This window comes from Pieris napi, chromosome 13 (genome assembly GCF_905475465.1).
Source record: "Pieris napi chromosome 13, ilPieNapi1.2, whole genome shotgun sequence".
Lineage (NCBI taxonomy): Eukaryota > Metazoa > Arthropoda > Insecta > Lepidoptera > Pieridae > Pieris > Pieris napi.
This window is the reverse complement of record NC_062246.1, coordinates 2,407,024-2,551,202: the sequence shown is the minus strand read 5'-3', so window position 1 is coordinate 2,551,202 and position 144,179 is coordinate 2,407,024. Positions and strand designations below refer to the sequence as shown.

Genomic DNA, 144,179 nt, shown 5'->3' with positions numbered 1-144,179 from the left:
CAGTAGCTCCACGTAAATCTACTAGAAAACCAGATAGCCCCTTCCGGTAGTGACCCGAGAAATCAAAGCGGTGGTGCGAAGTAATAGTAACAATTTGCTAAAACTTTGGTCTCAGTTACCTTCTATAAAATTATATATAGACTTTTGTCTTTGACCCGTCCATTTCGTCATGATCGTTTTGTATTTCCGCTACATGTGACACTCTTTTGTTCACAGATGAGATTCGAGTGCACGACCACAGAGTAAACCCGCTTATCCTAACAAGGCTTGTGGATGGCTTACACAGCTATGATGATTTGAATAATTCTTTTATTTAGACGAAACAATAAAACCTAAAACAAAATGAAAACGTATGGCAAAACAAACATGTTGAGTTAGTGTGGCAAAACATTCAAACTTGACAAATGCGACGGCTGAGTGAGCAAAAGGGAGCGGTACCTGCATTTAGTTCAGAGTAAACTTTTCGCTTTTCAACTGAAGTATCTATTTTAAACCGCTCACTTGTTTACCCAATATCCGGTAGAGAATGAACATACTCGCAACGATTGTCCGTGAGGACGCGATAACAAAACTTCCGCGCATTGTCACCATTTTGTAGTAAAAAGAATTATACGTTGAAATATGCTTTGACAATTTTTACTTGTACTAGAAACAGTTGATGAGAAATAAAACCAGTATAACAATACTAGTGCTTTCTTAAAATTAAAAAAATTACGCTTTACATTCTACAATACGTTTAATTTTTTTTAAGAAAACTTATTTCAAATTCGAAATCACTCACAGTTCAACTTGGTAGGAGATATACATTGATATACAAAAAACCCAAGATGCACAGTCTCGAATAAAAGTAACGCTCGAAAGTGTCCCGAAACACTATTTCTGTCCCTTTCTATAACAGTATGTCTATAACAGTATATGTTACAAGCATATATTATTGCAAAATCAACCTTATGCGAATTGCTTAAAGTTGTTATTACAACGCAGTGTATACGTACTTAAAGCAATAAAATTTTACGACCGACCGTGGTCGGTAGGACAAGGTATTGAGTGGAGTCGAACATGACTTTTTTATTTACAACTATTTAACATAATTTTAAATTTATCCGACTTTTCGGGTGCTTTACAGCGTGCGTAGTCACGGTGACTGAAGACAAAAGGTGTTGGATGTTAAATAGTTGTAAATTTATAATAATACATAACTTTAATTCCGGTTAAAAGGTTTTTTCTTTAAATTAAAATAAATATAGCGTAAATATATTTGTCAAAAACTACACACAAAAAAGTTCAAAAGTACATAAATTTATTTATAAAGAAAAACACAAATAAATAACATCGACTCCACTTATTAGACGCGAGACTATTTGAAATGAGCGCACAATTTAGAATGTTGCGCTCATTTTTTGAGGACGTTTTTTTGACGTTGAGTGTGCATCTTGGGTTTTTTTATATATCAATGGAGATATATCTCCATTATAATTGCGATAGATTGGTTTCGTGTTTGTTGTTTGCCTATAAGCCTATGAGTGTACCTAGCGTTGGCAAGCTTTTGTTAATAAATAATTTCTATTATTCTAAGTGTTGATGAATGATTAAGTCATTCATAACACCAAAACTTTTACAATATGTTCTTTCGGAACAAGCGAGATATTCAATAATATTTCCCATGCGCCAATCCTTATGGTTTGAGTGCCAAGGTGACGTGAGACCTATATATTTCCTGTATGAGAAAAACATATTGAAGCAAATTTAGGAGAGAAACATGAAATTCCCAGATGGTTCAGAGTTAGCTCGTTAAGTTGTAGAATGTACGGAGGCAATGTTTGCTCCGCGCCCTCAAAACCAGGAAACACTCTCAACTTAAACCCTCGCAATCTCTGAAATAAACATGCGTCGAGACCACTATCTAACAATCTTAAGTTTCGTCGCAGAACTTTAGACTAATCTTACAAATGACGTACAGCCGAAGATTAAATATTTCTTTTGATTCTTGTCCTCAATTAATTCATATAATTTAGATACATAAGTACATGATATTAGTTTTTCAATCGTGTTTACAATTCAGCGACTCTCCCAAACGACTGGCCCAAGTCTACGCTTAAAACATTCCCAAAAATATGAACGCTCGTAAGTTCGAAGAACTTCTTACGCCTAATGAGCTATGTACTAAACTTTCTTTTGTAACTTCGTAATTTAGCGAGAGTAAATTACTAAGAACCAAAAAAAATATATTTATGTCATCAACTGTCATCGCCCCTTTTTAATGTATAGTCCGAGACCACTATAACGAGGACTGTAAAGGGACTAGAGATAGATGTAAAGGTGAATGAAAAAATGATAAAAAAAAATTCATCAGTAGAAGACATGCAAGCACTTATAGACAGAATACATCATGTCAGCGTGAATGACGTTTAGATTATTAATATTGCGAAGACAAAATATTGGCGGTTGCCCATAATAATATTAATCCTGTCATAGTCGTAGCAAGTTACGCTCTTAATTTCATACGGCAATACAAGTACTTAAGGGCATGGGTAAATAGGGATCCCATATTTCCGAGCAAGAAATTAAATCTTGAATTGAAATGGGCTCTTTTAATAAACTGAAAAAGAAACTATATCTATTTTGTCGCACAATTGTATCAAATTGAAGGTTTGACTCTTACTCTGTTAAATGTGGCTTCGCATAAGCTGGATGTGAAAGGGAAGTAACGAATGAAAGAGTCCTTCGACGAATCGGGACGACACGAATTTAGTGCTGTTAAAATACGGAAAGTTACGTATCTCGGACTCGTTGTGATTCAACATCGATACAACTTGTTGCAGCTTATAATGATGGACAAAATCCAAGACTTGAGAAGGCTGGTAGAAGGAAGAAATCGTGGTTGCGAAATATGGAGTGGAAAGAGAGACTGGAATGGCATCCGCAGATAGACTAGCGCAAGCCACCCAACAATTCTAGTTGATTCCAGCCAACCTTTAGCTGAAGAAGTAGACAGAAATAAATCACGTAAGCCGTATTAATTTACTTTTGTTTGAAAAATAAAATATTAGGTTAAAAACATTATGAAGTAGCGAAATCCAAAGTAAGCATAACATAAGTACTGGTGGACATGTCACTCAAATTGGAAATTCGATTACGTCAAAGTCTAGTCTGAATTGTTAAAATCTTATTAGTGTTGTCTTTCAAACATTTTAATAAATTTGTATAATAAAAAAAAAGTCACGATAAAAGAAAAATCAATAAGAAAATAGCTTAATGGCCTTATGAATCGAATTATAAATCTCAAATAGCTATTGAATGTGGTCGCTATCAATGTACCATTTTAAAAATAAATTAACTTGACAAAGCCTCTACTTTGATTAAAAGTTTAAAGAACCTCTTTCGAAATAACTTTTATACCATTTATTTTTCAGTTTTTTACAAAGCCATTTATATTATGGTTTAAATGCTAGTTTAAGCAAAGCGTAACTTTCAAACCAGTTTTAAAGAGATTTTTTTTTTCTATTATGCTCGATTACAATAGATAGAACAAAAGTGTTATGAACAGTCACTTCCAATGTTACATTTTTATATATTTATTATACAAAAAAAAATATTTTGTATTTATCCGTCCTACATTCAAAGACAAGACCTCAGTCCTGAGAATCGCACGGTTTATTTTATATAATACCTTATCTATAGTAAATCATTTACTTTAGATATAACTTCATCTTGTATATAAAAAGACATTAAAGAAGAAAAAAGCCGCTTTGATAAATTTAAGATATCTGATAGATAGGCTCCGAGATATTTTCGTTGATCGAAATTCGCGCCCAAAGATAAAGAATTTGTTAGAAGTTAAGAACCGACAAAGTCTTAGGAGCTAATTACATTGTTATATAAGAAAACTTTTCGGTCCACTGAAGTTTCTTTACATTTTGATGGAGGCTTATCAGGCGCTCGATCAATAAAATAGGTTTATTAATTAATATTAATTTTCACTTACGCAAACTTTGAAATGATAACGTTTGCATTCGTATATTTTGGAAAGGGAATTTATTCTCAGTATCTTGTTGATTAATCTGCATTTTATGCAGTGTCGGCCTAGTGTTAGCGTGCGATGGTCAACCCTGAGGACGTAGGTTCATCACCCGACTCGTACGGTGAAGGAAAACATCGTGAGACAACCGGAATGCCTTAGACCCAAAAATCGACGGCTTGTCTCTGGCACAGAAGGATGATCATCTACTTGCCTATTAAAAAAAATGAGTGACGTAGAGTTTATTGCCAGTTCTTCTCTTACATTCTACGCCCTTGATTTGAGAACTGACAGTAAATGTAAAATTAGAAGCATTTAATGCATATTCCTTTTTTGACGTCGTTGACGTTTTTGACCTACATGAATAAATGATTTTTAACAAATAACACATACATAAATGTGAGGCACAACTTGTCTTTTTTATAAAACCTAGAAATCGCAGGTTCGATTTCCAGTGAAACATTATCAGTTAGATTAAATCTGTGAAATAGACGTAAATACGAGTAATTCGGGTCTTCAAACAAGAGGTTTAATGTTGTTAAAAAGGGCTCTTTCAAATACAATTACACTAATTCTGACTCACTTTTGTTAGACATTATAAAAGTAATACGTTGCTTTGTACACAAGATGTTTCACGAAACATTAGTACAATGCTTAGCGCTCTAGTAAATTAATACAAATACAGATTACACCTTGACATACTTAAATACAACGTTACAGACTCCAGAAAGTCTTCTTTGATTTTAAGCGTCTTTATAAGCACTATACGAGGGCATTTTCCTTTGTGTGAACACTTGTTTTATCAGCTTATACATGAATACAGTTTTGCGAACTTTGCTATTAACAATATTGCTTCTAAGTACACGACATTGGACGTTGATGTTTCCGGGTTAAGAAGAATCTTAACCTAGCTTATTTCAAGTATTACGTAACGTAATTTTAGGAGAATTAGTAATCCCCCCCCCCCATGCAACGCGCCGTAACGTCTTTCTCACCCCTCCCCCGTAGTTAACCATTACGTGACCACCGAATACATATAATGTGATAAAGAACCGAAAAGTTGCTATCACCTATGTACCTTGGTTTTAATCTCGTTAATATTATCAAAAACAATGTTACGTAAGGCGTAGTTCAAACCTATTCCGCTTCTGTAACGCATTGTAACGTTTTTAATGGGTTACGTTATACTTGAACCGTATGACCGTCAAAAACGTATGTTATGTTTTGAGTATGATGTTGTATCTGAGTTGCTCCCCTCACACTTTTAAATAAATTTTCCTTTAGTTTTTATAATTATTTTCTTTTTTGTATGTTTATAATAAATAAATGATATATAAATAAATATTTCATCCTTCATTCTTAAAATGTAAGTCCTTCAATGTACGAGGTCAATTATTGTCAATAACATGCAGTTGGTATTCAAAATGATAACTACAGGGTTTATGTCTCACGCTTAATCAATAAGCTAACATGACTCATATATGCACATTGTGTAAGTTTGATAATAATTTTAAAAATTATAAATCATTAGTAATCGAGTTTAAACCACATACTTTATTCTAATGTAACGCTTAATAATATTACAAACAACACGTGCATAATAACTAAACATTGAAGCGCTGATGACGTATCTACAAATCGAAATCCAATTTATTCGAATGGCAGACCACGGAAGTCGACAGGCGAAACATTTCGAAATGAACGTTTAGTGACTCGTCATGTTTTATTTTTTTGCCTACAGAAATCAAGCGGAATTCTTTTCTATTGGTTAATAAAAAGCTATCATTTGTCACTTTTTTCTTTATCCCAACGTTTCATTGATTTTCTCTGTGTCTACGATTCTCGTAGCACATTGCTACTAAATTTTTGTACAGCTACTACAACTATACGAGTTTCAACTATGGAAATAACTTAATCAGTCCTTAGGGAGCGTTCAAGTATTACGTAACGAATTTGGTGGGGGGGGGGGGGGGGAATTTTGTGAAACGTTACGATGCGGGGCGGGGATTGATTTACTTTACACCACATAATCGTAACTTAAGGGTATAAAAAGTAACTGGGTAGTCACGAAACGTTTTACAATTGGGTACAGAAAAACGTTACGGCACGTTATGGGGGGGGGGGGGGGTCAAGAATCTCCAAAAATTGCGTGACGTAATACGAGTACTTGAACGCTCCCTTATACAATATTTGAGGTACTAATTTCTTTCAGTAAAGACACAATCTTACAGAACACACGAATGAGTACTTTGCTTAAATTAGTGCAATAAGGCTATGTGCGATAGATAAGAATATGATACAAAGCAGATCGTCGACGCATGTTTTTTAATTACACTTATATAATAAAAAGAATTTTCAAGAAAGTAACGATGATAAAATATTAGGTACAACGGATGGTTTTGTTGGCTCCAAAGAATACTTCAAAAAATGAGTGCAAGAAACACTTAACTTATACTGAACTATGGACTATACTAAGATAAAGGGATATTGTTCAAAACAAATGTAAATAAAATGCGAACATCAGAATTCGCGCTTTAACTTTAACTTAAACAAAATATAATTACATTCCCATGTTAATTGTATTAATTTTTTTATAGAATATTATATATTTATATTAACTTTCGTAATATTGCAAGACGATCAGGACGATATTTAATATCAGTATTATATGACACGTGTAAAGAAACTTGGCAGGTTATCGCACCTAAGGAAAATGTGATTATCACGCCGTTCTGAGTATGAAATTTAATATATCTTATAAGTTATCGTATAGTATCATTTACTTGAAGGTTTAACCTAACTTATAGACAAGTCAGTATGGATTAATAAAGCTTTAACAATAATAATAATAATAATAATAATAATAATAATAATAATAATAATAATAATAATAATAATAATAATAATAATAATAATAATAATAATAATAATAATAATAACAATAATAATGGACAAGTCAAGAAACTTATCCGAATTTACGATTATATTCTTTATTATTTATATCCCACAAACAAGTCTTGGGACGGCCAAACGGGCAGTTATTGCAACCCATTTTAGTGGGTGTGTCTTTGAGGGATAAATATACTCTTTTTTAAACAATTGAAGGTCGTCTCTTCCAGTACAGTCCGCTAGTTTGCAAAAGAAAATGTCTGTCTGAGAGGACCACGGACAACTTCCAGCCATCAAGGTGATGCGGATGATTTTGAGCCAGGAGGGATCAACCCAGACAACGATTTAGAACATTTTCCATAGTACACAAAGATGCAATGTCTCTGCGTAGAGAGAGAGAATCAACCCGATCAGTAATACATTAGAGATTACGATTATTATTATAGTCATTCGACAAGCCCTACGCTGAATTTGGCAACTATTTCTCAGCTATGGTGTAAAGAAATCCTTATACAATAGTCCTACAAGGTCAGAAAGTTGTTACAAGAAATAGGTAGTAGTGTTTAATCATTTACCAATTACGCTAAACAACATTGAGCTTTGGGGGAGTGCTGCGGTATAATAGACTTCCACAAAATATAAAAAGTGCAGATAGCCTGGAAATATTTAAATTGAGACTAAAAGACCATCTCTTGAGTGATCCCAGTTATCTACGTATATGAAAGTCCACCCAAGTTTTACTTCGCTAATTCATCCTTGAAACTCTTCAATGACCCACGACGTGATACAATTTAAATTTATCTTTAGTATTTTTTTTTTTAAGACAATTCACACCAATTGATGATTCCCATGCCAAGCTGGTGAAGCTTGTGTTATGGGTATTAGGCAACGGATATACATACATATTATAGATAGATAGACATATAAATACATATTTAAACACCCAAGACCTAAGCAAAACACCAAATGCTCATCACATCGATGTTCGTCTCAGCCGGGGATCGAACCCGGGACCCATGAATTCGCAGTCAGCTGTACTAACCACTAGACCAATGAGTCGTCAATAAGTATATAAGTTCTCATGTACTATTGTCTGTTATGAGAATAAATGTCTTTAAACCTAATCATCCGGGTTACCAATACCATTTACGTAAGTTATTTTATACCGCCGAGAACATCATAGTCGGGGAATTATCTATAAAACATAATATATATATATGTAGTAGGTAATTGAGTATTCTATGCCGGACACACTGTCAGTTTTTAGGTACAAGACATTCCGGTTTCTTACGATTCTTTCCTTCACGTTTAATCACTGCGCACTTAAAAAAATTGTTGATATACAATGGTCTCCGACTTCCCATTAACTACTAAGCTAAAACTGCTGAACATCATTTGCATACTTAATCAAAATAATTATTTCACGGCAAGAGCATCTTTCAGAATAACATGAATTCGAAATATGCCCCAAACTCCCCTTGCTTGTTAGGTACTTTGAGGTAAATTGTGGTTTGTTCCGCAATGCAATTCCCGAAGGTGATTAACCGCAGATTTTATTTAACGTCGCATAAATTACACTGTTATAGATTCAGTTTTAAAATCTTTTGGAAAACTGTATAAAAATATGTACATTATTCTTGTTGTTTTTGGCACGCGTGCTTGGAACAAAATACTTGTACATAAATATGGTACAATAAACATAATTAAGTAAAAAGAAAAGTACTTTGTGGAACCAGCTGCCCATTGAGGTATTTCCGAACCAATTCGACTTAGGCTCCTTCAAGAAAAGAGCGTACCGATTCCTGAAAGGCCGGCAACGCACTTGCGAGCCCTCTGGCATTGAGAGTGTCCATGGGCGGCGGTATCACTTAACATCAGGTGAGCCTCCTGCCCGTTTGCCCCCTGTTTTATAAAAAAAAAAAAAAAGGAGGGCAACTGGCGGCCTTATCACTCTCGAGCGATCTCTTCCAGGCAACTACTGTGAGATTTTTTTTTAAATGCAAAAATACATAAGACATATAGTTAATTAGACAAATGGAACAAAATAAAGCAATAATTAAAACAAAATTATGTAAACAGTGATAAGGAAAAAGTGCACATGATAATTTCAGATTCAGTTAGTCCGAAACATAGGGATACGATGTAGACAGGTAATGTTTGTACAGAAAAGATTTAAAGGAAGATAGAGAAGGAGCTGAGCAGATAGCGACGGGAAATGAATACCATAGCCTCACTGTCCTTAAAGGAAGGAGACCTTAAAGGTTTCGCCGAGAAAGGAAGAGTTATGAGATGGGATAGGTAATAATTGTGCCTTCACTCGCACGTGTTTTTATACTGTTAATATTGAAGTCTTTTGCGATAAAAGGGTACTGTGTTTTAGGGCATTGGCTCCTTCATAAACAAGAATAAATGCTTTTCATAAATTATTCAACTCTAAAAAGCGGTTTAACTAACGGAAAACAAAGGACCTTAAGTCCAATTGGTTCGGAAATACTTCAGTGGGCAGCTGTTTCCACATAGTGTTGGTGCGCGGCAAAAACTGCCTTAAGAATAGATGGCATTTTGTATTCTGCCTTGACGTCCAATGATGAAACTCAAACTGCAGGATTAGTCCGAACAACTCTGCACACTATCCACGGTAAATGCGGTAGCAGATGCAAAGAGTAATCTCTACGTTACGCCAAGGGATCAAGCCGCATGGAAAGTGACTGGATGTTCACGAATCGTCAATATATGTTATAAATTGCTTTCCAGTCAAATGTTTATTACTTATTTATTTAACTTTATTACCTTGATCAAAAACATACACATAACAAAAATAAAAAAACAGATTACAAAATTATAAGGCAACAGGCGGAATTATCGCTAACAAGCGATTTCTTCCAGGCAACCCTATGTTTTGTAATACGTGATGAAAGTTCGTTTCAATAAATCTTTTTATCTGCTTATGTCTTTTAGCTTTAAGCCTATTTCTAGAGCACTATCAACAGGCGAAAAGTGTTTATCTGTAAGCAATTAACGCCAATATGAAATAATTAGAATGGACGTAACATTAACGCATATTCAGAATGCGTGGCTCCAAATAGCACATCGTAAAATGAAGCATAATAGTGTCAGTGATAGAATTTCCATTTCACATTATACCAAATATATTATGCATTTGAACTGCATGAACATTTAAATCTTCCCGTCCCATCGTTTACAGGGAACCAAGGCCTTTGCATAATATACAAGCTTTGAACATCGAAATATTAATATTCTAGAGAGCAACGTTATACGCTTAAGTGTATTAACGGGATTGCTATGTGTCTAAGATAGATTCCGCCACAGACAACCGATTCAAAATCTCATCTACTTGTGATGAAATTAATTTGTACAGGCAATTAGCATATAGTGTAGCAATATCAATATTTTCAAAATTATTACTTATTGTATAGCGTATCTATACTCTCTTACTTAAATTTGTTTTGTTATAAAAGCCAGCAACACACTTGCGAGTGGCCATGAGTGGCCATGGGCGGTGGTATTACTTAACATCAGGTGTGCCTTCTATTGCACTGCAAAAAAAGTTCGTGCGTACAAAGTACACATGTCAGAAATGAAACTTCTTTGGCAAACTAATTTTTAACTCTTGTTCATATATATACAAATCTAAAACTTTAGATTTTCGAGACTTAGAGGGAAGGAAAAATATATGTTAGGAATTTAATGAATTTAATTGTCATTAAAATATTAAGTGTCGAAAATTAATACAAATTAAAAAAAAAATTATTTATTTCTTCGATAATAAAAACACGTTTTTTTAATTTACAATTCGTCATGTGAGATTTCAATAAATTATTTTGCATAAAATATAAAGTACTAATATTTCATAAATTCTCTTTACTAAATTTTAATTTAAAAAAAAGAATTTCGTATATTTTAGTATGTACGTTCGCTCTTTTAGTCTAGTCGACAAGTTGAAAATGGAACAAAATAGAGATACTGCTCTTAAAATTATGTGCGATAGCTCATTGGATCCGGAATGACGTCTAGAAAAATGTGCTAAAAGCGTGTATTAGCACATAAAAAATTGCAAAAGTTATAGACAATTAAAGATGAAAAAAAAATGGCATTTAGTTTTTTGCCAATATTTAATAAACTAATAATATTTAAGAAATTTCAAATAAAGATTCTGAAAGAGGAGGAAATTTCCAATAAAAAACTCCTAACTCCCGGAATTCTATCTCCATTATTTATAATTTTAATTTAACGCTGAAAATAGGTCTGCGGGTGACATTTTTAGGATTCGCGCGTGGCGTCAAAAGCGACTACGGCACATTAATTAATTTATTTAAGGTATTGAATATTTTTTTTTATATTTGAAAAAATTATGGTGTATTCTGAACACTATAATTAATTTATTCCCGTTGAAAATTTTACTTAAAGTTAATTTTTCAACAAGTTAAATAATTGTTAACTAACGAAATTTTCTCGAACGACCGTCTTAATTGTAAGTGAAAGAAAATGTTTAAATAATGGTCGTAAAAATATTTCGCTTCGTAGAGCCTTTCTTACATACATACTTAACAATATCGTGCCATAAAAGTTAAAAAATATTTTTACTTTGTTTATAATATTTTTTTTAATTAAACAAAAACTTAAAAATCCATGTAATGTTGTTAAAAAAAATTTTTTTTTCTAAATCATCATATAATCGTTTTTTTATTAATACAAGATATTTATTGATTTGCAAAAAAAAATTCCCGCCATTTGTTGATAAATTTTTTTTAAACAAATTGATTAAATCAATATTTTTTAAAAAAATTTAACAACTTTATTACATTAAAAATTTTATGATTTAAAAAAAAAAATTTCCTTAATAACAAATTTTAATTGTTTATAATAGTTTTTTTTAATTTTCTATTGTTTAAATAATTAGTTAAGAAATTTTTTTTTTCTGAAAATCATAATTGACAGTCCTCTATAAAGTAACAGAAAAATTTTTTTTTTTAATCAACAATTCTATTGTTTATTAACTTACCAAGTTGTTATAAACAAATATTCAACATTTTTTTATTTTTTTTCTAAAATTTCTAAAATTAACAAAAACAACCGTGTATAACAAAGTATATAATTTCTTAAATATTAATAGTTTATTAAATATTGGCAAAAAACTAAATGCCATTTTTTTTTCATCTTTAATTGTCTATAACTTTTGCAATTTTTTATGTGCTAATACACGCTTTTAGCACATTTTTCTAGACGTCATTCCGGATCCAATGAGCTATCGCACATAATTTTAAGAGCAGTATCTCTATTTTGTTCCATTTTCAACTTGTCGACTAGACTATTTCTCACTATCTTTCTCAATCGGTCTCTCCCTTTTCTTCGACAAAGAACTTTACCCTCACTTCAAAAAATTAGACTTCTATCCTTCTTCACATGCGAAGTCTGTATCTAATATATAAAATTCTCGTGTCACAGTTTTCGTTGCCATACTCCTCCGAAACGGCTTGACCGATTTTGATGAAATTTTTTGTGCTTATCCGGTATCTATGAGAATCGGCCAACATCTATTTTTCATCCCCCTAAATGTTAGGGGTAGTCCATCCCTAAAAAATTTTATTTATTTTTTAGACAAAGTTTTTAATTTTAATTTTTTTATGATACAGCATTAAAAAATACATACAACTCCTAATTTTCACCCCGCTACGGTCAACCCCTATTTTTATTATAAATGATATACATGGCAAAACGACGTTTGCCCGGTCAGCTAGTTATAAATAAAAATAAAATAGCCTGTAGTCGAGTACTACATAACCAGGATTACATTTAGTCCATGTTATGTTTAACATTAGTACACGAGCTCAGACAGAGTGCAAGCCTCCTGCAAATTCTTCCACTTGTCTCTCATCCTCCCCACCATTAGTAGAGTTTTAAATCTAGACTTTATTTTACTTAACTCCCTAACTTTGCTTAAACGTGAAGATTCGTATTCCAGCTATCTATTAATGGATTTTTAAAAATTAAACCATTTAATCTGGTGAATTCATAATCTTAATATATATAAATTACGTGTCACGTTGTTTGTCCGCTATGGACTCCTAAACTATAAGCTACAATTTAATGGCATAACCACCAAAAAGCATGGTGGTCCCCATGACTGGTGTTCTCCTACCGTTTCCCTTGAATAGTTTACTACTATGTTTATGTTACTAGTTTATTACTATAACAAAAACCTTAGCCACAGCAACGCTTGGCCGGTCTGCTAGTAATTCAATAAAATGTATTTTTTAAACGAACCAATCCTTAAACCGTGTCGTAATGTATAGGCCATAGGCGCTCTTAAAACACTTGGTATCCGTCTTCTAAAATAGATCAGTAATAGAAGAAGCAACTAGTAGACTCTTTTAGGATTCTTCATCATTGCACCATTCTAATTTTGTAAGAACTCGCAAGCTCCTTCTCCCTTATCATAATTGTACCAATCAGGCTTTATTACAAGCGGCCTTTTTCATCTCACAATGACAAAGACGTCACGGTCTAAATTAAACATTACTTACAATGAGGGGACATATTTTTATAATGGAATTACTTTATTTACAATGAAGACTGCGAATAATGGAAAAAGTTTATTAGCTACGTTTTATTATTTTCGATCTTTCATATTAAAATCGCTTATGTTTGTAATCATTTTTTCATTATATCTTTCTATAGATAAAGGTATTTTAAACTAATTCCGTCGCTATATGTTTCAATATAAACTCAAAACATTTAAATAATATTTGTGTAAAAGGAATGTATTGATAATTTCGCTTCACAATTTTACTGAAAAGATAAATGTTAAAAGATCTTTGGCAATCACATTCCTTTATCGGTTTTTCTTATTGTGCGTGCCGTGCTTGTGTATAAGTTTAGGCAGAATTAAAAATAATCTTCAATTCATTCCAAAAAAATTTGTAAATATATTCATACAAGGAAAACATCTAAACGTTTTCCGCCTTTTACTTATTTGTTATGTATATTGTTTGTTTGTACTTTTATTAAGTTATGTATAATCTACTTATATACAGATTATTATATGGTATTACAAGGAAAATACTATTTGTAGAGAATCAAAAACTATTTCTTCTAACAAGGCTGAAGCTAACATTCCATGAAATTGAATCCATTTGAGATCAAAATTTGCTACACGAACGTATGTTTTTAGTAAAACCAGAATTCTCCTTTGAACACAGCCACAATTGTTAAATATCATTGAAAAACATTACAGATTGATATTATCAGGATATTTAGTTCTAATTAATTTAATTTTGCGCATAACAGTCTAATCAAGCTAGCCAATAGTGGATCTCATATTAAAAAAAACAGTACGTACTGTACTGTTTAGGTATTTTCAATTGGAATCGTAAGCCACGAAAATTCTCACTTTGCCCTTAACCTCATCCTTAAATTGGTTGTTAAGTAATCGGGCGACATGCGTTCACAAGGATGGGCGTTCAATAGCCTCTTGTTCTTAAACAAACTAATAATATTCAGTTCTAGTATTTCACCATAAATCTGATCGCAAGTTAAGTCTTTCCTTATCGCAATAAACCTTTACAAATAAATAATCACAATTTATAGACAGATTAATTTGAACCTAAGTAAAACTATTAGTTAGTCATAAGCAGTATTTTTACAGACATTTTAGTCAATTTAATATCGTAGAATATATTTGTATAAAGGATATTTGACCAATATAATTAATCACGTTAAAAAAAGAACACGAAATTAGAGACATTTCTCTAATCCGTATATTTTTATCTTAATTCGACGGTCATTTTCACAGGCCTTAGTGTGAAGGTAGCGCGGGCGATGCGTGAAGTAATTTCCTCTTCTGTATCTCCAGTTTCGAACACGACGCTCTCGAAGTGGCGGTTCTCAGTATCTAATGTGTTATATTCGATATATAACATATAATATTTCATTCAATCTTGTTTCATTCAATACGGGTGTTAGAATCAGGAAAACCTTATCTACAATCGATCAGCCACGACATCTGATTAATTACACTCTCATTTATCTTTTTGTGAATAGGTGTTCTCACAAGGGACCCAACTATCATTACGATAAGCACTTTATTTTGTTTAGGCACTGACAAGAGACAATATCGAAGGCTGACAATGGAATTTAATTAACCCAAATTTGTCCTTTTGTTTCCAAGATCCATCCAAGCCTAAAATGACGGTAAATGTATATAGAATTTTCCGATGTTTGTAGGACGTGTTTAAGAAAACCAAAGGGTCTAAAAGAATAAATATGTTATAATGTTATATACATGTGGCGGAGAGCAGTGATGGCTTAGCGGTTAACGAGTTTAATCGGAGGTAATGCGTTCAAACAGCTCGGCATCAATGGGATTGTCTTCGTTCTTGTTAGCACGACAATATATTCCTACAGAAACACATATTTTTAAGTCAAATGTAGAAGTCGAAGTCAGAAGTAGACATGGGGAGAAATTGGCTGTACCAAACATCAATATGTTAAGGAAAAACACCTTTTGTATGGCTATTAAGGTTTACAATAAATTACCAAAGAATTAAAAGATCTTCCGACTAGAGTCTTTAAAAATCGACTTGGTGTATTACTTTTGGAAAAAATGTATTATACAATAAATGATTATTTGCGTGAGGCATTGTATTTTAATAACGTATGATATGTACGATACAAATAATATAAGAAATTACCAATTCATATGACTAATAAAGTAAAATGTCAAATTCCTCTTAAGACAAATTTGTGCGCCATTGTGTGTGGCAGAATATGCGAACTTACGATTGTACCACCTTACACATTTTTGTACCATATTCTTACAATAAATTATAATTATTATTAGTATGTGCGCAATCGTCTTTTCGCTAACTTGGTTAATGGCTTAATGATCACAGAAATTAATGCAATCTGAGGCCTAAACCCAAGAAAGCGTTGTAGCGTCAAGGGTTATAATAATTTTTAAGGCACGCGAATACAGCATACATATTTTTGCGGATCATTTAAAGACTATTTGGAAAGCAAATTATATTGTTAAATTTGTTTTCAATTCACGTATATACAATATTTACAATACCCATTTTATATAAACTTTTTATTTTATTTCAGTTTGTGAATCCGAAACAAAGTTTTTTGAAGTTATACTTCTTTTGACGCCTAAGGGATAAATGATGAGAGTAAATTTTTAAGATGCGCGCGCACACCGTCACAAAAAACCGACACCCTGAAGTTAGCTATAGTTATCGTTGTAGTGTTTTTTTTTCTACAAACGTAGAATAAAATTTTTGAAAAGATTTTTAGCTTGTAACGCCAAAGTCTATAACTTCTAAGTTCTAATTTTTTTTTCCAGAAAATCATAGTAACTCGAACGGGACAATGAAACAGTTGTAAGGAATAGTGTTTAACGTCGTATATTTGTTTTCGGATCACGCGTGTAATTATACAAATAAAATCATCAAAGCCAACAGCTCAAACGTATATTTTCTCGTCAAATTTAATTAGAGATCAGTCCTGTGACCCAGTAGGACAGAGGGTTCGCTTTTCTCTATCTGTTTCACTGAAATGTTTACAGATCTCACGCGTACAGCTTTTTGTACATTTCAAAGCCATTACAGTTCTCAATGTCGCGTTAAATCCAAATAGTGCTTAGTCATCTGTGAATTCTGAAATTATCATGGGATGTAAATTGAAATACGCGAAACCAACAAGAGCACTGGACATAAACAATGTACATAACGTTACATATGTGCAAATACACGCGTAATAGAATAACGGGGACGTACGACCTGAATTCTATGCCAAAACGTTAAGTTTTTATAGGATATTTCTAATCATTTATTTTTTTCTAATTAAGCTTTCGAGTTAATTACCGTCCTGTTCCGGCTTCGAACGGTTGGAGTTTTTCAATGTTTAGAAAATAAATATAATCTTTGTTACTCAGAAATAATGTGGCTTTCTATTGGTGAAATAATTTCTTAAATCGGTGTAGTCTTTTTTGAGTCTATACGTTACAGAAAAGACATTTCTGTATATGTAACATAAAGATACTACCAACATAAAAAATACAAATCTTTCCTCTTTATTAAATTTGTAATCGTAAATAGATTATTAGATAGGTGCCATGCTTCACATAATGCAGCAAAACATGGACCGTTTAGAAGCGCCATAAGACAAAGCATAATAAAACTTAAATAAGAATTTATGTGGCCGTTACGCTAATTCAATATCACTAACCTAATATTATAAAACCCATAACATTTAAACCGTTTAATATAAAGTAAATAAAAATAAACTCTCGATAAAAGCTATAGTGACGATATTGGAAAGAATCACAAGTAGCAATATCTCGGAGGGTATTCAAGGTACTCTACGCACTTCGAATATAATGCAATTACTTGAGATGGATTGCCCCGGTTCGAGACGCAAGGACGTCGTATAACATCCTTATCGACTCGAGGTACCCATTTTATGACGTCTTCAAAAAGAATGGATAAGAATTTTACAGCTAAACGCGTTTAGTATGAAAAATTAGCTTTTAATATAAACCTTGATTCCTGAAAATTTTTCCACCTTATTTTATACTAGTAGACTCGGCCAAGCGTTGCTGTGGCTAAGATTTTTGTTATATTACATAGTAGTAAAATATTCAAGAGAAACGGCAGGAGAACACAGTAATGCCATTAAATTGTAGCTTATGTGAAACGTTGGTAATTAATTTGATAAGGATCAATACCTAGGTACGAATAAAGAGCCTTTTCTAGCGGTAGTATTTTAATTTAAAAAAAATAATAAAAGGACGCTTATTGTGACGTAACTATAAAAGATATAGAGACATGCTGTCGCGACATTTTTTATAGATAGTGATGTGTCCTGAAGAATTGTAATACATCATTTTGTTCTATCATTAATAGTTTTCGCAGCGCACGCGATTATAGGAAGTTTTTTGTTTATTTTTTTACACCTTGGGTTATATTATTCAAGTTTTAGTAAGCATCCCTAATTTTTTTGAAAATGAAACATAGCCTATGTCACTCGGGAATAGTGTAGCTTGCCAACGGTGAAAGAATTTTTGAAATCGATCCAGTAGTTTCGGAGCCTATTCATTTCAAACAAATAAAAAATCAAATCTTTCCTCTTTATAATATTAGTATAGATGATAAACTTAATCAGTGTTATTATTTTTGTCTTGTTCCGTAAGGGCGGAGAGATTCAATAAGAGATTAAGAGCGTTTTTAGTTGATCGTGAGGTTTGTTTTGGTGATATTGAGAATATATATGAATAATAAAAAAAATATTTGAAATCAGTAAGATCAGACCAGCGTTCAATATCTGTAAGAAAAACAATTTCATCGAAAGAAATACATTTATGTTTGCACTTTTTACAGTTTGGCTGAATGTTGTTTGAAAAAGATACGTTTTTATTTCATACGAGAATCAATCTCACCGATCGAAAAACTTCATAATTTTACACACGAAAAATATTTTAAACCTTTTGAAATGGTATTACATTGCACGATTAACATTTTTTAATTTATATTTCCATATTTTAAACATCAATCGTAATATTCACCTATCGAAGTATTAAAATATTGCAGAGTATGTTTAATTTGAAAGTAAAATCCCTTGTCGAGTTATATCAGACTTTTGGATTTCAGAAACAAATAAAACATTCACGGTGAGGTCAAATTTGTTCCATAAATCTCATGACTGACTAATTCAAAGTAATAACAAATAAACAAATGACTATAGATCAACGCAGTAGCGTTTGTTACCATGGTTACCATAACACCAATTGAAATTGAAACTATGTTTTTTCTATATAGCCAACATTTTATAAATAAACCGCAAAAACTACGTGTTAGGGAAAGCACCGGGGTGAGAACGTTAAATTAAAAATGAAAAGAAAAATTTCACTTCAATTATGATTGGTCAAATCCGTCTCTAGTTCATCATGCAATGTTAATGAGCATTACCTTAGTTTAAGCTATTTATTAGTATTGTAGAAAATTAAGTCAACATAACTTATTAGCCACAATTATTGTATAGGCTAGATTCATGTAAAGTCGCACTCTATTTTGTGAACTTTAAAATTAAAAAAAAAAGTTCATCATGCGATATGATACGTCGTGACGTAATTTCAGATTGTCCCATTTTCCGTTTATTTTTGAAGTTATACTTTAGGCGCGTTATGAAAAATTGATGAGAGTGAAATTTTACGATGCGCGCGCACCGTGACAAAAAATTAACAGAATGAAGTTGCCCATGGAAGATGCTACGGCATTGAACATAATTTATAAACAACATTCGAATAATAATAGAATTTGTGTTACACTTAATGTAAGAGAATAATAATAAATATTTATTTATTTAATTTTTCAAATGTAAACTGAACTTTATTGACTATAATGACTCCTTTTACAGTTTTTGATTATTCAATTGTAATTAATTATTTGCATGCAATCAAAAACTATTTTTAATAATGCCAAAGAAGTATAACTTCTTACACGCGTACATAAATAAGTACACACACCCTTTTTTTTAAAGGAACAGGAGGTGAGCAGACGAGTCACTTTGAATAAAGTAGGTTCCATCTCCCATAGACACCTGCTGTCTCATGGGGGCGTCTTATCGATTCGAAAATACTACTACTAGCAGTTGGTTTCACAGTGTGTAAAGGGTAACACTTTGCCTCGCCATAAAGTGCCTTAAAAAGCGAATGCATAAGTAAAAGGAATTCCTATAAAATGAAGACTGATTTTTTAAACTGGAATTAAGTTGAAGTTAAGCCCGGAAGGATTGAATGACTTCATTTTAACAAAACTGGTGTCTTAAATTATCGCTTATGTAAAACTATCATAGAAAATATATGGCTTCTTAATAAAATAGTTCTATATTTTTAGAAGTTACAGAAACTTATTTACTAACCAAGAAAAAATAAAATCTAACGAATTTAAAATTCCATTCTTTCCAAGTGTTTCCGAAGTCGGTTAACAGCTAGAATTCTTTGTGCCGAGTGCTATTGACTCTTAAAGGCAAGTTTCTAATTACGTTCTACAATTACAATGATTGTTATGCTTTTGTTCGTGCAATTGTTGCCTTGTCTGCAAATACAAGGTGAAATATTCAAGCAAATATGGAAATAATGTGATTACTACATAGATAAACAACTAGGTCTTAAGTAGCTTGAATGACTCAAGAAATGTATGCATACACCTCTAAAATTAGCTTTTTAGATAGTTTTTGGAACACGCTTATACTTTTTTTTTGTTTCTAACCATAGGTCGTGAGGTTTTGTTAAATAAATGTTTGTACAAAGAAATCCGGCTAAAATTATTATTCGTCAGCAATCAAACTTAATTAACAAAAAATAATTGACTGCGTACTGTGTATCAGTTGAACTACTGAGACAAAGGCACAAAATACAAATAAACATAAATAAATAATCTCAATAATTAAATATATTTTATTTGGAGAAATATTTTTGAAAAATACATACTGATTACTATATAATAGTTGTCTTATTGCCACCATTTTGGCGTAGTAGCTAGTGCACATGAGAAACCGGAGGTCCTTGGTTCGATTACCGGGGGGGAAATGTATTCATTTTGCCGGCGAATTGTGTCTGCCATATGTCCCATAGGTACTACTACTACTCCATAAAAATATAGTTTAAAACACATTAAGAAGTTAAATGTGAAGTTTTATATATAGCGATACCAACTCCGGGGAAATAAATACAGATAATGCAACTTTCTCTGCAGCTGTGATACTTTTTGACATTCAACATCTTTTGTCTTCAGTCACCGTGACCACGCACGCTGTAAAGCACGCGAAACGTCGGATAAATTTAAAATTATATTAAATAGTTGTAAATTTATAATCATACATAACTTCAATCCGGTCAAAATAGTTTTTATTTAAGTTTTATATCGATTCTCACTAAAACACAAACTAGTGATTTAATTTTAAAGGCCTTGGCGGACGTTAAAGGCTTACAGCTCATATAATAGCGAAACGTTCCTGTTCCTGAAACCTATTAACTTCTCGTTACGCCAATAGTTTCCATATAAGGAGGATTACAATGACGTAATGTTAATATTACATCCAATTCATATTAATCCAATAAATTGTTATGTTCGTTTGGGATGGATAAAAATATTTACAGTTCCACGAATTTTGGTAAAAATATTAATGAATAAATGAAAGTAAAGATGTTACTAAGGAAATATCTTAATATTGCTATACACAGGTGAACGGGTGCTGCTTGTGGTGACTGGTCGTACTTGAATTCGTGTATGCGGTGATGTTGCTTATTTCGACTATGTGTTTGCGTGTTGTTCCCACGAGAATGTAAGTGCGTGCTCCTATTTCACCATGCTTCCTGCTGATAGAGGGACAAGTCTTAGATTTTTTTTTTAATTTATGTTATTATTATTAATTACTTGATATGTCACGTGGAACATGGTGTAATGGTTGGAGATCCTTACAAAAGTTGTGTAAAAAAAATGGCGATTAAAAAGAGTGGCGGTGAGTTTATTGCCAGTTCTTCTCTTCCGTTCTACACCCTTGAGAACTGGCAGTAAATGTAAAATTAGAAGCATTAATATGTATTTCTTTACTGACGAGTCATAAGTGTACATTATGTTACCTACATGATTAATACTTTACTTTACTTTATAATAATAGACACGAACTATATATAAAAAAATGTGTGCGTGTACTAGGTGTACACACGTAAGAAGTGAAACTTATATAAAACCTTTGTTGTACGCAGAGCCATAATTAGTTTGTTTTAAGTTTAGAGGTCCGAAACTATTTCTTTAAACACAGTAAATTTTGATACACTGCCTAGCATACAATTTACAAATTAATTGCTGCAAATTGCGATTAGCAAATTTCAAGTCGAAAATGTAATCCGTTGTCAAACTTCAAAGTCAAAAACATACTATATGTCATATTTTAACGCCGATAAAGAAGTTTGACTTCAAAAAGCAACATGGCGCGTAACGGAAAAATGTGACGCGTAACGCAAAAATGTTACACTAAATTTTTTTCCAACCCCGATAAAGAAGTTTCACTTCAATAACATTTAACGATAAAAATTGTCTTTAGATTACTTTTATCGTCTTCGTAATTCGCGCCTTCGCCTTCCTTTATCAAATCAAATAATTAGTTATAATCTGACAAACAAACACCATCTTTTTGATTACGATAAAACTTTACCAATGTTTTATTCACAACTTATTTCCATATAAGTATTATAAAGTTTGCTATTTAAAAATAATTTGCAAAGTTTATGTACTATTAATTAAAAATAATACGATTCTACAAAGCACTTTGAAAACTTGCCCGCCCTAGCCCGCTTGTTAATTACCTACTGTAGGTGGTGCTTAAAATATATAGAAGTTTACGACAATCTGCTACCGGTTATAGTTTTATTAGAGAGCTAATTCCTAACAGTATTTAGTTAATGAAGATGGTAATTATAGAACAACGTTAACGTTTAATAAATCTAAATCGGTTTCATTTATTTATTTGAAAAATAAATAAAATAAATCAGTGACGCTACAACCTATTTAGGTCTAGGCCTCAGATTTCTGAATCTGTTTCATGATCATTTTTAAATTTAATAGGCAAGTAGGTGATCAGCCTCCAGTGCCTGACACACGCCGTCGACTTTTTGGGTCTAAGACATGTCGGTTTCCTCACGATGTTTTCCTTCACCGTTCGAGCAAATGTTAAATGCGCACATAGAAAGAAAGTCCATAGGTGTACCGGCCTTTGGTGTAGCCGGGGATTGAACCCACGACCTCAGGTATGAGAGTCGCACGCTGAAGCCACTAGGCCAACGCTGCTAGAAACTTAAAAAACTAGAAAATTAAAAATGGCTGAGTAAAACGGGAGACCTTGTTGCTTTTAAGCGATATCTTCTAGGCAATACGTACTGTAAGAGTGCACACAGAAAAGTGCAAAAAAAAAATGAAAACGCCGTTTCTCTAAAGGCTTGGTTGACGAACTCTCTTTGACATTTCAAATAGGACAAATGCCAAAATTTTAATTTATGTGACATTTTATAAGAGCTATCTGCACCTCTTTTGTTTTTTAAACCTACCCACTATCGTACTTCACCCCGCGAGCAACTGTATAGAAATAAAAATCGAACAACCAGGGTTTGAATGCACGACTGTTGAGCAGCACATACAACTAGGTCACTGGTGTATATATTATTAAAAGTTATATTTTACCAAGGAGAAAGGTATTTTACAATAATATTTGAATTTATTTCAAATTGAAGAGTTATTTTGTTTGATTATTATTAAAAACGTATTGTGTATTTACAATATTATTAGCCTCCATAGTATGATAATCAAAAAAGAATTAATAAGAAAATTTAAAAAAAAAAGTTTGGTCCCTGGGGCAGTGTTCCTTTAATGCTGGCTTACTCGCTGTAGAAGAGAAGAGTTTATGAGAATTATACTATATCTCGGAAGTCACAACTAAAATCATATACACATTCCAGTGATTTCAGTTATAATAAGTACATTTGATGTTCACATAAATTAGGTCAACATTCAGGCAGGTGCCTGAAAAATTATTCGGGATAAATCTTAGATTAATTTACAAGTAATATTTTTTGTCACTTAGGAAGATTTTCAGTAAAAGTTGTCACTTCTTAGAAAATGGCACTAAAATATACCAAAGAGTGATCTCGACGGCCTTCTAGTACTTTTGTCTCTAAAGCCCTATATGGTAATATTGTATATTTGAAATTAAGTTTGTCTATAGATATTTTTTTATTAATTACACAAATTAAATGATATTACGATACCTAACTCAAAACTAATAAGTAATTAAAACTTAACTAGTAATACTGTATATTTGAATGTTGGAAATAAATTTCTTTAATATTATAGCAACAAACATAAAAAATAAATAAGTAATTTAGAACAAACCTAATTTACTAAAAAGGATATTTAACATAAGAAAGTGTCCAATAATCCAACTTACAGCCTCTCTTAAGACACGCTGTTCTTGTGTACAATTTTATTTACGTTAAAGTTTTACACCATTGAATATGCATTTTTAAATGCAATTGCCATTTAAAACCTAGTTGTAGTTATTTGCCAACTTCTATGTTTATCTCTGGCATCCATCGCCTACCTGCAATGAGAAAAATTACTAAATTAGTCTGTCAAAGGCCGCCTTTTGTTCCTGATGCCTCAATCGCCGATGCAAGTGTGGACCCACTGACCTCTGCGTGCCTTTCAGTTCCAATACCAACGCGAGTTCCACATTCTCTTTATACTGTATTTAATAAAAATTCGCGACCAAATGGCATCATTCGCCAGAGCCGATACAAAGTGATCCCGAAGATTCTCTGCTAACGATAAACACTTGGCAAAATTACGAAATATTTAATTAAATATCGTCGGTTAAAGATTCCCTAATATGTTTCCGTCGTAAACGAAAATGTCACGTTAAAGGTCGATTCACACATATCAGTGAGCCCACAGTTCCGGCACAGTACCGCATCAGTGATAATTATTCTTTCAAACATTCTCTATGCATGTATTCACACTTGTCAGTGTCAGTGTCGTCTCAGTACCGTCAGTGTCAGTGCCGGCACCGGCCATCACGGACGTGATCGGCGACAACGATATTTTATCACGGATCACTGACGCCGCTGCATCGAAATAAAAAATATTATGCATTTTAAAATATTCAAAATACTTTCTTTCGTCTTTAATTAATTCTTTGTATAATGTCACGAATTCTCCTTCTGTTTCTCTTAACTTCCATGCTTCATGTACCCATTTTCTTTTTTTTCCTCGATTCTCTTCTTCTTCTTCGTCTAAAGCAATGGCTATCATAGCTAATTCTGTGTTATTGAAGAGTGCCATCAAAACAATCGACGTCAACGCTAGTCTGAAGGGAACGTCGTGCACGAAGACCCGCAGAGATCTGTACTGATAAGTGTGAATTGAAGCACTGACGCACCACTGTAGCACGGATACGGAACTGTAACGGTACTGTGCCGGAACTGTGGATTCACTGATATGTGTGAATCGACCTTAAGAGATTTCGGACCGTTGAGGTTCTAAGTGTTCTGTTACTAATTAGACTAAAGGTCGATTCACACATATCAGTGAACCCACAGTTCCGGCACAGTACCGCATCAGTGATAATTATTCTTTCAAACATTCTCTATGGATGTATTCACACTGTTTGTTGGCGTCAAACGTTGAATCTTCAGGAAATGTCGGTGCACAAAGATCACACATAAGCATATATGTTTCTTCTCCGACCACAGTAACCAGCATATTTTTAATTTTGGTAAATTTAATATATTCTTTTGAGAGCCGAATACTCGCTGGCAATTGCTTAGAACTCAAATTAAATGGTTAAATTTTTCCAATTGACATTATGCACTCGTAAATCCTACTAATATTATAAACGCGAAAGTTTGTAAGTATGGATGGATGTTTGTTATTGTTTCACGTAAAAACTACTGAATGGATTTTAATGAAACTCTACAATAATATAGCTTATACATCAGAATAACACATAGGCTAAAATTTATAAAGATATTTTGTGAATTGTCCAAAATATCAAATAAGTAGGAAAAAATCTACCATCTGCGAAGCGTTACACCTATGTATGATGAAATGTTTATCTTAAATAGTCCTACAAAAAAGCCCGCCACATTATATATCTATATCTTATGTGTATGCCGTTATAGCCAAAAGTGACCCATAACTACAATACGTATAAATTGATTCCTTAATGAAAATAAATACTTTTATCGCTTTTGGTATTTAAAATAGATAAAATATGTCTTTCATGCTATATCATTTGGACAAATATTATCTTAATCCTGCGCAGACAATGTCGCGGGCACCAACTAGTCGTTAAATAAACCTCGTCAAATTGTACGTCATTAAAAGGCGGGCTAAGTAGACAGACTGAAATATTAATTTTCTCATTGCAGGTAGACGATAGATGTCACAATATCTTCCGCTTATCATTAGCGTTTACCACTTTTAAGTTAATATTATAGATTTTAAAATTAGCGCATTAATTATTTCTCGTTCCCATTTTTGTGCGGCCGTTTTTCAGCGTGCGTCTCTCATCCCTGAGGTCGTAGGTTCGATCCCCGGCTGTGCACCAATGGACTTTCTTTCTAATTGCGCATTTAACATTCGCTCGAACGGTGAAGGAAAACATCGTGAGGAAACCGAAACTTAGACCCAAAAAGTCGACGGCGTGTGTCAGAAACTTGAGGCTGATCACCTACTTGCCAATTAGATTAACAAATGATCATGAAACAGATACAGAAATCTGAGGCCCAGACCTAAAAAGGTTGTAGCGCCATTGATTTTTTTAAATTAAATCTAATATGTCCTATATTAGATTTAATTCTAAAGCTTAAGTCTAAAATCAAATGCATGCCTTTGTTAAACACAAATAAGTGAAGTTTGATATAAATTCAGTAATATTTGCTTCATTCAAATTTACGCTCGGATCTCCCGTGATATGTGTGACAAAATTCAGTGATTATTACACCGAAACCATTCATCACGAGAATAATATTCACCTGCATGAGATATTTATGCGTGCCTTTGTTACAATGACTCTGCATAGAATTTCACAAATTAATTGTTTTGTTTGCTCGCCTTTTTAATATCTAAACTAGTGTGCGCGACTGCGCAAGATTAGTATTTCGTGTAGCTTATATTAGCGTGGCGTTGAAAAAAACTACTAAAGATATTGACTATTTCAGATAAACATTTTCATTATACATTACATATGTGTAACTATCTAGCGGTTTTGGCAGCGCACACCAGAAGAACTCGCAGATGGTAGATTTTTCCTTTTTCTTACTTGATATTTTGGACAATTCACACAATTCCTTTATAATTTTTATTCAGCCTATGTGTTATTTTGATGTATTAGCTATATTATTATACATATAGTACGTATAATTAATAAATAAACAAAAATACCATTATTAAGTACGTGAAAAATATAATCAAATTTAATGATATACTTTTCTATTGATTTACAAAACTACAACCTTTTAGGTCTAGGCCTCAGATTTCTGTATCTTTTTTTCTCGTATAGGCAAGTAGGTGATCAGTCTTATGTGTCAGACACATGCCGTCGACTATAACAAGACACAAAAGGGTCTAAGGCAGTTGTCAGTTTTTCACAATTTCGTTTACGTACAAGAGAATAATAATTGCGTACATAGAAAGTTCATCGGTGCACTGCCGGCACGAGCCTACGACCGAGTCTACGACCGGGCCTACGAATTTGCCGATGACTGAGCCTACGAGCGAGCCTACGACCGGGCCTACGACCGGGCCTACGACCGGGCCTACGACCGACCCTACGACCGGGCCTATGACCGAGCCTACGACCTCAGGGATGAAGAACTCCAGAATCCTTCAATTACCTAATAAAAAGTGAAGTTTCTTAAATATGGAACCATTAAGCGTATACCATAACATTATTAAATTACGGATGACGTCGAAACAGTTTTATAATCATAATTTTTAAATATTCTTTTATTAATGAAAGCTTTTAAACATCTTTAAATAATAAATAAAAAACAGATTATATAACAAAGAATTACACTAATAACCATTGACCTTTACCGAGAAGCCTATAACAATTGTAATCCTATAGCTTATGCTTACGGAAAACCATAAAAACCATTGTATGAGGAAACATAATACTGAAAACACAGATTGTAACTCGTATTCCACAGACTATGTAATAGTATAGATAAAATATGTGATTGGGTAGATAATATATGAAACTAGTTCGACTAGCATAGATTAGGCTAGAAATAGCCTATTTAGTTGTTAATGGATGGACTAGCATCTCGGGTCCCATCTATATATCGAACGCCTATAAAACTGGTTTTAATGTGAAACCTATTGACAAGAGGTTACTATATGTAACAAAGTGTGTGGACTTATCTCACGCACTATTTTGACCAAAACTAATATCGTATACCTTTAAGACCGTTTACGATATTAACGTGATATTAATATATGGTTTATAGCGATGTATCAAAAAATTAATCACGCAATACATTCTCTTTGGAAAGAAAAAATAATAATGTCTGGGACATAATGTATAATAGAAAAGCAATCGATTCTATTTTGTTTTTTACAAATAGAAGTCATTTGTTTATGTCGTGTCGGAGCGAGTGCTTAAAAATCAATAAAGTTAAAATTCGCGCGGTAATAAAATATCTCTGCTTGTAAAATTTTACGAAGGAACTGGTAAATCAAGAGTTGGTCAATACAATGTTGCTCACATTAGACGTTCATGTTCCTCCATATTCTACGGTTGCACGTTTCTGTGCTGAGTTCAAACGAGAAAGAACTTCCATTAACAACGAGACGCCCTACATCAGTGTGAACAAATGATTAAAAAAGTTGAAAACATTGTCTTGGAGGATTGTCGTGTAACAGTTTGTTTTATAGAAAATTCAAAATCATTTATTCATATAGGTCACGCAATGTACACTTATGAAAGTCAAATATATATATATATATTTAAATATGAAATGCTTCTAATTTTACATTTACTGCCAGTTCTCAAATCAAGGGCGTAGAACGGAAGAGAACAACTGGCAATACACTCTCCGCCACTCTTTTTAATCCTATAGGGATAATTACGTCATACTCTTCGATTTTGATTGAATACTAGAGAGAATGCCTTAGTATAAGAGAATTCAGGCAGTGACATTCAGAGTCCCCCATTGATTCAACAACTTCTTAAGCCATCTAGTAATGATTTATATGGGATCACTAGAAATCATTTTGGAATAAAAAAATACTTTACGGCTGCATACTTCATTAAAATAGTAAAGTAATCGAACGTCGACGACTCATTGGTCTAGTGGTTAGTACCCCTGACTGCGAATCCATGGGTCCCGGGTTCAATCCCCGGCTGAGACGAACATCGATGTGATGAGCATTTGGTGTTGTGCTTAGGTCTTGGGTGTTTAAATATGTATTTATATCTATCTATCTATAATATGTAAGTATATCCGTTGCCTAGTACCCATAACACAAGCTTCACCAGCTTAGCATGGGACTCGGTCAATTGGTGTGAATTGTCTTAAAAAAAAAAAAACCTACCTGAATTGCACCTTTCTTTTTTTCTTTTTGTGTATTGTTTTTCGCCATTCATTTAAAGTATATAAATGTAGGCAACGCAAACGAAATAAAATAAAAAATAAAAAGAGAATATTTAAAAAAAAATATTGGTTATTTGTAAAGTAGGTTTACGATCGAGATGTTTACGTGATAACGTCTTATTGGTGATATAAGTTTTTGGGAAGTAAGGAATTAATGAAGATAACAATTTTTTCAAATTTTAAATTACATCTATCGTTTTATTCACACTTTTGATGATAAATTTCGGGTGTAAAATGACAAGTTTACTTATTCGACTATGATATACATTTTTCTTCATACATTCACGGAATGACTGGCAGCGCTCGAGATGAGACAGGAGATCGGTCCGTCTCTTTCTCATTATACCTGCGATCGCGCTCGTGAGGTTTTGGTGTGACACAAGTTTCTGAACATGTCACCCGACTAAAACGATTTTAAGGACGTTATCACGTCAAAAATACCTAAATTAAAACATTTTCTCGGGGAAATTAATTACATACCCTGTAAGAACCGTTAAAGAAGTTAATTCTAGACTGCAGATTTGTTTTAGCAACCTTGTGACAGTTTTATAAATCTCTAGAACAGTCTTAATTTTCCTACGAGATACTTTTTATTAAAAGATTACCGAGCGAAAGAAAATGTAAAGCCGTCAAAAGTTATTTTAAATCACCTTTCTTGGAGTAAAAAATGCTCATTTAATTTCAAAATTCCGAGAAGCTTTTCTGCATACTGATATATTGAATAGTAGCGTACTTACCATTCAATTTATATTTTTTCATCCCTTGATATCGTGTTATTAGTTTATCTTTCATTTACGGCGGAAGTATATATATTTAAATATTTTTAACGGATATAAACACCAACTTATTACATTATGAACATAGCTCCGTCTCGCTGACCATTGCTAAATAGCACTCGAAACATCGACTTAACAAAATGATTCCATTTACCCCTTAAATATTTATTTAAATATTATTCATATCTGTTTAACAACCTTTGTATCATAGCATTGCGATATGTTTTTTTTTAATATTTACAAAAAAGTTGCACCTTAATTCAAACCATGCCCCGCAAAACTGTTTTTTGACAGTTTAGCGCACCGTTTGAATTTTAGTACTGTACTCTTGCCTGAAAATAAGCCATCTTTGTGATTTGCCCGTTGCTAGTAAATTTTAATTTTCAATTGGTTTATGTGCATTATATACAGAATTATGGGAAATGACAAGTAATATAAACTAGATTTAATATATTAGCAAGTTTTTACATTTTCACCATTAATACCTCATTGCATACATACTTTTAGTGTTCAGTAAGTTATTTATTGTAATCAGTCATGATACTCGTGTATTCTAAAAATCATTAGTTCAAATTTGAAATCTAAAAATATTCAGAACATCGCCTCTATCTCTTCTTCTTCTATCTCTAATAGAAGATCATGAAATAGCTCTGCTTAATGGTGAACAAAAAATTGTCAGTTCGACCGTGGAATGTGTTAATTTCGGACTGCTCTTCTACAGCGCTTATCTTATCTATTTCTTCTACCTTCTGTCCTTTTGTCGTCTGGTATCTCTTTTCTCTCTTTTCCTTCCCACGCGATTTGCTTCATACTGTAACTTATCCATATTTCTACTGATTTTAGTCTTTCTTGGAATGTATTTTCTCTATCTTTTCTTACTCACGTTGAACACGATTAGATACTTCCATAGATATACGTACAAGAAACGTATTGACGTATCTCAGATTGTTCATCCGATACGATGAATTCATTAGATATTCATATGACCAACAGTGATATGGAACATGTTGGAACTCCAGCGATGATTACTTTACCGAGTTCTCGTGGGATACAGGACATGTCATAATACTGTAACGACATATTATTGATTCGACCAAATCCCGCGGGCACTTGTCAATATTCCTCAACGAACGTGATCGGCAATTTAATAATTTTCATGCCACAATTGATAGTACTTTTTTGAATAAATATTTGAATAGCGGGATAAAATTTTAATAATACAATCGTTTCGATTAATACGTGAGTACACAAAGAATAATGGAATATTATAATACCGCAGAGATGTCTCTTTTGGTAAATAAATTTGACTGAAAACACTTTTTTTAACGGATTGAAGATATGTATTATTATTAACTTAAAAATATCTATACTATAAAAATGAATCGCAAAATGGTAAGCGCATAACTCAACAACGCCTGGACCAATTCGGCCAATTCTTTTTTTATAATATTCCTTGAAGTAAGAGGATGGTTCTTACGGAGAGAAAAATTTAAAAAAATTGAGTGAAAAACTCTAAAAACAACACTTTTCTATATTCCCATACAAAATATTCGTAATAATACTTAAAAGTCAAGACAAGTCAATACTTAATACCTGGGAAGGTAATTTTTTATTTTTTGACATAATGTATTTGTTGTCTTATCAACTTTCTTTTTTTTATCTTACTAGCTAAACCGGTGTCCCGAATAGCAGAATAAGTATTTAAAAAAAAATAAAGAATCGACTGTTAGGCGGTACGATGTTCGCCAGGCCAGCTAGTTTTACATAATTTTTTCGTGTCATTTCTGCAAAAACCTTTCAACTTTTAGTCGATATCAACTCCGGAGAAATAAATACAGATAATACAACTTTTTCTACAGCTGTGATACTTTTTGACATTCAACACCTTTTGTATTCAGTCACCGTGACCACGCACGCTGTAAAGCACGGGAAACGTCGTGGAAAATTGAAACTAAATTTACTTAACGACTTTTTGTCTGTTTTTCTGCTGAAACTCATAGTGAACTCCAATATTAGATCGTAAACGTATCACTAATCAAAATTCGACTTCGGGTCTCAACGTATGTGTTTAATAGCCTTGTTTAACTAACTGTCCTGTAACTGACAGTTTCAATCTAGCGCCCGTCATCTCAGTCAATACATGTAATAAGTCACTCAGAAGTCAACAAAGTTTGGGCAAACGTCTGGTTTGATATGTACGTCGCCACTAGCGGTTTCAGTTACCTTTGAAGTTGCGGCTACTAAAACTGCGGTCGTATTGACAATTCCATACAAGGAGCACCCGAAAATCAAATATTTGTTGTACAATAATAGAAGCGACTATATAAGCGAGTTTTCAGTAAGAGTAGCTGTCTTGCTAGGTACCGTACACTATTCTAAATTTTACCTCAGTTTTTTTTATAATATAGGGGGAGAAAGGCTCGCTATGGGACGCCCAAAAAGGGCAGTCCGCCCGATACCCATTTTAGTGGGTGCGTTGCCGGCATTTGAGGGAGGAGTATATTTTATTAAACAGTTGGAGGTCGTTGTAGTTCTCTAGTTTGCAAAATAACATTTCTTGTGATGCGGATGAAATTTTGAGTTAATACGGAGAGTAGTAGGCGATAATGGCATGCACAAACGAAATGCTTCTAAAACAATTTAAAATACTTATTACTACAACCTTGAATAACTCACGCACTTAACTAAACATAAATAAATTTCTTCGATCGCCTTTCCGAAATGAAATTCTTCCATTGTCTGCCCTGTGCCAAGACAATTTTTGAGTCGCAGTGCCAGCGGAGTGAGTGAGTGAGTGTAAATTGCCCCTGGATAACAAATTACACTTCTTGAACTCGAATATACTCATCTGTAACTTATGTACGTTCTGACGCTTCTATTGATAAGAGTATTTAAACCTAAATATCAGAAAAACAATTACATCCGTTTTTACAGTGCAAATTTACCCCTCCTCAAAGTTTTCATACATTAGCAACACATCAATTATATAAATTTAACAGCTTACCTTTTGACCGATCATGAAATAATAAACGCAATCAAATTTCCATAGCTCCTCAAGCGTTCAATTCCAAGCAAAACAATAATTGCTTAGAAGGCGAGATAGAGAAATCTCACGTCCAATAAAGTTCGTCTTTCAGTAAGCAGTAGTTTTAAATATACAAACTATAAGGTTTTTTTTAAACAATACAAATTAGGAACTTCGAGAGGAACGGGACGTGAATTATACCGATTAAGCTAATTTCGAAAAAAGGTCCGATTTTCCTAGAATTATAATAACATTTCTCTAAACCTCTCAAACCTTTATCAGACTATCCCTTTCCGTCAGTTGGCATCACATTTAACGCCAATTCCGTGACCGTAGCGTACGTAATAACGTATACGTAGAATCTGATCGTTTGTAGACAAAAAAATATCAAATACAGGCAGGTACTTGAGATTGACTATGTGTACATTTGTTTGAAGTATTTATGATCTTATTACAGGGGTATATGTTTGCGTGCTTTATTGATTATGTTTAACTCAATCTGATAATTCGAGTCAAAGAAGGTGTGACTACCGAATATAAGTAGAGGGATAAAGGAAATGTATGTTCAGCTCTAATCTATAGAGGTAAATATTATTAAAGATAGACATATGTAAGCGAATATCACAAATTTGAAAGGTTATTTTGGGTACGGTTTAATGGCACTGTATCTATAGATTTGGCAGTTTTTAAGTACTGACAATCTACGTCTATTTCATATAATAAAGTAAAACACTTCTAACCTAACCTAACCAAACAATTCTCGGAGCATACAGTATGCGACCGCTTTTCAATTGGTGGTGTTAATACGTAAGTACCTTTTTATAATAGTTATTGTATTGAAATTTCAACTATTTTCCATATGCGCTATTCTTTTCTCGTGAACGTATCTTAAACAGATATATAGGTATATATGAGCGTTGGTCTGTGTCTCCCAATTACTCAGTTCTAGTATGAACAATGTTCGACTTGCTTCTTTAACCCCTTCTAACCTTGTATGCCGAACTTCAGTTTCGCTGAGTAACGTTAAAACGATTTATCAACATCAATGTTATGTAAACACGCATATATTATTCCAAACGCCAAATATGCCACTATGTGTTACTAAGTAATAAATGTGACAACATTTACTTGCAGGTCACAACTCATCTGTGAATGAAGAACTACGGTCGCCATGTTGAAATGTCATTCAGTTGTCAGTATGTACTCCGAAAAATTTTATCTACGATATTTATAAGTTTGTTTTTAATAATGAATAATGATACTTTACTTAGGTATATTATGTGCCACCACTAATGTCTAAATGGGGCTTTGGACAAATGAGAAGGTATGTTTGCATATATCATTTATTAATCTAGCTCGCAGTACAGTGTGATACATTATTCAATTACAATAATGTTAGTCTTTGGTTGACCACGGGTGTTAAAAGCACTCGAAACGTCGGGAATATTAATCATTTAATAAATTCATGTAGGTATATGTTCATAAAAGATTAATTATTGAGCAAAGGCGACAGTGAAAATTTCTAACCTTTGTACTAACTACTTAGTGACGGGAGACTGATCTAAAATTATGGTGTTTCATGTGCACTTTTTATTTTTGCTGTATCCTTTTTTTAGGTTAGTTTTTTTTTTTGTTTCTTTTTAGTTTGGTCTTAATAACTGTCTGTATTCCGTATTGTTGCACTTCTTGCTTACCTTATCTAATTTAATACATTTTTTTCACAGTAGTTGCCTGGAAGTGATCCCTCGAAAGCGATAAGGCCGCTAGTAGCCCTCCTTTTCATTTAATTATGTTGAATTTTTATTATGTTAATGCAATGAAGTGTTAATAAATAAATAATTTCATTAAATCCAATATTCACGAAAATGTTTTAGAAATAAAACTAACGCTTTTACTAATTACCACTCGGCAAACCAATTTCCCTAATTTTGTACACTTCAATTTTAATTGGCAACACTGAATCGACAATGACGACGCCATTCATCACAGTAAAGTTGGTGGGACTGTAAATGGAGTAATGCAAAACTATAAGGTAGGCCGTCCATTATTGCACTGATTTGTCACAGGCTGATTCATTAGTCAGGCATTAATCTCGGAGCCCGGGATCTCTAACATGATAATGCTTTACTTTGTTTGTGATTCCTGCTCTAGAACTTTGGTTTTGCTTTACAGGCTGTCAAGTATAGAGTGGATAAAAAAGGAGCTAACTTTGACAATTGTCAATTGTCAAATTTTTGTGGTCTTGGTTAGTTTAACAAATATGCCCATTAAAAAACTGTTACAGAAAAACTCATGTTATTATTATTTTAATGGATATTCCAAAATAATTAAAAGTGGCAAGACAGAATATAGAACGTGCCGCCACTAGAACGCCAAGTAATACTTTTAGTAGCTATATCATGAACTTTACAGTCGCAATATACTTAATACAAAATATATTTATTTTCACAGGTAAAAGAATCTAAAACGATTGTTATACGTATAAATTTATCGTAACGAAAGTTTTTACTATCCGTTTAAATACCGAACAAATTTGGCGTTAACATAACATTTTAAAACAAAAATCAAACGAATTCCTGCGTAAAAGTTTTGAGAGAAGTTTTTCAAGTCTAAAAGTAGACTACGCTAAAGTTAAAACGTCTATTTTTCAAGGTCTTTTTACCAAAATCAATCGATAGTTTACCTTTGGCCTTTGAAATACAACAGAGTTATAATAAAGTAAGAAACCAAAATTCGTCCACAGACTAATAATGATTTGTTTGACGTATCTTCGATAAACAAAAAAGTTATGAATTTCTTATAACTTAATTGCTAAAGAAAAGGGGTCGGCGTTTCCGTGGCTCGGATCGATTATATGTCAAAACTAAAATATGGACCTTTAAATCATACTTAATGGTGAATACGCATATTCTCCTTCAATTTATTGGACGGTGATAGTGAAATAGGTACATCAATAAATTAGACTTAAATATTCGCAAGGTTACTTTATCAACGTTAACGCTCTTTTAATGAGGTCGAGGTTTTTAGGAACCTTTTCGTAAATTATGACGGCTTTACGTTTTACCATGCTTCATTACGTGGGTCGAAAACTACTATGGGTTGATCGTATAGTTAGGGATTACATTCTCAAGAATCTCATCGCTGGGGAAGGTTTAATAGGCGATAAAAAGTGAATTGGAGAGCCCTTTCCAGTTGAGCCTACATGTGTTTCTTTTATTGATTACGTTATTATCTTTTAAAGACATCGCTATATAAGAGTCGTAATCGTGCTTTGTTTCACGTTCCTCACATCAATACCAACTACGCATAACCTCATTTTGTATCGCGCAACCCGTACATACAACGACCAATATTTAAGCCTTGACTTGTTTAAGCTATCACGGAATATGCTTAAAAGGAGTATTAAGAATATTCATAGCGCAAAATCACCTGCAACATGAGCACACCCCACATACACACCCTCACGTACCTACTTATACACCATCAGACAAAAGTCAAATTACGTATTACTTAGTTAAATGTATTGAATAATTCAGATAAAAAAAAAGAATTATTTTATTAATATGATATATTCCATCTTTGGATATATCTTTGGTATAATTGTATTATATATAATTTATGTTAGTTGTAGGATTACGAAATAAATAAATAAAAATAGCCATACTTATGAATTATGTTTGTATGAATGTATACGTAAAAAAGTAATGTCTTCACAGAGGAAATTCCATACAAATGATGTAAATGTTGAAATCGGCTGGTGGTTTCACTTCCGCATCAAGATTCTTCTTTATTGTGATATTAAGATTCGTATGCATAAATTAAATTCAATTAGTATGAGTACAGACTCATGCTAAATATATCGAAATTCTATCCCCTTGATATAGATTTATAATATTAGTATTCCATTATTATCGCTTAAAATATATTAGGATAATAATAATAATGAGCAGTGTTGGCCTAGTGGCTTCAGCGAGCGACTCTCATCCCTGAGGTCGTAGGTTCGATCCCCGGCTGTGCACCAATGGATTTTCTTCCAATGGATGTGCTCATTTTACATTTGCTCGAACGGTGAAGGAAAGCATCGTGAGGAAACCGACATGTCTTAGACCCAAAAAGTCGACGGCGTGTGTCAGGCACTGGAGGCTGATCAGGTGATCAGCCTCCAGTGCCTGACACATGCCGTCGACGAAGTAGGCACTTGCCTATTAGATTCAATAATGATCATGCAACAGATTCAGAAATCTGAGGCCCAGACCTAAAGAGGTTGTAGCGCTACTGATTTATTTTATTTTTCATTTTCACGTCTCAGTGTATCAAGTGTTTAGAAATTGCAAAGTTAATAGCTTCGGTCGAATTTCGTACTAGAACCAGTCATCACTTGATTCCTTTTGAGTCAGATTTTTTATTATATATACTTAATGCTTATGCTCCGGTACCGACATTACCCTTCCAATTCCGTGTTCGTTAGTTTGTACTGAAAGCTACATACATTCACAATATGACACTGAACATATATTCGATTACATTTTTAATGCTTAATTATAAACATATTCAATAAATTTGTATTGCTTTTTTCCGGTCAATGCATAGTTAACATCATTTGCAGTACTAATACTAATTAATTCTGGATTTACTAACTGCGACTATAAGCCATGTAATTTGAATAGAAATTAACTGAAATCTCGGGTCAAAGCTAATTCGAATTAAACGTCATACTCTAGTAAATAGCGGAACCTTTGACAAATAAATTGAATTACATTTGTAACTATTTGGAATCATTACTATTTAAAAACCATTCACTATTAGATTATTATTCACAAACAGGTTATCTATGACTTAGAATGTGAAAGATGAATTTCGATTTTAATTAGTCAACTGCGTAGTCTAACCACGGACACGCCCGTGACTTCGCTGAGTGGTATAGTGACTTTAGAGGGCATTTTTAATCTTTTACGATATCTAATTAACTTTCTTATGATTAACTTCGGTACAAACTTTATTATTATAATTTCTTTTTTTTTTGATTGCTTGTTTAATTTTTTCCCTTGTTAGCTTGCTTATGTTCTAATATAATTGGTGTGTATGTGTGTAAAATTTGTGATGTCATACTTGTATAATTGTATACATACAAGTTGTTTTATAACTTATAAATCTATATATATAAAAATGAAACCCGTTTTCCGTTGTCACGACATAACATGAAAACGGCTTGACCGATTTGTCTGATTTTTTTTTTAATAATATTCCTTAAAGTACGAGGATGGTTCTTACGGAGAAAAAAATAAAAAATAAAATTGAGTGTAAAAGTCTAAAAACAACACTTTTCTATATTCCCATACAAAATATTCCTAATAATACTTTAAAGTCAATTTGAACTTTAATACCATATCATAAAGTTCAAATGTTAGTGGAGGGGTTCCGGGAAGGTAAATTTTTATTTTTTGACATAATGTACCTACATATTTGTTGTCTTATCAACTTTCTTTTTTTTATCTTACTAGCTAGACCGGTGTCCCGAATAGCAGAATAAGTATTAAAAAATAATAAAGAATCGACTGTTAGGTGGTACGATGTTCGCCAGGCCAGCTAGTAAATAAATAAATCTTCTAATTCAAGACTTCCAGCCCTTTCCATAGGTTAAATATTTTCCTATACCAATTTCATTAAAAACGGTTCAGTGGTAAGAGGCCGTTCAAGGATTACGTAAGCACTATAGGGGTGAGGGGGGTGTTTGATTTTCTTATTTGGTGATTACGTCAACAGTAATTATTTACTTTTTTACACATATTATCCACACATTTTCTATGCTTGAACACGAAATGCATTTTCGAGGATTCCCACAAAAAAATAATACGTACTACTTTTTGAGAGCTTTGCTTACTTTTACTGACAAGAGGAGGGGGGGGGGATAATTTCAGTAAATCTGCTTACGTAATACAAGAACGGCCCCTAATGGTGTGTAGACAGACAGAGAGAGTTACTTTTATATTTGTAGGGAATCCTTAACATCAACAAACATAAAAATTATTTCTAGACTAAAAGCTCGTATTGTTATTGATTGTTTGTCACAACTAAAATAAAATGTACTTTTAGAACGTATCTGAAATAAGGGGTACAAACCCGGGTTGAACAAACAAAAATTCATATAAGGAAAACAAAGTGGAATTCCCGTTAGTTTGGCGGAATGTAATCATGCAATGCGGTTATATTTACCAAGATATTTAAAGGAATCACAAGATAGAAAACCAGCGAGGAAATAGCAATTTTTCGTTGAGGAAACAAGCCTTCTGACACGCTATTTTTCCATTATCCAATATCAATATTGTTTTGTCTTCGTAAGAACGGTGAGACTCCGCTAATGATAACATTGCATGTTCTTTAGAACGTTTTCAAGATTTATACGTTAAAGTTCATATGGAATCATGAAACATTGATCATTAAATCTTGATATACCTTAGTAAATACGATACATAATCTGAATTATTTATTTATTTTTTATGGCACAAACAATCATAGAAAAATACAGAAATGATCCAAATAACAACAAATAGCGGACCGTATCTCCTTCTGGTTTCTTCTATCTATTTTTGCCATAATCATTGTGTATGATGATTTGATATTTTAAAAGAGTAGAGAGTTTTTTACGCCGGCTTTTTCTAAATGATAAATGATTTATTTCTGTGAGTGAGTAGGTTTTTACAAACACTTTTACACGTCAGACATTTTTTTTTAAAACTAGATGAGATCGACGTTTCGACGCCGAAACAAACTCAGAGGTCACAGTCTCTTTTAAAGTCCAAGTTTGTTCTCTCGGCCTTCACCCTCTGTCTTTTTTGCCGATGAGTAGGGATGTCTACCGATACAAATTTAATGACGTGGAATAATTGACGTGAAATAATTTCCAATGCCGTATGAGCTAGACACATTTCTGTTACAATTTCATTGTAATCGAACTAGAGAACTCCAGCTCCACTTCACGCCGTTTCTATTGACCACTTTGCCAAGAAAACATTACATATTACGAAAGCCAGTTAACAGTATAAAAACACATATATTGAGCTCCATATTCTCATAAAAAAGGTACCTAATATTTGTAAGAAAATATACGGAATACAAAAAATACGCGCGGAACGTAATTGAGAACCACGAAATACTGAAAAAACAGTTAATTTGCATACTATAACAGCCTCGCGCTTTCGAACTAATTATAATTTTGTTTATTCATGCGTGAGGTTCATATTATATTTAAGCTTGGTATATCTATATATTATTTCAACTATTAAACAAAACTTAAATATAACTTCCTTAAGATACTAATTACATTATTTTAAGTCTCTCCAACTGTTTTATCACTAATCTTTAAAAATCCTAAGCGTATTTATCAAGAATATTAGCTGCTGTCATTGATACCACGATGCTCTCTGACACAAAACTACAAGTTTTATTGTAGTTAATTAACTACAATAAAACTTGATAAGTCATTTAAAATACTGCTAATAGACACCTACAAATCTGGGAGGATGATATTCCGAGCCTATAAAAATAGGTATACTATATATTTAAAGGTAAGTCATAGAAATCCGATAATATACTATAGACTTCAATTCTTCACATCATATAAAACCTCGTTGTTTCCTCCTGTCTCTACACTAATCCTCAGATTCTAGGAATGCAACCCCTGTTTTGATCATGAATATCAACCCTAAATCTTTCGAAATATAAAAACAATGTTTCATCTGTTTAACCCAAAAGCAAAGAATATTATGATATAACATAATTCTACATATTATAAAATATAGTTGCCTATAACCGTATTTTTTAGTTTTTTACTACGCGTTAATGTACAAGATATATATTAGTAATTTTTATCATATTATACGCAGACGATGTCGCAGGGTTATCCCCAATATAACACTCATAAACATTACATCGTGTAGCCACTTGACATTTAACAAAAGACACCCTATATAAACCAAGGGTACCTGAATATGTCAACGTGAAGAGGGTTTTAATTTAAAACCCAATACAATATCGTTTCCATAACAATATAAACAAATGCCTGATTGAGTTTCTAAATATACATTCCTTTCGACAGCAGAGGCGTATAAAATTTAACGATATTTGATGTATTCAGTTCTACTATCAAACTTGTATCTAAAGATGTTTATATATTCACTGCCTATTTGATGAAGGGATCAATAATTGTTTTAGTTACGAAGGACGATTTACTTAGCAAAACTTATAAACTCTGACAATTTACAATTAGAATATAAACGATTATAAACACAATCAAGAACAAGAAAACGAATACGATGCAAGAGTATGAGAGCTACGGTGCCGCAAACTTTTAACTTATTGCATTTTTATGCTTGAATAAAGTTTCTAAAGATATATAAAATGGCTTAAACTTGTATTTTTTCCTCTTTTCCAGACAGGAAGACAGAGCAAGAGATGGGCAGACGATATAAAGATAATAGGAGGCACAACTTGGACAAGAAGAGCTAATATCAGAAAATAATGGAAACAGCTGGAAGAGGCCTATGTGTCACAGGACACGCTGATTACCTAAAACGGGTCAAGTGACGTATTAGATTAAGTTTTATTTATGTATTAGAATTATGTGTCTTCGTTTTATGTAACTTAAATAATTGTTATTATATTGTACTGGGTGTCAGCAATAAAGGCTTAATAATAAAAAAAGAGTGCGTGTACCTACTTATATACGCGCGTAAGAAGTTATACTTCTTTAGCTTTCTTTATGTTTTTTTAAATATAATTAATTAATAATTAATATTTAACGTAAACAATTTAATAATATTTAATATTTAGTATATTATTCAATTATGAATTAATATTAATAACAATTATTACTATTATTTATTATTTTATTATATTATTCATTCAATTTAATAACATACCTAATGTTTCATAACCTTTTAACTAAGTAACAATAGGTCTTTCTGAAAAAGCATTGCTAAATTTCTTGGAAAAAATAATTAAAACTCCTTTATTTGTTTAAAAGGTAAATGTCATTATGGTCATTCAAAATACTTTACATAGCTGCTAACTTCACGCATATTCTATTTCTTTTTACTTGTAGATGTCTTATTCCCTTCTCGCTCGCGCACGCTATAATCACACTTTTGTGTCTCAGGTGCGCGCGCATCGTAAAATTTCACTCTCATAAATTTTTCATAACGCGCCTAAAGAAGTATAACTTCAAAAACTAGTCTTATGTCGCAAATGTAAAGAAATACTCTTATTGTTTCGTAATTACATATCGTACGAGTCAGTAATAAAAATGAAACAAGATTGCGGACAAAGGCAATTGAAGGGATTGGTACGTAGCACTACAGTTATTGCAGCCAAGGTTACATTAACAATTCAGCCTGTTGAGTAAAGCCACTGCCCGGTACGACCGATGCCCAAATTGGCTTCACTGTGGAGGCTGTATGCATTTTAAATCAGACACCACCCAACACATCACACGTGGATAAAACGAGCAAATATATTTTTAGTCATAGACAAAATGTTTACTATACAAATACTCTTATTAGAAAGCTTAAATATCTAATGACAAACAACCTAACCAATTTGTTAAAGACACTGGAAGGAACTAGCGTTTAAGATACAGGCTAGGCCTAGTTTAATCGCTAGTGCACATGGAATTATTTTATGTACGAGGTTGACCAAAATTAATAGTGAGAACACAACGATTCGTTGCATATTGTATGTTTATAACCTTTAGAATGGAAGTACAAAATGTAATTGTTTTTTGACGTGATAACGTCTTTAAAATCGTTTTAGTCGGGTGACATGTTCAGAAACTTATGTCACACCAAAACCTCACGAGCGCGATCGCAGGTATAATGAGAGAGAGACGGACCGATCTCCCGTCTCATCTCGAGCGCTGCCAGTCATTCCGTGAATGTATGAAGAAAAATGTATATCATAGTCGAATAAGTAAACTTGTCATTTTACACCCGAATTTATCATCAAAAGTGTGAATAAAACGATAGATGTAATTTGAAATTTGAAAAAATTGTTATCTTCATTAATTCCTTACTTCCCAAAAACTTATATCACCAATAAGACGTTATCACGTAAACCTACTTTACAAACAACCAATATTTTTTTTTCGTTAAATAAAGTGATTTTTATTTATTATTTTATTATAGAAAATAATAATAAACTCTTAATACAAAATGGTAAATATATGAAATACTAGCTGTACCCTACCACGCTTTGCTGTAGCACATTGTGATTGAATGGTGGAGAAATGAGAAACAAAACAAAGAATACATTTCATATAAGTTTAATTTTGAAATACTTGGAAAAAAAATAATTGATAAAAACAATCCTTGATCCTTGATGATTATATCAGGCTAAAATTTCAGCTCGATCGGTGCTGAACTTTTTGAGTTTTTAAAGCGTACACAAACCAACATAACATTTGTACATATATATTTATTAAAGGTCAAGGTAAAGGCCGTTTCACCCATTTCATTCTACGTCGTGCTTGTCTTAAAAACACATATAACACATAACTACGAGTATGAAAAACCTGTTAACTTAAGCAAAGTTATCAATCACAGGCCACTTAATATTTAAGTATTAACTTTAATTCAAAAGCTAATCTGCAAAGTTTCAAAATTACATAGTATATTATAATAACAAACCAAAACCGCGTTTTGACAAAGGCTAAAGGTCGTTGATTTTCGGTGCGAACAGCGATAACATTAATCTCCACATTAAATCTGACATTATAAAATTCAATGAGGATGTTTCTATTACCCGGAGCTAATCAATTGAATTGAGCAAATTGAATCTTCCACTGGGTTCGCTGAGCAGATAATTCATTTGCGAAGATGGTGCCAACCTAATGAAAATTTTATAGAATTTGCTCTTCGCAATTATTATCGAAATGCGAATAAAGCACTCATTATTTCAGTATACCTCTGGTTGGGTTTGAATTGTATTTTTGAAGTTATACTTCTTTAGGCGCGTTATGAAAAATTGATGAGAGTGAAATTGTACAATGCGCGCGCACCTGTGACACAAAATTGTTAGTGTGATTATAGCGTGCGTGAGCGAGATAGGAATAAGACAATCTACAAGTAAAAAGAAATAGAATATGCGTGAAGTTCGCAAATCGCAGCTATGCCAAGAATTTTGAATGACCATAATGACATTTGTCATTTACCTTTTAAACAAATAAAGGAGAAATCAATACTAATAAATATTAGAAAATATTTGTGAAAAAACTATGCTCATCAACCTTCCTACAATTGAGGTTAACTATCCGTATGTATTATTATTATCCAGCAATGTTTTGATTAAAAAATTAACCACATTGTTTAATCAAAACATGTATTTTTTCAGATTTAATCTAGCAAATATAAGGACAAGAGACAAATAACAATTGATGAATCAGTGGATTTGCATGCAATCAAAAACTATTTTTAATAATGCCAAAGAAGTATAACTTCTTACGCGCGTACATAAGTACACGCACCCTTTTTTTTTATTATACGATTTTAATATGTTACTCGGTCGACTGACTGTCCAATGTATGGCTACGACAGTACAACAACTTATGGGATTAAAAGTAACAGATACGAACGAAGAAATAATGTTGAACAATAGCTTAAAAGACATCTTTCTAAAACTTGCTGTAAATATCCTAGTTACCAATTTTGTTTACTTAAGTTATTAGCCCGGTCATTTTAGACAATTGAAATAAAGAAAATTCCGACAAAGCCAAATTTTCGTAGAGACCTTAGGTTTACCACAAGGAATAAAGTGTCAAAAGTCCCCATCAGTCCCATGTGAGCTTAGCGACTTATTCGGGGTCCAAGGTCAAAATTTTAGGTTTTTTGGATTTTTCTCGAAAACGGTAAGTTTTATCGAAAAGTACCTCAGAGCACAGTTGTAGATCTTAAAACTCTCTATAAAAATGGTCCCTATGATTTTTTCTCTAAGACCCACTATTTCCCAGATATTGCGCTTGTAAGAATCACGTTCTACATAATATGCACACATTTCCTCACCACCTGTGAGGTAGTGTACTCGGCGCGTTTTTTTTAACGTGGTATCTCCGGTAGGCCTATTTCACGAACCTTTCTGACGATATTTTCAGGAACAATAATTATTTAATAGTAAGAAGATTATTGATATGGGTTATTGAGTTTAACTGTCGTTCAAACTTTTTTTTATTACTTTAATCTGACTCATACTCTTCATATTCAACTTCAACAATCATGTTTTCTTCAATTTCTTCTTGTTCTTCTTCTTCTCTTTCCTGTTGATAAGCGCTTAGAAATTGTTCAAATGAAGATGAATCAGTTGTCTCTTCATCAAAATCACATGAATATTCCTCTCTTGTATTTAATTGAACATTTGAGCAAGAGACACCTTGGCAATTGGTACACGCTGGAGAAAACTGCAAGCCTACTTTTTTACAGCCACATTTGGCACTACAACCTTTCTTGCAATTGCAAAAAATAGTGTTAAGAAGTTTTTCTGGAGCAGGGGGCAGTAAAGTTCGAATCGGTTCCAAAGTATTATTTATCAATTTCCAACCCCAGTCTTCAGGGTTCAGTTCATTGCCTTGCCATGTCTGAACTTGATAGTATACTCGAAACAAATGTTGACAAGCAGATGCCGATGTTGGAGGAAGACAAGATAGCTGTACTTGCTTTTTGTTTCGTGTATTTTTTACAAATGTTAAATATCTGTACGTATCTATGCAAACAAATTTTTTTTGGAGCTCCATAAACCGCAAGAAGAAACCGAATTCCTTTAGTAATTAGTATTTGAGGTGAAGAATTAATTTCTGTAAATACTTTTGCGCAGTCAATCAAATCATTTTTTTCAAATAATTTTAATACTGAATTTTTGCCCCTTCTAAACATTGCAGACGTAGTATCGCATCCGGTCATCGCATGTAAAAATAAAATAAAGTTTTGGCATTTTGGATAAGCTGATAAACTTTTAGAAGAATATATTTCTGTCCGTTGCTGCGCCTTCCCAGGTAATACTAATAATGTATACATAAAAGAGACACGAGTAGGCATTTTTGCTTGCTTGAGTACCTAAATATGTATATACGTGGCATATGTGGAATATGATTCTTACAAGCGCAATATCTGGGAAATAGTGAGTCTTAGAGAAAAAAATCATAGGGACCATTTTTTTAGAGAATTTTAAGATCTACAACTGTGCTCTGAGGTACTTTTCGATAAAACTTACCGTTTTCGAGAAAAATCCAAAAAACCTAAAATTTTGACCTTTGACCCCGAATAAGTCGCTAAGCTCACATGGGACTGATGGGGACTTTTGACACTTTATTCCTTGTGGTAAACCTAAGGTCTCTACGAAAATTTGGCTTTGTCGGATTTTTCTTTATTTGATCACTATTTTTATGTCTAAAATGACCGGGCTATATACATACATATTAGTCACTAGATACCTCCGACGATATAGTCGGGGAATTAGCTAGAAGACGTCATCGAAGTCAATTGTTATTGAAAGAAACGGTGTTCAGAATAGTTGTTCAAATACCTGCATCTGAGTTTCATCATCGGACGTCGAGGCAGAATACGAAATTCCACCCGTATCTTGATGTCCGTCGTTCCACAACTGATCGCTTTTTAAGGCAGTTTTTGCTGCGCACCACCACTATGTGGAACTAGCTGCCCACTGAAGTATTTCCAAACCAATTCGAATCAAGAAAAGTGCTACCAATTCATAAAAGGCCGGCAACGCACTCGCGAGCCCTCTGGCATTGAGAGTGTCCATGGGCGGCGGTAGCTTTGATCGGATACCTCACATGGGAGCGGTCAAATTCTCAATTAGTAATAAGTCTACAATATAGATTATTAGTTGTGCACCTCATATCGGGCCGATTAAATAGTCATATTTAGTAATTTTCTACAATAATTGAAGTAATTTAAATATATTTTGTTTTTTTTGGGATTCACCGCTGGCCCTCGCTTAATTAATATGTCGAAGGAAACATGGAACACATGAAATCTTTCCATACATAGCAGCGACAAACGATATAAATCGTAAAAATATTCTTTGTACTTTTTGTCATTTGCTCCTTCCGAAACAGCTACCATTACAAGGTATTTCGCTGACCTTAAATCAGTCCCTGTCGTAAATAGGCATTAAACGTATAAGCAGCAGTTATTAAAAGTTGTTAAGGTTTGGAAAACAATTTAAATACTCTTATTATACCAACGTTTTATATTGTCTGACAATGTTGTTGTTTTTTCTTGGTTTTCATAAAGAAAGCCCATTGTAATAACACGTGTAAACGCGACGTGACGTTCTAAGCCATCATTACTCATACTTTCCTTGACACAATACACTAAAGTTCACACGACGTCAGCGTAGTGGATTAAGCCCCGCTCGATTACAGCTGTGTCCAGTGGAAATTATACTTCAACTGTTTCTTTGAGTTTCTGTTAAGTAGGAAAACTTAGAAATAATTTTTTTTTATAGAACAGGGGGCAAACGGGCAGGAAGCTCACCTGATGTTAAGTGATACCGCCGCCCATGGACACTCTCAATGCCAGGAGGCTCGCGAGTGCGTTGCCGGTCTTTTAAGAATTGGTACGCTATTTTCTTGAAGGACCCTAAGTCGAATTGGTTCGGAAATACTTTCGTGTCAAAGTCAAATCATTTATTTCAATTAGACCACCTAAAATGGCACTTTTGAACGTCAAAAATAATACAAAGAAGATTCTAGTTGCCCCTTCCAAAAGGTACTTTCGTGTGGAGAAGAATGGCCAAGCCGTGGGCAGCTGGTTCCACATAGTGGTGGTGCGCGGCAAAAACTGCCTTGAAAAACGCTCAGTTGTGGAACGGCGGACGTCGAGGTGATACGGGTGGAATTTCGTATTCTGCCTCGACGTCCGATGATGAAACTCAGATAAACTGATATTAAACATTATTTACCTAGGTAGTAGGTACCTTATACATGTACCTAAAACGCATGGCTATCTGAAAAACATCTTACTGATACTAATGTAACTGTAATATGTAAAATGAAATTGGTTAGATTTGAAAAATAATAAACTGTAGTGAAATTGTTAAAAGAATTTTCCTATTTATTTGTTTTGTGTGTAATTGGGCAAAGCCTAACATGGCGGTTGATTTTCATAAATAAACTATAAATGTAGGATAGCTAGTCAATTGGTTGCAGAGGTTTTTTATTACACAACAAAAGTAAAAATAGTACAAATTATTCATCGATTGACGGCAAAAGATCGTATTAAATTACATATTAATAAAATGGGGGCAAATACATGTTTCTTCCTCTTTCTTTGATACATTTTCTTAAAACATGTGATCGTATATTTGTTTGTATGCATACATTCGGTAATAGAAAGATTAATCCATTGGTGCATAGCGGGGCTTAAAACCTCAGAGTTATAACGCACTCTGAACTACGCTAACACTACTCACAAAATATTATAAATTGATATGGAAATGTCTATATTGTTAGGCGTATCAAATAAATTAGAATGAACGCTTTTTGGGTGTTCAGATTTAAATTAAAAGGAAATGCGAACTCCTCTTGAAGTCTTTTTGCCTCGTCGAATCTTCTAAACGACCGCCTATTTTTAAAGTCAACAACATCGTTTACAGAATAAATAATAAATATGATATGGCTCAGATGACCATCAACTTATTTTTAAATTATCTATAAAGCGTCTTGATTTGTTTTACAGAGTTTATTTACGTATTTCTTTGCTTAGAAAATTTCCGTAAATTCTTTTTTAACATTGGCTTACTCCGTGGCTTCAGGAAACCCGATTCTGATATAATATATATATATATACTGTTTAAAAAAAATTACTTTATTACACAGTTTAAACTAAATTACTCGTATTTCATGATAATAAAAGTGACGGAAGATAACTTACGCTATGGATAGTAAAAGAAATATATCGCAATTGTGGTTTCGATAAATATTATTAAAATATTTACTATGTATGCATTTCTGTATGTTCCTGACATTAAATACTTCTTGGAGCCGACACAAAAACGTACTTTACGTAGTAGCGTTGATGTTGTACGAGTATAATTCTTAATAAGGAAACTCCTTTGAAAGGTTTGCATAATCAGAATAACTTATATAAATATAACATGTGTTATGTGTATATGCTATTATTCATTAAAACTAAGACAGTTATGACATTGTTTTAACAAAATAACTGATCTCTTTTCAGCGTAGTTAAACACAATAAGAAAAAAGTAGAAGGCTGATGAAGTATTAATTAATCTTCTTTTTTTTATGTGTCTTTACTAAGACAACGTTCAAAATTACGATCTAGCCTAACTTCTAATAAGTAGTTTAAGTCTAACCTAAATAACTAATATGTTTAACATAAGAAAGTGTCCAATAACACTACTTACAGTCTCTCTAGGAGACTTTTGCTTACCACTGTTTAGCACTTAAGACTAACGTGCAATCACACTAATTCACTAGATATTTTAATGGTTTTTCAGTCTCCTCACTAGACCCGTAGTGTCAACGAATAGCCTCGACAATTATTAATATTAGAAAAAAATATTATTATTTTAACCTACTATGTATGCAAAAACTCAACGATATTTTATGTAGTCATAAGACAGCTAATGAAAAACTTATTTATTTAATTTTTCATTAACAAATTTGTTTTAAAACAGAATAATTTTTTTCATAACATTTTTTTTTCTAAGGGTAAAGTAATAAGAACCAAGATATGTTTTCCTCTAGTTTCTTGTTGTTGTTGTAACACTGTTGTTAAAAATTAATAATCAAATCGCCGCCAAACTGAAAGGGATATCAGAAAAGCCTAAGTATATAGCTAGTACTTTATAATTTCATCCTTATGCTAGATTTGATACATCCAAGGGAAACTTCGTAGAATTTCCCGACGCAAAAGAACAAAGTAAGCTAGTTCCACCATTTTAGATTTATGTCCGGACAATGAACTAATCCGCTGACGATGGGTTTGCGAAGGACACCTGCTGCACAACAAATGGAAACTTTCATCCAATAAAATTTCTTCGTAGTATAAATAAAATAGTCTGAATATTTAATATACTTCGTAGAAAACTACGTTTGAATCTTATATTTATGTATTTTGTGGCTCTCGATACGAGTCTATATAAAATAAAAAATTGCTTTTGTATTTCATCTTCATCTAATATTTGTTTTACTATATCATAATATATTCAAAACGCGTTCAAATGTAGTGAAAGACTGTACATTGGTGATTTATTATATGTTTTAGTTTTATTAGAATAGTAAGGAATGTTTAATCTTAATATATATAAATTACGTGTCACGTTGTTTGTCCGCTATGGACTCTTAAACTACCGAACCGATTTCAATCAAATATGCGCACCGTCTGCGGTTTGTTCTAACTTAAAAGATAGTATAGCTTACATCTCAATTTATACCCGCAATATTATTTTATTGCAAATTATTTGACAGAATTCTAACAGATGGCGCTGTGTTAAAAGTACCAACGTTTCAAATAAGCTACAATTTTATGGCATTACCACCAAAAAAGCATGGTGGTCCCCATGACTGGTGTTGTCCTACCGTTTCCCTTGAATAGGTTACTACTATGTAATATAACTAAAACCTTGTCTGCTAGTTACATAGAATAGTTAGTATATTATATAGAAAATTTAAACTTATGAAAAATGTCTTGAAGTCCTTCGTACGAAGAGTACATACACATTTTAAATATTATAAAGATCTTGCGCAGCGCTCCTGTGTAAAAGAAACGATGAATGTGTGGTGAACTATATTATTATTTGTATACTAACAATACATATATACGGCCTTTTAAAAAGTAAGCTATACAATAAGCGTTTATGGCGCGCGTCACCGTGACCACGCACGCTGTAAAGCACGCGAAACGTCGGATAAATTGAAAATTATGTTAAATAGTTGTAAATTTATAATAATACATAACTTCAATCCGGTTAAACAGTTTTTTCTTTAAAAGCGTTTATTACTTTATTGTTATGACATATTGAAAAATATATCAAGTTACCCATGGTGATTAAAGAGTAGCGGGGAATTTCTTGCCAGTTTTCCCAGTCATTTGGGAACTAGTAGAAAATATAAATTTAGATCTTCCTTTTTTAAAATAAAAGCTCACAAGTGTATAAAGTTACCAATATGATTTAATCAATTTTAATATAAGACAAAACTAATCGATAGGCCATGAAACATATTTGCGACATGCGTATTTCCGGAGGTAAGATTCCGTCTCCTGGGTTTATGATATTGAGATCCACGGAGAGTCCTCCTGTGTCTAAACATACACTTGTATACAATCTTCAGTAACCTTTACAAATCTTAATGGGTGACCTAAACTGACTGACTACTATAGTCATAACAGAAAATACATTCACTAAAATCTGGAAAGATCTTTCTGCTTAATACTTCCTTATAACAGTACTTTATTAGGAGTTGTTCTTTAGATAATATAAAAAAATATATTAAATATTAAACGGTAGCTACCGCTGGATATTTAATCACCTCAGTTATTTAAAAAATATATTCTAAACAGTAGCGTTGTTTGATTTTATTATAAGCTTAATATTTAAAAAACTATTTTTGTTAATTAATAATAATAATAATAATAATAAAAACTTTATTAATGACAGAAAGGTTTGTTACAGAAATCAGAAATCGCTAGTCCCCACACTAGGGAGGCCCTGTGTTGTGGGTAACTAGAAGACAATTATTTCGTGGTACATGTTAAAAATAGTTTAAAAATGTGATATGAAAAAATGATAATAAAAAATAAAAAATACCAATAATAGTTATAAATTTAGTGTTACGTGTGAAGTGAATGAGTGAGTGTGAGAATAGGTGAGTTTGCGCATGTAGCTGAGAATGTAATTGAAAGCAAAATTTATATGTATATTAATACAATAATTATTTTGTGAAAGATAAAAATAAGGCTTTAAGGCAGAAGCAATATTTGACTACAAAGCCAAGTTCTAACAACGTGGGTGTATCTAATGCTTTGTAAATCTAAAGAAAACTTGTTAGCACTAATTGAAATTGTAGTGACATTACAATATCAGGTTACGACATCTAAATTATAGCAAGTTGACGAACAAAGCCGGTCCCCTGTGTCTAAGTAATTAATACTAACATAATACTTGTGAAACTTTCTACACAGTTCCTGAATTAATAATGAACACGAATTATATTCAATTTAATATAGCGGTGACTACGTGTTCTCAATTTAAATTCGGAAACTTGCGTGGCTTCTGTGAACTTCAATTACACGTATGGGACGGTTAAAGAATACTTTGATTGTTGTAAATTTACCTGTATTGCAATTGAATTATTTTCGTGTTACAGTCAAAACCGTTTATAACGACATTGAAGGGACCGTATAGTTGCCGACGTTATATCCGATAGTCGTTATAAGCAATGTCATATACACAAGTACAGTACATATGTATGTACAATGTACATAGTTATATTATCATAGTTATCTATCTAGAATTGGTAGGTATGGGTTATAATATGGTATGTTAATATTATAATATGTAAAGGAGTCAAAAAACAAACAAAAATATTTATTACGAAGTAATTAGGTACAAAAGTAATCAGTCATTTTGGTCTGTTTTTTTTAGCCCAGTCTCAAATATTTTTTGCATTTTATCCATATGACATGAGATTTTTATTCAATAGAAAACACTTTTCTCTTTTTTTGCGACATGGTAACACATAAATGCACAATTGCACAGTCTAAACAACGCCAACACTTTTAGATCAAACGGTTGGATATATTTCAACGCAATAAAATAAAATTTCGTCGTTGTAAGCGATATGTCGCTATATCCGATGTTGTTATAAGCGGTTTGTTTACTGAATAGTTTACTAGGGATTCGGACGGGACCATACAATCTGGTTGTAATAACCGATAGGTCGTTGTAAACGATGTCGTTATAAACGGTTTTGACTAATCTAAACTTAGAACATAAGTTTAGAACATAAATTTAATAACGTATGATATGATATGAACAATAATATAATGATACAAATAATATAAAAACTGACCAATTCATATGACTAATAATGTAAAATGTAAAATTCCTTTAAATACAAATTTGCGCGCCATTGTGTGTGGCAGAATATGCGAACTTATGATTGTACCACCTGACACATTTTTGTACCATATTCTTGCAATAAATTATTATTATTATTAAAGATAAACTACTACTATATCCTAGAAAAAAGCGTGTGTTGCTTGAATACACGACATCAAGTTGCATAAACACTCAACACAGGATTAATAACAGTATTAGTTTAGTGTTCTTTTTCGTCGGTTTTGTCATAAACAGAGCATAACTTTGCCTTTGACTAATTGGAATTTTGAAGCAAGCAAAGGATTACACGATTGAGCAGCTTAAAATGATTAGGAACGATTAAACCAACTTACATAGCTAAACTTAGTACTCGACCTATTTAATACTTAATTCGGTTATACGTACAAACATGGTTAGTCATGTATATATCGATTAATATTATTCGAGTATACGATATAATGAACAAATTTTATGAATATGATTTTGTCCCATTCGGTGTCGAGACCCTTGGTCCGTGGGGTCCTAGCGCTTTAAGGCTTTTTAAAAAGGTTAGTCGACATTACAGGAGACCGAAGATCTGGCAGCTACCTTGGACAAAGAATTAGTCTAGCGATTCAAAGGGGGAACGCTGCCAGTATCTTCGGAACCTTGCCTAAAAGGAGTCCCCTTTTAATAATATATTTTAGTTTATGTTAAGGTTAGTTATTTATTACATTATATGTATAGAATTTATTAAATATACTGTTATTTAGAGGTAATATTATGCTGAAGTTTGTTACATTTTGATTGAAGTCTGTGCTAGATATGTCATAATTACACAATGACAATATACAACGTGAACATAATGACGGAAAGCGACATCTATAATTTGCCTCTACGACTAGTTTGAAGATGTCATACATTGAACCATATAATGTAAGAACCTATTTTCTTCGTCTAACTTCTGTTTTTATTTATTCATTGAATCATTTTTTTATAGAAGAATAGAAGAAGCAAACGGGGAGGAGGTTCACCTTATGTTAAGTGATACCGCCGCCAATGTACATTCTCAATGCCAGTGTCAAAACTCGCGAGTGCGTTGCCTTTTAAAAATTGGTACGCTCTTTTCTTGTAGGACTCATAAGTCAAATTGGTTCGGAAATACTTCAGTGGACAGCTGTTTCCACATATGGTAGTACGCGCCAAAAACTGCATTAAAAAACGCTCAGTTCTGGAACGAAGGACATCGAGGTAAAACGGGTGGTATTTCGTATTCTACTTCGGCGACCGATAATGTAACTCAGCTGCAGCTATTAATTTGAACAAATAAATGTAATAATTCTTTATGTCGGGCAAAGTTTAATGGTTGCAGTTTCCTGCAGTTTCCAGAATAAAGTATAATTTTGGCACACATAGGATAAAAATCCCCTGGCGCTACAACCTCTAGGTCTTGGCCTCAGACTTCTCGATCATTTATTTTTCTTAATAGACAAGAAGTTGATCAGCCTTCTGTGTTTGACACACGATGTCGATTTTTGAAGTTATACTTCTTTAGGCGCGTTATGAAAAATTGATGACAGTGAAATTTTACGATGCGCGCGCACCGTGACACAAAATTAACAGAATGAAGTTGCCCACGGAAGATGCTACGGCATTGGACATAATTTAAAAACAACATTCGAATAATAATAGAATTTATGTTACACTTAATGTAAGAGAATAATAATAAATATTTATTTATTTAATTTTTCAAATGTAAACTGAACTTTATTGACTATAATGACTCCTTTTCCAGTATTTGACTATTTAATTGTAATTAATTATTTGCATGCAATCAAAAACTATTTTTAATAATGCCAAAGAAGTATAACTTCTTACGCGCGTACATAAGTACACGCACCCTTTTTTTTGTCTAAAGTGTCCCAACCGTTTTTGTGCCATTTTAGCCTTTCTAAAATTCTTATGTAACATACATAATTTTTAATATTAAAAAATGGTCTCTTAAGTAACTTAAATGATAGGTTTTAGGAAGAAATTAAGTAAATATTCAAAACATATTGAAAAACTGAAAATCACATAATTTTAATACATTTTCGAATAGGCTCCCTTAAAAATCAAATTGCCATACGGAAGTTTTTTTCCCCCGATGTGTTAGATTTTTTGAATGCAAAGAAATTTAAGTTCAGTCGCTCGAATGAGTGATTTTATGATTGCAGTTGGTTTTATTAAATTTAATTCTTGTGTAAGGGTATTAAGGTTCAATTTCCTTAGCGTGGACAACTTTTAGAATTTCACAGTTAATGTAAAAGAATACCATTATGTATGAAAATAATTGAGCATCGCTCCAAGATCATATTTAGAACCAAAAAACGAAAGCGGGGATATAATGCTATCGCTTTCAACAAAATGTGTAGATGCATTGTTAGCGAACAACTAACGTTATTATATTGAGTACAAATACTCGTAGGATACTTGATAGGTACTTGACAAACGAAAAGTTTGTGCTACTCAGTACCATGTAGTAGCTTTGAAGATCGAGTTTTATCGTAAGTCTGACTTGGTGTGTAAGTGAAAGAAAACGTAAATTACAAATATAACTTATCATTAATGGGCAAATTTTCAGTGTTTCGGATGTTTGTAATAAAAATAGTCAATTTAAGTTACATAATAATATAATCATTTCATTTAGCATTTAAGATATTTTTTATTAACACTTCATTGCGTTTAAAATAAACTTAAATTATTAGGAAAGCCATAGGTGGCAACGGCAATCCTAATAAGGAAAAAATACTCTGGCGAAAAAGCAAAAAGTGCGACATTAAGTTTAAAAATTACAAATAATATTATAGAATTGTAAGATTACTTATTGGGTTTTATTAGTAATCATTTTTATAATTTGTAGAAGCCCTTTCGTCGAAGATCTCATCGAAAAGCATCCATAAAAATCTAATATATCCATATAATATATATATCCATCCATAATATCTAAAAAACTTTAAAAAAGTAAAATTTAAGTATGGAGACTTGCCGTTTTTTCACAAGAACACTTGCCGTTCTATAAATCCGTCGGGTGTATTTATTAAAAAAGGGGTTTTCTTTAGTTATCTGCATTTAAAAACCATTTATTTATAGTAAAACTTTAACTTATAAAATGTTCCTAAACGATTCGAGTATGTTTAAGTTTCACATGTTGTTGAATAGTCATATGGTATTCAAAACCACAACGCAAGTTATGGATAGTTTCTCAATTCGATAAAGTTATTGAATCTAGAGCTATTGAAAGTTTGTCTGTCAGACTTACTTGTATATTCATAAACATTCTATAAGCCTCAAAAGAAAAATGCTTGCTTTTGTAATTAATTATTAATAATAATAGCCTTTATTCTTGTAATGAATTACAAAACATTTAATAGTCATTTAAGCCATTAGTTTTTGTTTTTTTAAGATATGGTTTAGGATTAAACCGTGACCTGCGTATATCATAATAATCGTTTTTTTACATACGGTAGCCTCACTTAGCACTTAGTCTGGACTGTAAATAGCATTTGCTTTATTCTATATTCACTAATAGTTCCAAAAAGAAGGAAGAGGAAAGTTCTTATATACGAACTTTCCTCGTTGGTATAGCCCGGAGATACTTCATTCGTTTCTCTATTTTACGTGAAATGTTGGCCTAGTGACTTCAGCGTGCGATTCTCGTCTGTCAGATCGTAGGTTCGAGCCCCGGCTGTGTACCAATGGACTTTCTATTTATATGCGCAAATATCATTCGCTCTAACGGTGAAGGAAAACATTATGAGGAAACCGGCTTGCCTAAGACTCAAATAGTGGACGGCGTGGATCAGGCACAGGAGGCTGATCACCTACATACCTATTAGATTAACATGATCATGAAACAGATACAGAAATCTGAGGGCCAGACCTAAAGAGGTTGTAGCGCCACTGATTTTTTTTTTATTTTACTTGAAGCATCTATAAGATTTAATTAAAATTATACGTCGTACTAACATCAATTCCTATGTAACAAAATGTAACATTCCCGTCAAACTTCCCATCAATCTCGTTAACGATTTCGACTACATTACTTATGTAGTCGACGCGACGTAAGAATATTTAAAATTAAGCTCTTAATGATAGTTTTTATTACAATTCAGGATTACTGTAACATACGCAAATACCATAAAAAAAAACATAATTTTTACAATAAAAAGTTAATCTCGATGTAGATAATCACTGAGCAACGATTCCGAATCGCAATATTCAGGAAGTATAAATTAACCCAAACGTTCAACAACTTTTAAATGTGGTTAAAATTATGTTATACTAAAAAGTTTTAATATCCATATCACCAACTTTTCCGGAACCTTTAGAATCTATTGAATGTGTTTTGTCTATTTGTGCTCTGTAGATTTCTATGTTACAATACGTTCATATAAGTCTTTTGAGCAGTCCATTACTTCCAGGTGAGTTATCGAACTATTGAGGACGCGACGAAAGAGCCATCAGTGAAATTAATAAATTCGGGGATTTCCGTTAGCAGTTAAAGCGAACTTTGCGAGTGCTCTGAATATTAATACGTGGGTCAGGACGAAATTAATTTATCCGAACCAGCCTCTGTTTTACAGGAATTTTCTATCTCAAAATTCCTTTTGCGTCCAATTTCAAATCACGGTCATAGGATTGGATTTATTAAGTACGTATGGTCTGGCAACGAAATATGGAATGGGAAAATGATTTTAAAATTTATGTATAGCTATATTCTGAGTCGTGCAGCCAATTAGAGTAAAAAGTCTTTAATTCAGCCAAATATTTAAGTAACTAACTATAGACCAAGTAACAAAAAAACGCACGCTTACTGCAGTTATTCGAACTCGGTCAAAAATATATTTCACTCCCTTATCTTACCTTAAATCAGTCGCTAACTAATCATGCATGAAATCACGAGCCAGATTTGCTCTGTAGCTGTATAATTATGAATCCACCAATAGATATAAGTTATTGTCGACTAGTAGTAGTACGTATAACACACAACGCCGGTGGAGCTGTGATTGAAGGAATGATTCACTAATTTTAGCCGTTCACTTATTTAAAGCTACATATAATATTAGCTTCATACATAACAAATGGCGGTAGAAATAAACTTCTTTGTTTTGTTGCTTTTATTTCATAAAATATTACTTACATAACAAAACACGCTTTTATTTCATCAAATTCAAATTCAAATTATAAGCTTTCATGCTTATAATTTTTTGTAAACATAATATGTCAAACTTTAAAATTCGTAAAACGGATCAACTGAGTAATTGACGGTGGTTGTATCATCAAACTTTTTATGACATCATAAACAGAAGATGAAATTATATCCTAACGACCCAATAAACGAGAAAAGCTCCTTTCGCCGTTATTACGGGAGGTTCAACGTATTTTCAGGAAACCTACATTCGAATTTATGATATCAATCAACTTTTTAAATCAGACATAAAGTGATTGATTACTTTGTTTATTGTGTACTTTATGTACTTGAAGGTTTACGATTGTACTATGTATATATTTTACGTGTTTCAGTCAAGTATCCATACCATCACATAATCAAATAATTCTTCTTGACTGTACTAATAAACTCAAAATAATAATAATAAAAGAATACATTTATCATTCTATTATCTATGTAAAACATTATTTTTCTTAGTATTCGTGTGCCCTTTTTGGCATTCTTCAAACTCAAAATAACACAATGTTAATTTGATTGTTTTAAAAATGTACGGCCTTACAATTAATTTGTAAGCGAACTAACATCTAGGTGAAAATTAATAGCTCTTTTATAGTAATCATAATAAAGGCCTGGCACGGGTCTTAATTACATAGTAGCTGTTAATTAGGGACACAAAGTAACCAAAAGGATATCAATTACAAATATTGTGGTTAACACGGTTATGTTAGTGACACCTGTGACCAACGCTTTCCATGAAAACAATTTTCTTTACGTGAAACTAATTTTCGTGTAAGCTTTTATTTCGAATAGGTATACGAATAGAGATTTGTAAATTTAGTTTTTTGCAAACAAAAGAAGTTTGACAGCTGACACACACGAAGTTTGACATTGTGCCCAAACGAGTTTAAAAAGCCCTAAATGTCAATTGTCATGCTAGTAGCAAATTTACCTTATATTGTTTTATGCATTTGCATAAACACATTACTTATACGTATAATCTTAGTAAACGGCGAACAGTAATAAGGAAGTATTTCAAAGAATCAGAACAAAGTACATTTCAGTACTTTGTTCTCAAATGAAACTTTATAAATGTTTTGTCATGCATATTTTACGACGGTTTTAGTCCTGTTGAAATTTTTATTCACCTCATGGGTATATGTTACTAGTATAAAGTAGGTTTATGTTAATTTTGAACATAAACTACATGAAGCAGCGTTACAAGCAGTGCTTAAGAGACCCTGGTCGATATTATTATCTACTTACTGCACTTGTTTCTACAAACTTACGAGTTATATAGTCTGAGTTGTGGTTTTTTAGGAGTCAAAGAATAAACTTCGTTTCTAGGAGTCTCGTTGGTATTAAAAACCACATCGTGGAAAAGAATTCGAACATTCCGGAATATAATTAAACTAGTTATTTTCTACTGCAAATTTGATTTTTTCATATTGTTAAGGAATTATAGTTGATAATTGATCGCGAATTAATTGAGGGTCTTGAATTGAAGAATTGCAATAATAAGACGTGTGAATCCTATGACACTTTTTATTTAACTGACAAAGAGTAGTGGACTGTATACATATTTGGACACATATCATGTATTTTATCGAAACATTAGCATTGTATAGTTAACTATCCTAGTTAGGAAAACCCATTACAAGTAATAGTTGTGATTATATCATCTTATTCAAGAACTTGCCTAAATTTTGTTTATTTAAATGAGGTCTCTCGTCTCTGAAGTCGTGGGTTCGATCCCCAATGGTCTATCTGTGCGCATTTAATATTCGCTCTTACGAAAAAAACATCGTGAGGAAACCGGCTTGTCTTAAGACCCAAAAAGTCGACGGAGTGTGTCAGGCACAGAACGACGACAGGTGTCAACTTGCCGATAAAATTGACAAGGTAACATGAAACAGATACAGAAATCTGAAGCCCAGACCTAAAAAGGTTGTAGCGCCACTGGTTTAGTAGGGATATTTATCAACGATATCTTCATATTATCACTGAAATCCGTAGTTATAGTCTCGTGTGAAGAAAAGTGATTCTTAATAGATTTATTTTACCATATGTCCACTGGACATTGTTATTATTTTCCCTTACAAACTATTCTCCACATAACCGTGAAAGGTATAGATCGTTTCGCACGAAAGGCTTTGAAATAAGAAAGCAGAATGTGCATGAAGAATTTTATATTACATTCTTTGTACATTATGAACGCACGTACAATCTGGCATTGTTACTCGAGTCAGCAAGGTAAATAAAAATACTAGACTGTCGCTGACTAGTCCTGGTTTTAAATTCTTTGCAGTAATATTGTTAAATTGACTCGAAATCCTGTGTACAACATATTTATATGTGAACACTGTTTACGAAGGAGTAATCATTTCTATAACGAACATTTTGATGTTCCGATCTGTTGCATAATTTTTGTGATGTGTAGGTAATTAATATTTCTGGTGCTTGGGGGCTGTTCAAGTATTACGTAAGCAGATCTACTGCAAGTGATCCCTCTCCCCCCTAATTTTTGTCAGCAAAATTAAGCAAAGCATACATAAACGTATTATTTTTTTGTAGGAATCCTTGGTAATGCATTTCGTTTTCAAGCATAGACAATGTGTGGGTAAATAGGTGTAAAAATTAAATAATTACTGTTGACGTAATCACAAAATAAGAAAATCGAAATCAGGGCCCATGTTAAGGGCGTGTGAAGGGCTGAGGTGTTTTTGGTGGGTCGAGTCTCGCTGCCCCTCTGAATAGCAGAGGGATTTGAGTGTACCCAGCCCCACAGCCCCGCGTCAAGCTCGACCATCCATGGCGCGGGCCTGCGTGAGCGCGTTTTCACCTCATTAAAAAAAAAAGGGTCTTCAGTATGCGACTCTCATCCATGCAGATAAGTGTTAGTTAAGATCCCCGGCACCAATGGACTTTATTTTCATGTATGAATTTAGTACTGGCTCGTATGGTGAAAGAAAATATAAGGAAAATAGCATGCCTCAAAAAGTCAACGAACTATTAGGCACAAAAGGCCGATCACCTAATTTCCTGTTTAAAAATAAATGATCACGAAAAAACGACAGAAATCTGAGGCTTAAACCTTAAAGGTTGTAGGGCCCCTTGTATTTGTTATTTTTTGTTTTGTTCCATTAATTACCCGATTTTTCTTTATAAACCCACTTCTTTTTATAAATGATATGTTTGAGCAGATTTTAAAATTATTAAACATCCTGACAAAACAGCAATAAAATCTTTAATATATAAACCAACATTTTCTCACAATATAAATATAAATATATATATATAACTATTAAATGTATTATTATATTACCGGTGACTACGGTGAATAAGTATCATAATACAGCGAGAAAATGCTACCATTAAAGGATCATGCCATGCCAATTTATTTTAATTTGCTGTATATAAATTTTTAATTATTATTATTACTATGTAGGTTAATAATATCGTAACTACTGTATATTTGTGTGTTGGAAATAAATCAATTTCACATTACTATAAAAATATAATCTATCAACAATGTTCATTAAATTCATCGTCATCTTGACGTTTGATCATTGATAATGGCTATAGGCATTTCGATGAGGTTAAGGGTAATCGATCTTCAATACCACGACTAATCCGAGAAACATTTCGTCGTCACAGTCTTCAATCAAGCGCTCAAATTTCGAAGACAATTCGTATTGAAAACCACAATTAATTGGTTAAAGGCCACCAATCAGATTAAAATATTTATCGTCACGAAAAGCAATTTACTGTGTTCGCCACAGCACAATGCACGTCACAAACAGCTTGGATATGCAATATCTCGTTGAGGTAGAAAACGTTGCGCATTTTATCTGAATTATGTTAATGTTGTTAAACGTTCTGTTCTTTTACGATTTCACAGCAAGGCTTGGTTACAAATATCGGCTTGGTCTGTCAGCTTTGGTATTATAACACTTTATTTATGAACACAGCAACATTTAATAATAATAAATATAGTTTAAAAAAACTATAAACGAAAGACGAAAAATATGGCACAGAGCGCCCCAATAATAATTTTCACAATAATACCAGTATTTTTTGTTCATTACCATTTTCAGCCTAAATTAGGAATTATTTTTCACTTTTTAGTTTGATGTGCTTAAAGCGTGTTTTATAGTTTTTTTTAAACTATATTTATTTTCCACTTTTTAGTCCTAGCAGCAATACGTGTTGTCTCAATTTAATCGTATTGCTATGTGGACTTAAAAAAAAATTCATTGTTTTTTCGAGATAAACCTATGAAATTATTATATTGTCGCTGATTCTTTATAAGTGTACAAAGTTTGAATTAAATCTGTCCGTTTAAAGTGGGTCAAAATCGAGTCCGAAAGAGTCGGTTACATACATACATACAGGTGAAGCTAATATAAAGCGTGTAAAAAAGTGCGTGCGTAAAAAGTACACATGTCAGAAGTGAAACTTCTTTGGCAAACGAATTTTTATGTCTTGTTCATATTTATACAAATCTAGTTGGGTTTAAATGGGCAGTTCTCCATTGCACCATACGGACTGACTCCCACACTATCTGCGTCACTTTTAAATTGTTGCCCCGGCGCGGGGGCCAGTAAATTGATTTCCCAACAATAAAATATAAAAAAAGTTTAGTATATCAATATTTTATTTAAATAACTGTTTCCGGTGAGATATATCTAATAACTTCCTTCGTTTAAATGAATTATATCCTATTTATAAAAAATGACACTACAAACGTATTCACATTATTGAAATATGTGCAATTAGTCTAGTCGACAAGTTGAAAATGGAACAAAATAGAGATACTGCTCTTAAAATTATGTGCGATAGCTCATTGGAACCGGAATGACGTCTAGAAAAATGTGCTAAAAGCGTGTATTAGCACATAAAAAATTGCAAAAGTTATAGATAATTAAAGATGAAAAAAAATGGCATTTAGTTTTTTGCCAATATTTAATAAACTATTAAATATTATATTAATTTGTTATAAACAAATATTCAACTTTTTTTTATTTTTTTCTAAAACTTCTAAAATTAACAAAAACAACCATATATAACAAAGTATAGAAAAATTTTTTTTTCTAAATTTTTTGATTATCATGAATATTACTTTTATTGAAAATTAATTTTTTTTTCTATACTTTGTTATATATGGTTGTTTTTGTTAATTTTAGAAGTTTTAGAAAAAAAAATAAAAAAAAGTTGAATATTTGTTTATAACAAATTGGTAAGTTAATAAACAATAGAATTGTTAATTAAAAAAAAACTTTTCAACTTGTCGACTAGACTAAATAGTCAACGTACAATTTAAAAAAACATCTGAAAAGGCCAAAATCTTTAGTAGCTTATTAGTATTCTCACTTCTTGTGTCTAAATACGAAAAGGTATTATTGGAAACAATAACCATTGAGTTCGTATTTGTTGCGGGTTTTTATAAAATTAGTTTCTTTTGTAGTAGTGATGTCAACTTGTATCGATCATAAAATGCTTACTATATCCAATAATTAATTATAATATTGTTTAGTATATTAATTTCAAAAACGCCGATATTTTGTAAATTTACCGTGACAGTTGACATTTGTCATTTGATGCATAGGTTCGTTTGCGAATAGGTCCCTTATAAGAATTTTGTAATAGAATTGATAGATTTTAGTTCAATTTTGCATTTCCACTTCAAAATTCCTTTTAAATTGTATATAGTTTAAGATGACACACAGCTTATAAATTAGGTAAGATGTAGAATAGGCCTCAAGACAGTTATTTGTCGTGGATTAGATAAAACCTGACAGTCTGACACGGGACTGGGTGGGATCTTGACGTGATTAATAGTACACTTAATTATTGTATAGTTCTCTTGAACGTCAATATAGGTCAACGACCTTTGTATTACTGCTATACTCATATTTCAAGTACTCTTATAAGTCATTTTATTCTTCGTTAATAGGATGCAAAATTGATATTGATGATATATATTTTATTATACTCAAACTGTCGGTTAAGATAACGCGAGCATCGAAACACGATGTTATTTGAATTTAAAAAAGCAAAATAAATACGACATAATATGTATAAAAAGTACCTATGTGTTCTGATATTATTTCGATTACATAATTATTAGTAAAATATCTACTCTATAAGTACCTATTTCTCAAAACTTGATTAATTCGAAGTTATCGGCCGTTATATATTTATATACCTACTTGTCTCTATCTAAATATTATTTAGATTATATTGTTAATATTTATTTCATGTGTACCTACTTACAAAACTTTATGGCATTTTTATTAATTGTATATTTCATCAGAATTATTCCGAACGAATCTAATTATATCTTGCGCTTTAATGCGAAAACGATTTAATATGAAAACATCTTTACACCACAGTAAGGCCAGGCCACAAAATTACTTAAAATTTCGTTAAAATACATCAAAAACAAAACAACAATTAAAATTAGTTTAATTAAAATGTTCGAAATAATCAACACTTCCTGTAATTTCGTTTGAAGTCTTATGATTTTCTTCACATAAAAGACACTTTGATTTATCGTATATGAAGAACAAGTTTAAAAGGAAAGTTGAGTTTCTTCCAAAGTTATAGCATCCATAGAGTTCAAACAAATGATTGTGACTTCCTTTCGATATTAAACTTTCCTTATTATTTCCTAACAAAGATTCATAGTGCACCTGCTACCTGTTATGTTGACTGGAACCACAGAAAAGCTAGTTTAGCTAGCATTTTAGAAAACTGCTGGACTAATATTATTATTTTAATATTTTCATAAATATGTTGTTTTTCATTCGCTACATCGTATTCTACCTAAATGTGAAATAAATTATTCCCAATTATTTTGGTTTCTACATTTTCATTATGCGTTCTAATCTTCTTCTTCATAATATTTATTCAGTTTTACCATTCAACAACACATAAACTTTTTTATACTGACGAAGAGACCATAAAGAATAGTCGCCATTTTGTACGAATTCCATACAAGATGGCGGGCATCTACTAGCTATTAGGATAACTAAAATGATATATTTCCAGTGCTGTTTTTTTTTCAAGCATTGTTATATATCCAACGATGTATATCTAAATAATCCAATTTACGTTAATTACAAAATGAATTTGCCAAATAAGCATATAATCATTATAATGAAAGGGTGAAGGAACAAAAAATGTGATTGGACTTTTTCGGAATAAAAAAGGTACAGATAATGAATGTTTCTGCTTGTTTAACGAACGGGTGGAAGAGATAAGGCACAGAGTTACATTTAATTTAACAAGAGAATAATTGTCTTTGTAGCGACTGTGGAGAGTGCATTGCGGAAGTTCTAAAATATTTACGGCGTTTATTTCTTTTATGATAAATTTATGTAATAAACTAAACCGTACGATTTGTTGACTGTATTTTATAAGTGTACTTTCTTTAGACAATGTAATTCCTTCTCTTCAGAAAATGTAAATAAAAATTGAATCAAGTTTTAATTTAGATATATTGACTTCTATTATCAGTGGCGTAACTATACCATCTGGGGCCCGTGGCATTTTTTTTGATGGGGCCCTATCTTTAAAAATCGTCACGTAGTACTCACTACTTTAATTTTAATAAACTTCGTTATTTTCAGCGTACTCAAATACACGTTGTATATGTCCCACTAATGGCCATAGGCCTCCTCTGTTAGGCGAGAGGGAATTGTCAGTAGTGCCCACGCTAGCCCGATGCGTATTGGAGACTTTACATTCATCCATAGAACATAATATCTCTTGGACAGAGGGCCTCTGGGGTCGGGGGCCCGTGGCATTTTGCCAGCCCTGCCACCCTATTGTTACGCCACTGTCTATTATGACTATAGTTGAATTAACAATTACATAATATATAACGCAAAGCGTGTTTTATGGCTCATAATAATTACCTATATGTTTGACATCGATATCAATATACCTAATATTATTGATATGTTATTATTGACTTAACAAAAAACAATAACTAACCTTAAAATATATTATTAAAAAGTGTCCCTTTAGGCAAGGGTCCGAAGATACTGGCAGCGTTCCCCTTTGAGTAGCTCTTCGGTCTCCAGCTAATATAATTAGGTTAAAGGTGCGTTTGACATAAAAATGCGGGCATTATTTAAGGAAATTTATGTAAACTAAAAATAACAGTAATTATTATTTTAATCGATCAGCTACGAACAGTCAACAGTGCGAGTGTGCGTCGAAAGTAAATCGATCTCTTTTCTTATCGTCTATTATTATTGAGATCATTATTTCCGAATTTTGTTTAGCTTTCCTTTCCTATCTAGATTCAGACTTCTTCTTAGTTGTATTCTTCATTGCTGAAAATCGCGAATAAGGTGCCTGCTGCCCTGCTAGTGATATCTCTCCACTTTATTCGGTCTATAGCTTAGAGCAGCTGTTATGGGGAGTCCCGTGAGACTCGTGACTTGGTCACACCAGCGGGTTGACAATCTGCCCCGCGGCCTTTTGCCTTCCACCTTGCCGACGACAACCAGCTTGTCCAGGTTATAGGTTCAGACAATCAGAGCTGATTTCTGCGTGCGAAATTGAAATTTTACATCGCGAGAAAATCTACGACGTATATGTATCATGCAGATACACATACTTTATAAGCAAACTGATGAATCAAACAGAGATCTTAAGCGAGAGAGAGAGAAGCACTTCGTACTTACATTGGGTTGGAATTGTAAGTCACTTAATTACTCCTACACCGTGCAGCACATTACCATAGCAAATGTTGGTGAACAAAGTTTTCATTTATTAACATGAAAACAAAATGCTATTATGTTTACCAAATTCCGTCCACCATAATAATCAGATCAAGATCCCAATCGTGATCTAGCAGGATTTGCTTTGTTTTATCCTTATTTGTACATCTAAAAACTGGACCCTCGTCAAGATGGATTTGCTGACTGTAAAAAAATACATGATTTATCTTGCACGTATTGTCGTGTCACCTGATGGTACCGAGGCGTGTTTAATGTTTTTAATCTTAATTTCATACTTCTAAGTCGGGTTTTGAATGAAAAATACTCAAGACAAACGAAACTATGCAAACCTTTACACTTTTATATATACTACATTTTTATTCGCTAAAGTCTAGATCTATTTTATTATCTGAATAACTAAAAAAACAAACCGCTAAGTTATAACATGTATGATTTAAGAAAAATACTTTTAACTCAAATAAAATATAACTTTTCGTTTGCCTTTAGAACTAGTCTCAATACACAAGGGCATAGAGAGGACAATCATAAGACAACTGTGGTTAAAAATTTGTAGGTCGGTGACTTGCAATACGTCTGGCTTATAATATGCTTATATATGCTGCGATGACTGCCCTTTTTGGAAGACCCGTAGGCTCTTTATATAAAATAATAATAATGTTTTATAGAATATAAGTCGATTTAATGCTATTTGTAAAAATATGCCAATAAAGTTTATTTCTATTTCTTAACTTCTTTAGCTAGCACGAACGAAATCCTGTTAGTTCGTTTGCGACCCACTCTGTTCTTATAGAGGTAGGCTATATAAAAGTAGTTCGGGTATTTCCAACCCGACTGCTCTTACACTTGCTTTCGGGTTTTATTTTCGGTTTTACCAAGGGTCGCTCGACAGCCGATGCCGGTGTTGAGTTATATAGATATATAGTTAAGGCTTGGGAGGAGTCGCATGACGCTTTAGGTGTTTTCTGCGACTTATCCAAAGCATTTGATTGTGTCCAACACGAGACCTTAATCGGGAAACTCCGCCACTATGGCATCAAGAATACCGCACTGAATCTTCTGACTTCCTATTTACACGGAAGAACTCAGAAGGTTGAAGTGAATGGTAAGAGGTCCTCTGGGTCGGCAGTAGATATGGGGGTACCACAGGGCTCAATTCTTGGCCCTTTCCTCTTTCTTGTTTATATAAATGATCTACCTTTTATGGTAGAGAGAAAACATCAGATAGTTTTGTTTGCTGATGACACGTCCTTGATTTTTAAAATCAAACGACAAATAACAAATTTTGACGATGTGAACAATGCTCTGTCTTCGATTGTCCATTGGTTTAGTATGAATAACCTTCTACTTAATGCAAAAAAGACAAAATGCATTAAATTTTGTGCAAAAAATGCAAGGGTTATGGATACTAGACCAATTATAAACGGTGAGGAATTGAATGTGGATGATACAACTGTATTTCTCGGAATCACCATGGATTCAAAACTTCAGTGGTCCCCTCATATTAACGGATTGGCGAAGAGACTTAGTTCTGCAGCCTACGCGGTTAAAAAAATTCGCTCACTAACTGATGTCGATACAGCTAGACTTGTTTATTTTAGTTACTTTCATAGCTTAATGACTTATGGCTTATTATTATGGGGTCATGCTGCTGATGTCGAAACTATTTTCATCCTGCAGAAGAGGGCTATTCGTGCAATCTATAATTTAAAATGTATGGAATCTCTTAGAGATAAATTCAAGGAAATTAATATACTTATCTTTCCCTCGCAATATATTTATGAAAATATTATGTATGTATACAAAAATAGCGATAAGTTTACTAGAATAGAACATACGCACAATGTTAATATACGGAACAAACGCAGGCTGCAATTTCCCCGCACTAGACTATCTAAAGTTAGTAATTCTTTTTTGGGGAAAGCGATACTCTTCTTTAATAAAATCCCAGAGGCTCTTTTATCACTGCCTTTCAATAAATTTAAGAAATGGATTAAAGAAAAGCTGTGTAAAAAGGCTTACTATAAAGTCAATGATTATCTAGTTGATAAAAGGGCCTGGGACTAGTGCTAGACAGGCTACTTCTAATTAATTTGCGATATTTGTTTTAAATAAGTGTTGTTTGATGATTTGCTGTTTTAAAAGAGTACCGAGAGTTTTTTACGCCGGCTTTTTCTCTCGGCCTACACCCTCTGTCTTCTTTGCCGATGAGTAGGGATGCCTTCAAATTTAATGACGTGGAATAAGTGATACATGTATCTTATGTTCCATAATAAACATATTTTATTTTTTATTTTATAGGAGAAGATGTTTTGTAGAAGTAATTTGGTGTAGTTTTAAAGATTACAAGGCGGAAAATCATGAAAATATAATATTCAATGAAAAGTTTTGACTTGACTGAATGGATATGAATGCATATAACTCTGCCTCCACATCCTTAAAATAGGAGATTGCTATGGCAAAGTTTGAGCACATTGCCAGATTTAGCGAGAGATTGGCACGCCTCTCTTCGGGGACTTGAGCCTTCCGATCTCTCGCCAAAGCTGTCCAAGGAAATTTCTGTCAGCTTTCCGTTCCACCCCTGTACAGGAAGTATACTCTCTTTTTACGCCAACTCGACTCGACCAAACGAGGTCACTAGGAAATCATATTCTGGCAACGTGCTGTCCGCAAACTGTATCTTTCTTGGACATTCGGACTGTCAAGCGGGCCTGGAGTGTCCATGGGCCGCCCATGGACAGTGGATACTCTAACTACCAGTAACACTTAACTTGGGGTGTTCTATAAAAAAAATTACTTCATCCAAGAATGTATGCAAATTGTAAGAAACTGCACGTATTCGTTCAATTCAAGTAATTCTATTGCTATAAAAAATTAGAAAAACTTAGGCTATTTTCGCCAGAATAACGGCAAAAGCCACAGACAAATTTCCGTGAAACGGAAAAGAAATTTGGTAGAAAATACTGAACAGAGTTTCAAAAAGGCATTTTGTTATTAGCTCGACTTTTCTAGAATGTGCGATCGTAAAGTCTTCATAATATCATCGTTTCGAAAGAAGCCTTTTAAATTATCGTAGGCGTATAACCTGAAGTCTACACACAGGTCTAACTTTGGAGAAAATTCTTTTTCTTCTTTTGAAAACACATCAAACCGTAACAGACTTTATTTATATACGATTATTGCGAAAATGTAGTTGATGCAAATTTGTGTTTAATACGCAATTGATACACAGATTGACTTTAAAAACTTTACCATTGAGCTTTATTAAAAGTAAACTAAGCCATGAACATAAACCCGTTAGTTATCTATGATAATATTATCTTTGAAAATAGAGTATCATCTACCTGCCTGTCCGAAACTCTACAACTCAGTTTGATAAGTAACGATATTGTTGGGAAGTCCTTGGTAACTAAAAACTATTTAGTTACATACTGCTTGATTTAAATAATTGAAAATTAATAATAATAATTGAATTATTGTACTTTTTTTATATTATAAGCAGTGTTAGCCGGGGTTAGTTAGCTGTGGTCGTGCATGTGTGCGCATTTAACACGCGCTCATAAGGTAAACCAAAACACCGCGAACCGAAAAAGTAAGAAAAGAAATAGTTCTTTTAAAAGTGGAAGACCTGTCAAATTATTATATTATATTGCGTATATAGGGTTGTGTAGAATATTCAAAGTCGGTTTGCAAATGTTTAACTAAATTTCGTGCGTGGGTCATAGCTAACAGAGTTAGCGTAGTGGTAAAGCGTGATTCGTTATTGACCTTCGTGACGGGTCGAGCGTTCAATGCCCAGCTGGGTGCCAATGGATTCGACTTTCGGTGTTTGTACGTAACACATATTTTGTGTGTAGTGCAAATGTTTGTTATTTTATATTATTTTTGTTAGCTGTAGGATAACGAAATAAATAAATAAGAAATTATATACCATATTTTCATCTCGATTTTAGCAGAAACATCGAGAAACTAAATTAGAAGCTTTCGGCTCCGCCACTAACAAATCGCTCTTGACAAGGGTCATGCTCAGACAAGCCGTGATATCCTTGTACTATGTTATGTAAATACATAACATATTTTCCTCGTGTAAGATGTTCAGTTTATTCGCTAAACAAGACACATACTGAATTTAAGACGTGGACTCTTCAAAATTACCAGATTTTTATTTATTTGTAACGAATACACTCAAACAACTGGACCGATTTAAAATTCTTTCACTACGAGAATGTTAAATGAATTCTTTCTTACGAAATTATCTCTGAGTACCATAAGCTATATTTAGTTCCGAATAAAAAAGGTTAAACAGGTAAAATGCCACAAAAAGGGGTAAAATTCAAAATTCATAAATCATTTATCATCATATAGGTAACAAAATACAAATATATATGAAATTATTCTAATTTTACATTTACGGCCAGTTCTCAAATCAAGGGCGTAGAACGGAAGAGAAGAAGTAACAATAAACTCTTCGCCACTCTTTTTAATCGCCCAGTTTTTTGTTTTACACAATCTTTGTAGGGAGCTGCAACCATTACACCATGTTCCACATGACATCTTAAGTAGTTACTAATAATAAAATAAATTAAAAACAAAGATTTGTCCTCTATCAGCAGGAGGCATGGTGAAATAGGAGCACGCACTTACATTCTCGTGGGAACAACACGCAAATACACGAATTCAAGTCCGACCAGTCACCACAAGTAGCACCCGTTCACGAGTATGCCATAAAGGCATAGGCCAGACATTTTCCTGTTTAAAGTAAAGCCTTCTTCACCCATCAACCCGAATTAATTATTGTGCGTTGACATAAGAAGAACAACGGCTGTCAACATGAGAATGGTACTTATACAAGACACAGTTTTAGGGATGTTTCTTTAGGGTTGATTGCTTCAGAATTGTTTGGTTGTGTTAAAATAAAACTCCCTAATTGTTTGCAGAGAAGAGGTGAAGATGAATTGAATTTTATTTACAAAACTATGTACATTTATACCTAAAAATTATTAGTATTAACATGTGGTGCTAGCCTTAGGTGTTAGCCTTACGATAACGCTAATAAACTGTTCTTTTCAGAACATATTATTGTATCTGTATGATAACGTTTAACAACTGTCCTTTTCAGGACATATTACCGTGTCTTACGACAACGATGACAACTGTTCTTTTCAGAACACACGACCGTATCTTTAACTCTTGATCTGTTCTTGTCAGAACACATCACCGTTTAATTACGACACGTAAACTAACCACCTACAAAGTGTTTAAAAACAATTTTCACGAAATTATTACTAAAATAAATACATAATTAGAAGCAAGAATTTTTACGTTTTAAACAGCGTACTCGTAAGCACTCAAAACTAAGTCAATCATATTTATCAAGAACATTTAAATTGCAGAATCAACGGAAGCCGACAACTGCCCGTTAATCCGAGTCTCAGGGGGAATTTCTTCCAAACTGTTAAAAGCGTTAGGTAATTAAGTATGATGGATTTTCCGAGTTTATCGCGAGCAAAGACGTGAAGTTAGTCCTTATCACAGCTTGGAGGCAGTGCGTGACACTTGTACGACCGTTCTATATTCAAAATAGTAATTGCATTATCAAATCTACATTTAAAGAGATCTAGCATTCGGACATGAGAAATGTGGAGTGTAAAATCCTCTCATATTACCTACTCTATTTTTACGTCTACCGTAGAACCGTACTCGGTCCAATACACTTTCTATTTATAGTTTTTTTTTTATAGAACAGAGGGAAAACTGACTGAACGCTCAAGTGATGTTAAGTGATACCGCCCATATATACTCATATTGCCAGATGCCTCGCAAGTGCGTTGCCAGCTTTTAAAAATTGATGCACTCTTTTCTTGAACCTAAGTCGACCTGGTTCGGAAATATTTCGGTTCCCCATAACGGTGGTGTGAGGCAAAAACTGCCTTAAATAACGCTCAGTTGTGATACGACGTCGGGGTAATACGGGTAGAAATTCGAATTCTGCCTCGACGTCCGATGATGAAACTCAGCTGTAGGTATTAATATGAACAACTCTGAACATTCTTCATAGTATTTATCGTCACCCTTTATTTACTATTTCACGATTGTTGCATTTCATGCCAATTTCAACCATGATATTTTATAGGACAAATAAGTAACGTAAAGCCCAATAGCGACCCTACGCACGCTGCGGGTAGTGAAAGAACTAAAGAGGCTGATTATTATTATTGAATTATTGGAATCTAGGATATACCTTAATAATATATATTATATATAATAATTTAATATATATTATTAAGGTATATCGTGGATAACCAGAATAGCTGGACGCGTATGTGGTTGCGTTCTTTTTTTTTTTATTATGTAATAGGAGGCAAACTAGAAGGAGGTTCATCTGATTTAATGTGATACCGCCGTCTATAGACATTAACATTGTCAGAAGGCTCGCAAGTACGTTGCCGTTTTATATTCTAGTACTTCTCGTTAATTACCGTCATTCAGTGCGTATTTTCTTTTATTGATTTTTAGTCTTGACTAATTTTATTTGTTTTCAGAGGACATCCATCTCCTTTATAAGTTCAAAAGATGCTTTATAAAATGAATATCATACATAATCAACATTTACAGGGCCACTTCTCAAAGCAATTAAGACCGTCCCAAAGAGATGTGATATTTCTTACTTTTATAAATACGTCTCTCATTGTGACAAATGACAAAAATCCTTTAGAATGAAACAAGACTTTATTAAACAGCGGGTCACTCGAGTCTCAGAGAAGTTCAACAATCCATCACTGGTAATTGCTTCGGTCCTGGCAATCCCAATGCTTGATTATATTCATTTTTATATCTTAGATTATAGCGATTAATTAAAATAACTATATCATCTAAAGCATACATATGTATATTGAGCAGTGTTGGCTAGTGGCTTCATGAGAGTCAACTATATCATCTAAAGCATATATTGAGCAGTGTTAGCTTCAGGTGACTCTAATCCTTGAGACTGTAGGTTCGATCCCCAGCTGCACCAATGGACTTTATACTATGTGCGCATAGTGCTAGACAGGCTACTTCTAATTAATTTGCGATATTTGTTTTAAAATAAGTGTAATTTGCCATAGGTAGTCATTTTGTATGATGATTTGCTATTTTAAAAGAGAGAGTTTTTTTTTTTGCCGGGCTTTTTCTCTTGGCCTACACCCTCTGTCTTATTTGCCGATGAATAGGGATGTCTACCAATTCAAATTTAAAGACGTGGAATAAAGTACCTGTATCTTATATTCCATAATAAACATATATTATTTTTAACACTTTTGTACGGCAAAGAAAAGCGTAGTGATGAAACAGGCTTGGCTTGCCTTAGACACAAAGCGCAAAAATAACTTAAGTACGATAAAAATATTTTTTTTTTGTGATACATAAAAACTTAAACTGATAGACGTTTTATCTAAAATTTTCGCTGACAGAGTAGCGTTTCCTTGTATATATTTAACCTTTTTTGTTTCAACTTATAATCGTCCAATTTATTATAACAAGAGCTTTTAAAGATAAACGCAAAAGAATATTCTTTTAAAAAATTGCTGACGTTTCGTCTACCTTATTTCGTCAGTCCTACGTAGGGATAATTCTAAGGATACATTTATATTATCCATATTACGGTCTACAATAGTAATAGTACCAACATTAAGAATGGTTTACAATTTTGGAACGGACTTCTCAACCGCTTAGTTATAATATTGATAAAAGGAAACCTTTTATTCCCAAAGCCAACTAATTTTAGAATGTGTGGTTCTCTTAATTTACTGACGCATGCGCTAAGGTACAATAGTACTGCGAGCTTTAATTGCCTTTGTTGGGGTTCTCATAGTAATTTCTTAATTGATGATGCAGGTGCTAGAATCGACGTTTAAGCTTAACAGGACAAGTACTAACTAATATCATTACTATATTGTAGCCTACTGGATACGAATTAAGATTAACCTTGTACAAGGCCCAACTGCTAAAAAACATAAGTAATAAATCATTTTTGAAATAGCTGAAATATATAAATGATTTGTTATTAATGAAAAGAAGAGTAATGTTGCGTACATAAGCTTTTTAGGAGTCACAGAAACACAGGTATATTTCAAATTTCGAACGGCAATTCAAAGGTGTTACATAAATTACAGACGAATGCCTTTTCGAGTTTTTCGTAGGAATCAAGAAGTTAAGTTTGACAAGCCAATGCACACCAACTTTGAACGGCGTAACCGAATTTACTAACGAGACGACACGCTGGCGGCGCAATGAATGCGACCCTTTTATGTTGGTCCACATACTTTTCAATAGGAAAAATTGGATACATTGCTACGGCGTAGCCCGGTATATAGTAATCTTATAAATTGTTAAGTGTGTCAGGTAAAGAAGGTTTTCTTGCCTTTTAGGAGAAAAAAACAAATGATTCCGAAACGTAGTGCTACTAGTTTTTTTTTTTAGACGCATGCGGAAAGTACTTTACTACGATATATAACAATTACGTTTTCTTATTATGTTTGTATCTCAATGGTATCAGTTATAATAGTGCTTTAAAGCACTTAAAACCTCGAGTTAATTAACCTTATTTGCGATTATATCCATTTAAAAAAAGGGTGCGTGTACTTATGTACGCGCACCCTTTCTTCTTTGGCATTGTAGCGAATCGTAGATACGCACTAAAAATGTACATACTCTTTTGTGTAGTATTATCTATAAGATTTTGATGTATGTGTTAACATAAAGAGAGGACACTAAGAAAAGAAGAAAGCGGACGTGACGCAGAACAGAATTTTAAGACGAGCTATATTCATGTATATCTATGTGAGTATAAATTAATTACTGTTGTTTGTGAAGAATAAACCATTTAACAAAGATAAAAATGGGTTGTGATTTATAACAAGTTAGAGCATCCCATAGCGTTACTAAAAATAGTTTTTGATTGCATGCAAATATTTAATTACAATTAAATAATCAAAGACTGGAAAAGGAGTCATTATAGTCAATAAAGTTCAGTTTACATTTGAAAATTGAAATAAATAAATATTTATTATTATTCTCTTACATTAAGTGTAACATAAATTATATTATTATTCGAATGTTGTTTTTAAATTATGTCCAATGCCGTAGCATCTTCCGTGGGCAACATTCTGTTAATATTGTGTCACGGTGCGCGCGCATCGTAAAATTTCACTCTCATCAATTTTTCATAACGCGCCTAAAGAAGTATAACTTCAATATAACAATGTATATTTACAATCGAAACGTGTTAATTTTTCAATATTTTTTCCTATACAGAATAAAAATTGTTATGACAATGGGTAGTGTCAAAAAGATAATTTGTATTCTCTTGGGAATTTTTCATCCAGGTGCCTAAGTAACCCTGGGTCTATGTCACATAAAATAGGCTTCGCTTACAAACTTTCTACTTATGTACCTATCGTAAAAAATTTATAAGGAATTCTTAAAATGGAAAGTGGTATAAGGTTTTCTTATTTATCTATAAATTGTCTGAATAATATTGATTGATTGCAGAATACTTAACCGAGTAAATAGCTTAAAATTTATTAGTATGTATTCGTGGCGATAATCGAAATAACGTTATAAAACGTATTAAAACAGGGTTTTAAATCTTCCCAACAGTAGAACGAATACTATCGAGTGAGTTTTAGATTCAATAATAACTTAATCCGACGCTCACTTGTCTGGAATCCTGTTGTTTACCGCGATGTTGTCGGGTTACATGCATTCGACATCTTGCCTTGCCATCTTCAATATCAAAATCAGAGCCGAGACGATTTTTCAATATTCTTACTATTATTCTTCGACTACCTTAATATAAATTCTTTTTTTTTTAGCATTACACTTGAATACACTATTACGCCGATCAAAGATGGTATAGCGATCTTATTATCGATACAATAATTTGAAAAGAAAACGGTCAAAGACTGATGTCGGCCTGAGATCAAAGTCGGGTACGGAAACGCGCGTTTGCCCGGATATTGCCTGCCTACGTCTGACGTATGCCACCTACTCAAAGACCCTCACCAAATTCACCTAAACCATTCTAAACACAATCGGACACTCATGCGTAAGGAATTTTCTTTAAACGTATGTTATACTGTATTCTTCTTCAGACAAACACATTACCATATTTCTTCGCTTTCATTTAATATTTACTAAAATAATCTAGCAATCCACTGACGTGACGTAGTGAACCTATGCAAATAGTTATTTTTCAATCTGTTAAGTATTTTCATAATTTTAAGAACCCGCTAATAGGCTCTTCAAGCAAGATGGCGTCGCCCCAGTCTCTATGACGTACCATGATTATTTTCGTGATAATGATTATTCTGCGATTTGTGTTAAATTAAAAAAACTCCTAGACAGTATTAGGATTAGACAGTCGAAGACATTGTTTACAATCATGACACATCAATGTCGATTTGACTATTCCTATGTCAACGACTATATTAAATCAATATTTTATTTTATATAAATCAATATCGCTGACATTAAATTAATATTTTTAACTATAGATTTTTGATAAAGTAATGATAATTATCTACAAGCTATTTTACTCTATTATGATTTTATAAACTATTTTTCTACAATAACACTTTATTATTCATATATATTATAAAATAGCCAATTGACAAAGTGTCATAAATACAATTATAGATTAAGCCCACAAGCCGTGGAATTCTTGAAATTTAAAGCCAACATAATTATATTATTATAATTTAATTTATGAATTGTACGTTATTGAAAAGAACAAATGTATATTGTCTATTAAGAAATATCATTAATATTTCATCATGAGAAATCCAATATAGAGACCATCCATAGTAGAAACAAACTTATGTAATGGTACATCAGAACAATCAAACAATACGATATTGCAAAGTAATTAATCTTGTCTTCAATATCGATATTCAGCAGTCAAACAACAAACAAATGAGAGAACCACAGAACAAATTAGTTACTCGACTCGGGTATTACATTCAAGACTGCTAATCATCTGGCTACTTAAATAGTTTGTAATTGTACACATTAAGTAATCGGAAACATTGAACGTGATTCGTATTTCGATTCATAATACATTATATTATACAATTTAAAACTTTCTGCCTACTGCGCCACTCTATGCGTAGACAATACATATAGAAGTTCGAAGCAGCCACAGATAAGAATATGTACTTTGCCAAAGTATCAGAATCAATAAAAATATCTATTGAAGTAATTGTACATTTATATACCATTGTATATCTAAAGAATGGTATAAATCAGTTACGTAGTCCGATTAGTAACTAACTGGTTTAAGTAAGGATACTTCTTTACTAAATGGTGTAAGCTAATGAGTTAGATAGTATAACTACGAGTAGTTTTTTTTTTTTTTTTACTTTTTGGCAACAGCTTCAACTTTATGCTACGAGTAGTTACACACACACTTTAGTTGCAAATGACAATTAGGGTACACACAAACTATACTTCAACATATAACATATAAAAAGTTTCCGATATAGTAGAACATAAAGTTGATATACATCCTAAAAAGTAAATAAATGGACAACCGGCTATGAAAATCATTAACTTTTCTAACGTCTACAAAATCAGAACCATAAAATATTATTTTAGTTAAAGCAATATTTGGCAATAAATACCTAACCTAATTAAAATTGGATTGGGTGTTTTCTTAAACTTTCCGAAAACTAATTTAAGCTCCGGGGGCAAAAGGGCTGTCTGGGTTTGCCCACAGGCGATTTGCGGACTAGGAAAATTACAATATATAACAATTTCTACAAAATTATAAAGGTTTTGTATTCAATACTGTGTACTTGCCCACTTTTCGTCGACCTATTTTATCTCAATCTTTGAAAATTAACATTTCCTATATAAAATACTTTCTCTTTGGCTGAACTTGTGTTCGATAGTTATATTTGTTACTAGCGGACCCGACATACTGCATGATATTTCAAGCGATTAGTATATTAAACAAAGCTATCATACTTTGTCCATAATACGTGCAGCAAACATTTAAATTGAGGCGATCCTTAGTAGTAGTAGTATTATCAATATTCCCTAACAATTATGGACGAATTCCTAATCTCTCATATCCAATTAATGATTGTATAAAATAACCCCGCACTGATTATTTTTGTTAATCTCCTATACAATATAATATGTATACTAAACGAGAGAATCTCACAAGGGAATTTCTAATAACCTTTTATGTAATTGTAATATACCTATATTTAATTATCTTAAACGATAAATACTTACTTATAATACAATAATTTGTTATTGTTCGATGGCAGAGGTAATTTCCTCTTTCCAGGTCCGCAAATGGCGACCTATATCTACATGGTATTTCTTTAAATATAGATATTATTCGTAGTGTTTTACGAATAATATCTATCCTAAAGTTCTGTCTAGGAAACCTACGAAATAGTATGATATTAAAATACCTGTACCATACCATATTGCCATAATGTTTTTTCCGAAGACAACATTGTATTTAAGATATGAAAAAAACAATAAAGCTGTCATAATATAAAGAGTTATAAGCTATTAGTCTATCCTGAGTCGATATCAATAGCTCCGCAAACAAAACCGCATAAGTCATCATCCAATGAATAAGATAGAAGTCCAAATATCGGAGTCCGAGATTATACAAGGACACCTTTATTGCTTTTTCACTTAATCCGGGCGATGATAAGTATTCCATAATTTAGAAGTTATGAACAAATCTTCGCTGAATATAAAAAATTCATAAAAGAACTTCAGAAAAAATATTAAAGCGTTCAAGACTTTTAACAGACTTTATTCTGAGGGTATTAAGTAAGTAGGTAGGTGATAAAGTAAACACACTATAATTTTATATTAAAATCTTTACGATACGAGTCTCCTCGTATCGTCTAAAGAATACATGAATCTCCCCTTAATAACATTACAATCAGTTTTATCTACATGTACATACATATTATAGCTACTCTGGCCAATAGGAATGATATATCATTATTTTATTGTATATCAATCCTATTGGCATTATATCGATTATATTTGTATGTATATGTCAACGTAAAATTGTAAATACCGTTGGATTGTAATCTATCTAGCGAGATTGTGAACCTTTATGTACTGCTTACAATTTAACGTATTATTATTCACTAGATTGTAATCTATCGAAGCAGTTTAAAAATAATTATTTTAATAATCTCTTTCCTAAAATTCGGTTTCGTGTTTTCCTGACCATATTTCCCGCTTTGAAAAATAATTTTTCGGATAGAGCAGAAGTGGCCATCACATGCTTTAGAGCCAATTCGGTTGGCTTAGGAAAAGTCCCTTCAGAGCTCTCCCAGACATTGAGAGTATCTACCATAAGATCCGATAACGGTGCCTCAACGTATAGGTCCAATTCGGTATTTTTGACCATTGATGGGTTAGATGCCAAGGCCAAGTTTTTGGATGTTTTCGAATCTTTTATAAAAAATCGATTACTATTTCTATGAAAATCGATTATAAAAACTCGATTATTAGATAATAATAATTTGAATAAAAATCGATTATTTTTTATATCCCTATGTCCAACTTGCAAATCTACATAAATATATTGTTGTTCATTTAAACTTACAAGTCAGAGCACCGCTTCAACTTTTGTATAAATATTCTAATAATTTTAGTAAACTTTTGTGATATTATTCTTTAAAATTCAAACTTTTTAAATTATTTTTCGTTTTTGTTCAAAAATAATTCTTGATAAACCTAAAGAAATGTTTTAAAAAGCTTTTTATGTATTATAAATTATAATAATACTATTTATAATAAATTAAGTTTGAAGGATATGTATGTTATATTAAAACTGAGATCTACAAATGAAACATAGGATACAGAATGCATATTTCAGATAAATATTGGAACTAAGGTAAAATATTGGATTTTGTGGATACATTATCAAATTACTTGGCATATCTGCCAAATAATATAGTTCAGTCATTAATGCTAGAATCATTAATGCTTAGCAGTAAACCAGCCCCAAATTTTACTGCAAACAATAATTATTTTATCTAAATAATTTACTTGAATACATGTTGGGTAGCAGTGAAATTATAAGCTTCAAAGATAAAAACATAATGTAGCTTTTAGTTTACTATTGTAAATAGTTACATGTAATAATGTAACTATGATCACCTTGATACCACCAACTTTTGTGACCAAAATGTGACCCTGCACCCCACAAAAGCAAAAAATGCATTTCTTACATCAAAAGTAAAACAAATTTGTTACCTTTCAATGTTTATTTCAATACATTAAAAACTATTGTATTTAAACTTAAATTAAATACACTAAATCTTATATTACATGCATTTTATACATCACATCTACATGACCTTTTCTGAAGAGCCTTCAGAGAGTAACTCCTGTTCTGCTGTAGCTTTAGATGCTTCTATTAAAGGTCTTCTGTATTTGAAGTACTTATAGAAATGGTCACCCAATATAACAGAACCATATAATGTTAGCCCGACACAGCAAAGAACAAAACCTCTATGCAATTTATCATATAGAACCGTGCGCGGGTACTTCTTCATGATTAGCTGAAAATAAAGAAACTTATAGTTCGCTCAGATAATATACAGATTTAAAAATATATTAAATGCGACTTACCAAATATATTTTATCTTTATATCTTTTACATAAAAGACTTTACATTTATGATTTAATGTTTATAAATATAAAATATAACCTCAGCTGATTTTCTGTGTCACTACAATTTTGTCAGTTGTCAATATTCATCATCTTATGTCAATTCTTTGATTACAAATGAGTATTCACTGACAATCTTTGAGTACCACTAAGGCTTATGATGATGATATTTATTTATCCCTAATGGAAAAGGCAAGGGACTTTAGTCCATACAGCCAGGTATTGTTCTACTAAGGCTTATGAGATTTGACAATTGACATATTTTTATTATAAGTCACATGCGACAACTAAAATTTCAAAATCTGTCTCAACTGATAAATGACAACTCTGAAGTCATTCATCATTTCATTTAGGGTATGTTCCGATATACACTGCGAGTACTGTATAGTGCTCCCACTGTTCAAAAATTTGTTCCGCTATGGACTGCAGTATACAGCCGCAGCGTCCTAGGAAATATATGACGTCACAAATCCCCGCTATACTTCTACTGCGAGCACTGGCGTTTTCGAGGTAAGGTACTCGCAGTGCTTTGATCACGTGATCAATCAAAACCACTTGAATGCCTAACGGCTGATATAACTTACAGTTTAATAACAAACATTTAAAATTCTAACTTACTTTCTTTGTAGTATTAATTCAATTGACAGTTAATATTAATATAGATTTTTTTAATGCGATAATACTCCAATAATAGTTTTTCTTGTTGAATTGAAAAACTTTGATGCACTCATTTGAAAACTGTGTCGAAAAACGAAGCTGACTAGTATACTGGACTGCGTTCCGTTTTAAATTGTAACCAGTATAGCTGGCTATAGAGAAACGGTTTCACAGTATACTAAATTGACGGTACTCTGTACAGTGGTCGCAGTGTATATCGGAACATACCCATTATACTTTATAGCTAATTATGTATTATTCAATAAAATCATAACAAAGTACAAACTAATAGTAGTAACTAGTTATTACTATTTGTGGTATTATTTAATTTAAACAATTTAAATTAGCGCAAATTAGAATAGTGCATCTGCAGAAATTATGAGTTTTAGGTCCTCAGCTTTGGTACGAAGACGAATTTATCTTCACAGGATTTTTTATAATTGTGTTAGATATTATTGCAAAGTTCCTATTACCCCCGTTGCTTCTCTCGAAAGCGAAAACATCCCAAAGCCAAATATAGACATAAATACAGTTGCACTTTTGGAGCGATTATCTTTAGTTAAGTGTGATACTGAGCAAGGCGTGAAAGTGTTAGAAGATTCTATCGATTTCGCAAATAAAATTCTTCACATAAACACTGACAATGTTCAGCCTATGTACACAGTCTTAGAAAACGAGTAAGTTTCGTAGTCATTGCTTAAACCTTGTTATAAGTTGTATAAACTGTTTAGATACTACTACACTTTATTTAAAATAATTTTACATAAACACTACACTTTATTTTTATAATTTTTGTAAAAGAAAAATAATTTTTTGTTTCATTTCTACCTTTCAGAAGCTTGAGCTTGCGCATTGATGCTGTTACCCAAGGAAATTGCCAAAAAGATATATTAAAAAATGCAGTTATAACAGAGGATGACTACTTTGTTGCACCCCCAGGAAATATACCCCTACATGAAATTGAACAAAAAGAATCTGATATCAATAGAAATGAAAACAGAAATTAGTAAAATCCTTAGTTTAGGAAAGTTTTTTCAAGTAACAAGTAATACAAATAGCAATATGACATATGTGTTACAACCTTCATGTACAATTCTGATAAATAATATTTATATCAGCTGGCTTCGATCTATTCATGCAAAGGCACAATCACATTTCCCTGTTTATTTATCGGCAGTAAATAAGAAGGATTTATGCTATGGATTTATTGAGAAAATGTTTGATACATCCCCAAAACTTATTGAAATTAATGATAAAAGTTCCCAATTACTAGAAAAATCTAAATTAAAGTTTAGCCTTATGGTACCAAAACAAGATGTGATGCAGTACTTTTTTCAGTGGCAAAGATATAGAAAATATTGGTGGAGTTCTGTAAGTCAATTTAGTTTATATTTTTGTAGTTTGTTCATGCCAATATTTAAACAAAGTTACTCCATCTTAAGTCCAAATATAAACAAATTCGGTAGTAATCATCACCTACAAGTTTTAATGTGTTTTAATTGTTTATAAATATAGCAGAACTTGGCTGGTACAATGCTATTATGCATCAAGCGTCAATGTTGAGAGAAAATGTTGGCGGATCTGATGAATCTTTTTAAATAAGATTTTTGTCATAGATTACAACAACACCCAGCTTGTTTATGGTGAATGACATGAAATATGAAGGCTCAACAGTGAATACACAAATTGTAGCCAATTTTGAAAAGGGTCAAAACATAGTGGAACATCTCTCTATGATCAAAAATATGGTAATACATTTTTGTAATTAGATCAAGTTATTTTGTGATCTCTATTTTGGCTATATGGATAAATTGTTATGTAAAGTTTATTCATATCCAAAATAGAAGAGGAAGGCTGTTTCAAAAATAATAATTTAAAAAGAAAACCTATTTAGCTTACATATGTTATGGTTAATAATTATTGTAATACATATATACAGAACAGAACAGTACTACGTTATTTATAAAAATATAATTGAAATTTTTAGGACTCCAGTGACTCTGCCAGTATTACATGTTGTATGTCAATGGAAACAGCATTGGTGTCACTTTTACTTGATGGCATGTCAAATCAACACAAATATGGATATTTGAGACTACACTACAAAATGGCGCCATATAAAATATCCTTTGCTTTACATAGTACAGGTAATTTTTTCATATTTAACTTGATTCCATTTGACTCTAATTATGCATAATAATTGCTTGTATATGTCACCGTAAAATTGTAAACACCGTTAGATTGTAATCTATCTCGCGAGATTATAAACTGTCGAAAGATTGTGAACCTCAACGAACTGCTTAGAATTTAACGTAGTATTATTCGGTAGTTATATGAAATTGTTGGAAAGTAAAATTAATCTGTAATTGACCAAAGAAGTTTGAATGATAACTAAGTTAGTGTAGTACAATCTACCGAATAATAATACGTTAAATTGTAAGCAGTAAGCTGAGGTTCACAATCTTTCGACAGTTTATAATCTCGCGAGACAGATTACAATCTAACGGTGTTTACAATTTTACGTTAACATATACATACAACATGGTTTTTTCTACTAAAGATTATGTGAGTGATTAATTATAATATCTCCTATTTTATTTTAGATAATAAAACGTTCGATACTCTCAAGGAGCTAGCTGCATTACTTCACAATAAGCTCACCTTGGCGCAAATAAAATCGCTGCTTCCTACGTTTTCACATCCAATACAGCTTCAGGTATTTTTATCAATATTTATTTTGTTTGGCCTTTGGCATATTATGGTTATTCAGGCGGTCTACATCATTAATATGTATCCATTTATACAATAAAATACATCAATATCAGTTCAGCATCTTGAAAAATGAACACTTAAAAACACACTTGCTTTTTACCTTAGGGAGCGTTCGAGTATTACGTAACGCAATTTTTGGAGATTATTGCCCCCCCTCCCCATGTAACTCGCCGTAACGTTTTTCAGTACGCAATTATAGTAAAAAGTTTTGTGACCACCTAGTGACTCTTTAGTTACTATTATGTGGTGTAAGTCGAAAAAAATATTAAGAATAACGCGTAATTTAATCCCGCCCCGTATCGTAACTTTTTCAAAAGGAAAAAAAATTCGTTACGTAATACTTGAACGCTCCCTTAACAGCTGTCATAACAGCCAATTAAAACAAAATGTTCACTATATACAGTGTATACTTGTTTAAGCTTTATCAAATTCATAAATACCTTAAAAACACTGTTATACCCTGATGATTATGGCAATTTTACAGAATTTAAGATAAGAATTCCTGAAGTTTTTCATTACTGTATTGATACCTGCATTCAATTTCAGATAGAAGAAAACTTAAAAATTGGTGTGCCTTACACTGCAATCCTCAATGAGGAAACACTCACAAATGGGATTTTTCATTTACTTAACAGCAGTACTATGTTAAAGGTATATAGCCACAGGCTGACCTTTGATCTTGGCTTTTTTTATGTAATAGGAGGCTCACCTGATGTTAAGTAATACCGCCGCCCATGGACACTCACGCTGCCAGAAGGTTCGCAAGTGCGTTGCCGGCCTTTCAAGAATTGGTACGCTCTTTTCTTGAAGGACCCTAAGTCGAATTGGTTCGGAAATACTTCAGTGGCCAGCTGGTTCCACATAGCGGTGGTGCGCGGCAATAAATGCCTTAGAAAACGCACAGGGGGCCTAACATGAACTCTTATTGCGAGCCTATTGACAACCTACAACTGCGATGCATCGCTAATTCGTACCATGACATCGAAAAAACGAGACAGTTTATGTTCCCACGTGACCTTAGCGGTTATCAGATTTCGTTCGTTCAATTTGTATGATTATTTTTCCGACCCAAACATCGGCCAATAGAATTGCACCATTCGACGTCACGTGGTACAACCTACTCTGGTCGTTGCTTCAAGAAAAGTATTAAGTAGTTGTTTTATTCATTATGAAATTCTTATTAGTTAACTGTACATTTCGTCTCATGGTGCAATTCTATTGGCCGACATTTGGGTCGGAAAAATAATCCCCCGAATACCACACGAGCTTCAAAATTATCGGGCATTTCCTCTTGTGGTATTATAAGTGAAAATCCGTACCGAACCGAAATTTGACGGTTGCGCCTTCCAACTATGACAGAATAAGCGATTCTAAAAAAGTTACTTTTTTGTATCGAAATGTCCAAATAATAGTAAAGTACCTATAAAATACAGTATTTATCTACTGTCTGTTTCGGATAATTTGTGGCATTTTGAGTTTAGAAAGAGTCATTGTAAATTAATTATTAAAATATTGACGGAGATGAGAAACAAGACGGCAATGCCCTTCTACCTACTTCGTAGATATCGAGTTTTTTTAATTTGCTATAGATTAACGACTTTGATTCGTTGAGGATTTTAGTGCACCTAAAAATAATTGTACAAGCTGTTCAATAATATTCTATTAATTATTTAGGCATGTCTAACACAAACATAGTTCCCCAATATATCATATTTTATAATAAATAAGCATGCCATATCAGTAGTAGATATTTATTATAATTAAATTTTTCCTCATTATGTTCATTAATTGTATGATTATCCTCTGCTTTTTGTTGTTTAAAAAAAAATAGGTATTTTTCAAATTTATAATGCGTAAATAATAAGCCATTTGAAAATAATATAATAACAGTATAAATAAATAATATCTTTTGCAAAAAGTTTTATCAGGAATTAACTTCGATATAGGTATTTCTTTTTAATCAACATATTTGTGAACAATACTTACCCCATCGTATTATTTTATAAGTTAAACAATTTGTAAAACTATATTTATAAAGCTGACATTTTGTAAACACCAAAATATTGAAAGATCCTATCAAAATTTGACGGAAACGTTTAAAAGAATAGTTTTATTTATTAAATAAATATGTATATATATTAAGACTAGCCGTTTCCCGCCCGCTCCGCTGGGCGAATTAAAATAGGAAATAAAATAAATTTTATGTTTCATTATTTTATTTTTTTTCATATTTTTATTATTCTTCTTTTTAACTTCCCGCTAAGAAAATTGAAATATTCCGAAAATCGAGTTTTTGACAGATGTTGGCAGATGTTTTCACGTTCTAGGAAGTCCGTATGCATAAATTTTCATAAAAGTTAAACAGAAATAAAAAAATTAAGGAATTGTTGGTTGGAATTGAAAAAATAAATAGCCATAAACCATCTAGGAAAAATTTCGCATCGAATGGTGGTAGTTTCATGTCGATACGATCAGTGGTTTAGGCGTGATTGAGCCTCAAACGAAGACCATTTTCATTATATATATATTATTAAAGACATAATAGCTTATTATGATTGATGAATTATTGAAAACAATTTTATATTTTATTTATTTTTATAGAAACATATTTTAAAGAAAGTTTGACAGTAAATTTCAAAACTTACATAGAAACCTCCAATAAAGTTATCGTTCTTTCATTCGGGTCTTGCGATGCAAATACGTTTCAGCTTATAGGCGGTCATGGTACGAAAAAATGCTATTGACTTTAGGTACCTAAACTCAACTGCATCTCAACTGGATTGTTTTAAGAAAGTTCATGGTAGGCCCCCAATTGTGGAACGACGGACGTCGAGGTGATACGGATGGACTGATTATTAATTATTTTTGTCTCAATAAGTAGGGGATCCCACTATGCCTGAGACACGATTTTTTGGTCTAATTCTTGTCGTTTTTCTTCACAATACGAGCGTTGAAACGTACACAGAAATGTCTATTGGTGCTCAGCCGTGATTCGAACTCGTGACCTCAGGATTGGGTGGATGGATGGAGGGTCGCATGTTTAATCAAGCGTGAACACGCGCCGCGTATGTGTTGAATTAAAATGACCCACTTTTGCAAGAACTAGATATTAAACCTGTTAGTGCTATTTCCAAATTAAAATTGATTTAATATATTTCCCATATAGCAATTAACATCTAATAAAGCCATCTACACATCTGCGAAACAAATACAGCAGATTCCCGTTAACTTGATTGATTATCTCGAAAAACATGTGTCAACAAATAATAGAACATTACGAAATTATGTAATTTGGAGCTTCACATTAATATTGAATGTTCTTTAACTGCTTATCAACAACATGAAACGTCAATTTATGGTGATAACAAATTAACTTTTTGAATGATGGCGTAGTCCTGCTCTTTCGTGAATTTTGTAAACGTTGTTGACATTCATAAGCATGCTCTAAGAAGCATCTAAATTGAATAAACGTATTTTGATTTTGAATGCCTGTGAATATTCGATAATAAGTATAACCGGCCGGCAACGCACTCGCGAGCCCTCTGGCATTGAGAGTGTCCATGGGCATCACTTAACATCAGGTCGGCCTTCTGCCCGTTTGCCCCCTGTTCTAAAAACGCCTATTATGAGTCAATCTTTAGTTTGATAACGTATTAAAAGCTAACATGGTTGTGACATTTTTCTAGGAAAATCAAAACCGATACATTCATATTTTTATCTGATACTAGCTGTCGCCGAGAACGTTTCGCTTAGTATAATTTTTCTACTTAGCCTACTTTTTTATAAGCTCAATATCACCACAATTACATAGAAAAAAACTAGTTTTTAGTTAAATTTTTCTCTCCATAAAAGTTCCTCAGAGTTCACCGAATATATAATAAAAGAATTGGTCCAGCAGTTTTCAATTTTTGCGCGTATCAATATATATTACAATTCATTTTTATTTATATGGATTATGTCTTGCTTGAATTCTTCAAATTTAAACATTAAGCTTTAAGCTAGTGCTTATTATATAATTTTTCCCATTGTAGCACCAATTCAAGATTATTCTCTAGTAATAAATGATTAATTTCTTTATGATTTTTTCTTATATTGACTATATTTTAGTGTAAATAGTTATATATTTGCATAATTTTATTATGTTTATTTTTCTTTCAGGAGCAAGTTCATATCGCAGACTTTGAGGAATATGCATCTTTGTTATTTAGATAGAATTTGTTACAATAAAGTATTAAATATAACACAAGTTTATTTCACAAAAAAACTGTCACTTCCAAATTTTATTCACAAATACTTAATCCAAGATTACATTAAATCTTAGTGGCTAAATAAAAATTAATTTACTATTAAGCCATTATTAGTTCATTCAATATTACATTAAAAATATTGCTTCACTATTCTTGAACCATTCAAAATGACCTCTTATCTATAGTGGTATAATTTGGAAGATAACTCAATATACCTACTATGCTTAATAACTACATTCTTTAGTCATTACAACCACAATTGCGTACATTGGTTTAATATGCTCAAAGTACAAAATAATGTTTAAGTAATTAAAATTTTAATGTTATTTAATATGCTTAGTAAGAAACAAAGTGATATTACAACAAGAATTTAGTATACCATTCACTAATAATACACACACAAAGATTTACACAATTTCTATTTGATAATAAGAAAGAATCAAGTTATTTGAATTGAAATTAGTATAAAGAAATAAGAAATCATTTGGCTTGAAATGTTTTATGCAGTACAAAAAGCCATCTGAGGTATGTGTAGCGTCAAAAATCACAATGTATGGTTAAATTTCAATACAAACTTTTGTCCAGAACACTAGATCTTAGGTAATATTGACTTAATTAAATATCTTAATAGACATTCTTGTCTATTGTACCATTAACTAATTTATGCAGGTAGTTGCAGTTTCTTTCCTTTAAGAACTGAAACAAAATTATTATAATATTAATAAGTTTGTCGCCCAAATTGTGATTATAAAAATATTAATGTTATATGTCACCAATAAATTTATACTACCAATGCTTAACAAGCTTGCTGTTTTATGCTCCAATTTAAGTACATCAACTTAGTTAATTTCTTCTAGATAAAGTAAAATAGTCATGTACATACACAGTAAAACTTACAAAGATTATTTCAAAATACAAAACATAATGAAAAAGAATATAGTTTATATTTACCTTTTGTAATGTAAAGATAGAAGAAATCACAATACAAAACTGTTTGCACAACTCCAGCAATAATAGCAATCAACTCATAGTGGTCTTCAACAATGTAACGGTAAATCTAAAACAAATGATTAAATGAAATGACTCATACTAGAATCATAATTGATATAACATGCATTGAAATAGGGACAATATAAGTATGCAAGTCTAATCAAACCAATGAAACTAAAACAAGTCTATGTATAAATTTCAAAATCTTCTCGTTTACTTTTGATGTCTTATTATGACAAATAACAAAGTAGCCTACTTCCGAATGAGCTTCATAAAGCTAGGCAAAATTGATTGATTACAATTTATTTGATTTTAAATTAGTTAAACTACATATTTCTAAAAGTTACATACCCAGTTCAAAAGATAGAGTCCTCTGTATGAACCCAAGGCAAATAGGTAATGAGATGTGATACTTTCTGCCTCTCCAGTCTTTGAAACCAAAAACAATTGCGGCAAAATAGCAACAGATTCCAAATAAATAGAGAATGTCCATAACACCTGCAATAAAATATATTATTACACACCACAATTTGTTTCCTTATCTTTCCACTTAAGATATTATGAGGTATCTATTAAGTATTACGTTACTCACCTCTAAAAATGTAAATTCGCGGTTTATCAGCAACGCCAAGATCACACAAGGTATTAGCAGAAATTCGATTCTAAAGGTGTCGTGGTTGTGGTCGTAGGTGGCCTTAAACTTTACGTACATCAAATAAACCGTGGCATATGAAGCCACGATGAAGACCAACTTCATAACAGTATTATATGCGGACACATATGTAGTCAGTAAATCCAAATACCTTGCGGTATACACGATGGAGAAAAGTATTTGCGATTTTCCAGATATACCTGAAAATATGTTCATAGTAACAAAACATAACACACTGAAATCTCATATGAATGCGGAACGCCGGTTTGTTCATTACCTGCACAAGATCTTGTTTTCCATATTTTAAGCAACAAGATTATAATAGCCAATAGATGGGATAGATCGGCAAGTAATCGGAATATATTCATGATTAAATATGTTTTTAAACTATCTTAAAAATTATACGCCGCGTAAACTAGAGCTCATCAACCTCATTCAAAGCAAAAATGACGTGGCTATTTGACAAATCTGCAACCTACGTCAGGAATATATATTACTAAGGCGTTGTCATTTTTTAATTTGGTGGTTAATCTGTGAATAACAAGAAATATTATTATTATTATTAAACTAATTTAATAAAAGGATAAGCGTTCAACACTTATGCTAAAGTTGATACGTGTTCAAGAAATATGAATTGTATCGCTTATTTTTCAAAATAATGTAATAGTATTGACTAGCGAGTAGCGAGAGCCGACATTAGAATTTCGACAAAAACCACAGAATACAAAGTGCCTTTGTAGAAAATATTGATTGAAATATAAGTTGATATATATATAAGTTGATTGATAGATCAATTGTCAAAACTTATTCAAAATAAAACATTTTCAGATGGTTTTATAATACATTCAAGTTTAAGTAATAGAAATTAAAATAATTTATAAAAATGGTTAATGTGTTAGACTTTGAGCAAAAAGTGATTTAAAACGAAGTTTTACAGTTTAATTTAATTTGAGTTATGTAGTTAGAAATGGTTTACGTTATGAAAAACACATGTTTTCTTCAGATATTAAAAAGAAAACAATATTTCAAAAGGTATTCTAAATTATATGCACATAAAACGAAATGGGGTTCTAGCTATAATTCTCGCTAAAACAATGAAGTTTTCAGATTTCTATGGCGAACATACAGTTCGGACTCTCCAATACAACCAATAATTGACGTTAGGAGAATCAGAAACTTTAGCATTGTTGCTCATGTAGACCATGGAAAGAGTACATTAGCTGATAGGTTACTTGAAATCACCGGTGTTATTAAACCAGGTAACGAAAATGCACAAGTTTTAGATCAATTACAGGTTAGTTTTTTGTAAATTTCCTTAGTTAAAATGATCTATTTTAATTTTTCACAACAAAGAAATTATTTTCATGAAATTATTTTCAGGTGGAGAGAGAAAGGGGGATCACTGTAAAAGCTGTCACAGCATCATTAAATTACTCATATAATAATGAACCATATTTACTTAATCTTATTGATACTCCAGGTCATGTAGACTTTTCAAATGAAGTAAGTGTCATTATCTTTTTATACAACCTGTCATTAGCTTAGAACAATCAGTGCTCTGCAAATAACTGTAACCGCGTAAGTTACAGTAGCCTAATTTAATTGTCTTTTAATTTACAGTAGTAATATTATATATATACTCTGCCAACACTCATTCAAGAGAACAAGTTATCAATTATTTCAGGTTGTTCGTAGTGTGACAGCTTGTCAAGGTGTTGTTCTTCTAGTTGATGCAAATGAAGGAATACAAGCACAAACTGTAGCTGTTCACTCTCTTGCCAAAAGAAATGACCTAGTCATATTACCAACACTTAACAAAGTTGACCTGCCCAGAGCTGACCCTGAAAAAGTTAAGAACCAACTTAAATCAGTTTTTAAAATAGATCCAAGTGATGTCCTGCAAGTGTCAGCAAAAAAAGGATGGGGTGTTGAAGAATTGTTAAAAGCAATAATTACAAGAATTCCACCACCCAATGTAGATACCACTGACCATTTTCGAGCTCATATAATAGACACTTGGCATGATAAATACAGGGGAGTTTTATGCCTAGCCTATATCCATTCAGGTACTCTTAAAATGGGTCAAACAGTAAAGTGGAAATCAGATGTAAAACAACATACAGTGAAGTATTTAGCCTTATTAAGACCGAGTGAAGAGAGTATCACTGAGGCTATGGCAGGACAAGTAGTTATGGTAGGTAAGTAGTATTAAATTAGAACAAATTATATTTATTTTTACACATCAACATCTAAAAGCAGATTACAATTGGGTCTGCAAAACTATTGATATTTGTAAACTACAACAATCACAAGGTTATGAGAAAGTAAATAAAGTTTACATTATAACTAAAATAAATGAAGTGATGCATGATGATAAATAATGTTATAACATTTTAATTATATATTGAATCACAGTAATTAATTAATTAATTTAATATAAGTTGTTTAGAAAAAATAAAGCTTTATAGTTTTATTCCAATGCTAGTTATTTTATTTTTAATAAGTATAGATTTGTTATTAACATAGTCAAAAAAAGTGTTTGCATACAAAGTCAGACATGTCAGAAGTGAAACTTCTTTGGCAAACTAATTTTAAAGTCTTGTTCGTATTTATACAAATCTAAAACTTTAGATTTCCGAGACTTAAGGGTGGAAAAAGGAAGATATGTTAGGAATTTAATGAATTTAATTGTCATTAAAATATTAAGTCTCAAAAATTAATAAAAAATATATTTTTAATTTATTTCTTTGATAATAGAAACACGTGGCATTTTAATTTACTATTCGTCATTTGAGATTTCAATAAATTATTTTGCATAAAATATAAAATATTAAAATTTCATAATGTTTTATTTTAAAAATAGAATTTCTATAAGGTAATTCGCGCCCTTTGACAAAAACGCCTGCACATCTTCGTGACGCTAATATTATTATTAACTAAAGAAGTTTCACTTAAAAAACTATAGGTTTTTTTACTTGATGTCCATGGTCAACAAATAATTAGAATCAATTTTTTCCTTAATGAAAATCTACTTTATCTTTAAAATAGTAGTCAACCTGTATATAATTAACTTGATCACTTACACATTTCATTACTATCTTCAGGTCTAGGTACAAAAGGCGGTGGTAGCGTAGGTGACACCTTGTTGTCACCAGAAGCTACTGATGGTAAAGACACAACGGTTCCTGCAGTAAGACACATGGTATATGCAGGTATCTTTCCAGCCGACCAATCACAGCACACACAACTCAGTGACTCTATCAAGAAACTATCTTTGAATGATTCTGCTGTCAGTGTTGCGGTTGATTCTAGGTAAAATTTGTACTACTTTGACATTTTTGTCCAATACACCAGTTATTTTGTGGTTAGAGTTAGAAATATATAAATTATTGTGGTATATTTTTATGTTGTATGAAACCAGATATAATCTAGACAGACCAAACAAATAACTTTTTACTAAGCAATTTTCGCTTTTAAGTTACTAAACTGTTGAAAATTTGTTCTGCATATTAGTCTAAATTTATTTATGTTAATAAAAAATAAATAAATAATTCTTTGTAGGAATGGCATTATTTTCATAATTATATCAATATAATTTTCGAGTCTTGTGAATGCCAAACTTTGTAGTATATTTCGTATTTTATAATTAGTGAAATACATTCCATATTAACTCAAAAGATTATTCTTATGAAAGCATATCTTATTCTGTTAACACAATTTCTTATTTAAGTATTAACTTTCACAAAACTGTCACAGAGTATAGAGAGAATTGTAAATTGTGGCACCAAATGTGGTGAGCCTAGCCCGACCACTGACTTTGTTATAAATGTATATATTTTTGCAGTCCAGCACTGGGCCAAGGATGGCGTGTGGGCTTTCTCGGACTATTGCATTTAGATGTATTCACACAGAGACTCCTGCAAGAATATAAAGCTGAGGCCATACTCACTGCACCATCGGTTCCTTATAAAGTTAAGTATGTATGACAATTTTGACAATGACAATTTACTTTCGTTGTATATCGTCTCTATTTGATATAGAGTAGTAATAACCGATTTAAAATAAGTACAAAGAGTTTAACACATACATAAAAAAATATTCAGCTATGAGGGATTTTTCTGACAGCTATTAAAAAAAGATAGTTCTAAAAGCTACGATGAGATGGCGCTTGATCGCAAGGGTTTACATTTTTTCTTATTGCTTGCCACAGATAAAAACTTGGTGGTTACGCGAATGTTCTGTTCTCCTCTGTTTTGTTATTATTACGACGACCCTGGCTTTTTCTTTGGACTGTTCTGGCTTTTTGACTCGACTCACCTTCGCGTGCACTCTGGACGTTTGCTTGCGGTTACGATTGACCCCTGCCTGTTTATTGGACTTCGATCTCATGATGAGTTTACCATCATCCGTGAGAAAAGATTACGGTTCTTGGTCTGTGACAGACCTGAAAAACGAGCTCCGAAAACGCAATGCAAGATTTGTTGGAAAGAAAGCGACGCTCATCCAGAGGTATGTAGTCCCAATAAAAAAACAAAAACCCTTACTTGAAAATGCCATGTATTGACTAATTTGGAACTACTTTTCTTAGCTGTCAGAAAAATCCCTCATTTAAACACAGAAGAAAGAGTTTTAATGTTTAAGCGTAGAATTTTCAAGCGTGGTTAACATTTCGATGAAAGCTATGACGTATTATAAACAAATATAAAATTATAAACGGAGCAAAGGTGTTTATTTGTCAAAGTATTTCAGAGTAAAGGGTGCTAAAATTATCAAGCATTATAAAGGCGAGGATGTAATTGTTACGAATCCTATGCAACTGCCAGATGTTAGTAATATAGTAGAATATTACGAACCGTTCGTTATAGGTAAGTTTAAAAAAATCATCGAAAATACTCGCAAAAACTTAGTTATAATAATATTTACACACATGTCATGTATGAGAAAAGGCTCGAATAAAATATAGAATTCAAATTGAATTTGATATAGTCATGTACATAATTTTAACAATATTAAGATTTACGTGGTTATGGGCGCCATATGTTGCCCCGACTACAACAGCTAAAATTATTATTTAAATACAGAATGCCCAGAACTCCAGCCACCATATTTATTTAATACTAGTAGCCATAGTTATTTAATAGTAGTGGTACTATGTGTCAGAAAACAAAGTTTTCAGCCCACCTAATATGGTTGTGGGAGCGTTCAAGTATACGTAACGTATTTTCTCCTTTTGTAAAACGTTACGATGCGGGGCGGGGATTAAATTACGCGTTATTGTTAATATTTTTTTCGACTTACACCACATAATAGTAACTAAAGAGTCACTAGGTGATCACGAAACGTTTTACTATACTTGGTTATAGTACTGTACTTGGGTACTGAATAACGTTACGGCGAGTTACATGGGGGGGGGGTCAATAATCTCAGAAAATTGCGTTACGTAATATGTACTTGAACGCTCCCTAAGTGAGAAAATTGAAAACAAAAATTATTGTAATAATGATATAACTTATTAAGAAAAACGTTTATTGGTATTTATAAGGATATTTTATAGTATATAATAATCGGATATATTATCTTTTATGCTAAACCAACCAACAGATTTTACGTATAATAGTGTAATTTGTTAAAATATTACAGGTACAATAATAAGTCCAGTAGAGTACATCGGCGCAGTGAACACCCTGTGTATAGATCGTCGTGGTAATCCTTTACCATCTAACGCTGTGGATGACCAGATGACAATGTTACAATACATTCTACCTTTATCTGAAGTGGTGATGGACTTCCATGATACCTTAAAGAGTATCACATCAGGATTTGCCAGCTTTGATTACCAGGATTATGGATTCCACCCCAGTTCATTAGTTAAAGTAAGTGAAAAATATTTCTGCATTTGTAGTATTTCTGTTTACTGTTTGTTTGTGCACAAGAGTGGATCCAGTTGGGATTATTACCCTATTTGGGGTCATTTAATAGCTAATCAAGTAATATCTTAGTTTTTTTTTATAATTTGGGATCAAGCCGAATAATAAACTAACTCCCATACAAACGTGAAAAACTACATGTTTATTACAAGTTGGAGTCACCAAAGAGTTTTAATTATTATATTTTGCTTGCATTGACCGTGCTCTGTGGCTCACCCATTTTTACCAATCTGTGGTTGCGCCTGCTTTGGCGTAGACGTATCTAGAGGACCAAACGGGTAGTAAATATACTACTTATTATATTTATGTATAAATTTTATTTATATATATTAAATTTTGACTGTTATATGAGATATAATGCAATTGTGTGTTAGATTGATAGCGTTACATAACCAGAACTGGAAATACGAATATAACATATAACTTTTTTCAGATGGACATACTATTAAATGGTGTTATTGTGGACGAGTTGACATCAATAGTTCATATAAGTAGATTGGAATATAACGCTAGAACATTAACAGCTCGACTTAAGGAGATGATCCCACGTCAAATGGTTCAGGTAGGATTTGTACCAAAAATAGGGTAGATGCAAATTTTTTCTTGCTTGTTTTCAGTTAGATAATGAACTGTAGCGTTTAAACTTTAACCATCAATTTGGCAATCAAAGTACAAGTAAACAAGTCACCATTTTGTACTTAAATATTTTGATTTGAATTTGAAAATTTTAATCTTATATGTGGGTATTATTTAAAATCTGGCTGGTCTATGGCATAAATTATTTTGTTTAAAAAGCAAAAAGTAATATTAAGCATTTATAAACCAGCGCCTTTTTATTGCCTACATTACGAGTAGTGAGGTTTCAATACATATAGTCATTACTATTATATCAATGTTTGAAAAACTTTATTTCTCACTACAAAAAATGTATTTTTATTTACATGAGAAACTTAATATAATATACGAACGCGATACGCGTCGCCATCAGCTATCCCAATTTAAGTCTATTAGACTCATTCTAATATGAATCTTAAATGTCCCTTTGTATTGATTAAACACGCTAATATTACGAATTGTAGATGGTAATTGATTAAACAATTGCACACCCTCATACTCAAGGCTTCTTTAATGATATCAATACTAGTAGAGCTATCTCTTTTAAGACTGTTGTCTATCAATCTGATAATTAAAAGCTAAGTTAACTAACACCCCTTTATTATTTCGCAATATGAATGTTTATTTGTACACAGGTGGCAATACAAGCTGTTGTGGGAGGAAAGGTGTTAGCAAGAGAAACTATAAAGGCCTATAGAAAGGATGTAACCGCAAAATTGGTATGTTTTTGTATAATTTCATCTTAAAAAAATTTTGTTCTAAAGGAAGCGATAAAACATGTTAACAAAAATTCCATTATCGAGTCAAACACTATATTTGTTGAATGCTAGCGAATATAATATAAGCGTCATAATGTGTTTCATTTTACTTCTGGGCGTTAAAAGAAAGGAAAACCATTGATATACATGTAACATTGAAAAGAAAGTCAAAGACCGTTTTCTTGATTAATGAAACGAGTTTTTTATTTTAGTATGGCGGTGACATAACCCGACGAAAGAAACTGTTAAAACAACAAGCGGAAGGAAAGAAAAAAATGAGAAGTGTTGCCAACATTAAAATTCCAAGAAATACTTTTATAGATGTTTTAAAAAGATAGTAGTCACTTAGATGCTTAGATGTAATAAAAAATTGAAAAATAATATGTGTTTGACTCTTTGTGTAGGAGTTACCCATAATAAAATGCTATTATTATTTCTTTGTCAATTTATTAAAATGGTGATTACATTGATTTTATGGATAAACACAAAAGTATACAATATATAAATAAAAAAGTATACATTGTTTCAAAATTGTCTATTAATTTCATTTCAACTTAGTAATTTGAAACTCGTGGTTTTTATAAATTTACAATAAGAAAATCAAACTTAAAATATCAAAGGAACTTTATTCTTTATTTACAATAAATTTTGTTTATACTAAACGGCGATATTTTTAAGATATGCATTACCAATAAATATATACGAACGCATCATGTTCGATTAAAGTTTAATTTCTAAAGGTTATGTGGGTAAGATATGCTTGTGGCATTACATTTTCAAATTAAGAATAATTAGGAAATTCATAGACCTATAATAAAACAGATTAAATTTTATTATGATTAATCAAAGGTCAATGACTTGTTAATCTTCAAGAAAAAATATAGCAATGGGCTTTTACCTTGTAAAATACAAATTTATATTCCTTGTCATTTTTCTACAAAGACTAGATTAGATATATTGAAATTTAATACCGCCATTTGCATAATATATTCGACGATAATTCGTAACATCTGCCGAAAACCACAGGATAATTTCATTTATATTTACAATTCAGTTTCACTGATAATAAATATGTTTCATAAATTCATTTTCTACTTTCTATAATTTATTAACAATATAAACATACAAATCACACTACGGAATTTCTATTGTATCATGGATTAAAAAAATATAAAAATGACAATGTTATGACTTCTCCACTCAAATGATAGAATTAATTACTTTTTCAAGTGGTTTTGTTACAATTAATACTTTTATAGGACAGTTAAACAAAGGACAAAATTCCTATTTATAAGAGATAGACTTTATTCATCAATTAAGACATAATATGTACCTTCAAAATGTTTAATCAACTTGAATTTTGAAAGTCATAATTTTTAGGATACCCCATAATGTAATGCAAAGTGAAATCGAAATATAATATAATTAATGAAACAACTTATCACAATTCATATTCAGTCAGTTTTCTGTAGGAAATAGTTTTAGGTTAAATATAAATTTTAGAGATCTTAGGGGATTTTGTTATGATTGATCAATTTTAGAATTCATCATATCTATTAGCATTTATTGCCATAGATTGGGATGGATCTAATGAAATATACTTTGCAATAATTTGCCCTTATAGATTTTTATATATTTGATATAAGATCCTATGTAAAACCAACATATTGCCAGTAAATTACCATGACTTTTATTATATTCTTGAATCCTTCATATTAAGTGTATATTACAATGCACAAAAAATTAAACATAAAAGTCATGTTTGACAGTCATGGTAACTAAGAATTAACTCATAGTATGTACATAAGAGCCTCATGGACCACTTAAATTCATTGACATTCCACTCAATCACGTCAAAATTTAAATCTCAGAAAAACGCTGTTCTATGATCTAAAGAAGGTGTAGCATGAATTGTGCTGTGAGAATGACAAGCATCCTAAGTGAGAGTATCTAAGATAATGTAGCAGTCTCTAATTTAATTTTCTCATTTAGAAAATTACTAATTTACCCAAATAAGGTAAAGAAATTAGTAGCTCACAACTAATTCTGAGTCAGGCCCGTTGTCAGCAAAGTAGCTGTTTATCTATCTTCAGATGTCTCAAGAAATTGTGCATACACATCTCTGTTGCATTCTCCTTTTTCATTAAATTTATATTTGTAGTATGATCCATCGGCACAAATCACTGTTGACAAAATTTTAATGTGTAAGGAAATTAGTTTTTTAAAGATTTAATTGCTGACTATCTCATCAATACAAGGAGAAGAAAGATATAAGCAATAAGAGATAAGATATGCAAGCAATCTATTCTACCAATACCAAGAAAAGTTAATCTTAAAAATCAGTATGTGTCTATGCCTCTATGTTTTGGAAGATACAATTAATAACAATAGTGACCCCTGAGTTTTACATGCGAAAATCATTTGGGTTAGTATAAATTGATAATTTGCAGTTAAATTAACTCACCAATAATAGAGCTTTTGTCTACACCAAAAGCACAAATACAGGGTGGTCCATTTGGAATTGTGAATTTGCAAAAACTCCAATTACTTGAGAAATACTTTGGCAGGAGGTATACAGATGCTAAATTCGAATGCTTGTTTAATTTCTCTTCATCAAGGCTAAAGACATGTACTGTTCCATGGTCTGATGCCACACAAAGATTTGTGCTTGTATGGTTGAAGTTTATACAGTATATTGTTGCCTGTAATAATTATAAACTATAAATCACTACTGAAGAAGAGAATTGCACACTTTCATCTTTGTTTGTTAAATAATAAAACTAAAAGCCTTAAACATACACTCCATTGTCTTGTTTTAATTTATACTTTATCCCCACCAATGACATCTTTTCATTATTGATAAGCATCTTACTTACATATATATACAATCAGCAATAAATCTTCGTGTTTTATAATGTATATTAATTCCAAAATGTCACAAGAGTGATAAGAGATTGTGAATATGTAGTGCTTATGTTATTGTTTGAAACTAATTAAAATATTTCGTTCACTTTAGAAATAGTTACAAACCATCAAGAATACAGTTTTAAATATTTTAATAAAACTACAATAAAGGCCATAAATTGTATTTCAATGTAAATCCATTTAATAAGATTACTCTACTCTAACAAATTATCACAGTTGAATGATACTTAAAAATAAAAACTTGGATTAGGTTTATATTAAGTATGCTACAAGCATTATTTATACATTAAATACTTAAATCATAGTTGCCTCTCTCTCTCTCTCCCCACCAATCAGGTTAATATGAATATGTGGAAAGGTATCAGCTTGATTCCCTATTTTAATGTGCCCTTTGTGACCCTAAATTGAACAGTTTATTTTCAGTTACCTAGTTAAATTAATATTGACATAGTTTTACTTTATCTTACCTGATTTGCACCCCTTCGTAATTCTGCAAGTTTTTGGCCAGTGTTTGTATCAAATACTCTTATAAGAGTTCCTTTGGTTGATGCAGTAGCTAACCGAGTACCTCCAACATTGAGAGCAAGACAACTTAGTGGAGCTTCATGTGCTACAATTAAGTGTCCTTCTGGGGCTGTACTGGTACCAGCATGACTGCTTAATTCCACCAACTGAAAAATTATTTGAATGATTTAAATGCAGGTTAAAGTTTGTGTAAATATAAGCAATTGCAACTTTCTTATATTTAGATAAAATTAAATTAGTAAAATCTTGATTTCTGTAAATAGAAATTAAATAAAACTTTCATACATTTTTAGTAAACATTAATATTGTGTTAAGATTTTTACCTGAACATGTCCAGTTTTTCTGCTAGGATAAGCTAACAAAGCATTATTGCTATTAGGACAGACAACACACAGCCCTCTAAGGTTCTGACAAGTTTCAAATATGTGAAGTAGTTGAGGCTGAGCAGTAAATGTATAAACTTTTATTAAATTTTCTGTAAAAAAGTCATAATTTCTTTAATGGAAAGATAAATTGAATACTTTTATAAATTTTAAAAGCATTTATTAATGATAGTGAAAGCAATGATACTAAACTCAGTAGGCCATATGTAATACACAGCTCTTACAATATATTTTTTTTTCCTATGGTTAAAGCACTTAACTATATAAAAAATTGTTTTAAAGAAAAAAAAAGAGAAAGCATTCGAAAAATTATTACCCAAAACAACAACTATCCGGTCTCTTCTTAATTTCACAGCTTTAACAGGACTGTTAAAATCTAGAGCGATAGCAGAATCCTTCTTCAGGTCATCCCATATTATAACTTTGTTAGGAGGGTATACAGGTGTCTTTCCTCCTCCCACTAAAGCCATGTAGTTACATCGGAACAACATTTCCACGTACGAGAGACCTCCTTCGGCAAAATTTTGCCGTTCTTTTTCCTTAAGCGGATCACTGTTAAAAACTCTGAAACCATTCTCCGTTCCGCAAGCAAAACAACCTGAAGTGATTGCGACACAAAAACATTGTTAGTATCAGAATAAAAATATAAAATGTATAATAAAACAAACGTTTACCTTGATCTTGATTGAATCCAACATATAACAAGCCATTTGCAAAGTTATTTTCTTGTGCCAAATTCATTTTTACAATCCATAAAATAGACAAATAAAATAGCAAATTAAATGTAGTTGGGTATTTATAGTACAAGAAACTTTTGATTTACAACAATTTCTAATTCCATAATATTTTTGACTTTGAAACCCATAGATAATAGATTGACTATTACTTATCAGTGACATATAGACAAAAAATAGCAATGGATGTTAGCCGTTCACAGATTTAAAAATCCCAAGTAATGGCCCATGATCTTCCTACCCTTATGGGTTATTACTTATTCGCCGAAACGGCTTATCAAATAGGAATGCAGAAACTCAAAAAAAATTAATGTATACCTATTAACCTATCTAAGTTTCTACACTCGTGAGGTTACTGCATACGTATTTTATACGGGCTATAAAGTTTAGTACTTTTAGATATTATAGTAGATAATAGAATGGCTATTGATATCCCGAAGTTTCCATAGCAACGCAAAAATATAGTAAACAAAACGACTGAGTTAAGTTTTTCAGATGCAAATATTTTTAAACTTCCTTATTAATAATTAGGTGAAGTTTGTTATATAGAATGTATGAACTATTCAAAATACATTAGTATTAAAACATAAGTTATAAATCGTTATTGTTGGGAAGTATTAAAAAATGACTCTGTATATTGATACAAAACTTAAATTTAAAGATGATAACGTGGTATCTACAGTCAGTTTATGGCATCCTGCTTTGCCATTGTTAGCTGTTGGTTCATTCAATCAAGAGAAAGGAGGTTGTGTAACAATATTTCAAGAAAACGTAAGTATTAATATGAAATATTATTTCCTATTTGTGACCAATCGTGAAGCGGATTATACTATGATTTAAGTGTATTAGAGAGAATTAATGGATGGCAAGGTTTTCTGTGGATTTTGTAAAGGTGGCGCAATTATACAATTGTTTTATAATATTTTTTGTTGAAATTTATGAGCTGTAAATTAATTAATTAATATTTTACATACTCCCTAGCGTTAATCTATCTTCATTGTTTTATAGTTCCAAAACTTGCCTCCAATATATACTTTTCCTTATGTTGTCTTATCATCTATTTCAGGGTCAAATATTAGAAGGATGTGACTGGCCTGTATTGTCATCTAACCAAGCCACAGCTTTAGCATGGCACCCAATCAGAAGACTTCTTGTTGTAGGCTGGGATGGGGGAGAGCTCTACATTTGGTTAGAATATGCTTGGGCTCGTTTGGAAGCACCACATAATGCTGCTTTAACCTCGGTTACTTTTAGTCCTGGAGGGGGGCGGCTTCTGGCCTCAGATGCATCTGGATCATTATCTGGCTGGCAATCTAGTTCTGGTGCACCTTTAACAGCGTTTCATCATCAACTAGGAGATGTAATAACATATATAAAGTTTTGTGCTCCACTTCCATCGTCAGAATCTTCTATAAGAGGACTAGCACGGGCAGCTGTTGCCGGTGATGAGAATGCATTAGATGTTTTAGCTGCTTGGAGACCTCGCACAACAGCCAGAATGAGAGAAAATTACCAACCAGATAATTATGCTTGCTATGCTGCTCAAGATAATGGTATTATATTATACATTGACCATTCAGGATCCTGCTCTGAAGTATTAAATGCACCTGGTGTAATTGTTTTCCTGGATATTATAAGCACTATTTATCTTTTGGTTGCATGGGAATCTGCAGGAGCAATAAGTTTATCCAGATTTCTTATTGCCGATGATGGTTCACTTACTACTGATAGCCATGTAAGAATGTCATCAAAAAATGGTCAAGGTATTGTATTAGTTGGAAACTTTTTAGTAGCCGTTATTACTGGTGATAAAGTCATAAGAGTATGGGATAGTGAAACTGGAGAAAATGAAGTGTTGCCCAATGAAGGTGAAGAAACAACAGAAGGAGACACATTTACAAGTATAAGTTTTTGCAACTTAAGTGATACACTTTGTTGTGGAACATCTCAAGGAAATTTATATCTATGGAGACGTGATCACAAAAATAAATGGAAATTACTAAGCAGCACTTCTGTAAAGGGTACAGTGAAGGAAATCTGTTGGGGCTCTGAAGGACTAATGAATCCTCTTTTACATGTTAACTGTATAACAAGTGCTTTCATATTATCAGAACAACATGTGTGCTGGGGATATTCAGAAAAGCTTTGTATGGTTCAGAAGTCAGCAAATGAAATTAATGTGATAGAAAGAAATAACACAACTTCAAGTATAAATTCCACACTAACAATAAAAACATTTGCTTTTAAGGATAATTATGTAGCATTGGGAGATGGCAATGATATACAGGTATGTTTACTATAAGCCATGACTTTTTCAATACCTAATGGGTTCTTGGAGGGCAGTAAATTAGAATATCCATTATAGGCTCATCTATCTATTTAAAACAGTGTTTAGTTTGTGAGCAGTGTTGGCCTAGTGGCTTCAGCGTGCGACTCTCATACCTGAGGTCGTAGGTTCGATCCCCGGCTGTGCACCACTGGACTTTCTTTCTATGTGCGCATTTAACGTTTGCTCGAACGATAAAGTAAAACATCGTGAGGAAACCGACATGTCTTAGACTCAAAAAGTCGACGGCGTGTGTCACGCACTGGAGGCTGAACACCACCTAAAAATGATTATGAAACAGATTCAGAAATCTGAGGCCAAGACCTAATTTGTTTTTTTTTAATGTTATATTGTTTGACTTGTTTCAGATTTGGATGTGTTCTAAAGACGACGAAACAAAATTTGTACATATACGCACATTCTCCTGGAAAACCAGTGCTATTTTTATGTATAATGAAGTTTTGGTTGGTATTGCCAATCCTCACATTGAATGTTACTCTGTTCTTGGAAACAAATTAGGAATACTACCAAGCATTGAAGGAGAAGGTGAACCAATTGCAGTAACAAATACAAATAAATTTATAGTGGTGGCAACAATTGATGGTGTTCTTAAACTCGCCGAAATTACAAAAAAAGGATTAAGAATGCCCTATCCACCAAAGAATTGTTTTCAAATATTTGATGATTTCGGGGAAGTGATGCGAGCTTCAGTAAACTTGAACGGAAACTATATATGTTTGAGTATCGCTAATTCAGGTTTAGCACCGGACCCTAGAATATATCTATGGGATGTAGCAAATGATAAAATTACCAGTACGTTGCTGTCTGATAATCAAGCTCCTCCATATCAAAGTGTGCCTATTGCTATTTTATGGGATACGTTAGATCCAAGACTAGTAGCAGTGCATTTGCGGTCTGTTGATTTCGATCGCGTACATTTATTTTTTTGCCACGAAGGCATCCTTCATGAATACAAAAATTGGTGTCCAACTTTTGAAAATTACTTTACGTACGATTTTGTTCTATGTTCGTTGCATTCGCCACACGTTGTTATTCTTTCTCGGCAAAATATGCAAAAGATATTATTTAATGAATTTGATCAGTCTAAAGAAGATGATAGCAATGCAATAAAGGATACCATGAATTTTTTGTTTTATATGAGCATTGGATTATTGGAAAAGGCTGTTATTATTGGGACAAATATAGCAGGAGTGAGAAAGGAAGTAGTATGGACCAGTTTGGCTAAAGAATGTGTGCTTCGTAAAAGAGCCGATGTTGGTGCAGTTTGCCTAAGCAAAATGGGCAACCTAAAAGGAGCTTTAATGATGCGAAAAGTTATGAGCGATGATAGCACGGATGAGACCTCCAAAGTTGGAGTGCTTGCCGTAAACCTTGGTATGATAGAAGAAGCGCAACGTCTGTTCCGCGAAAGTAAAAGACTTGATCTAGTCACACGTCTCATATCCGCAAAAGATGGTGGTTTAAATGATATTCTAAATGAAGAAACTGAAGGTGAAAACATACTTCTTATAAAGAGTGCACAACATAAATTAGCGAAAATAAGCTGGATGAATGGTGATGTGGCTGCATCTTTTAAATTATTTGAGAAGGCAGGCACTCTGGTCCCACATGTACCAAGAATGCTTATTGCCCAAGGTCAAGCGCCGATGTTGGCTCAATATGTATCGACTTCAAAAGACGCTAAACTGATTACCTGGTGGGGTCATTATTTAGAGAGCATAGGCGATCTAGATGGTGCATTACAAGCATATTCTCAAGCCAATGATTTCGGTGAACAAACGCGTTTATTGTGTCACATGGATAGACTTGATGAAGCTGAAAAGCTATGTCAGAAAAATTCTTCCTCGTTGTATCAAATGGCACGGCATTTGGAGGTTCATTCTAAGGAGACTGAAAACATTGTCAAGGTAAATAATAAGCTAAACATTAATGCATTACAATTATGATATATACAAAAATATACATATATGGATTTAAATATAAAATTCTCTTGTCACAATGTTCTCCGAAACAGCTGGACCGATTCTTATGAAATTTTTTATGCACGTTAGTCTGAGAATCGGCTACATCTACAATCGGCCTAAGTTATAAGGGGTATCCACCCCAAAAGTAATTTTTTGTTTTTATTTTTTTTATGATACAGCATACAAAAATACATACATGATACGACCCCTAATTTTCACCCCTCTACGATCAACCCCTATTTTTTATTATTATAATTGTTTATTTTTATTGAACGAAAAAAATGTTTCCTAGAAATAATATACATGGCAAAACAAACGTTTGCCGGGTCAGCTAGTATAAATCCGGTAGACTTACTCTTCTACTTGTAAACCACGGCCCAGTGACTCTTTATGGTCTCAGAAATGTGTCGATACCTTCCCAGAGGTTTCAATTATATCTATATATAGACTTTACATTTTGACGTGACAACGGCGTGCGGCGTTACCTCGCTCTGAGGCGTTCCATTTAAGGCTTGAAGTGCAAGCGAGAGCGCGAAGCGACAGAGAGGCACAATCGGACTCCGCGCTCTTCAGCGTTCGACATCTGTCTCTCTCCTACTTGAGTGAGCGATTCGTGACGTTGTCACGTTCAACTATCGTCAGTAAACCGACTTTACAGACAACCGATTTCTTTTCAGATGTATATAAAGAGTGGAGCTATCGTATCAGCTATTCGAGTTGCAGCGGAATCAAGTGCATGGCATTTAGTTTGGCGAGCAGGATCTTCATCTCCCAAACATGCGCTTTACGCAGCTTCAATACTTGAAAACGCAGGGCAAATGGAGCAAGCGATATCGTTGTACCAAAAGGCAGGTGAGTATTTTTAAGTTTGCTAATATGGAAAGGTAAAAAAGGTGTTTTAATGTATAATCGTAGTAAAATTTGAGATTTGTACTTCGTACTTCTAAACACCTTATTTTTACATATTACAATAAGGTACAGTTGTAAACTCTTTATAACGAATTTCAATGGACCGAGTATCTTTATTCGTTATAGGGAGAGAAGAATTTATGTATGGAGTGTGTTAAACCAAACAAATTCCGGTAATTTTTACGTTATAGAGGGTTTTTATATACGAATATAGCGAATGACGTTATAAAGAGGTTACACTATATTTACATTAACAAAATCAATGTTAAAGGCAAGGGTCACATGGCGTTGAAACTAGCGATGACTTCCGGGGACACGAACGCAATAGTTACGGCCGTTGAGTCGCTGGGAGATCGCGTAGACCCAGCCCTAGCCGAGACGCTCGCGACTCACCTTAGGAACTCGGAGCATCATTCACAGGCAGCTGCTTTACTGGCAACTGCTGGAAAGGTGATTTGACATACACGTTTATTGATAAATGCGTACGCCTCGACGAACTAGTGTTAGGAAAGATGGCAGATCAAAATAACCCATAACCCTATGTGGAACCAACTGCCCACTGAAGTATTCCCTACCAATTTGACTTGGTCCAGTCCGGTCCTTCGAGCGTACCAATTGTTAAAAGGCCGGCAACGCACTTGCGAGGCTTCTGGCAATGGGCGGAGGTATCACAGGTTTTATAAAAACTAAGTGTGTATGGAGAAGAGTGTTTTATACCTAGTGGACGAAGCTAAAAATGTGAATTTTAATAAAAATGTAAAAACTTTAGTTTGGAGGTGTATGGTCTCAACGAATCTTGTTTTCTATTATATTTATAATTATAAGTGTAGCAACAAAAGTATTCATTAGCACAAAAGCTAGTTTATATGTTAGGAACGATTGTTAAGTTAGGTTCTATGAGATGCTTACAGTAAGTCCTTATAATATACTAGCAGACCGGGCCACGCGTTGCTGAGGCTAAGGTTTTTGTTATATTTAATAGTAGTAAACTATTCAAGGGAACCGGTTGGAGAATACCAGTCAAGGGGACCACCATGCTTCTTTGGTGGTTATGCCATTAAATTGTAGTTTATGTGAAACATTGGTACTGTCAACACAGCGCTGTTAGAATTGTGACAGAATATTTGATATAATAAACAAATATTTTGCAATAAAATAATATTGCGGCTATAAATTGAAATGTAAGCTATTCAATCTTTTAAGTTGGATCAAACTACACACGGTGTGCAAATTTGATTGAAATCGGTTCAGTAGTTTAGGAGTCCATAGCGGACAAACAACGTGACACGTAATTTATATATATTAAGATTTGGGGAAAAACCTTATTTGAGACAACACTGCTACGTTTTTAGTTCGAAAGTAATCTTGGGTTGAAACACTTTAAAGTATATAGTTTTTGTGTTTGAAGATGAGTATCAAAAAGTTGTTGTATTTACAGTTTGAAGAGGCATTAGACCTCGTTGAGAATTCTACTGCTCCCATATCGGAGGAATTAAGTGAGCGTCTCGCTGCACCGGTAGGAACTTCCGGTCGTGACGTGTTATTACGTCGGTTAGCGGATATGCTTGGGGCAAGGGGCCTATACCATCAGGCGGCTAAGCGATTGGCTAATATTGGTGATAAGGTATATTTTAATTTAGCAATGGGTTAATTTGTTAATTTATTTTAATTAAAACAAATAATATTAACAATAAACTTGATTCATAACACTCAGTCCCCTTTACAATCGGTTAATTTAGATTGTATCACGTACTTATTAACTAAGATTTCAGTTGTGTAATGCAATAAGCTTTAGCTTAGATAGGGAATGCTGTTCTCCTGAAAGCCTCTTCTAGCTGCCAGTAATTTATTTTTAAGACGTTCCTGAGTAGGAAAAAAAGAGCAGTGTTGGCATCAGCGTGCGACTCCCATTCTCTTGAGGTCGTAGTTTCGATCTCCGGCTGTGAACCAATGGGCGTTATGTCTCCCATTTAACATTTGCTCGAAAGGTGAAGGAAAACGTCGAGAGGAAACCGGCTTGCCTTAGACCCAAAAAGTCGACGGTGTGTATCAAGCACAGGAGGCTGATCACCTACTTGCCTATTAGATTGACAAATGATCATGAAACAGATACAGAAATATGAGGCCCAGAAACCATATTTGTGGTGTCATAACCAAAATATACGGCATTTTAAACCTCCTTCGGATGTTTTTAATAAAATAATAATTTTATACCTACCCGCGTATACGCAGGCTGGGGCAATGCGTTGGCTGATACGCTCTGGGGACGCAGAGCGAATAGCAACATTTGCCGCTGCCAGTCGAGACCGAACCGCCCAATTAATGGCGGCAGATTATTTACGAAGACGGGCGCCTTGGAAGACCCGACCGGATTTAACAAGGCACATTCTTCACTTTTATACGAGGGCAAAGGCCTATGGAAAGCTGGCGGCCTTTTATGCGGAGTGCGCTAAGATGGAAGTTGATGAGTATGAGGTAAAAATGATGTATATATTTTAAAATACATATCTAATTAAACGTACCTGTACACTTCATTATAAATGAAAGAGTAAGTTTTAAGAGTTTGTTTCGGCGTTTCTTCTCAGAGTAGTCAGATAGGAAACGTCGATATCATCTAGTTTAAAAAAAAAATGTTTGACGTGTAAAAGTGTTCGTAAAAACCTACTTACAGAAATAAATCATTTATCATAAAGATATCGCTATTTTAAAGTTATACATTAGGTAAGTATATTGTATTATTATTTATAACAAAACATTTTTAAAGAAATATTATTAAGTGTTTAACCGCCAGGTCCTAGGTTCGATTCTTGACGAACCAAAAATTATAACGGGTAAGTACAGAAGAATAAAATTTAAAAAATTTCAGAACTATGAGAAAGGGCTGGAGGCGCTTAAAGAAGCTTCACGATGTATTGCTAAATCTTCAGATCCAGAAATGAGTAAGATGCGAACCCTTATAATTATAATCTAAAGATATGATAATGATTGACTCACTTACTCAATCACTCACTTGCACTCATACACTTACTCATTCACTAACATGCACCCACACACTCACTCACTTGCACCCATACACTTACTCATTCACTAACATGCACCCACACACTCACTCACTTGCACCCATACACTTACTCATTCACTAACATGCACCCACACACTCACTCACTTGCACCCATACACTTACTCATTCACTAACATGCACCCACGAACTCACTCATGTACTCTGGCGTGTTGAAAACAGTAAAAAAATCAAAAACTAAATAAAATAAAAGATATATAACAATTTAAATAATAAGGACGATTTAAGCTAAATTTCATTATACATACATATATTTATTATTTACCTTTTTAATTTTTTTTCAGATGCTCAATCTATAGCAATTCAAGAGCAAAGTACTTTAGTTAAACGCTTTATTGATGTAAAGAAAACATTACAAGGTGGTGATATAAATACAGGTAACTTTTGATGTTATTTAATTTTACAGTATATAAAAACAGAGAGAGAGAAAATAATTAAAATAGGTTATCAGATTATTTGTTTATAGCTATGGAATATTTACACATTTTTTTTGATTCTATTAAATATTTGCTTATTAGTAATAATTTCAAGAACTCGCCAGTTGTTTCTGTAGACAAGATGGCTATTTTTAACGCCATGTTTTACACAGATTACTCTTTATTTATACTGTCAAATATTGTGTTTATTTTTTAGAGGTTATTTTATTTTATTGTACTGGCAAGTTACAGGTTTTGAAATACTGTTTTCGCTACAATTATGTAACTACTGTTATATATCTTAGAAAATCATTATTATTGCATTCACTTGCTCCTCTGATCGATTTCGATTTCGCTCCCTAAAATATAATAAACATTGCATGCATTAATTGCACCGTTTTAAGTTCTAAGCACTCATTTTTCTTTTTTCATCATAGCGTAAATGCAATTTGACAGAAAGAGAGGAAAGTGTACTTTAGTTAATAGACCGATTAAGTCTATGAATAACAGGGTTAGAGTTTATCTATTACAATTAAAATTTAAATCTTTCTTCTTTAATAATGCAAATGTAGACATTTTGTGTGTAATGTAAGTGTAAAAAATTGAAATTTCAATAGCATACCCATTCTTAAAAGGACGCCAACGTAATTGCGAGCCTTCTGGCAATGTGAGTGTCCACGGGCGGAAGTATCACTTAACATCAAGTGAGCCTCTTGCTCGTTTGTATTGTAGTCTTTATAAAAAAAACAAAAGTACCTATAAACACCTGACTATTTCTGTAGTGATAGCAGAGTTCAGGTTCCATTCCTGGTGAAACAATACTTGATTGAATTTGGTAGGCACAAAAGTCTATATTTGAAAACCATAGAATTTTAGTGACACGCTTAACAAAAGTTAAATCATTTTACAGGAGTCACCAGTGGGCAACAGCTAATGCGCAGTGTGAGTGGTAGACCCGGTCTTGTTACACAAGAGAAAATATTAAAAATGCTTTTAATGTATGCTCCGACGCATCCAGAGTTAGAAAGTAAGTATTTGACAAGAAAAATGTATTTACTTAACATAAATAATAAACTTATGACGCCACGGCATGCGTCGCCACGCCAGAAATCGTTTTTTTTTTTTTTTATGGCTCTATCACGGTTTGTGCATTAACCAGCGTCAAGTATGAGATTTTTTATAATTCGTGCTTTTTGCCTTAGAAATTCGACCATGTCCTTCATGTACGGTTTAGGCACTCGCCCGGTACCGCACAACCCTCCCAAAGGCCGAGAACAAATTAAAATTAAATTAAAACTTGCCCTCGAACCGGGAATCGAACCCGGTACCCCTCACCTAGCTGCCACTTAATAAGACCGCTAGGCTATGAGGCCCCAGAGATCGGTTTTACGTGCGGCTATAGATGATTAAAACAATAAACTTTTTATTATTACATTACAATGTGTATTCTGTGCAGAAAGAGAATTGGCGTGGCGGTTATGCGAGCTAATATAATTATTTATACATAAAAATGATTAGTGTCGAACAGTAATAGCGTATCACGTAATTAAGCACTGCTGCGACCTCAAATCAAAACAAAGGTTTTCTTTTCGTCTGACTCTATTCGTCTTACAATAAAGCAATTTTATTTTTCAGAATTAGAACAGCAGTTGAAGTCACTTCAAATTCAACCTCAGGATGATAATTCTGCTTCGGATTCTCCGGAACAGAGTATTGAAGAAGCACTATAGTTTTGTACTTTTAGATTTTTACCCACATAAGATTAAAACTTTTCCGTCCTTTACTTTGTAAATATGTTAATAAATTTTAGTAGCAATCAGTATTTTAATTTTACACATACAGCAATTATGAAATTGTAACATACATCGTCGATACACTGCAAGACAATTTAAATAATTATCTACACGCAAGGTAAGTACAGTTGAGGTTATCGTAATAAAGATTCCTTCTATATCAATAAAGAAATAGTGTTAATAAACATTGTGAAAAAGCTAGTAATTAGTAATGTCCTTGTTTCATATTACCTAAAAAACCCTCATGCATCAATTTGTCCGCGTGAGTTCGCGTTCATTCCTTCAACCCACGCTCGCTATGTGACGTCATAGGCTGACTGACAAAAAATATTATATTTTTGGCCTTTGGAATTCTATAAGTGAAACTAATCCCTATACTCGAATTCAATACTTTTTGAAGTGAAACTTCTTTAGAATCGTTGTGATTTCAAACCGGATGCAACGGAAAAAGCGACAGTAAAAAGAGACAGACACATAAATTAATAGGATTTGGCGTGGGAGAGAGTGAGATAGGAGGCATTATACAGTGTATAAACTTTAAATTAGTGTGTATTTGAACATTTTCTGAAATAAAAAAACAGATTTGATGAAAATTAAATAAGTAAGTCAAGTAAGTAGTTTAATTATAAAATTAGATTATTTATCAATTTTATTTACAAATCATTAGTTATAGAAACTTTTTGAAGTGAAAACTTCGTACTACACTTAATTAAAAGTTTATACACTGTATAATGCTTCCTATCTCATTTTCTCCCACGTTGGATCTTGTGAATTTATTTCAAACTTTTATTATTTTAGTTTTTACCAAATTAAAGTTATAAATAAAAATTTAACATTAAAATATATTTTTTTTAAAGAAAAGATCCTACATTTTGATAGAGAAAAAGTCTAATTTACATATTTTAATTATAAAAACTTTGTTTTTGAAGGTTTCACTTCTACCACGTGTGAATTGGACACATGATTTTTATTACATATATGTACATCTATTTTTTGCGTCATAAATTGTCACAAACAATTATATTGATTTATTAATGTGGTTTATACATTTTTATACAACAGTCTCGGTAAGAAAGAGCTAGGGAGCAATTCCCTCGCAATGCTTTTAATTTTTAAATTTTAAAATGAAATTTGAATGTGACATTCACGATTTTATTATAGAAGATATATGAATACGTATTGTCACAGCCCACAGGACACACTAACTGATATGACATTTGACAAGAACATGACACATTATCAATGTCATTTTTCACATGTTAAAAACATGTAACATTTTTGAAGCCACATGTTTTAAATGTTGAATAATTGTGGAATTTTATTAACCTGATATATTTTGTGATATGTGAATTCCATAAAGCAAAGAAATACATACAATTAAAATGGTGCGTCACAACAATCAGCTACCAAATAATTTGACTCAGTTACAAAATTTGGTTAAGAGAGATCCAGATTCATATAAAGATGAATTTCGACAACAACTTGCTCATTTTGAAACAACGTTGGAAATATTTAACCTGAATCCTACGCAGTATAGTAAGAAATTGGATGAGCAAGCAATGTTCTTAGCACAGGTTACTCAGTGTTATCAAAATGATATGAAGACTTTCCCACAAAAGATTGTGGACATTTTGAAAACGCATAACACTGTTCTTCATAATGATATGAGGCTAGCCTTGTGTAAATGCCTCATCCTCTTGAGAAATAAAAATTTTGTAAGTGCATTTGACTTGTTGGAAATATTTTTCTTCTTAATTAAGTGCCAAGATAAAAATCTTAGAGAATATTTAAAAACTCATATAATTACAGACATCAAAAATATGAATATGAAGCATAAAGATATGAAATTAAACTCAACACTACAGAATTTTATTTTTACTATGTTGCGAGATACAAATGTGAAAACATCCAAGCTGGCAGTTGATATATTGATTGAATTATACCATAAAAATATTTGGAATGATCATAAAACTGTCAACATAATTGCTGATATTGGATGCTTTTCAAAGGTTACTAAAGTTATGGTAGCTTCCCTGAAATTTTTTTTGAGTCGTGAGGAAGAGGAGAAGCCAGATTCAGATAGTGAAGATGAAGTAGACCCAAGAGATACAATGATATCAAATAAATTCAACAAGAAAACCCGGAAACGTGAAAAAATGGTAGATAAAGTTAAGAAAATTGCAAAGAAAATCAAAAAGAGGAAAGAGAAAGCACCTATTTTTAATTTTTCTGCACTTCACCTCATAAACAATCCTCAAGGATTTGCTGAAAAGTTATTTAAACAAGTAGAAGCTTCTAATGACCGATTTGAGGTAAAATTAATGACTTTGGATGTTATATCAAGGCTGATTGGTTTACACAATTTGTTTTTGTTTAACTATTATCCTTTTATTGCAAGATTATTAATGCCACATCAAAGAGAAGTCACAAGGATACTTCAATTTGCCGCTCAGTCTGCTCATGAGCTGGTACCTCCAGAGGTTATTGAACCTGTTATGAAGTCTATTGCAAATAATTTTATTACTGAAAGAAATTCTACAGATGTAATGGCAGTAGGATTAAATGCTGTTAGAGAAATCTGTGCTCGTTGCCCTTTGGCTGTTACAGAAGACCTTCTTCAAGATTTAGTACAGTATAAAACCTACAAAGAAAAATCTGTCATGATGGCAGCCAGATCATTAATTCAACTTTACAGGCAATCAATGCCAAAGATGCTTCATAAAAAAGATAGGGGACGACCCTCGGAAGCGTCTTTAGATCTCAAGACAAAGCAATATGGTGAAATGGACATAAAGGATTATGTACCAGGATCAGAAGTCTTGTTAGAAAAAGAAGATATAACAGATAATGCTAAAAAAGGTGTCAGGAAACTTAAAAAGAAAGTGGCTGAATCTGACGATGAATGGGTTGATGTTGCTTCTTCAGATTCGGAAATTAATATTTCTGATAGTGATGAGAGTGAACCTGAAACCGAAGAAGAAGAAGAAGAAGAGAAAAAGGTTGATCCTAGTGACAAAAATGGAGAAAATATTCCACCAACTGTTGAAAATCGAAAAATTTTAAAAGGTAAACGGAAACTAACTCCAGAAGAAATACAGGAAAAGATTAAAACAGCACGTGAAGTTGCCATGGACAAAATATTCACAGATGAAGATTTTAAAAGAATTGAAGCTGCTCAAATTAAGAAGCATATAACAGGAGTAAAACGGAAGTCAGTTGCTGTAGAAGAAGAGGATGAATCCTCTGAATTAGTAAAACTCGCTGACATTGAAAATATTTACAAAAAACGAAAGCATGACAAAAATGCGCGGCTAGAAAGTGTGCTAAAAGGTCGTGAGGAGAGGGAAAAGTTTGGTTATAAAGACAGAAGGAAAAATGCTAACTGTTCTAAAACAAATAGGGAAAAGCGTAAAACAAAGTCATATCAGATGGTTAAACATAAAGCACGAGGGAAAATAAAAAGGTCTTTTAAGGAAAAGCAGGTCGCATTTAGAAATTACTTGATTAAGCAGAAGAAAATGATGTAATAAGACAAGAAACTTTTGTGTTATCAATAATAAATGATATTAATATTAAATTCTGTTATTTTATATTTATTACGAATGTAAATACATGGCTAAGAATGTTGTGGTTAGGTTACTCGTATGTCATATTATATCCCAGTCAAAATAGTCTCAGCTTGAAATGTTTTGGACATAAAAAAGGCACATATAGCTATATATAGCCTATGTTACTCAAGGATAATGTAGTATATTTATGGTGAAAGAATTTACCACCAAGGGCTCGGTGGTAAACAAATAAAACCCAATACGCAAATAGAGACAGAAAAACTGTTACTCTGTTTCGCTTGCACTTAAGTATTTCACGTTAATGCCTTCTCTCTTTAGTTATTATTGTTATTTTAGAAGCTCATCTAGTTCTATACTCTAGCTACGATTTTATGTCAAATTTCGTTTCATTCTTTATTACGTTATCATTTCTATGGTCGAAACTACAGATACAAAAAAACAACACTACTGTCATAACCATGTTACTGTCAATGGGTCTTACGACTTACTAGTTACTGTGCTTTATTGTCCTGTCATTATTCTATCAACTAAGCATAAATATTAAATAATCTCTTGCAAGGAAGTACAAATAATAAATTTAAAAGTAAAAAAATAATTAATGTGATTAAAGTATCTGTGTAAAACTTACATTTGATAATAGAATTTAGAATGGGTCTTTAAGGAGACGCAATCAATTCAATATTATCCAATAACGTGTAATCAACTATTATATACAGCCTGATTTCAAACAGTGTATCACATATTTGTTAAAATGTTAAAACCAAAAGCGTTGACACAAGTGCTTAGTCAAGCAAATACAGGAGGTGTAGAAAATACATTGTAACTATAAAAACCATTGTTTTACTGATTTGTGTTAAATTTTATAGTTTTGACAATTTATTCTTAACTTTCAGGCTCTTGACACATCAAGGTGCACTCCTAGCATATTCAGGTTACAATGATAAGGATGCAAGAGTAACAGCTGCTATTGCAAGTAACGTCTGGTCAGCATATGAGAAACAGGGGAAAAATGTTTTTAAAGAAGATAAATTACATTTAATTCTTGTAGACTGTCAGAATGGAAAGATTGCTGTTACCCAAGTAGCTAATTTATTACTGTGCTTGTATTCTAAGGAAACTGTTGGCTTTGGTATTTTGAAAGAAAAAATTAATGCAATTGCACAATATTTAGAAGGACCCTTAAAACAAGTAGCTAGTTCTTAAAGTTATTTTTAATGATTATCACATATGTATATAAGCATTATATTACTGTATTTTGTTATAATAATAAATGCCACACTGTTAATTTATGACTTTATTGATTTTAAAAACTGACTTCAGCTTGGTAACTTTTTTTTAACAAGAGCTAATATGTATAAAGTTATGCAAGAGGTTAGATAAAAGGTCTTTGAACTTGAATTTACTTGGGTATGTAGACGCACCTGGTATTTGCCCAAGTATATATGTATAGTACCAATAAATGTCGATATAATAATTATTGTTTGAAGTTATTTAATTGTCGTGTGTGAACACAGCCTGCTACACCACTTACTGCTGATTGCTTAGTATAATAGCAATTGGCAAATATTCTTTCTAGAATTTCAAGTTTGTAACCCAACATTGGATGTCCTGAGATGGCCATGGACCACCTTGCCCACCTCTATATTTGCCTCTAGCTGAGTACTGATCAAATCTGTGAAGCTGACAAAATTAAAACCAACATTGCATTGCCTATTTTTGAGATATTATTTTATTTGTATCTCATAAGAAAAAAGTGTGTGGCCCACCAGTGGTCTATCTGTTACCTATTAATTTTTAAACACAAATAGCCTGGGGCTGACACGCCATCCATTTTTTTCTAAGACATGATGGTTTCTTTACGATGTTTTCCTTAACGTACGGGTGAGTGTTAACTTTTAAATACTCATAGAAGTCATTTTGGTGTACAGACGAGGTTTCTAACCTCGGAACCCCTACGACCTCATAAATCAAGCCACTAGGCCAAGTGCTCTTATCGCAAGACCTTTTGGCCTTTTGCTAATGCCTTTAACTAGGACTATGACTTCCATTAAAAATAAAAATCCATTTTTAACGTACAGGAGTCAGACTTAGCGCTTTCTGAATCTTACCCGAAGTTCGGGTCCTAATTACATTTAGAACTTTGCCCTAGTTTTAGGATAAAGCAGTACGGTGGCAGGTACTAGTATAGGCGGACTTATATGAAGAAGAAATAATAGTTTATAGTAGGTATCTAATTATAAATTTATTGAATTTTTTAAAATACTTTATGGCCTGGGGGTCTAGCCATATTGGTGTCGAAAAGTATTCTACATACACTACCGCTTTTGCGTAATTGTACTGTCGAAAACGCTTCGTTTGTAGCCAAGAGGCATGTCGATACATTACCGCAAAGTCGACAGCGTAGATGCGAGCTGCTGTTCGTAGCACCTTATTCCGTCATATTGTCTCTGGATTAAATGTATTCCTAATGTCACTTTTATAAACAAACATTAGAATATCAGCAAGGTCGAAACAATTTTCGATTTAAGTGGAATTTACGGAAGGTGCAAAGTGAATATATGAATTTAATTGCATGTTTAAATTAATTATGGTTTGTTTCATGTTTTGTCATAAATTTAAGGCTACAAATTAATACAATATTTTGAAATTGCATAATCGCGATATATAATAATTAGTAGTACTCATACTTTGATATTTTTAGGATTTGACCTCACAACTAATCTGCATAATGAAGAAGCAACATATTTTGTTACCGGTTAGAAGAAACAATATAAATAGTACTGTGGATTGATAAATAAAGATTGAAAATAAGGTTGACTAGAACTTGATAAAGTCCAAGGAATTAAAAAACAATAGAAAAAAAACGTAGACTAGTGTGAACACTGAAATTAGAGTTTGATTTAAGCTTTAATTAGGTTTGGTGTTTGTGCTTGAACATTTTTAATGTCAATTTGAAAGCAGTTTTGTATATAAGTGTAGAATTTATATGTGTTTTGCTACTAGTTGGAATTATCTCTGTTTATGTCCATCAAACAATTTCAGTTTAAGTTAGAGTCATAAAGGTTGATTGTTTATAATAAATTTATACTTTTAGAAAGTGAGAATTGAAAAGCAGCAAGTACTCAATGAAATGAAAAGAGGGATTAATAAAAATTATAAAATAGAAACTTAGTCTGGTATGACATTAAAACCCTTAATGAACCTTTGATTCCATATTGATGTTCCAACATCTTAGATATAAATTTAAGTTTGATGCTGATTTTAAGTTAATATTTATGTCAATTAACTTTTGGTTATATCAGTGATTTGCTACTAGTTAATATGTAAATGCAAAATCTGTTTAAGTAAGAAATGAATAAACATTGTATGTTATGTATTTGTCAGTTTTATTTTTGGCAATTTACCTATGTCTTCTTTAGTAGGAAAAGCCATTAAAGTGGTTCACAATATTAGTTCATTTTACAAGAATATACCTACAGATAATGCACATATGAATGACCCGTACCTACTAATAGTTAGGAATATTAAACAAACAGGTAGCAAAATAAAAATGATTCAGTTATGGTTATTTTTTTATTAAAATAAGGCACCATATATCTTCCTTAACATAATGCAGTCTGCATTATTTCATACAACTTGTCTTATTTTTTACATTATTCATAAAATGCTTCATTCCCCATTATCAAATTCATTTTCAGGTACATAATATAACACTTAAATTAATTAAAAGATAAGACTTGTCCATTTGTGGTTTTTTTTATATATTTTTAGTTGTCTTATTAGCTTCTCTTTTTCTGAAAATAAAATATTTTAGTACTTTGATCAAATAGAAAACTGACAAACTAAACTGTAAGATCAGTCCAAGGTTTGTTCAATAGGTAACTTTAATATTAAAACTCTTTACTTAATTCTAAACTTAAAAATATACTTAATTTGTCACTTTGCTGCTTATTGTCAATTAAAGTTTTTAATAACCAAACAATGTCAGTAACTCCCAAGGGACTTGAATTCAAACTTCTCATTCATTAACAATATTATAATAACTTCTCTAGTATATTAACATTTATAAATAATTAAAGAAAATATCTGCTTACCATTACTTAGTATTGCTCACTAGATTTTATATTTCCAAAGTTCAAGAAGTATAAATCCACTTTATTTGATTAATTTAAATCAATGTTATATCATTAGCTTCTATTATAATTACAATAAAATATATTTAGAACTTCTAATTATGTTCATTAGTGACTGCTTTCTCATCTGAAATAATATAAATAAAATGTACAATCATTTTACTTTGTGATTACGTAATATAAGCAATATTAAATGGTATATGTGTATTTTTCAAACTAAAGAACAATTTTATAAACTTACATGCAATATAAATATCAATAAAAGATATCCAATATAAACAGGATTTACCTCTACTAATTTGCTGATTTTCTTGATATTTTCATATTTATCTGTGTCTATTATGTTATCCTCGCATTGATTCATAGAAAAACTAAAACTCTTAACTTAAAAATATTCACTCTAGTTTAAATTATTATAATTACACGAGATCGTTAAAAAAAAGACAGATAACAAATTAAAACCATTTCGTTAAAACGTCCAAAATATGAGATGTTTTTAAAACGGTAGTCATTAAAGATGGCAATAGTTGTACTGAATTATTGCAAACAGCAGCTTTTGAGATCACGCTAAAACATGGCGGAGAAACGCCGTTTTTTCTACACTGCCGAAACATTAATTGGCCGTTGGCTACCGAATAGCGTAAGCGTTAATGTGTGTCTTTTCGTAGCACTGTCATGGCGTCGCTTATTGTATCCCGACTCACGCCTTTAGGGCCTAGGCTACCGACTGTCGACACGAGCTGTCATTTTCATACAAATTTAGTTTTCGACTTTCTACATACACTACTGTTAAGCCATCTTGGCTAGACCCCCTGGTAACGAAACCTTTTAAGTCAATTTATTTTTGTAAAATTGTAAACTTCACAGACTTCGCAAAGTAATTTTACAAAATGTCAATTGTAACTTTTGTTGACATAATATCAACACATAAACTTTAATTTGATTTTTGAATTTAGCTTGGTAAATGGTAATTGGCTGTCGGCACTCGGCATCTTATTTTCCGCGTCTGAAATCGAATAGTTTGTAAAACACTTACAAGTTAAAGCAATTATATGTTATAATCGCGCAGTGCGCTAAAGTGAAGAAATTCGTAACTGGGCAGTGAGGTATATCAATCTTAAACTACAATACTATTTGATAACCTACATGTGATAAAAACCCGTTTATGCTAACTTACTACGCCAAATTAGATCTGTATAATGTGGTTCCTTACCTCAAATAGTGAGAGTAGAATTATTTACGTTAACGAAAATAAAAATGTCACGGTAGGTCGAAGCATTGATGCTCAAAATAGTAATTTTGCAGTTCCTGATGATCCCTCACTAAGTAGGAAGCATGCAACGTTGTCTGTCAAGGATGGTGAACTTGTCCTTCGCGATCTAGGATCAAAGTATGGAACTTATATCAACAATAATATTGAGAAAGTGGTCAGTGAGGTTGACCACATAATAAATTCTGGTGATGTTGTAAAATTTGGCAAAATGAACTGTATATGGAAAGTAAATCAACTTCATTTCATAACATGCACCTCCACTCTAAAGGGGGAAAATCTTCAAACTTTAAGTGTACATCTTATGAAGCTAGGTGGAGAATTAAAAAATAACTGGGATGACACATGTTATTATTTAACTATGCCTGCAATAACATTAACAATAAAAGTTGTGTTAGCATTAGTGCAAGGCTCACATATTGTGACTACAGAATATTGGAAGAAGTGTCTTGAAGCAGTGAACACAAATGGGCCTTTACCAAGTCCAAAAGACTTTGTGCCTCAAATTGTAGAAACTACATTAAATAAAGAAATTGTTTCATTTTTACCCAATGATCAGAGACAACAGCTTTTTAGTGGAAAAAGCTTTGTTTTTTTCTCAAAGAGACAGATGGAAATGTATGAAGTGGTATTGTTGAAAAGTTCTGCTAAACCTCTTTTATTAAGTGAATGCAAAATGACAAAGTCAGGTCTTTGTGAACCAAATGTTATTGTTATACAGTATAATATAACATCAACTTCTCAAGAAAGCCAAGCTCAAAAAGAACAAATAAATAATATTGTTGGATTTTTAAAAAGCAAGGGCAAAAGGTTAATACCAGATCCTGAAATTGGTTTGGCAATTCTTTACTGTTCTACCAATAAGTATTGTAATCCAGATTTTAATTTTACATCAGAAGTTATTAAGCAAGTAACTGGTGCTGCTGTTAAAAGTAATAAAATTTTAGCACCAGAGACACAAGAATCATCACAAGATTCTCATAAGAAAGAAAATGTTGTAATTAATGAAAGTTTAAATTCCAAAAATGACATTGATTCTGAAATTTCAAAAAGAAAAAGGAAGTTAAGTGATGAAAATGATGACAGCATCAGTAATAAAAAAATTCACGCTCATAGCGTTTCATCATATGATGGAAATAAAAGGGCAGCTGAGGAAGACTTAAGCAACAGTTCTAAAAAAATTGCATTAAGTAATGATGATGATGATGGAATGTTCAACTTTGTTACCAATGAAACAAACAAGAATACAGATAAAAAGTTAAATTTGGCCAAACCATCTAAAAGAAAAATGGCTAGTGAAGATGATGATGACCTATTCAATTTTTTGGGAAAAAAGAAACCCTGTCCAGAAACTAATTTAATTAATGAAAAGGAATTAATACCCGAGGCAAATATTGTTAAAGTAGACAATGTTAAGGTGGAAGAATTGCGTGGCACTAAATTACAAGAATTAATGGAAAGAAACTCTAACCTTGTTAACACAAGGACAATAAAGAAGGAGGATATATCAGATTTGGATGAAAAGTTTCATAACATTGATATTGGCAGTACTACAATTATCTTAAGGAATGACCTAATTGTAAAAAGAGAACCTATTGAAATAAAACCAATTCTGGGTGAAGTTAAGAATTTCAAGAAGTTCAAAAAAGTTTGGCCTCCCAAAATGCAAGTGTCTATTATTACTTAGAAGTCTGGTACTGATAAAAGTTGATATATAACAATTAGTTAAATGCATACAATTTATTATGATTTAAAGTTTATTATTTTACAATAAAGTAATGAATATTCTATTCACTTTCATTATCACTAGATTCATCCATTTCTTCATCTTGAGCATCTTCTTTGTTATCTCTGTAAAAAAAATATACATATATATTTTTTATGACACTGACTGTAACCTACATTATCATCAAAATTTTTTAATTCTTTGCAATACAGCAGATAATAAATAACTATATTTAAAACTTTTTGACACTATCAACCATTGCATGATTATTATGTGAATTTCTATTGTAAAATAAAAATTTTGTAGCCTTAATTTTTGATTATTTAATAAACTACTATAATGAGTTACAAAAATGTTGTTAGTGAGTTACCTATACTAATATTTACAGGCTTATTTAACCTGACTTGTTAAGGGTTAAAAATATTAGTGGGACTAGTGTCTCACAAAAAGCATATAAAATAATCTTTAATTAATTGACAAATTATATAGAAACATACTGTTTTTTTGTTAATTTATCCTTTTGAATTTTTACATAGACACTTCCACCTGGAGCAATTTTAACAATAGCACCTGGTATTGTTGAAAGTTCATCTTCATATTCTCTGAATTCTTTTGGTACATGTTTCTTAATTTTTGGTGGTGCAATCAGATTAGAGGGTCCTGTAAAAACATATATTTTCATTTACTTAAAAAATTGGCAGTATACTAACAGTATGTTAAAACTAGTTTAATTATTGAAATGAAATGGATTAAAGGTACTAAATATTCTAGTAAATATTAAATTTTTATAATACAATGTTTTATATATACCACAGAGTTTATATGCACCATTAGTAAATCTTAGCTAAATTTATCATCTACCTAAAAATATCCTATATAACAATCATTCAGTATTACTGTTCATGAAATAATTAGGAACTTACTCAGTGTCATATATATAGGTAGAGAAAGTGACTGTGGTAATTTAAGAAAAAGAGATCTTATATTTGGTTCTCCTCCAGGATATCTTTCTGCTAATTGCTTAATAATAGCTAGTATATTTTCCTTTATATGTCCTTGAGGCATTCCAGTGTGTCCAACTACCAAATTTGATATAGCACCTTCATTCAATCTTAACATAACAGTGCGCAATCCAACATCAATATCCTTTTTTAAATCTTTCTTTTCATTAATATTTACTGGGATAAGCATGTTATGTTTCTTGAAAAACATATTTCCTAAATGGTGGGATACATGATTTAAAACTCTTGTATCAACCATAATAAAGTCATGTTGTGTCATAAGTCTTCTTCTCAATTCAAACTGATCATATTCTACTCGTAACTGTCGCATAGGTAGTATGGTTTTCACCTGAAACATATTATTACAAATAAATTATACAAAACTATTATCTAATTTATAACGGTACTAAATCAACCTCTCAAATAACTAGATTAACACCTTGTAAATATTAAAATAATATAACAGTCAGTCAGTCTTGGTCACTGCTTTTTGAATGAGAGATATTTTAATATTACTATACATACACTGGTAACTCCAGCTTTTCTCAAAAGATCTTCCCAATGTTCAATAGTAGGTTCATGGTCAGGTTTCTTTCCTTTTTTCAAATCTGGTGTTATTAAACATATTTCTCCTGGTGAAGCAGCTGTACTGTGAGGTAGGACACTAAAAAAATATTAGGTATTAATTTCTTTAATGAAAAGCCTTTAAATATTTCTTAAATATGTATTTAAATAGATGTGTATCTTAAATACATGTTGAAGGATGTCCTTACACTACACCTCTTAAAACAATTAATAAATATATTAATAATGATATAATACCCCATGTAATAGCATATGAACTTTTTGAAATATTAGATTTCTTACATTATGTAGTAGCATTGTTAAGCTTTTTATACAAAATAGTATCAATCTTACTTACAACTTTATATTTCCTGTAGTGTTTTGAATTTTTATGCAACGGATTTGCAAAAATATTGGATTTTCATCACCAAAAATCATATTTTTTGTGTTGTAATTCTCTGTTAACTTACTAAGAGCATTTAAAGATAAATCTAATAAATTTTCATCAATAGCTTTGGAAGGATAAATGTATTTGACTTTCTTCTTCGTAGAGCTTACAATCGACGTTTCTTTTATTTTATTTTTTACATTATTCGATTTAACATGCTCCTTAGCAGTACCAGTTTTCTTAAATGGTTTTTTCGATTTAATTTTGATACCTGGAAGTTTTTCCTTCTTAAGAAGTTTTGGTTTTACTGCAACCATAGTGACAAATTATAGTAATCACTAACACTTAATTTGATGTCTGAACAAGATTTAGTTATAACATTTAATCATCAAGCGTGGGTATAGTTAAATTTTATAACCAACAAATTAAAACTAAACTACACAATCACAAGTACACAATTCTACACGTGACAACTGACAAAGCGAAAATGTGTTAGACAACTTGTGGTAAATGTCAACCTCTGAAAACTTGAGTTGTCTCAGCTAATATTATCTATATCGACTTTGTCAAAAAACGTCTCAAGAACGAAGAGAGATAGGTAGACCCACAAGGTACATAATATACATAAACAATAGCTTTATTCACACCACTGATTACTTTTACCTACATATTGTGTGTTTTTCCAAAAAAATCAGCATAAGTATTTAAATAAATAACGACTTGTAGCTACATATTATGATTGGTACATTGTTTATTAAATCCTCATCTGCCTTCCCTTGCTTCTCTTTCCATCCCTAGGGTACTACTTTGTTACCTTCTTTGTCCATTTTCCCTGTCTTCTTTTACCATGTGTCCCGGCCATTGGTATTTCAGTCTTTTACATGTTGTTTTTGCATACTGTAGATTTACATAGGTTAGTTAACCTTATCAAGTCTTTTCATTCCTACATTGCTGCGTTCTAAGTAATTTTTACACTTATTTTATTTTGTAAGGATTCCGTCAAAGCCCATGTTTGGCAGAAATATGTAAAGTATGGTAGAATGTTTGTTGTAAGCCTTTATTTTAAGTTTCATGGGCATGTGATCGTCCATCATTACGTCAGTAAGAGATCAAATCCTTTTCCATATATGAGAAATTCTTCGTCTTGTCAATTCGTGTTACAAGCTGCTCCAATATACAATTGTTATTTATTATTTTGTTCAATTGTCACGCTATTATTCACATTTCCAACGATAATAATGTACGACATCGTAGATAGGTATTTATAGTATTATCTTATTTATTTTATATCACATATAACTAAAAATAATACTAGGCACACAGAACACAATACCAAATCTTTAAATTTTCTAAGCGAGGTATTTGTTTTATTAACATTCTCCTTTTGACCAGTTTCAGCCAATATACCCAAAACATTGTCACCGGAACCTACAGAAAGGCTAGTAAAATAATCCCTTGAATAAAACATTATCTGAAAACAACAGCGAACAGGCGCAGTTAAGCCTTGAGCAGCTCTCGACGATTTCTGTATGAAGTACACAGTTGACATTTTTATTTTCGTTTGTATTTACCCACTCTGAAAATGTTTTCAACGCGCATCCGCTATTGTAAGCATTTTTAAAAAAACTTGAAACGCCTTTATTAGGTAATAAGTGTCCGGACAGCACCAAACGTTACCAGAGTTCAAAGAAGAAATAACTGTCATAAAGATTTGAACACGTCTTCAATCTAATATATAAAATTCTCGTGTCACAATGTTAGTTCCCATACTCCTCCGAAACGGCTCGACCGATTCTTATGAAATTTTTTATGCATATTCAGTAAGTCTGACAATTGGCTTCATACCCCTAAGTGATAAGGAGTGGCCACCCCAAAATTTACAGACAATCATTTTTGTTTTTATTTTTTATGATACAACAAACAAAAATACACACAACCCCTAATTTTTCGCCTCTACTATCAAACCCTATTTTATTATAGTAGATAGTTATTTTAGTTGAACTAAAAAAAAGTTTCCTAGAAATAATATACATGGCAAAACGACGTTTGCCGGGTCAGCTAGTATTTTACATATACTTTACCAAAAGTACTTTTGTAATATCCACTCGTCACCAAGAAATACAGTAGTAATAGTTTTATATGTCTATAGCTATTTTATTGACTCAAATATCAAATAGAATGCCATAAGACCCACTGAAAATCAGTGTTCATGGCGAGAGCAACAAAACAGAGTACTGAGCAGTGCCCATTTTTAGTTGGTATGTTTTTTGAGATCTAAATTATGCGACTATAATCAATACCATGTATCTGTATCGCTAATGAAGTGTTTCCGACTGCTGAGCAAATGTGGTTGACATGTCGACGTCAACCACTGGTGCCTTCAAGCCGGCCTTCAGTTCTAATGATGGAGGAACCCGTCCTTTGGATTGGGCGAACAGACTGGATTTTTCGTATAAACCAAGACCAGTAAGTCAGCGAAAATAGCGAACTCGAATTTATTCAAGAAGATCGGTCTAATTCAAACTATTTACGTAACTGAGTCATGCATCGTATACCTTCAGATTATAACAGAAATTACCAGCAAATAGAAATATTTAATGTATTTAAAAAATGCTTAAGAAATTATATAAAATCTCTAGTATCCTTTATTAGATAGAATGGCTTTGTTATTCCTCCCTTATACTAAATATGTTGTAATGAACTATGAATCTTAGAATTTAGAATTTACATACATATATTCTTTGTATTTTTTGTATTTGTATAGGTGTAACTGTGCTTTGTGTATGTTTAAATGTGTATTCCATTTTTGGCTCTTGTGTATAGTGTAATTTTTTGAATATTGTATAGTACTCGTAAGTAGCTGTAGGAATACCATTAAGCAAATAAATAAATAAATAAGAAACAAGACCCTGACAAATAGTACAATACACACGGTAAAGCTGCAACTCTCCCTTTTTGCGCCGCTTAAAAAATTCAGTTCCTCAAATACAAATCTCAAGCTGTTTCCGTCAGCTTTACATCTAAATGGAATATAGTATTATTCAACCACATAGCAAATGCATACTTTTGATTAAGCAAACACTTTCTGGCTCTAACTTTAGTTTATACTTGAATTACAGATATGTTAGTTTTGGCATTTGGCTTACAAAGTTTCACATGCCAATTAATATATTTTATTCAAATACTGACTGACCCGGCGAACTTCGTTCCGCCTAACAGTCTAATAATATCGTGTTAACTGTAGTTAAACTCAATTTAGGATTTTATTAAGGTATAATACATGTTATTATACATACATCTTGTTTTGCAAATACAGAAATGTTTTATTTCGTTGGTACTAGAAGTTTGGATGCCAAAAACCGCAATATCACTCACTTTCGTGACATATTTTCAGATATTTCATGATGGACTTTGACTTTCTTATTTCGTCAACAGATGGCATCACATGCTGTTTGCATTCATAAAATTAATTTATTTATCGCTCCGTCGCGTGCGAGTTTGTTTTATATAATACTAGCAGACTCGGCCAAGCGTTGCTGTGGCTAAGGTTTTTGTTATTTTACATAGTAGTAAACTATTCAAAGGAAACGGCAGGAGAACAACTGTCATGGGGATCACCATGCTTTTTTGGTTGTTATGCCATTAAATTGTAGCTTATGTGAAACTATGGTACTTTCAACACAGCGCCATCTGTTAGAATTCTGTCAAATTCAATTCAATTGTCAATTGGATCAAACTACACACGGTGTACAAATTTGATTGATATCGGTTCGGTAGTTTAGGAGTCCATAGCGGACAAACAACGTGACACGTAATTTATATATAATCTAAATCTAAATCTTAGATTAAATAAAATAACTTCGAAAGCACCTTTAAAATTATAAACTTTTCGATAAATATCGGATTATAGTGACAAAGGGGGTATTGGTAAAGCAAACTATATAAAATATTATAATGAACAGAATAGAGCAGTGTTCACCTAGTGTGTTCAGCGTGCCTGTCTCATCCCCGAGGTCGTAGGTTCGGTCCCCGTCTGTGCACCAATGGAGTTTCTTTCTATTTGCGCATTGAACTTAACTTAACTTAGTGATTAAACAGAGTGGGGGAAAGTTTCTTGCCAGTTCTTCTAATGCCCGCTCTACGCCCTTGACTAGTAGTAAATGTAAATTTAGAATTAATTTAACTTCTTTTCTGACGTTCATAAGTGTACTTGTTTACCTATATACTTAAATAAAATTATTTTGAGTTTGAGTTAACATTCGCTCGAACGGTGAAGGTGACGACAAGTCGACGGCGTGTGTCAGGCACAGGAGGCTGATCACCTACTTGCCTATTAGATTGACAAATGATCATGAAACATACAGAAATAATGAGGCCCAGACCTAAACCGCAACTGGTTTTTTTGTAAATTTTTATAATGCAAGATATAAGAACATAATCAAAAGTATAAGAACAAGTAACTGATTTTATCTAATCATAACAAGTATTTTTTATTTTTTTTTTATTTTTATTTATAGCTCTGACACGATTTGTGCATTAGCCAGCGTCAAGTATAGGATTTTTATAATACGTGCTTGTCTTTTTTAGAAATTCGACAGTGTCCTCTATGTACGGTTTAAGCACTCACCCGGTACCGCACAACCCTCCCAAAGGCCGAGAACAAATTTAAATTAAATTAAAACTTGCCCTCGAACCGGGAATCGAACCCGAACTCACCTAGCTGCCACTTAATAAGACCGCTAGGCTATGAGGCCCCAAATATTTTTAGTTACTAAACAGTTACCAATGTTAAAAATAGAATGTTATTTGAAGCCCGAACTTTTCTGCATGTCTCATTTTTTATTTATAGGTAAAAATATCTCTATTTTATGAAAAATTTCTACCCCATACTTTAGATGAGATGGGGGGAGCGGGGGAGTGGGAGGTTCAATTATGATTGTACATAATTACAGCTTTATAATCTTCGTGTCAGATGAGAAGCAATGACGAAGTGCGAGTCTGGCAGATTAATTATTCCTACAGCGACTTAACAGTCACACGTTCGCTCTCTGATGAATGAATACTGTTATCATTCCGATTTGCTAATGAAATTTAAACAAAGACTTTTATCTTTTCTCTCTCTCTTCTAATTACTCGTCATATTCCAGAGACTAAAAAAAACAAAACAAAACAAAAAAAAAATGCTATTATAACACAATTTCCCGTATTAAGAGCGTACAAAAACAGCGAATCACCTTTAAGGATATGTTTGGGCCTATTTTTGCATTATAAATTAATTATTTTGTTTCAAAACATACAAGTAAATTAGAATCCAAATGTACCTACATATATATATATATGAAACCACTTTCATGGGTCTGTTTAATACAAATTTAACTTGTCAAATGACATCCTAGCGACACGATAGGAAATTTTCACATTCAATTTATATTTTACTATTAGGAAAAAGTATTAAATTACTTCTGCAATATAACACTGCGCTAATTGCTTATATAATTAACATGTCTAAGTACCTCTAATTAAAAAGTAAATATGCAGAAATCATAAAATTAATAAAGTAGACTTTTTATATTAATTTTTACATTATGGCTTTATAAAGGCTGGGAATTAATTGCAGCCGATCGCAACGACTCATTTCACTGTTTGTTTTGACAATTTCGTGTTATTCATGACGGGGTCATGCCGTTTCGAATAATGAGCGCTCGTACTGGCTTTAAAGAGTGGAAAATAATTGCTCTTTAGACGAGAAAATTAATAGCACATTTAAAATTTCGGTTGGTTAAACTGAAAATCCTATATAGATTTTTCAAATCTCAATGGAGTAGTGTACATAACTACAGTAAGTAAGAATATCTTATGCTTGCAGTAAGTATGCTTAGTTACTTTTGCTTTAGCGAGGATGCTTATCTTTCCGAAGCCGCGTACAAATTATTTGAAGAAGTCTATTAAGTAGGAGGGTGTGTAATTATTTAATCAATTACCGTCTAAAATTCGTAATATTAGCGCGTTTAACCAATTCAAAAGGGCATTAAAGATACATATCAGAATGAGCATAGTAGACTAAAATTTGGACGGCTGATGGCGACGTGAATCTCGTTCGTATATACATATTAAGTTTCTCATGTAAATAAAATACATTCCTTTTTGTAATGAGAAATAAAGTTCTTTAAACATTCCTTTAAAAAAAGCTTTAAGTGTAACAACATCTTAACAATTCGATATACAGAAATTATTATAAAATATTACTCCGCTAAGCTTAAACTGCTTCACAGCTCTTTATAATTTAAACATATAATTTCGTATTTCATTAACGCAAACGTCGCCCATTTGAAATAACTTACACATTTTTAGTGTGGATTAAAATACCTTTAATTGCCATATTAAAAATGTCAATCAACTAAACGTTTACAGTTCAGCACGTAAAATTACTGGACATGTATAAAAATTACTTATAAATAAACAATTATTTAAACAGTAATAAATTAACGTGTTTATATTTATTATTTAAGTTGCAATCGTTGCCCCTAGTTACTGAACGAAAGCTCCTAAAGCTGCTTATAATTTTATATAGACATTTAAAAGTCAAATAACCTTAGACGAAATCGAATCACTTTCATGATTATAATCCATACCATAAGGTTAATATAAAAATCGATCGATTAAAAGGTTTAAATGTTGATATGTTGCTGGATTTGTGATAAAATAGGTACAAATCAATGTGAGTGAAGTAACTAATAGAGATAGTTTATGAAATTTATATTTCAGCAACTCGAATTGATATATGTTCTCTAATACTTCATGACACTGGGGCAGTATCAGAAATGAGACTTACCGCTAAGGTTCGTAAGTCAAACAAGTATAGGATTTGAAATATGGGAGTCTTAGCTCCAAATCTCGCTTTTGAATTCCACACTTAGTATAACGATTTATACATACCTAATAATAACGAAGTTCTAAAGTTTAACTAATTTATATTCGTGTTTAAATTTGTTTGACATAGATTTGCGGTAATCGCCCCATTTTTTCCAAACTCATTTAATGAGGTCCTTAAAGCTCTCTCGAATAGGGAAAAAGTGTTGTCGTAATCAAACTGCAATGAAATCACGAATGAAAGCAAGCGTGGTAGATTAATTAATTATATATATCCATATCCACTTATATCGATGTCAAATGTTTTGCTTGTTAGCGCAATTAAACTCGACTTTTTATTTGATACGCAAATATCGCTCGGATTTCAATTTTGCAAACGCAACAACATAAAATTTATGTTCCCTCCCGATGTCTTTTATGTGACGTATTTTATACCAAAGTTTTTTTTCCGAGAAAATTATGAAGTAGTAGTAATTTAATTTCGAGTTTAAGACCTGGGAATTTGTCCACTACGACTTAAATTACGTAGTTTAATAATTTTCACAGTTAAGAGTTGAAAATCTAATTAACAGCAAGTTGAATTTAAAAAAAAATCTGTGGCGCTACAACCTCTTTAGGTTGGCCTCAGATATTTGAATCTGTTTCATGATCATTTTTAAATCTAATAGGCAAGAAGGTGATCAGCCTCCAGTGCCTGACACACGCCGTCGACTTTTTGTGTCTAAGACATGTCGGTTTCCTCACGATGTTTTCCTTCACCGTTCGAGCAAATGTTAATTGCGCACATAGAAAGAAAGTCCATTGGTGCACAGCCGGGCATGAACCTACGACCTCATGGTATGAGAGTCGCACGCTGAAACTAGGCCAACACTGCTCTACAAGTTAAATTTTAACAAAATTGAAAAATTAATGTTTCTAATGTCTGATAGTGGATTCTTAATTAAACCGTGTGCTGTTCTTTCGAAGTACGTATATAAACACGACACTTATTAACAACAGACTACACCTCACCGGCGGGAAACCTCATGAATAATTATTAGGCTTCGTAGGCGGTTTTGATGGTCTACTAAATCTTCTTTGTGGACCTTTTACAATTTTCAATTCATTAACAGAAGTTTTTATATTGTTATTACAAGCCGCATTTTTTTAAATATTTTCATAGTAACATCTTCTATAACGTAAATTATATTAAGGAGGTAGATCAAAACATATGTTAGGAACAGTAATTTGAATATTCCTTTTAAAGTTTTTGAAATAGACCTTTAATATCTATTTCATCATTTTCTAGGGCAAGAAGCAAGTCAATTCTGTGTCTTACAATCAATTATTTCGTGAAGCGAATCTATGATTTCGGGCGGTGAATATGATTTTTACACTTTCATTTCTAACTTAATTTGTTGTTGGCTGAATTTTGGCTTTCGGGGGTCGAATTTTAGTTTTATAGTTGTTCTTTACGAAGTAGCCATATATATAACGCTATTACAAATTGACGTGAGAGAAACCACAGGGTATAACTCATAAATCGGACGTCTGAATAAGATATTGATTTTACCAAGTGCATAGGTTTACCTAGTGTAGAGATATTCCTGTCGCACTCTGCTTTCGTGGTCGAAAATGTAATTTAAGATATCATAAATTGAGCTCTATTAGGTATGCAGTCTTAAATCTAGATTAAGATTTATGGTTATTAATAAACGTCATTGAGCAGTATTGGCCTAGTAGCTTCAGCGTGCGACTACATTCCCTGAGGTCGTAGATTTGATTACCGGGCTGTGCACCAATGGACTTTCTTTCTATGTGCGCATTTAACATTCGCTGGAACGGCGGCTACAGTCGACGGCGTGTGTAAGGCACAGGAGGCTGATCACCTACTTGCCTATTAGATTGATTGATTGATAGATTTTTCACGTTTATTTTTGAAATAATGAACAAAAAAATCAAGGGCTATTTGTAACGGTTGTTTCATTATTAATATCTTATTTAATAGGCTGTTTGTCGAGAATTTAAAAACTATTTCAAACTTTTTATAACTAATTATAGAACCTACTATCCTTTTAATAAAACTAAAAGTTATGTCAATAAAAGACAATACTACCTACTATCCTACTAACAAAATCGGTATTTTAAATTCTGTTAAAAATTGGCTTTAAAATTTAAAACTAAACATTCATAATTTCAAGAATCCGCCAGAACGCTTCTCTAAGCAATAAGGGCATCAGACCCAATGGCGTACAGCTCAGCGTCAAGCTTTTTATGTTTTTATTATTATTAAAAATAATACATATTAAATATATAATAAGACAGTATTAAACAGGCAAAGACAATATTTACATATATGTATGAACTCGTATTCGTATAGCTATATATTATATTTTTTAATCTTTTATTAAAAGTGTGAAATGATATCAAAACAGCGGTGTTAACCCGATGGCTGGCCAATAAACGATTTAATACTTATTAACGTTCTCAAATCAAAGTCAAGGAATGAACGCGTCGTCTGAGATTTTTGAATAAAATACTTGGCAAGATAATGTAACATAAAAGATCGGCTTATTATAATTTTTCGTAACAAATCATTATTTCTAACACGTTTAGCTCTAATATTCGCCCGTTGACTATTTATTTCAAATGGTATACACTTTGAAAGCTTGTATATTCGGGGCACACGAGAAATCATTTAGTTAAATATTTATTACTTCCTGTGAAGCCTTTCGTATGAAAGCGGGAGGGTGCAGGTAAAGTCGATACGTGGCCTGGGTGATATTTTAGAATCCAATCATAATGAGTAAATACTATGAAATGGGTTTTAATAATCTGTCTTTGTACATAGATTTGACTTAGACATCCAAAAGGAATAAATTTAAGGAACATTCTTTTATTTAAGTTATTATCTATTTTCTTGATAGTTTGTCTTAATAGGTAAGAAGGTGATCTATGGCTGACACACCCACGCTTCCTTATTTTACATTTTAGATACGCTGGTTTCCTTATAATAAGAAAAGTATTTATGTATAAGGGGAAAAATTGCATTGGAGCTAGCCACTGGAATTTTCTATATACCCAAATAAATGGACAGCTTTCCGTCAGCCTGACTTCTGGCGCTTAGATGCGTCCATTCTTTGCGCAAAAGAGAATGATAAGGCCGACTGGAGCGGGCTTAGATAGAAAAGCTCTTAATGTATGATATTTGCGTAAATCAAAGTAGGTACTATTTTGATTTGAATTGTGAATATTATTTTGTTCAGTTCTTAAATAAATTCAATACGTATAACTATTCGTTCGATTTCGGTGCAGATAATATTTTATCTATTTCGATTCGGAAATATACATTTTAGATATCTTATACACGTATTATAGACTTAACTTTAGAAAAAAATACTAAAATGTATATTTTTATCTATTGAAAGGCGTGAAACGCGTGATAGACATGGGTCCACCGAGATCCATCCAAATACCTTTCAGTTAGATACATATTTTAGTAGATCCTATATCGATTGCTGTTTAAAATTGATTTACAGATAAATACTATGACTAACCAAACATCATTTTAGCGAAGATATTGTTATTTGTTATTATTTATTTTATAGTTATTATTTATGAGTTATCATGTAAGACCATGATTTTACCACTACGTTTTGTTCATCTTTATAATATATTTATTGATCAGTGTTGTGATATGGAATATATAGTCGAGAAACGGAATATATATTTTGATAGATGACAACAGGATCCAATAATCATACCGACCCATGGTACCTGTACAAAAAAAATGTTTTTCTGGCCAAGCGTCTTTGAGAGAGAAACCCATATAAAAATCAAAACTAAATTTCCGACGAATTCAACCTTCTTTTTTGTTAATGTTGGTACATGTAAATTAATAATCTAGGTTGTAATGACAATATTAAGTACTACACGCTTGAAATGAACGAGATAACTAATACTACGTATTGTTTTGCTAAGTATTAAGACACGCGAAACTAATTTTGGCTAACTGTATTATTGCAATATGTTCAAGTCTATTTATAGAGGCTAAAGGGCCAAGAGTTTCATAAAAGTTTCTCATAGTCTATAACAAGTTAATAACTACGTGACCGAAATTGTATCCTGCCATATGACACTCTTTGGAATAGCGCCATTTTGTGCAAAAAAGCGACCTTTCACTTATGAACTTTTCGCTAATTGCTACGGTCTTGGACGGTTATTAATAGAGATGTTGTGTTATAAGTTTGGCATCTGTCGTAAACTTAGTAATGTACTTGTTGAGAAAGTAATCATTTAGAAATGACAGTACCGGAAAGTTAGTCAAGCTATTATAAACTTATTGGCACTGTTTTTGAATGTAACATTTATATTTTCGATTTTCCATATTCGCCATGGTTAAATTGCAAACGTCGTAACATTCTACGCTGTCTCACGAGATTATAAAGTTAAAATGATACGCATAGTTTTCCATAGACATCAAAGTCAAAGACAAACCGTCAAACGTCATTGCGTTTTTACATATTAAAAACTTTGTCAATTTTATAATATTTGCAAGACACGTAGTAATGATATTATATTTGTTACTGCACCTAAAAACTTTTGACAATTCCTTCATGCTCTGAACTTCGCAAAGTATTTCCTATTAACGAAATTCCTCATTTTATTCCGAATAGAAAATTCATAAACATACATAGGTATAGGAATATATAACGTATTATGAAAAGCGTTCAGTATCGTATTGGTCCCAGTTTTCCACTCACCATAAGCAATAACTGCCATTATCCGAGCTCCTTAAGCATTTTTCCTGTTTGTGGTTTATTAAATAAGTGCTGATAACTTCAGTCCTCGAACAAAATAAAAGTAATTTTGAGAAAACCATTAACCAACATCTTAATTCGTGATTCTAAGATTTCTTTATACAAATATTTGAAACTTATTTAGATAACCATCAAATATTGCTGAGTAAAAAAAAGCGTTTACATTTAATTTTAATTTATTAAACATTTTGTGTGTCTTGTCTTTAGTAGACATATCGATACTTTATAAAATATAGTCCTACGGGGTTTTCATACTATTTTCGCAATACTATAATTAGTTTTCATGTCATAAGGTAAACATTATATCGCAATATAACATATACAGCGCACATACTATAGTATAAGGAGATGAATAGTTTTTTGAACCGATGTCGCAACATGCTCATGATTGCTCGATACAAAAACTCAACATTGAAGTAAAAACCGCAATTAACCATAGCGTTTGTCTTCTCTCAATCTATACGCTCTCTTCAATAAATTATCATAGAGGTAAATTATTAGAGTACATAGCTAAATTCTCTTACGGATTATTTAGAATCTCCCTCATGCTAGAATACTATATCATGAGCGCACAGTTCTATAATTATTTGTATAGTCTATTCAAAGATCTCGAAGTACCCGACGTAGACTGCTTACTACTTTAGATGCTATAGTTTTAGAGTGCTTACATAGCTAATACACTTTTAGACCTGCACTTTAAATATCGTAAATGGTATTTTCTAGAAGATGTCTTGTATTTATTTTCTTTTTAGTCGTATTCTTTGAATGTTCATGCTAGTATAGGAGCTGGTTTAATTTTGATTCGTTACAATTGTTTAAGGTATATTTAGTATACATTTGTGTTGTTTTATGATTTTCGAGCTTAGCAACTTTCTACAGTGGTCAACGTTATAAAAATCGCATCTAAAAGGCATAATCACATTTTATAAACGGTTTATTTAGTTAGTATATTTTACTGTTTGCTAAATGACTAACTTATCGGTACTTAATAACTTCTCGTATAGGTTAATAATGTATTTTTTGAAGTGAAACTTCTTTAGGCGCATGAGGATAACATTTTTACGGATTAATTTTAGCGTGTCGAAGATGTGCAGCGTTTTTGTCGAAGAAAAGGGAGAGAGCGATTGAGACCGATTGAGAGAGAGTGAGAAGGGCTAATTACCTTATTGAAATTGAAATATTTTTAAAATTAAAATTTCGTAAAGAGAATTTAGGAAATATTAGTATTTTATATTTCATGCAAAATAATTTATTGAAATCTCAAATGACGGATTGGAAATTAGAAAGCCTCGTGTTTTTATTATCGAAGAAATAAATTTAAAGAATTTAATATATAATTTTTATTAATTTTCGAGACTTAATATTTTAATGACAGTTAAATTTATTACATTCCTAACATATCTTCCTTTTCCCCCCCTCTAAGTCTCGGAAATCTAAAGTTTTAGATTTGTATAAATATGAACAAGACTGATATGTGTGTACATTGTACGCACGCACTTTATGAAGTGACACTTCTAGCGCATGAGGCTAAATTTTTTTTGCACATCAAGTGTTGCTTAACTTTACTGACTTCACTTAACCAATGTCCTATAAAATATCATCAAATATATTTTATCTATATGCGTGACTAAAGCCGCGCTCGACAGCTATACCTGTGATTGCATAATTCACTAGTACCTATTTATTATAAAGTTGTTTACACTGTTATTTTCCCGGCTTACGGCATAATTATGGAAATTAATTTGCGAATGAAATTTCCTGTTTCATTCGCCGAATGAATTATTATTGTTTATTTATAAGCAGGTATTTGCTCACCGCATATAATAAACATTGAATATACCTTGTCTGTGGTGTGCTAACTCATGTATAATCCGAAGGTTCTAGATTTTACCGGAAAAATAATTGATTCAGGCGCAGATAAATGTGTCTATTCCATAGTAGTAGACGGTAGATCTCTTTTCTTTCCCCTCTTCATGAGATGTATGTATCTACTTGTACTAATTTAAATCAAACGAAATAAAACTTAATTCAGCATAGCGTAGCTCTTTTAATTTTATAATTATTAAAGCGACATTAATAATGAAACCGTGACAAAAATTGATTTCGCTACCAATTTCAACTTTCGCTAAAATAGATATCGAATGCACTTTTTATAGAAAAGTCGGCTTACGTAGCAATAATAAGATATTAAAACTGCACCAAGAGAGAAATAACAGTATACCGTAATGATTTTGGGTCGGTTTCTACAAGACTGGCGGAAAAACTCATTACAAGTCGATTATTTTTTCAGATAACATTTAAAGTTTTCTAGTACTATTTGCTCCCAACTAAATCGCGTTTGGTATTACATACATTAAGAAGCGTTAAGACTACAAATCCATATTTTCTTCTCGAAACAAAAAAGGTTAAAAGTCCTTTATTAAAATACTTTTAAACTATTTCCCTTATCAATGGTTGTTCATCCAGATAAATTCTTATTTATTTTAAATACAATTCACGTATAATACGCATTATTATTATCAGAAACAGCTTCCACGTATCACAACTCTTCCAGTGAGAATTATAGTCAAGCATTAGTAAAGTAAAAATTCACCTAAACTAACAAGCAAGTACATGACGCCTGGTAGAAATACATGTATGTTATGAAATGTTAATCCCATAAACTGACGAAACTGAGAATCGGGCTATAATGGTCATTGTTTCAAAACCTTGAAAAATTATAGGTTTGTCCTACAGAAAATTCCCAGACGTATATGTTTAACAGAATACTTGAATGCTGCGATTGATTCAGTAGTTGATCGGTGAATATTGATAGAGCTGCGGCTGGTGATATGTTTGTACGTGATCTGAGATAGGAATCAGATAAGCTGTAATGTCCATAATGCTCGCTCCGTCGCTGAATTTCGCTCGCAATTCACATGAATAATAAATGTATTTTGTTCAGCCTCGTCCTCGCCGTCTGTATATTCCAATTCTTTTTTACTATTTTATAGAGTCTCTCGTTCTTACATATTTGACCGCGCTGCAGCTTGCCAATGCATATGGAAGATGTGAAGCTCTTCGACGTTCTTATAAATAATTTATTTGTGCATTAACTAACAAAACATTGTCATATTGTCTATATACGTTTCCTGTGCTAATCAGCAATATATTCCAGATTTTAAATAGATCAATCAAAGGTCAATTTTTCACACAGTGGTTGCCTGAAGAGATCGCTCGAATCGCGATAAAGCTGCCAGTTGCCCTCCTTTTTTTATTTCACTATGTCAATTGTATTATATTTCTGTTAATAAATAAATAAATAATTTAGTTTTTTTTTGTTGTAAATATTTGATTTTTGAACAATTTCTACTTTTCGAGCATATAGCAAACCGTATAAATTCATAGATTCATATTTAAATTTACCGCTAACTTATTTGACGAGAGGAAAGCTGGTGCATAGTGCTCTATCATTTATAAAAAGGTTTAAAAATAAAGCGTTTTCTTATAATAATGTTTTATTAGGAGTAAAAATATTAACGGTAATCTTTGAAATTATTTTAAATCTTCCAAGATATCCGGTAGGCATATTGCTGAGTCGGAAAGGATTAAGATTAAATTACACGTCTGGAGCGGAACACGGGCTATAAAGAGATAATGAAACGAAAGAAAATCTTGATGGCTTTAAGCAATTGTCTTGCCAGCGTCAGCGTCTAAACCTTGTGCTGTGAGACTATTTTTCTGTCGACGAATATATTTTTATTGAAGTCATACTTCTTGTTATGAAAAATTGATGAGAGTGAAATTTTACGATGCGCGCGCACCGTGACACAAAATTAACAGAATGAAGTTGCCCACGGAAGATGCTACGGCATTGGACATAATTTAAAAATATGTTATACTTAATGTAAGAGAATAATAATAAATATTTATTTATTTAATTTTTCCAATTAAAACTGAACTTTATTGACTATAATGGCTCCTTTTCCAGTCTTTGATTATTTAATTGTAATTAATTATTTGCATGCAATCAAAAACTATTTTTAATGATGCCAAAGAAGCATAAATTCTTACGCGAGTACATTAGTACACGCACCCTTTTTATTTATAATGGTCATCGCTAGCCGAAAATGTAATATTTTGGTAGCTACTTAAGTACTCTTTTGAACACTTTTTCTGTTGATAGCATCGCTTGATGTTATATATTCCTAACATCAAGATTAAATTGACCACTACAAACAATCTAAACGTAATAACGGCCTACTTCTTATCATCCTTTTTGGCCAGCAAAAAAATAAGCCGACCAGAGGGACGTCTTGAGGTTTCCGTTCGGCTAAAACATATTCTCAGCTTTAAAGTATGTAAAGGTGGTTTACCTAAAACTCATCCTGATTGAACACAGCAATGCTTTATTTTTTTTTTTTTAGGACAAGGGGCAAACGGGGGCTCTCTTGATGTTAAGTGATACCTATGGACACTCTTAATGCCAGAGTCTTTCAAGAATTGATACGCTCTTTTCTTGAATGAAGTTGAATTGGTTCGGAAATACTTAGGGCTGCTGGTTCCACATAGTAGTGGTTCAACGCTCAGTTGTGGAACGACGGACGTCGAGGTATGGGTGGATTTTCTATTCTACCTCGACGTCCGATGACGACTCAGCTACAGGTAATAATCCGAACAACTCCTGTGAACACTCTCTGTGGTAAATGCGGTAGAAGATGCAAAGTGATCTCGTAGTTATAGCCGTTAAATTTTTTCAAAAAATCATATTTTTAACCTCAAAGAAAATTTTTAATCAGTTTGCATTTCTGAAATTAATAAAATTGGTTGCAAAATACTCATGTGATTAATATACCAGCTACGAGTAATATCCGTTGAAAATCTGTAATCTTTATTCATGCGGTAATATGAAGTATGTAACTTTCCGCGCCGGTGCACTTCAACTTCATAAATTAAATAAAACACTTTTTTAAGATTCGAATAAACCTATGCGAAATACGTCTGTAATTTTCGTTAAAAGCTTTTTCCATATTAAATGGAGTGACGCGGATTATATAAGTTTGAGTAGAAATAAAAACTCAAAACAATAGTCTCACAGTTTCTGACATATACATTCTTTGTATTGTCATCGGTTAATGACCTTTGCGCTATAGTATTACTCTGTGTGAATTGAATAACTTTGCCGAACGATTGTTTATACAGCTTTCATAAAGTTTGGGTAATGCAATACGGCCATTCAGGCTAATTAAATAAAAATTACGGTCGCGATCGTCACATTCCCCGCAGTCAGCTTCAAATGTCACTGAAACGTCAAAATAATAGATTTGTTTGAACTAGTGTAATGATAATAAGCTTATTTATGCATAAGAACACTTAAACCTAGCTAAGTTTTGGATATCATGAAGGCGATCCTTAACGCTTTCATTATTAAGATCGCTCAGACGCACTCACGTACTTTCTTACTCGAACTATAAACCTCTTCCATTGAAGTTGGTCGGCAAAAACGTTTAGAACTTATATATAATCCATCTCAATAGATGTCTCTGTTAAAAGTAAGACACACTGTTTGACCTAAATAATAATTTAAATAGGTTACGACAGTTCTGAATCCCACTTAAGGTTCTAGTTGAAATTCGAAATTCATGATTACGGCGAATATTGAACCTAAACCAACATGTTTATTTTAATAACCCAGCTAAAGGAGTAATGTAGAACAGGGGTAAGAAAAGCATAACGGGTAAGAAAGGGGAGGGGTAATGTTAATATACAATCAAACCTGGATAAGCGAGAGTTCAAGTGAGCACAATCTCATTCTCACTTATAGAGTTTTCTCACTTATCCGGTTCTCACTTACCCAGGTTAGACTGTATATTGTAGCATACTAGCATTCTGCTACGTACGTAATGTTAGGTTTTAAAAAACATGTGTGTGTTATGTACACGCGTTAGAAGTTATACTTCTTTGGCGTAACAAGATAAAAATCTTTAACTTTCGCCTTATTCTACGTTTGTATAAAAACGACACTAACAATAGAAAAAAGGTATTTAATTCATTGAGAGTTTTATTATAACGCATTATTAGTTAAATAAAGTTTATTTGAATATTTCTACACAAATAAAGAATTTTAAAATGTTGACTATGCTAACTTCAGGGTGTCGGTTTTTTGTGACGGTGTGCGCGCGCATCATTAAAATTTACTGTCATCATTTTGCCTTAAGGCGCCAAAAGAAGTATAACTTCAATAAATGAAGTCAAAATATTGAAAATTGTTTATTAATTACCAAAAAGCAAACCTGTGGAGTTGGGTAAAACCGCTATATTACGTTGTAGGACGTGTGACAGACTGAATATGTTGCGTAAATAGTAAACTGAGGAATCTCTTAGAAGGCATGACATGAACTCCTTAATAAACGTGATAGAATATCAGGCCTGTATGCTGTGAGAATGTGCACACGGTGGTGACCAATAAGGGCAATTTAA

General features: G+C 32.4%; 10 protein-coding genes and 1 long non-coding RNA gene across 12 annotated transcripts; 7 read left to right on the top strand and 4 right to left on the bottom strand.

Annotated features, from left to right (window-relative positions):
- The first annotated feature begins 82,600 nt into the window (after positions 1–82,600).
- LOC125055155 (glutamyl-tRNA(Gln) amidotransferase subunit C, mitochondrial) lies at positions 82,601–83,371 on the top strand. The gene is made up of 2 exons (XM_047657428.1): positions 82,601–83,041; positions 83,200–83,371. Exons 1-2 carry the CDS (start codon positions 82,743–82,745, stop codon positions 83,369–83,371), a joined length of 471 nt encoding a protein of 156 aa, XP_047513384.1. The 5' UTR covers positions 82,601–82,742.
- On the top strand, positions 83,355–89,377 carry LOC125055153 (DNA polymerase subunit gamma-2, mitochondrial). The gene is made up of 6 exons (XM_047657426.1): positions 83,355–83,735; positions 83,981–84,112; positions 84,352–84,511; positions 84,968–85,080; positions 85,683–85,787; positions 89,295–89,377. The coding sequence occupies exons 1-6, from the start codon at positions 83,355–83,357 to the stop codon at positions 89,346–89,348; spliced, it is 945 nt and encodes a 314-aa protein (XP_047513382.1). The 3' UTR covers positions 89,349–89,377.
- A 24-nt stretch (positions 89,378–89,401) lies between these two features.
- On the bottom strand, positions 89,402–91,486 carry LOC125055154 (ER lumen protein-retaining receptor). Its single transcript, XM_047657427.1, has 5 exons — positions 91,303–91,486; positions 90,966–91,225; positions 90,725–90,871; positions 90,335–90,440; positions 89,402–90,079 (listed from the first exon to the last, which is right to left on the bottom strand). The coding sequence occupies exons 1-5, from the start codon at positions 91,391–91,393 to the stop codon at positions 90,045–90,047; spliced, it is 639 nt and encodes a 212-aa protein (XP_047513383.1). The 5' UTR covers positions 91,394–91,486; the 3' UTR covers positions 89,402–90,044.
- A 344-nt stretch (positions 91,487–91,830) lies between these two features.
- Positions 91,831–98,706, top strand: LOC125055113 (translation factor GUF1 homolog, mitochondrial). Its single transcript, XM_047657361.1, has 11 exons — positions 91,831–92,057; positions 92,133–92,319; positions 92,406–92,528; positions 92,710–93,223; positions 94,130–94,337; positions 94,870–95,001; positions 95,775–95,890; positions 96,666–96,898; positions 97,386–97,514; positions 98,203–98,286; positions 98,538–98,706. The coding sequence occupies exons 1-11, from the start codon at positions 91,993–91,995 to the stop codon at positions 98,661–98,663; spliced, it is 1,917 nt and encodes a 638-aa protein (XP_047513317.1). The 5' UTR covers positions 91,831–91,992; the 3' UTR covers positions 98,664–98,706.
- Positions 98,707–98,931: 225 nt separating this feature from the next.
- On the bottom strand, positions 98,932–103,037 carry LOC125055114 (WD repeat domain phosphoinositide-interacting protein 3). Its single transcript, XM_047657362.1, has 6 exons — positions 102,833–103,037; positions 102,475–102,756; positions 102,099–102,250; positions 101,718–101,921; positions 100,790–101,027; positions 98,932–100,508 (listed from the first exon to the last, which is right to left on the bottom strand). Exons 1-6 carry the CDS (start codon positions 102,897–102,899, stop codon positions 100,405–100,407), a joined length of 1,047 nt encoding a protein of 348 aa, XP_047513318.1. The 5' UTR covers positions 102,900–103,037; the 3' UTR covers positions 98,932–100,404.
- A 191-nt stretch (positions 103,038–103,228) lies between these two features.
- LOC125055410 (intraflagellar transport protein 140 homolog) lies at positions 103,229–113,426 on the top strand. The gene is made up of 11 exons (XM_047657869.1): positions 103,229–103,663; positions 103,959–105,179; positions 105,587–107,146; positions 107,881–108,055; positions 108,384–108,562; positions 109,551–109,736; positions 110,345–110,587; positions 110,979–111,051; positions 111,476–111,568; positions 112,518–112,634; positions 113,243–113,426. The coding sequence occupies exons 1-11, from the start codon at positions 103,517–103,519 to the stop codon at positions 113,335–113,337; spliced, it is 4,089 nt and encodes a 1,362-aa protein (XP_047513825.1). The 5' UTR covers positions 103,229–103,516; the 3' UTR covers positions 113,338–113,426.
- A 1,218-nt stretch (positions 113,427–114,644) lies between these two features.
- On the top strand, positions 114,645–116,977 carry LOC125055106 (protein SDA1 homolog). Of its 2 annotated transcripts, XM_047657349.1 has the most exons (2): positions 114,988–115,115; positions 115,210–116,977. In XM_047657349.1, the coding sequence occupies exon 2, from the start codon at positions 115,221–115,223 to the stop codon at positions 116,925–116,927; it is 1,707 nt and encodes a 568-aa protein (XP_047513305.1). In that variant the 5' UTR covers positions 114,988–115,115; positions 115,210–115,220; the 3' UTR covers positions 116,928–116,977. The 2 variants fall into 2 exon arrangements, with proteins under 2 accessions (XP_047513304.1, XP_047513305.1); XM_047657348.1 differs by having other exon boundaries at positions 114,645–116,977.
- A 498-nt stretch (positions 116,978–117,475) lies between these two features.
- On the top strand, positions 117,476–118,254 carry LOC125055107 (ragulator complex protein LAMTOR2 homolog). The gene is made up of 2 exons (XM_047657350.1): positions 117,476–117,788; positions 117,863–118,254. Exons 1-2 carry the CDS (start codon positions 117,721–117,723, stop codon positions 118,170–118,172), a joined length of 378 nt encoding a protein of 125 aa, XP_047513306.1. The 5' UTR covers positions 117,476–117,720; the 3' UTR covers positions 118,173–118,254.
- A 2,901-nt stretch (positions 118,255–121,155) lies between these two features.
- On the bottom strand, positions 121,156–121,450 carry LOC125055462. The gene is made up of 2 exons (XR_007117897.1): positions 121,392–121,450; positions 121,156–121,229 (listed from the first exon to the last, which is right to left on the bottom strand). It is a non-coding gene; the product is annotated as an uncharacterized LOC125055462 (long non-coding RNA).
- A 580-nt stretch (positions 121,451–122,030) lies between these two features.
- Positions 122,031–124,160, top strand: LOC125055148 (nibrin). Its single transcript, XM_047657420.1, has one exon. It carries the CDS (start codon positions 122,302–122,304, stop codon positions 124,057–124,059), a length of 1,758 nt encoding a protein of 585 aa, XP_047513376.1. The 5' UTR covers positions 122,031–122,301; the 3' UTR covers positions 124,060–124,160.
- LOC125055149 (ribosomal L1 domain-containing protein CG13096) lies at positions 124,116–126,529 on the bottom strand. Its single transcript, XM_047657421.1, has 5 exons — positions 126,022–126,529; positions 125,625–125,763; positions 125,022–125,448; positions 124,596–124,758; positions 124,116–124,223 (listed from the first exon to the last, which is right to left on the bottom strand). The coding sequence occupies exons 1-5, from the start codon at positions 126,366–126,368 to the stop codon at positions 124,160–124,162; spliced, it is 1,140 nt and encodes a 379-aa protein (XP_047513377.1). The 5' UTR covers positions 126,369–126,529; the 3' UTR covers positions 124,116–124,159.
- Between the last annotated feature and the right edge of the window lie 17,650 nt (positions 126,530–144,179).

Excerpts from the sequence above, each read along its gene's own strand:
- LOC125055155 (XM_047657428.1), top strand. The coding sequence starts at position 82,743 with ATGAGTTTTAGGTCCTCAGCTTTGGTACGAAGACGAATTTATCTTCAC. Across the intron at positions 83,042-83,199 it reads TACACAGTCTTAGAAAACGA|AAGCTTGAGCTTGCGCATTG; the intron begins GTAAGTTTCGTA and ends TCTACCTTTCAG.
- LOC125055153 (XM_047657426.1), top strand. The coding sequence starts at position 83,355 with ATGAAAACAGAAATTAGTAAAATCCTTAGTTTAGGAAAGTTTTTTCAA. Across the intron at positions 84,113-84,351 it reads TCTCTATGATCAAAAATATG|GACTCCAGTGACTCTGCCAG; the intron begins GTAATACATTTT and ends TGAAATTTTTAG. Across the intron at positions 85,081-85,682 it reads CACATCCAATACAGCTTCAG|ATAGAAGAAAACTTAAAAAT; the intron begins GTATTTTTATCA and ends ATTCAATTTCAG.
- LOC125055154 (XM_047657427.1), bottom strand. The coding sequence starts at position 91,393 with ATGAATATATTCCGATTACTTGCCGATCTATCCCATCTATTGGCTATT. Across the intron at positions 91,226-91,302 it reads GAAAACAAGATCTTGTGCAG|GTATATCTGGAAAATCGCAA; the intron begins GTAATGAACAAA and ends ACATATTTTCAG. Across the intron at positions 90,872-90,965 it reads GCGAATTTACATTTTTAGAG|GTGTTATGGACATTCTCTAT; the intron begins GTGAGTAACGTA and ends ATTTTATTGCAG.
- LOC125055113 (XM_047657361.1), top strand. The coding sequence starts at position 91,993 with ATGGTTTACGTTATGAAAAACACATGTTTTCTTCAGATATTAAAAAGA. Across the intron at positions 93,224-94,129 it reads AGGACAAGTAGTTATGGTAG|GTCTAGGTACAAAAGGCGGT; the intron begins GTAAGTAGTATT and ends TACTATCTTCAG. Across the intron at positions 94,338-94,869 it reads AGTGTTGCGGTTGATTCTAG|TCCAGCACTGGGCCAAGGAT; the intron begins GTAAAATTTGTA and ends ATATTTTTGCAG.
- LOC125055114 (XM_047657362.1), bottom strand. The coding sequence starts at position 102,899 with ATGAATTTGGCACAAGAAAATAACTTTGCAAATGGCTTGTTATATGTT. Across the intron at positions 102,757-102,832 it reads TGGATTCAATCAAGATCAAG|GTTGTTTTGCTTGCGGAACG; the intron begins GTAAACGTTTGT and ends CAATCACTTCAG. Across the intron at positions 101,922-102,098 it reads GAAAAACTGGACATGTTCAG|TTGGTGGAATTAAGCAGTCA; the intron begins GTAAAAATCTTA and ends ATAATTTTTCAG.
- LOC125055410 (XM_047657869.1), top strand. The coding sequence starts at position 103,517 with ATGACTCTGTATATTGATACAAAACTTAAATTTAAAGATGATAACGTG. Across the intron at positions 108,563-109,550 it reads TACTGGCAACTGCTGGAAAG|TTTGAAGAGGCATTAGACCT; the intron begins GTGATTTGACAT and ends TTGTATTTACAG. Across the intron at positions 110,588-110,978 it reads TGGAAGTTGATGAGTATGAG|AACTATGAGAAAGGGCTGGA; the intron begins GTAAAAATGATG and ends AAAAAATTTCAG.
- LOC125055106 (XM_047657348.1), top strand. The coding sequence starts at position 114,783 with ATGGTGCGTCACAACAATCAGCTACCAAATAATTTGACTCAGTTACAA.
- LOC125055107 (XM_047657350.1), top strand. The coding sequence starts at position 117,721 with ATGTTAAAACCAAAAGCGTTGACACAAGTGCTTAGTCAAGCAAATACA. Across the intron at positions 117,789-117,862 it reads GGAGGTGTAGAAAATACATT|GCTCTTGACACATCAAGGTG; the intron begins GTAACTATAAAA and ends CTTAACTTTCAG.
- LOC125055148 (XM_047657420.1), top strand. The coding sequence starts at position 122,302 with ATGTGGTTCCTTACCTCAAATAGTGAGAGTAGAATTATTTACGTTAAC.
- LOC125055149 (XM_047657421.1), bottom strand. The coding sequence starts at position 126,368 with ATGGTTGCAGTAAAACCAAAACTTCTTAAGAAGGAAAAACTTCCAGGT. Across the intron at positions 125,449-125,624 it reads GAAAAGCTGGAGTTACCAGT|GTGAAAACCATACTACCTAT; the intron begins GTATGTATAGTA and ends AATATGTTTCAG. Across the intron at positions 124,224-124,595 it reads GATAAATTAACAAAAAAACA|AGATAACAAAGAAGATGCTC; the intron begins GTATGTTTCTAT and ends TTTTTTTTACAG.